The following is a 144,179-nucleotide window of genomic DNA, read 5'->3' as shown; positions in this document are numbered from 1 at the left end:
AATCAGCCCATTACCCTGTTCTCCTCAGTCTCTGAATAAGAAAACCTGTATTCAGGGGTTCTGTTTCTTCGGTTTTTGATTTGTTTTGTGTTTTTTTTAATGAAAAAAGTAATCAAATTACACCCACTTTAAAAAAAAAAAACAAGAAACTGAACCCTTTGTTCATCTGAACATCATTATTTGGGTTCAGATGAATAAAAAGATTGCTGGATGATACGTAAAGGTATGGCTGAATAATCTCCTGCCTACAAAGTAGGAAGCAATGAGGAAGTGAAATCCCAAAGCCCAATAAGATCACACAAGTCCTCCTGCTAATTCTCCTGTGGGAAACAACATAGATAACTAAAGCAAATCAAAACTCCTTAGAAAATACAAAATTCTCAGAAAACCCACTGTCAATTGTTCTAGTCTTCAGATGTAGCGTTGGAAAACCTGAAATTTGTTCCATTGAGTTTGGAAAGCTATCCCATGTAGTCTGTCATTTATTGTAGACTATTTGGAATGTAATTTTGCACGCATGTTGCCCAAATTCATTGTAAAGGCCCTGCTTTGTAGTATTTCCAAAAGGCCTTGTTTCTGTTCTTCCCTCTATAGGTATTAATTTAGGCCGTCTGCCAGGAACATACAGTGTTTGTTGTATATAAGGCGGGGCTGTGCTAATATTGAATTATGTCTCTGCCTCCAAGATTATAGCTGGGTGGTAATAAATAGGGTGAAAGACTCAGGGCCTTGGAACATCAGATGAAAAACTGTAAAACATGAAGCTCCTTCTGGGAGAGGAGAAAGAATGTCACCTACATGTTTTAAGTATACAGAGAAAAATGCGTGTGTTCAAGACATATCCACACCCCTCCCAAAGAGCCAGTTTTGAAGAAATGGAAGCTTGTGTAAATTCTGTGCCTTCTTTGTCTCTATCAGCTCTGGCCTTGTATAGTCGGGGCAGTGGTAGAATCCAGGGAGCTCAGAAGGCAGGAGGATCGGAACAGTTCCATGCCAGTGACAGGAGCAGGGCAGACAGGCAGCTGAGCTCCGCTTTGGCCCCTGTCGGCCAAGCCACCAAGGCCGCCTGTTCCTGTTTTCCAAGAAGCAACTCCTCCTTTCTGAAAATGAATGATGGTATCAGAAGTTTCCGGTGACACATTCAGAGAAGCCTGAACATGGAAAGAAAATAATTTGTTTAAGAGGTAAATATAAAGTTTTCAGTTCTTCTGCAAAGTAAGTATTTAATGCTGATAAAGAAGTGTTGCTTTAATTATAGGACCTAGGACATAAAGTTGATTTCTTATTTCTTAAAATAATTTATGTGTTAAAGATCCACACTAGTATATATATATATAGGCTCAATATATCATTATTTCTCATTTTATATATTGAAATACAAAAAAAATTAGAATATGTAAATACTCTCTGTTGGAAATATGCATGTTAAAAATATATGCATTTATAAATTGAATTTATATATTGATAAGAAACAGTGAAAAGAGAGAGAGAACATAGTTATTTGAAGAATGGTATCAAGGAAATGCGTTTGCCCTAAACCAAAGCTCTGCCGTACTGTCTTTCTCATGGAAAAATCAATATTTTTTTCAGAGATAAACTGAATATATGTAGGTACCAAAGGAAAAGTGATGGGATAAGCCACAGCATCCTTAACTGAAAAGAGAAATTACTACGTGCTGCCAGAATCAGGGAAGGCCTTCCATCTTCCCCACCCCGGGTCCTCCGTTTTCTGCACCTACTACAATGTGGATTTATGTTGGCCACAATATCACCCACGGTATCACAAGTAGAGTATAAAGTGCCATATTGGGCTACCATATGGCTACTAACCTCCGACGTCGGTTGCAACTATCAATGTAGAAATTTGAGAGCAGAATGAGCCTCGGGATAGAACCAGATCTCACTCAAGCATGTTATATAATTGGCTGTAGTGAGAAACTAAGAAAAAAAATGTCTCGGAACCAGATGGATTTGAAGTGTTCCATTATTCATAAACAGTTTTTTTTTCTTTTTGCAACTGTACTTCTCTCCATTCCCAAATTTTCTGCCACAGAAAACTGCTGAAGAAGGTGTGAAAATGGACAAAAAAAAAAAAAAAACCACCCCTCCTTGTCTGTCTTTCTAGAAGATAGCCTGCCACCCCAGCATCTGCAGAGCCAGAGGCAATGGCTGGGGCAGTTGGTTTGGGGACCATACCCGCTTGTCTGTGTTGTGCGTGAATATGTATTTGAGAGGGGACATTCATGGGGAGGTCGGAGAGGCTTGTCCTGAACACGGCCACAGGTAATCACTGGCTTTCCAAGCTGTGCCATTGTGGAATTCATTGTCTCCAAACCTTAAGATGCCTTTTCTGTATCATCTCTCCTGTCTGTCCTACAGCCCCAAGCCCCACCTGAAGATAAGAGGTGGCAAAGACGTTTATTGAAGGTGGGGGCATTTCCAGTTTAATAAGATAACAAAGGAAGGTATCTTCAACAGTAGATAGAAGCCAAGAGATGTCAGAAAACCCTCCCAGACTGGGAGCTTTGAGTTTGGTAATTAACACGCAGGATGGAATAGCAGAGAGGAGAGCCCGTTTTTAAGGCACATTCCTGCTTTTAAAGGATGAAACAGCTGCCCACACTCTGCACACTGTTCCATGGTAACAGGAGAGCCGGACTGTGACAGCCATGAGACACTATCACTCTTAAAAAGTTTTCATATATTTTAATGGTATTGAGAACATGTCTATGTAGAACATTAGTTACTTTGCTTTGTGTGATTCATGGGGAGACTCTGTTAAAAAATTAGTAGGCTTGAAGTTGGCACTATACGATGAGCGTGAAAGATTAATCCTTTCGTACCTGACCGTTTCCCATCCCAACTTTAGGTCATTACTTCCAAGCTGCCAGTGAATATAGTGGAGCACAAACCATAAATAAGAGATTTAGACATGATGAAATTAAATGATCATAATTATAAAACAGTGCACATGGGGTTGGATTGCTGGTGAATTTTTTAGAGTTCTAAAGAATTTTACAAATGTGAGCCTCTGTTATATAGAAGCTCCTGCCTTTGTATGTTTTAGACAGAAGATAGTCCATGAATGACTTAGATATATCTTAAGAAAACATTTTCCCCAGAAAATTGACTTGCATCTACCAGCTCCATCGACGTCTGCTGAAGTTCTCTCTGACATACCTCTTGAGAATAGCCACTCTTCCAGACTTCCAGGTTGAGCAATGGCTCACGACCCTTCTGCCATCTGAGGGATTTCCCAGAGACCTTTGCCACTCATATATTCTCTTGGTATTTACTTCCCATGACATGTTTGAGCTCCACTATACAGCCGTGCTTAAAATATCTCAACCCTTTTTGGCCTGGGAGAAGTTTTAGCGACTGTCACATTTAATCTTCTCTTCCTGTAACTAAGGGACACAGAGCGACTTGCCTAGGGTCAAAACCTATCCACGAAACTGGGGCGGGAAACAAAGTATGCAGTCTCTCTTCAGACAATAACAGCACCATCCTACTCCGGCCTGATTTGTGACATTATCCAAGTGTTTTGGTTAGGGTTTCTTTTCTAAGTGATTTATAAAACCTTGGATGGTTGGGAACATTTTGGAGGGCTTTCTCTCCTTCTTTCCACGGAAGGCTAGAAACACAGCTTGTAAGGAAACAGTAGCTCTGTTCAATGCATTGGGTAAGGATGGAGAATATACTTCTTAAATTCAAGAAGAATTCACAGACTAAAGTAACCATTTTAAAGTCTACTGTTCAGTGACTTTTGGCGCATTTCATAATGTCCCACATCCCCTGCCTTACTCTGTCTTCAAATGTTTTTATTAACGCTAAGACACTCTCTGTCTATTAAGAAGTTACTCGCTGCTATCTTCCTTTCTAGCCCCAGGAAATGACCAATCTTCTTTCTTCCCCTGCAAATATGTCTATTCTGGACATTTTATAAAGACAGAAGCATCCACAGGATGACCTTGTGTGTCTGGTTTCTTTCATATAGTTTAGTGTTTTGGAGACTCGGCTATATGGCAGCATGTATTACTCCTTCAATTCTTTTTATAGCTAAAAAAGTAACCCTCGATATTTATATATCGTAGTTGATTTATCTATCTATCTGCTAATGGACATTTAAGATTGTTACTCTTTTTGCTTCTTATTAATAGTACTAAATGAACACATGCGTAGAAGCATTTGAGAAACTAGCTTCAGTTCTGTTGGATCTGTAGCCCCAGGACTGGAATTGCTGGTTCATATGGTATTTCTAAGTTTAACTTTCTGAAGAAGTGACGATTTTTAGCATAATGGCGGGATCATTTGTTACGAGGCAGTCAACTTAAGCAAAATAAATTATAAAATGCAGTGTGATTTTTTTATACATGAAAGAAGCCCCCTTGAAATTTCACAAAGAAATATTCTACGCTTTGATGTTTATCATCTTTCTCTGTTTACAACTGATATGGATGGATTCCATAGCATGATTTTCTCAGGGTGTATTCCGTTCATAGATGCCAACAAGTTCCTATCAGTGTCTCCCATTCTAATCTGCCAGCTAAACTGTTGTACCACTATGCCCTTCTGCAGGGTGATGTAGGCTTTGCGTTACCTGTACTGCCATAGGCATATACAGTGGCAAAGGTTAAGGAAGATTAAATCTTTCTGATTGAAAGAGTTATACACTCCATCCCCCTATTCACATTCTGTTTTGGGGATTCAAACATCTTCATCCCTGGGGCCAATTAACAATGATACCATCCCTGACATGTCACACGAGTCCTTGAGACGGCCTTCGGAGGGATTCCTAAAGGTAGGCGATGAAGTGAATGATTCCATGGGTAAATGAAGCTGACATGCTTGAAAAAAAATGCACAAATAGCATGGAGAGTAAGCACCAAGTCGTGATATATAGAAAAAAAATGGCTAGGGAAAATTAGGACAGAGTTTAAAGTGGATTCAGGAAAAAAAAAAAAAGGACCTAATTACAAGGCAGAGAAGAAAGGGTCAGACCTTGGAATGTGGAAAGCAGGTTGAGATACCACTTTGGAAAAGGAGGTTATACTTTAGAGGAATAAGAGTTTATGATAATGGTCTTGTATCAATTTGTTGAAAACTATCATAAAAACTTGGTTTTAGGGAGATATAGGATCTTCACTGGGGCAAAGATGAGGCAAAAATGTGAACCTTAATTACTCCTGCATGGAAGGTTGGTATGTATAAAGACTTCAAAAGGTACTACGGAAGGATCTGAAGCAAGTCAGAGCCAAAGGAACTGAAGTGAGATGGCAGAATCTCGATGATAATTGCAAGGCATTTTGGGGGCTGAAATGATTTGTACTATAGAGGAAGGAGATGAAGGATTCAAGATGACCACGGGGTATCAAGGGTATGAGACCAAATAACTGTTGAAACTCTTCATAGAGTTAGTTCATCCAAGGCCAGAGGGATCAGAATACTACAATGTATACTGAGGAAAAACTCCTATGTTATTGCTTTAGGACAGAGCCCATGTCTAAATAAACTTTCCCAAATAAAATATTTGAAATGTTGTTTTAATAAGATTGTACTTGATGTTTGAAAGTAAATGAGGCATTGGAGGAAATGTGATCAGGTCTCCATATTGGGGACATATACTTTATGATGCTCAGGTTGAACTTGGATATATTTATCACAATGAACCCCAGATCTCAAACTGATCAAGCTCCTTATATATCTTGCCTCCTTTTCTTTGTTCTTCCTTTTTCATCCCAAAGCAATGATGGTAGTGGCATGGCTAGAGCTCCTTATAAACTTAGAGAAATTTTAGGAAGGGCTAGCAGAGTTTAGGCTATATGTATAATGAAATAATGAGAAACACTAAACCCAAATTACTCTATTTTGATCAGTATATGTTACATATATATAATAAAAAATCCAATGCCCCATTCATCTATAAAATAATTGCTATGAACCCAAAAAATATAATTCAGTAAATTATTTTTATAATCAATATTGAGCAACATATGAAATTTAGAGGGGGTGGCATTTCAAGACAGGGTTTTTGGGTGTAACAGCCCTGGCAAATCCTGGAATTCACTTTGTAGACCAAGCTGGTCTTAAACTCACAGAGATCTGCCTACTCCACCTACAGAGTGTTAGGATTCAAGGTGTGCCTGCACACCCAACCAACATTTGAATATTATCTACTCTTTGCACATTCCACAAAGCTGTGAATCTTCCACCTTGAAATCCTGATTCAAGATCCTGTCTGCAACTTAGAATGAGTCTTCGGTGAAACCAAGAATAATATCTAACTAACCTGGATAGGGTTTGTGAGATTTTTTAGGAATTGGTTCTTCAGGGTTGATACTTGAGGTTCCATAAAAGGGAAAAAAAAGTCAGTGAAGGCATCACTTTGCTTAATTTGACATAAAGAACAACGTGGTTATTTCTAATGTATCTAAGAATGTGGATGCCCAAAATGCAAGTGGTTGTGAACTCCAAGCAAAGAAATAGAGTCATATGTATTTAGGTATCTCCCAATCCACTGTACCACCTTTGTAGGCAATAATAAAATATTGCTTAAAAGAAATTTCCACCAAATAGTTTCTCTTGTTTCTGATGACATGTTAGAAATTATTACACAGTAGAGTCACGTGTTCCCAATCCCATTTGGATAATCCAAGAGATTCTGTAGTCCCTGCACAAAAGCAAAAGTGTAACAGAAAGACAAGATTCTTAGATGATTTCTCTGTGTAAAGACATTTGTTGGAGATGGTATTGCTTAATCCTCATAGGAGATACATTACTACTTATACCACTTCATGGAAGACTCAAGCTCATAGAAGCATAAGTTCACAGGTGAGATATGCTTAACTATAACAATATTATTTATCATAAAGCTTTTGGAGAATGTTTTCTGGAGTAAAGGCAAAGAAGAAGAAAGTACTAAAGGATAGAGGTGAGTTCCAAGAAAAAGATCTACGAAAATAGGAATACTGAAACACACTCTGCACTGGAAAGGTCCACCAAAAGAACACAGATTCAAAGAAGGCATGACTCAAAAGACAAGAAAGCTCCATGAGGGAGCTTGGCAAAGCACATTTTTGGTTTAATCGTGCCAGAAAAAGGCCTGTACAGGGTGGAAATTAAGGAATTAGAAAGGGAAGGTATCACCATTTTTTAAAAAGTCATCCTAGAAGGTAAAAGTCTAACATGTAAGTTTAGTAAGGCATTGGCATGGAGAGGGTGGGCAAGGTGATAGATAGAGGAAGGAGGTGGGAAGAAGCACCTGAGACCAGAAGCTTAGGTCAAGATGTAATTCTTCTGGGCGAGCACTAGGTATGGAGCCTGCCCTGAAGGCATAACTGTGAGTCCACATCACTGCTTGAAAGTGGAAGAACGTTTAGGACTTGTGACATCCTGGAAAAGAGTTTCCTGGGTCCTTGGAATGCGGGGAGCATTGGGAGCTTGACCATCATGAAGTGAGCAGTGTTCTCTACTTCAAACTCCCAACATGAGTCCTAATCCATCACAGGCAAAAGGAGCAATGGAGATCTCCAATCATTGTCTGAGACTTCAGAAACAGTAAGACAAAAACAAAAGAAACAGACAAACAAACTAAGAAGACCCATTTCCTCCTCAGAGCTTGTTTACCTCAGGTGTTTTTCTACAGCAGTGGAAAGTGGAACAGCACAGGGGGCATCGTCTAACAGAAAAGACATAACATTGAATGGGGGCCTAAGTAAAAGGAAAGCTACCACTTGCTGTTCCTTTACAAATTTGCCATGAGTTTTTTGTTCACCAGAATGGTGAAAATATCACTCACTTACTTCCCAAGCAAGATAAACATGGATTACTTCCCCATCACCAATTATGTGCCCACACATTTTTTCCACTCCTGAGTATCAAGAGCTACTTCCTATCCAGCATGCTCTCTCTTCCACCCAACAATTAGTCTGCCACTAGTGTGTAGTATTTTGGGTTATAACACCATCTACTAAAGGATGCTGTGGAATAATCCTTTTATACACTGTGAAGATTTGTCACTCAGATTGGTTTAATAAAACACAGACTGGCTGATAGCCAGACAGAACAACCAAATGAGGACAAAGATGGGAAGAAGAAGAGTGAATGCCCAAGAGATGCCAGTCAGCTGTCAAGAAAGCAGGACCTGTAGGAAATTAGGTAACAACCCATGAGACACATGGCGAGGCATAGATAATAAATAAATAATTTAAATCTAAGTGTTAGATAGCAACAAGCCTGAGCTATTGGACAAGCATTTATAAGTGATCTTCAGTCTCCAAGTGAGCTACTTGAGAACTGGCAGGTGAAACAGAAAGCTCCACCTACAGAAGCCCATTCATGTGTTTGTACTGTAGACAGGGCTCAGCACAACACTATACCTGAGGACCACTGCTGCATCATGCCTTGGGAGGGGAGCTACTTTTTTAAGTCCAATGTCTTAATGGGTGAAGAACACACATCAAACCTTCCTGACAGTAATACAGACTTCTTTGTCTTACACCACACTCCCAAAGGCATCTTACATGCCTTTTTCAGCAAATACAACAGCTATCCTTGCTCTAGTGGAAACTGAAGTTGAGAATGACCAGAGATGATCACCTAAAGTGATGGGAACATTGGGTCCTGATGGTGGGCATCTGCAGTAGATGTGTCTAGCCACTTTGCTGACTTCTCTAGCAGGGTTTGAGTATGCAGTGAGAGTAAAAGATGGTGTGGGCCACCCCCCATCACCCTGAGCTCAAAGACCATTTGAGCTCATATGTCTAATATGTCTAATATGCTCGATTAGTTTTCCACGTACTACCACAGCCTAGAAACTCAATGCCGAATCACAGTCTTGAGATTCTCATGAAGCAGAAAGATAAATGGAAGAGTCTAACCTAAATGCCAACTAGAAAGAAGGCTCCTCCTTCAATTTCAAACCTCAATGTACAATTTGAATCTTGATTTTCAGGTTTTAGCATCCCTTATTTCTTGACCCTGGTCAATTTACTCTTCTCCATCTGAAGTCATTTTAAAATTATAAATTTCCATTTTCCCTTAATTCAATTACTATACAGCAATACAACAAGATAACAAAATTACATATGCAATTTAATATTCACAAAATATTTAATAAATTATATATCTCTCTATATATGTGTGTATGTATTATACTGTTCCTAACTATTTATATAACTTCAATACTTTGGTTAATTTTAGTGTTTTCTGGTTTTTCAATTTCTTTTCAATCTTTGTTCAAATCCAGATACAAATTTTAAATTTTTCTAGGGAAGCCATGTTCTGCTGCAGTGTACATACTATTCTGGGTCTCTCTCGACTCCGCTTTCATGTCTTAGGTTCTAGCTACCAGCTTTCCTTACCTCCCTTATTTTACAACCTCCATGAGCAGTGACACAGTTCTCAGCTTTTTACCATGGAAAACAACAGAGGAGGAAAAAAAAAACATGTAAAGAAAGTCATTTCTTTCTTCTGAATTATTTTTCTTGTTGAAATATTTAGATGTAGAGCTACTGGACTCAGAGATTTTATTTTTAACCTTTTAAGACAGAATCTCACTATGTAGTCTTGGCTGTCCTTGACCATATGTCAATCATTCACTCTTAGCCATCTATGTGCTGAGATTACAAGCATGTCCCACCGTGCCCAGTGCAATTTTTTTCCTTAATACCATCATTTATAACCTGGTCAATTTTCTACTGCTATTATTTACCCTTTACCACATATAAGCTAATAATTGTCTTAAATGTGGATTCTACAAGAGAAAGTAGCAACTTTGACCTTAAAATAGGGTATTTTACATAGACTGCCTATGCCATGGGAGGAAATGTTTGTGGCTTGGAATACAGCACGTGAAACACTTAAGTAAAATCTTCTTTATATGTATTAGTAATAGTTGTGCCACACACCTTGAATTACATTGGAAAAGCCATTCATCCATTTAATAACCCATTCCAGAGTTGGCAGGTCATAGTGGCACTTCACTTACTCATCTGCCTGGGTACTGGGTGGTGAGAAATGTTCTTTGTGGATCCCTGAAATCCTTCGAGACATGTGCTTCACAGCGACTTTCTTCGTCTTATCTTGGTTGCTATAAACATTTGACATTACATTCAGAGAATGGTTTTAAAGTCCAGAACACTTTTTTTTGAAAAATGGATTATCAATTCACTGTTTTTCCATCTTGCTTGTCTCTGTAGCCTCGCAAATACAAGAATTCCGGTTGTCTTCTGGGCTGAGCATTGAGGTTGCAGGATAAAATATTGATATCAGTTGGATGCCCAAAGGCAGGTTCTCTTTCCATGGATCTTCACTCTGTTAAAGTCTTTGCTTTCTAATTGCCCTCTAACTGACTGTGTTAGATTCTTTGTTGGGTTGTTGTTTTCCCCTACATGAAATTGTTCCTGCCATGTCAATTCCCTGGCAACAAGAAAGACGCCAATCACCAGTAACACTCAGAGCATCCTTTGAAGCCTTGTTGATGACTTGACTTGCTGCACAGTGGCCATGGAGCAATATGGACCATTATTTACTCCTGACTGCTAACAGGATCTCCTTGGAAGGTTTATACGTAAACAGATATTAGCAAGATAAGGGCAGCTCTTTATTAAGAAGACCTAAAGGAAGTCTTAGTCCTAAGTAGAACAGGAGAGCTAGGTAGGGCGTGGGTAACTCTAAACAAGATGAAGCTGTACACAAAGGAAACCTACAAGACAAGTGAATCAAAGGAACTGGCATGTCTCAAGCTGTCACCTGTGTCACTGTATCCCCAGTCCTTATTACTAAGCTACTTCGATTGCAACTTGAGTAAAATTAGAGGAATTAGTGGTGAGAACACTCCAAAGCCAACAGCGTTCATTGTCAAAATCTGTCACTGGGTTTAGTTGGGGGCACACGCATATATATTTTTGCCCAAGAGCTGTTGCTTGTATTTTCAAAGAATTGTTTTCAAGAAGATTTTGAAAGGATTTAGAATCCTCATAGGTATATACTAATTTAGGGTAAGAATAGATATATATCAAGATATTAGTGAAGGCAAATCCTGAAGAATGAGCAAGTGGGTACAAGAACATCAATGAGTTTTTAACTCATGGGATGAATAATAATAATGAGGCCAGGGAGGTAACTCATGGAGTTCATGGAGACTTTACCTAACATTCGCAGATACCCCACAGACGTTCCCTAAAGTTGTCCACTAATAGTCTCACAACCCCACAAAGGAAAGAACAAACTAGAATGTCCATTCAAACGTGCAATGGGTTTGCAAAAAAAAAAAAAAAAACAGTGCTCTGGATTCTTATTTTAAAAGCAACAATGAGAGCAAACTGAGTTCACAGCACTGCCCCCAAAGAGAGTTACTCTTTCTCTGGCATTTTGATTCCTCTTTGAGATTTAGTTTCATTTTCCCGTGATTTCTTGGGTGAGTTAAATAACATTTCACTCACGAGTTAAAAGGGGTCAGTTTGGGTCTTGTCTCGGTGCTTTGGATCTTTCTTGCTGACCTGAAATTAGTGTATGTTTTTCCGAGTGCTGCTCCAGCCACCCCAGCACACTATAAAATATGTTTTCCGCTACGATGAGATTGCTGGCAGTGCATAAAACAAATGACTGGGTCAGAAACAGCCTGACTCCTCCTTTAAATGGATTCTTCTAGATGTGTGGTAGTTAGGAGAGTACTTCCAAACTTTCTTCCATGGAGATATTTTTTTAAAAAATCATAATTTTAACTTCCTTCTACAAAAGCTATCTACCAATGAATCTATCCCTGGGCAGCACTAGGGGGTGGGCGCTTGACATCAACTTCGATATCTGGGCCCAAAGAACAGATAAAGGAGCTAGGAAGTCGAACTTGAGTCCAGTACTACTGCAGATACCAACCCATCAAGAGGCTGTTCCTGGGTTCATCTGTGGTTCCAGGCTCAGAAACTATTTTTTAGTGCACTCTACTACTCTAGCCCTTCTAATTAAAAATTAATAAAAAAAATAGGAAAGTTAAGAATCGTCACCCCTTGATGCAAAAGAAGAATCTACGAAACCACAGATGAACACAGTAGAGATTTGTTTTCATCTGATATGACCAGCCATTTGGAGCTAGCAGCTTGGAGGTGAGGGTACAAAATTACTGTCTGATCTCCTACAGTATTCAGGCACAGGAAGGCATTTGTGGTTTCTGCCATCATGGCTATAACCACACGACAGAAAAGAGATTGTGCATCAGGAAAGCATGTACGTCAGGAAAGAGTAGTCTCCAGAAGCAAGTTCCATGCATTCTTCACCAATATCTAACCTGACTGTGTAAGTTGAGCATTTGCTAGCTTCAACAAAGTTGAGATTTTGCCAGTGAGGAAGAAACAGAGAAAGCTCCACAAGCATCCATCTATGAAAGCAAGATCCATTGCAAAATGAAGAAAACAATCCCGTGGGGATACTTTGTTCCAGTGTGTACTCCTATTTAATGTTTATCAGTTGAGAGCATGGACTCATGCTGGCTGACCTATTTCAAGCTACATAAAGATGGTGTATGTGAAGATCACACCCAGAAAGGATTAAAGGTAAGATTCCATTGTCCTGATGCTTTTATAGTTACAGTATTTCTGTTACCTGGCAATATTCTAGAAGTGAGAGGTTGACTGCCACCATAGGTAGGTGTTATCTCAAGGTCACCCAACAGGTCATTCTCAGTGCCCACCACTACACAAACAAGGAGCAATAAACGCCCTGTAACTCGCCGCCTTGTAGAAGAGAAACATAATAGGAGAGATTTATAATTTGCCCCTTCCTATCCACTAATTGCTTCTAACTATAAAATTTTCATAATAAGATCTAGGTCCCCATAGATTTGACCCAAAGCTCCACAGTCACTGAACTGGCTAATTCATCCCAGGTTGTGCGGAACAACCACTATCGAGAAGACAGTCACCCTCTGACAAGAGCTGAGTGAATCATGAGATGGAGTCAGAAAGAGGGAGCTGGCAGGAAGGCTGAGAAGTCATGGTGATGGGGTGGGGGGTGGAGGACCACCAGGAAAGTGTGATAACCCTACACTCAGGTGTTGCGGGAGCTCCTTCTGCTCCTTCAGCCAATAGCCGCTGAGATACCAGCTCATTGGGGCGTGGTCTCTCTCTTTAGAAATGCGGCCACTTCCCTCCACTCGCTCTCTGGCTTCCGGCTCTCTTTCTGATTGCGCAGAGGGCTGTTGTCTGGGATGGTGATCTGTAAGTTTTTCCCCTTCAAATAAATAACCATTCTATTAATCATAATTCCAAACTGGTGTGAGATTGTTTGTGACTTATGCCTTCAGCTGACGCCCAACGTGGGGCTCGAACCCATGACCCTGGGATTAAGAGTCCCGTGCTCAGGGTAAGGACATTTAGGAAGCCTCAAATGGTGTTTCAAAGAAGGAAGTAAGATAGTAATATGATAGGGTTGGTTTTGTGAATAAGAAGTGTTTTATTTGGTGTTCAGAACACTTACTGCATCCCCCCTGTGGTTTTGCTCGGGTTCATATGACTTGACCTTTAAGGAGCACAAGCTTTGTAAAAGGGCAAAATGCTACCTTTTATAAATGCCCCTCCATCCCCCTTTTCTAAGTACCTTCTCCCTCGTCCTCCTTTCAATCCTCCCCTTCATTGATCCCCTATTACTAGGTCCCCTATTCAAGCTCTATTCCGGGCACATATTGTTTTAAAAAGTCACTATTGCGCTTTTTACACACATCTAACTTAATGATTAACAACTTGTGGTGGTTATCTGCAAGTCTCAACATAATTAGTTGAAGAAGCACCCAGACAGTTTGAGAGACACACCTTGGGGGTGTGTCTGGGAGGATTTTTTTCAATAATTGTAACTGAGAGGGGAAAATATGCCTTACTGTAGGTGACATCATCTCATTGGGTAGATCACTAAATTGGTTTTAAAAGGGGGGGGGGGTGTCATGCAGCACTATCATTGAACTATTTAAGCTTTCTGTATCACCCAGATATGAATAAGCCCCTCTTGCTGCGGAAGCCATGAGCCTCACCTGCCGCCAAGCTTGCCCAATTATGATGGATTGTATTCTCAATAGGAGGCATAATAAGCCATCCCTTCCTTAAGTTGCTTCTTGCAGGAATTTGGTCAAATCAGTGAGAAGTGTAACCAGAATATGGCTATTGCAGTGCTTTTTATTTTAAGGATGATGTTTCCGAATTGCAGTTTTAATTTGAAGTATTTCTTTTCGGTCATATGCACTAAGGTTGCTTCTTTAGTATGCTGTCTTCTTAATCCCTTCTATTTTTAAATCACTTCCCTGTTTTTGTCTTTTCTGATTTTATTGATTTAGGATTCCTTTGCATGGCCGAAAGCAGCTGGGAGCTCACTATATAGCTCTGGTTAGCCTTGAACTCACAACCTTCCTAACTCTAACCCTAATCCTAACTTCCCAAATTCTGGGATTATAGATGTGCACCACCAAGGTCAGCTCCTTTAAATATTAAGCGTCTTAGTTTTATCTCTTGGAGCTTGCAGTGTTTTTTATGACTTCATCTGAGAAGTTTTTAATTCACTTACTTGATTTGATTCTATTTTGGTTTTGTGGACTTACCCTCCACAAGGGTGTATTTGGCAATTGTAAGGTTCCTCGGTAAAGTCAATCCTGTGCTTGAATTCTTAAGAAAGGTAGTCTGGAAACACGGAGATAACTGGTTTTCCTAAATGGGGAGGAAATAAAAAAAGAAATCCTAGTTGAAACTTTACTCAAAGCCCACCAGAGAGCTCCTAAACATGCTTCACCGTGAGAGAGTAATCACGGAAAAAGTGAAATGCTTCTGTTTGTCTTAGCCTAGTCAGCTGCTATAACAAGATACCATAGCCTAGCGAACTTATAAACAACAAATGGTTTTCTTTTTCTCCGGGCGAACAGATATGGAGTCTAGAAAGTCTAATATCGCGGTGTTAGCAGACTCAATGGCAGGTCATAGCCCACTTCCTTGCTTATAGGGGATATTTCTTGCCATTTCGTTTGGTGACAGAGAGGGAAGCAGATCTCCTGGGACTTTTCTAGAAAGTCGTGCATTCTTTCTACAAGACCTTTATTCTCAGAATCCATCATCAGACTGGAGATCTGAGCTCTAGATAAAATTACTTCTGGGTTAGAATTTCAACCTGAGAATATCCAGGCGGCAGCTGTAGCAAAGCTACAGCTGGACAAACAACCCTCATCATGAAGTTCAGCTTTTCTCTTCTCGCTGTGCTTGGGAAGGGCCTCGTCAGCCATTTATTTTTCACTTAATGGGAAAACAACGGCACTATAACTTAACTCCAAATCTCTTTTCATCCTGATGGGGCCAGGTAAAGCAGTTCTCATCAATGACACTGTATTGGCATGCTAACTGCTGCTAGGTAAGGGGAGTCAAAAGCATGGTCGGCCCCTCTGTGTGTCCTTCCCCCGTCTGTCCCCCCATTAGTTGAGTGGACTTTCATCTGCCACCACTGCCACATTGCCCTATGACATCAGAGAGCGAAAATAAGATTTTACTTCGGCCGGACGGTGGTGGTGCGCGCCTTTAATCCCAGCACTCGGGAGGCAGAGGCAGGTGGATCTCTATGAGCTCGAGGTCAGCCTGGTCTACAAGGGCGAGATCTAGGACAGGTGCCAAAGCTACACAGAGAAACCCTGTCTCAAAAAAAAAAAAAATTACTTTGCTATGCCACAGAGATTTGAAGACTTATTCATTATTGCCACACAACCTAAACAAGCCTGACTAATACACTTGGCCTGCTGGGCTCATCATGATTTAGTTTTTTGCCTGTGTCTCCAGGCTACTGTATATGATTCTCTCCCTTTTTATTATATTCCCAGCACACCAGAATTCCTCCACGTCTTCAATAGAGTTGGTTTTCCCCACTCTGGAAAATGTACCCATGTTGTTTCTCTTGGGGGGGGGGGACACACTTCATTGGACCCATTAGCTAAATTAATATTTAATTCTCAGATCATACGCCAGTGCTGTGGCAGGGCCTCCCTTGTCCTTCCTTTAAATCATTGTCCCATTATTGATCTCCTCTTTCAGAGAACACTACTTTTTTCCCCTAATAACATTTTGTTCGATACTTAATTATGTTGGTCTGCCCAGTGTTTCTCTTTTCTCTCTAGCCAGAATGCTCCGTGTGGCTTGAAAAATAAACTGTTTATTTGCTATGATTTTTCATGACAAGGGTTTAACACAAACATTTATTAATGTGTGTTGACAATCACGTGTACCTGTTGGATAATTGCAGTGTTTATTTTGAAGTTGTGTACTTGTTAAGCCCCTCGGTGAAGTACTTCTGCTGTATACTATTTTGTGAAATGTGATGTGAGATGTCTCGTGAGAATGGATAATCTCATAGGATTATGGTATGCTTTGGGGGTGGTTGGAGGGTCTTGCCCAAAGGCTCACCTGTCCCATGCTTATTTAGCAGTGTGGTGGTGTTGAAGTGGGTGGAGCATTGAAGCAACGGGGCTTAGAGCCTGCGGGTGGCTCATCAGGCAAAGTGCCTGCCACCAAGTCTCACAACCTGAGTTCAATCCCTCGACCCACAGGCTGGAAGGAGAGAACTGATTCCCTCAATTGTCTTCTGACCTCCACAAACATGCTATGGCACACATACACACACACACACACACACACACACACACACACACATTAATTAATTAATTAAAACATAAGAAAATTTTTTAAGAGAATTGGACTTAGCAGGAACCTTCTCCTCCTAAGTTGATTGATGCTTTCCTTTTGGAGGACGCTGTCATTCTTGCAGCAAGTCTCAGGAGAGCTTTGCCTCCTGCAGTTGCCTTCAGCTCAATTCCAGGCACCAAATCAATCTTGTTGGGATAGCCACCGTGGCCCCTCCCTGGTCTCTTGCTTTCCCAGCTGCTGACCTTCTGGTTTTCACAACCGTTTTCCTTTCCACTTCTCTGTCACGGTGCGAAGTGTCACCATGCGGACACCAACCTGTTCACATTCTCAAGCCTCGAAAATGGTGAACTAAACAGACTTCTTTCTGTTCCATGTTCTTTATCTTCAAGAATTTTGCTATAGCAACTCAAAATTTGCTAGAGCAGGGATTGCATAAAAGAGTCTCATGAAATCTTCCCTGCAATTAGCAAATATCTTGGCTAATTATGAAAACTGTACTCTTACTTCTGAAGGCCTACCTGGCAGTATCTGCTCAGCAAGTAATGGGAGAGGGTGATTGCTCCACATTCCAGAGAGTTCCCTGAGATGAAAAGTTATATATGTGTATGTATATGTGTATGTGTGTGTGTGTGTGTGTGTATGATGCACATGTATAACGCATAAATATTACACATATGTGAAATGTATTTCAATGGTGAGCATGTAGCTATTGACTTTTTTCTTGTATTCTGAGCAATATAAGGACAGAATTTTGGTCTGAGTCAAGTCTAGGAAAACATAACAGTTCAATGATAATACCGTGCATGGCCTGGATTTGTAATTCCGTCACTCCAAGCTTGTATTGGCATCGCCACAATCAGTTTCAGTTTTGACTGAAATTGCGTTGTTCCTTTAAACATACAAAATAACATTTATTATCCAGGAAAACAAGTGTTTCTTGAAAAGATAGGTCATAGTTCATTTTTCTGATGTCAAACGACCTGTTTCTGCAAATAAAGAAAAGAGCATACTCAGTGAAATCATTCTGACATAAGCCTAAAGAACTGACTAGGAAATGTACTCAACCTTGACCCCTGGGGCGCCTAATAACAAACAAACAAACAAATCTAGTAAAATATGTTGATACAAATGAAGAGAAACCAGTAGATGTCCATCATAGTCAAACCTAGTAGGATTTGTACATGCGAATGTTTGTGGATGCGAGTGTGCATGCTTGTATGTGTGTCTGTGAGTGAGTGTGTGTGTGTGTGTGTGTGTGCAAGTATAAATATATGAGCTTGAGTGTGTAGACTCTACGTTAACCTTTGATGGCATTCCTTAGGTACTGTCCACATGGTTTTTTTGAGACAGAGTCTCTCATTATGTCTTAAGCTATGTCTTGTCAATTAGGCTAACCCAGCTAGTCCAGGCCCTGAATTCTAAGATTAACCTATGTCTGCATTGCTACCCCAAGTGCTGGTTGTAATTATATGTCACCATGCCTAGGTTTTCTCTCTCTCTCTCTCTCTCTCTCTCTCTCTCTCTCTCTCTCTCTCTCTCTCTCTCTCTCTCTCTCTTAATGTGAGGTCTAGGCATTGAAATCAGATCCTCATCTTTGGCAAGAATTGTATCAATTGATTTGTGTTCCCAGTCTGCAAATTCAGTGTTTGAAGTTAATAAACACATGCAAGACTCAATAGAAATATATTCAAACCCAACCTGTTTTCAAGAGAGTAGTTGTGTGTGTGTGTGTGTGTGTGTGTGTGTGTGTGATGTTCTATGTATTAAAGACTTGCTCTTTAAACACTGAAAATCTCTCACTGAGAAGTTAAAACAGCTTATTCAGGTTTAGGCCCCAGAATTGAAACAGCGAGCTGGATTGCCCTGAAGCACTGAAATTATTTCCCATTCTCAACTTCATTCCTCTCCCGGGTGTGAATACGGGAAAGACGGGAGAGATCTGAGAGGTTAGGAAAACACCATTCTGAAGAGACCACAAGGAGCTAGGACTCCCTTCTCAAGGACCAGCTCCAGGCAAACCTGCACTTCATACTTCGCTATTCTGGTCCCTGACCTTTCTGAAGGTGGGTGAGGCCTCTTCTGGAGACGATCTGACCAGACCAGAGTCCTAACAGGGACCCCTCAGGGGAACACTCTCTGCAGGGTAATAATGGCTTCCCCGCCTCAGTCTGCTGACGGTTCCAATCTTACTGCTTTTATTCATCAATTTCCTTAGTACACTTAAATTTTTTAAAAAAAAAAAATGGTAGCGTTGTTGTTCAAATACGGAAGGGGGGGGGGATGGAGGAGGGGAGAGTGAGGCGAGTGGCATTCTGGATAAAAAGAACAACCCTGTCAAAACATGACAGCCGACCCGATGCCTGTTTTATACTATTCGTAGAAAATGCCAAATTCTGCAAATAGTAACCACATGTATGTTGGCTTCGCAGACTCAGTGCTCTGCATCAAAATGAGTCGTTCTTTATTTCAGTGTGTCATCAGAGGCGGTGAAAATATCATTGCCAGCCTCCAAGACTTCACCCGGGGGCGGATCTGGAAGTTAAATAGAAGCAGCACACACCTCCACACACAAAACAGGAGCCCCGGACCCTGTGGACCCACCACACAGAACGGAGGTTCCCTGGGCATTGATACTCGTAGTCAAAAGATCATAACAGCGATTCGCTTGTTTTGCCAAAGTCGAGGAGTGGGGGAACAAACAGCTTGGGGGAAACGGCGGAGGGAGGGAAGGGAGGGAAATGGCAACCTTCAGACACCCGCAGGCCCAGCAGCCAGTGCTCAGATTGGGAAGGCTTTGCCTGCAGGCTTCCTGGCTGCTCCTCTCTGACTTCGATCCACCAACGCTGGCTTTTTAGTGCAAATCTGTGATGCGATTGTCCTTTCCCTGCGCCTGGCTAGGATTCCTCCGCACCGACACTGAAAAAGGGCCAGTGCACAGAACGGAGGAAGGGATAAAGGGTTTGTCCTCAGTGGACCCAACTCGATGGCAACCAGCTGGCGCTGAGGCTGAGCTCTGCTCTTGTCCAGGAATGCTCGCGCAGCGTCTTCTAAGTGACTGTTCACTTTGAAGGGGCCTCTTGTTTATCTTCGCCTCTGACACAAATAGGCTGGGTGAACTGCAGTAAATCTCCCTGGGTCTGGAAGCTCTTCGGTCCTTAGGCGTCTGAATTTTCCTCCCAAGGCTGGTTGGCTCGGCCCCTCTCCCTTTTCCCCTCCCCCAACCTATGCTGCTTATATTCCTGTTTGCGACGTTTTCAAAAGGACTCTACCAAGAGATCTCCTAAGATGCGTGGAAACTTCTGTTTCCACGGAGCCTGCAGCATGTGGGCTGGCAAGGTGTCAGGGGAAATGGCCTGTGCCTGTTCTGCTGCCCAGCTGAAGGAGATGTAATAAACAGCCCGGCTTCTGTCTGTAGCCGTCGGGACACAGGCCCCAGCTTCTCCCTTTTAATGGCAATAAATAAATGACGGAAGTTTTAGGCATCACACTAGTGAATTGGTGGCTAAGCCTCGGGCTTTTATCTCCCTGACCTCTGTTTGAACTCAACCTTGGTTCCTAAGTGCAGGGCAGACAAAGTGGGGTGGGAGGAAGGTTCCTTATCGACATGAACATCCCTTCCAGCTCAACATAAAGAAATATGATGCCCTGTGTGTTTGCCTGTGACTCGGGGGCGACAGGGGCTAAGGGAAGATTTGTAGAAACCAAGCCCAACAGAGCTAAATGCCAGCTGTTATTTCTCCGTGCCGGTCCACCGGGGTGAGAATCTAGGCGAGACCAGGCTGATTTCAGTAGTGTTTACCGGGTGCAGGGCTATTCTAGGGCAGTGTGCATATATCACTGGGGCCATACCTCTTTAAAAATACAAATTTGTTTCAGGAATTTGGGAAAAAAATATTTCCAACCCACATAAATTCTACCTAGTGAGTCACCAATATTGTGTATAGTCTCTGTTCAACATTGCATTTACCCGGTACAGCTTCATGAAGTGGCTTCATTGTTTTTTCCTAACGCCATGAATGAGGAACTGAAGTGTATAGAGGCTATATAAATTATTTAACGTTTTGGAAAATGGTGACATCAGAATCAAAATCTCAATCTGCTTAGCTCGGCATTGTATTACATTCCTAAGAGAAAGGCGGGGGGAGGGGACAGTCACTAACGTGTGTGCACTAAATACACAATGAGCACACCTCCTTTTCCAGACCTGACTCATACGAAGCCTGGCACTTCTGATTTTTGCCTGTGGAGACAACGGGGCTGTCTGAATTTAGAATTCCTTATTGTGGCCTCATGTGAAAGGAGCAATGCTGGCCAATGTCTCTCTGTGGTGGTGGTTTTCAAAAGACAGGAGAAAAGCGAGATGCAGGAAGAAAAGAGTTTTATCTATTTCAATTTTATCTATGTAATTATTCAGTTCTGTGTATTGCATGTTTGTGTGTGAAAATGAGGATACACGTGTGTGACAGCACACCTCTAAAGGTCAGAGGACGACTTTCCGAACGTGATTTTCACTAGGTATCTCTCTGAGGCAGGGGCTCTCTTATTTCTGCCATGCTGCATACTGCAGGGCGGCTGGCAGATCCAGGGGCTCCTGCCCATTCTGCTGCACCCCCCATCTTCCTGTTGTCGGGCTGGAATTGAAGACATAAACCACCAGTCCCAGCTTTTTACGTGGCCTCCAGGGATCAGGCTAGTTCAGTGATTACTTTCTTCTGCTGAGCTGCCTCCCTGGATTTATAGAGTCTGACTTTCTTTGGTCTGCTAGCTCCCAAACAATGACATGACCTTAGTTTAGGCTTGTTCTCAACTCGCTCTTAAAAGTTCAATTAACCTGTTTATATTAATCTATGTTCTGCCATGTGGCTTGTTAGCTCTCCTCCATACTGTATGTCCAACTTCCTGAGTTTCCTTGGCAAATATTCCCCACCTCTCAGATTCCCTTCCCCCAGTTCCTCTCTCTCCCTGGAAGTCCCGCCTATCATTTCCTGACTAGCTATTGGCCATTCAGCTCTTTATTAAGCTAATCAGAAGATGCCTTAGCCAGGTGAGAAAGAACCAACACATCTTCCCACATTGTAATCAAATGTCCCCCAAGAGATTTAGATGTTCTCTTTGTTTGTTTGTCATTGGTTTTGTTTTTAAAGACGGGTGTTCATCTTGCGCTTCTGCTACATTCTAGGCACTTTGTCAAGGAAGATTTTTCCAGTATGTTTTAAAACAGAGTGGTTTGTAGGAGAGTTCTAGACTGGAGCAGAACTCAGAGTTGTTTTGTGGAGTTTATTATGAAAAAGAAACACTGGTCTCTGGAGGAGAGCACCTTTTAATGCCACAGATCTGCTTTGTGGTTTAATCACTGAGACCTAAAAAGTATTTTCACTTTTGTATGTTTGCTTTGCTTTATACCAAGGAAAGGCTTGACCATCCAGGATGTCAGAGAATCTAATCTCCTGTTCCTCACTACTCTTCCGGGGCTCAGTCTGCCTCCATCGAGGCAGACCCACTGTTTCAGGCTGCGGTTGCTTGCAGTATGAATAACAAATCCAAAACTGGCCCAGCCATGACCCTCCCTACTTCCAAGGTGTGAATTTTTTTTAATCACTTATCTGAATGTGCAAGACTAACTGTCCTCTAGGATTTCCATTTGGGCCCCTGCAATTCCCTTGTCTGAGTAATACCGTCAGCTGTGCGATGGCATGCTGGGAAGGGAAGTCTTTTCCCTGAATGTCCCTTGCACTTCAGTTCACATCCGGAATTCTGCCTCTACGGTATCCTGTGTTGGTGTTTGTCCTTTGCCAAGCTCTCTACACTCAGAAATCCCAATTCCCTCATCTCACAGGGCGTGGAGACATTGGAATTACAGTTATCTTACCAGGTGACATGAATAAACTTGTTTGTAGTGGGTGCAAATTAAATTAGATCCCATAGATTGGCATTTTCTTTTCTTTTATTTTTTTTTTCATCTGACATGAAGGAGATGCAAAACCTTTATTTTATGTACGAGTTACACCAGAAATCATGAACTTAACAATCACATTGCTAATGAACAGAATGAAAGAATTCTCAAGTAAATCCCATCTCAGGCAAGGGCTTACTTCTAATCCCAACACTGATCTCACTGCCTTGCTTTCTCCTGCTCAGGTTTAAATGGTTTGCCAATTAGTCTACCACTTCCCTGGGAGAGAAGAATAAAAGGTGAATGGTTGTCTTACTTTCTGGAAGTTTCTGCACAGTTCTTTATCTTCCTGCACTAATAAAGTATATGATTGGGAGTTGGATAGAAGACTCAGCAGTACAGAGCACTTGCTACTCTTCCAGGGAACCCCAGTTTGCTCCCAGCACCCATTGGGGGGGGGAGCTTTAGTACTTCCTCTAACTCCAGTTCTAAGGGACTCAATATCCTCTTTTGGCTTCGGTGAGCACATGCCATGCACACGCATGTCATGCACACAAACGCTATCATACAATACACCTAAATCTTAAAATAAATCTTAAGGATGTGATTAATTTTAAAGACACATTACTTTAGAAGATTTTCCTGAATAATGACAAGTGAAATAATTACACTGAAAGTTTGGAAGAGTCTGGGGCTATGACAATGTTTCTTTTGAGTGAATGTGTAACACCTTCCTGTATGACAAAGTGGGCATCTATTCTGCAGGATTGCTCTGTGTGAGCAAACCAAGACTTTGGGGGTGAATCTAAAGAGTAGACATGCTGGAAGCATAAACTCAATCTACAAAATGTCAGCTAGACAAGCTCACGAATCATCCTAGACTGTAGAGGAGCAATGATCACTGTAATTTATTATTGGAAAAACTGTTAACGTCTAATAAAATAGCTCGATTATGGGCAGTCTTACTTCAAGATTTAAACAAACATCCAACTGTAAACTTTTCGGTTTAGTTTGAACATACTCCCCCATTTTCCTGGCAATATAGTTTCATGTTTATTTCCTTGAAACCCCATTTAGAATATTTTAAACAACACTTGACACTTTTCCCTCCAATTTTGAAGGAAAGAACACGCATGCATCATGAAGTTGCTGAGAAGACTCGACTGGCTACTGACCACTGTGAAATAGATGTTTAACATAGGAAAGCAATGAAGGTATGTGTTCTTAATTATGGGCCTCCATGCCAACAGTCGAAGTCCCACTTCCTCACTACGTCAACCAGACAGCAACAGGGTAACCCAGTGGATGGGGTTCTTTGAACCCTTTCACAATGTGGAGCTGTCAAGGGTGACAAGTAGGTCCATGCCAGCACTGTCCCAGGCATGGGACATCTTTCCAATCTCTCACTGAGTGAGAGGTGGATTATAGAGCATGTCAGATGTCCAGATGCTTCTCCTCCAGGGCACAATGTAATTTTCTGCTTTTCCCAATGTCCTCCCAGAATGCCTATGCAAGGAAAATAAAATTTATACCCACACAGCCCTAAGATGCTGACATTCCATGTTTACAGGGATTGTTTGCTCAGAAAATTAATCGGTTACGGTTTTAAACTTTAATTAAAGAATGTTTTCCGGTGTTACAGCAAAACAGACAAAAGCCCATAAAATGTATATTTGACTGCTGTTGTGTGTTGTTTTTGGATCGCAGCACAGTCTTGAGATCAATCATGCATGATATTTTTGTGAACTTTTCTTTTAACGGAACAACCTTCACATAAATTAGGTTCATTAAAAAATATCCATCAAAATAAAAGCCATTCTGAGAAACTACTGCCTGGAATTTCCTTTTTCTATCTAATCAGCAGCAAAATACTTTGTACTCATTCTGAAAATAATAATACGGAGAGAAGTGAGCCGGCACTCCATTGCGCAATAGGCTGTCCTTGCCCGTGAACCACAAGTAACTTCATAGGGAGTTACACATTTTGCTCACATTGTGGTCAAGAAAGAATGGCTGGTTCAGTGATCATGGGCATGCTGGAAATATTTTGGATCCAGATGGTGATACATGCTCAGCATATTTTTAAGTTTTCTCTTGTGTTTTTACATTTCTTTTTCTTATTTATTTTATTTTATTCTTGATTATAAAATAAATGCTATTCTTGGGTAAAAGTAAGAAGAGAAGCACACACATTAAATGTTTTTACTAATTGTCTTAAGAAACAGATGATTGTTAGCGTGACAGGTATCTCTAATTTTGCAAGACAGCCACCAGGCATATTTGTATATGTATTATTATAAATATCTTAGAAGATGCCAAACAGGGCATCAAATGCTTATGAATCTTGCCCTGTGAGGACTCAAAGTGAATTTGTAAAAATCTCTGAGAAAAATAGCTAGAAGATAATCTTTCTGTTTTTTAATTTTGTTTTTCTCTGAGGAAAGTTGAAATGTACATTAACCTATGGGTCTAGAGATGAGCATTCAATATCTCAAATTAAAAGAATACATGCAATTATTATAACAAATTAAAATAATTTATAAATAGTATATATAAGATTTGCAATATTTCAAAGTCAGATAGTTTGCAGTAGCGTATTTACAACTTCAAAACAAAGATAAATTACTATAAGTTTTTATTTAAAATTTAGATTAGTACCTTTACGTTTTTCAGAATATAATGAAGACCTTTCAAGATTTGTACATAAAGTAAATCTTCATTCTTTTGAGCAGCAACTTAGACTACAACATATTGCCCAGAAAAATCTGATGTTTCCCCAGAATTCTGAAATGGTGACTTTCTGTCAATCATTAAGAACATGAGAGTTCAAACATATTTGATGTGTTTGTATTTATTGCATTTTTGTAGTGATTCTCGTTATTTCCTGACCTTTTGCAGACATTTTAAAGCAAATATACTCCTCACTTACATTCAAGGATCTAGCACTTTAATCTAACCTCTTATGTTTCCTTTTTTTTTTTTTTTTTCCATACTGAGAACTGGGTCCTCCAGGTCACCATGCATAACAGTATTAGAACACCCTTTGTTTTCTTTATTGAAAATTTCTCTTAGACCTGTCTCAGAATAGCAATAAATGCCTCTGCATGGACCATGTAGTGATGCAAAACAGTGCAAATGAACTTTTGAACAGACCAATGAGAGGCAAGGACAGAAAGAGCTGATGCTAAAAGGGTGTCAGCTGCTTTTACTGATCAATCTGTCGGAGGTCAGAATCCTTAAGGTGAGAAAAGACGTACATTCATACTTCTGATCTGAGGTGTGTGTATGTGTGCACGCGCACCCAGGGAATGGATCTGTCTGGCACTATTACCATGACTTTCTTGTGAGAGTGGTGTGTCTATTGATGTTAATTATATTATTGAAAATAATTAAATATATATATATATAAGCTATTCATTGATCTATAATTTAAATGTGTTGACTCAACAGTTTTAAGCAATATAATTATATCTATCTGAGTTCTCCAATCAGAGAGAAAAACATTCTAGAACTACATCCCACTCCTCAGAAGACTGTAAACATTCTAGAAATACATCCCACTCCTCAGAAGACTGTGACAGACCCATAAGTACTTGGGTAAAGTGGGTTCCCACTCCGTGGGTCAGTTTTTTTCTATTTCAGGTGGCTAAGGATGTGGGGGGGGGACAATGACAGAATGGACACATGTAATTTGTTTTGCATAGGACACTAAAATAACTATTGTTTGCTATTTGATTAAAAATATCAACTATTTGGTGTAAGAGTACTAAATAAATAAATTAAACATTTTGAAGTGCTGGCTATGTCCATACTTGTTAGAAACCCCAGTTATTAAAAGCACTGAATCAGAATAACTCCTGGAAGTAGAAAAGTTCTTGACTGTGAAGGAATAAAACATTTAGGTCTTACGTGAGTTCTCAGTTCTACTCCCCAAAATAATTTAAACAGCTTCTTCTTGGACTCACCCCAGATTATAATCTTCTGTGTGCTCACACGAAGGCCTAACTTATACTATGTTTTCACTGATGGTAATTTTACCAATCCATAAACAAGTAATTATAAATTCTTAATAAAATGCTGCGATCATGTCCTATTTTATGTAACATGTTGACTGTCCGCAGGTGATGGAATGAACCATGGGAAGCAATGTCGAGATATTGGACAGCTGGGACAAACAGAAATTTCTCATTTCTGTTCCAACACATTCATCATTTTAGGCTAGAAGTGTTGAGTATTAATATATGGCACTTAGCATTAGCCTCTATCCCAGGTTAGTCCTCAGCATGGCCCATAATCACAGAAGGGAGACATTGATGGCGCAGCATGCAGAGGGCTGAGTCTTAGCTGTATGACCCAGAGAATAAGCTTTTTATCCTGCTGGTGACTATCTAAAGGATCCATTGTATCTGATTGTAAGAATATAGGAGATAGCATTTCATAAAACGTCTTACAAACCTTTCAAAATTTACCATACATGCCAAGTCAAATCCTTCATGGTTGTTTAATAGTCACAAGGAGTTACTTAGCCTGGAAATAAAACCATGGGAGGAATTTTGAAACACTACCTTTAAAAAAATCATGTCATGTGTTTTTCATGACTTGACAGAGATATCAAGTAAGTCATAAATAAATGTTAGTTAGAGTACTGGGAAGCTTGCGAAGTGGGCACGGTGCTTGCCACACAAGTATAAGGGCTTGAAGCCAGAGCTCTAGAACCCACTAGAGTCAGAAGTGTTAGCACACATCTGTAATCCATGGGAAGCAGAAAGAGAAAGGGAATGCTTAGCATGTTGCCAACCAGGTAACTTGATGTACACAGCAGTGAATAAGAGACCCTGTCTGACTGATAAGCAGGGTTTCTTCTGACTTCTATGCCAAGGCTGTGACATTCATATACCCACAGAGAGATACATACCAGAAACAGGCATGTGTACACACACAGATATACAGACACATGCACAGACATACACAGAAAGAGAGGAGAGAGGAGAGAGGAGAGAGAGAGAGAGAGAGAGAGAGAGAGAGAGAGAGAGAGAGAGAGAGAGAGAGAGAGAGAGAGAGAGAGAGAGAGAGAGAGAGAGAAGAGAGAAGAGAGAAAGAGAGAGAGAGCATGTTTTCCCATGACTTTGTTACTGCAACATTCAACACTTCTTCCCCTCTTTCTCACCTACTTTCCATTGTGCTCTTCCTCTGAGCCTTTGGTTCATGTGATAAAAGATAATCTCCGAGAATTTGGGTTTCCCAAATAAGATTTATACAATTCTGATAGCTCTGCTTCTTCTACTTCTCTTACTGGTCTTTACACAGTGTAGATAATGTATAAAAATAATAATAAGGAGAGCATTTGGGATACCAGGCAGTATTATTACCTTTCTCTAGTCCAGTGGTTTTCATAGCCATTCCCTTGCTCTCCTGAAATGTTAGCCTTAAGGATAGAAATGTCACCTTTAGAAATATCTCAAGGATCTAAACTAAATTCACTTTGAGACTTTATGATTGGACATGCAAAAGCTTGTCAAGTCCCCAATTAAAGATGAAATACTGTCTCCCTTTTCTTTCTTAAATGTCTTTGAAATCATTTCATGGACATGCAAAATAGTTGGTTGGTATTTTGGGGAGTATTCATGGAAGTAATTGAGCGCACTGCTTAAGAGTATTTTTTGTGCTAATTAAATATTCCAAACTTCTATCAAGATTATTGTCACCTATTTAATGGCTCATTGAGTTTACAATCTATGCAAGTTCTCTTTCATCAGTGGAGTTATGACATTCATTCTAGAAATGACAAATTAGGGAGCAGGCTGAAAAGATAAAGGACCTTCAGAAGATGAGCCACATTTCAAACTTTGACAGGGATGATTCAGTCCTTGGGTAGGATATATAATCTGATCATTTTGGACTGTTCATTTCTTCCAAACAGTCCACTTATATTTTTATCTATAGGCTAAGGTTTGCGGAATAGTGTGATAAGATATGTGCATATTTCAATAAATATTTGTCAGAAACTAATTACTTCTAATATTATTGGATAATCTTATTTTTTGGTAGAGACTCTAACTGTAGGTATTTAAGGGGATTGGAACTTTGGTGATAATAAAAGGATGAGAAATAAAGGGTACATTGATTAAAACATCTCACATAGATTAAAACATCTTTATCATGAAGAAGAATGAGTTTGCCTTAGGAGCTGAGACTCAGCATTGAAAACTCACACATTCATATTAAAAAATAATGCTTTAGCAATGGCTATGCACTAGGAAATACATTAGACTAATGGTGGACATTGGAAAATACTCTGGAAATGAGATAAGAATTTGGGGAGGAAGATACAATTGTCTTTAATTTCTATTGCTGGGAACTAAAGATTGGGTTCCAAGTATGATGATGATGATTTGGGCCCTTGAATGATTATCTATTGATTAATTTTGTTATTTGTCAATTTCATACATGTGTATAATGCATTCAGATTACTCTTCTTTGGGCCTTGCCCTCCTATCCCTATCCAAATTCCTATCCTTACCAGAACCTTTTCCAGATTCATGACTTCTGATTTTGTTTTGAGACCCATTTAGTTTAACCAGCGCTAATTTAACACAGGGAACCCTATTGTTTATATATAATTGGGAAGATGGGCAGCAGCGCATATAGAAATCCATATCTAATTATGTTACCAGCAAAGGAAAGGATGCCCCAAGTTCAGTGAGAGACTAAGATCCCGACTGCCCATCAAAGCTGCATTGACAACCATAGTCAAAAGTTTACATTTCTTTGAAGTACAGAAGACAGTTACATGAAACCAATATCAGAGCAGGAAACAGGGTAATAAGGCCTTGGTAATAATTAAAGGGGAAGAAATCAGTGGCTTGGACTTGGTGGCAACAGCATAGACAAAGGCAACTAGAAAAATATGTGATCTGGATTTCAGGGAGGGAAAATAGGAATAGATAATGTGCAAGGGCTTAGGAAATTGTCAGACTGGTGAATAGTGATGTTGCTGCAGCTTCAGAGATGATGGAGATACAGGAGGCCATTTGGGCTTTGCTTACCTTCATCCTTTGTGGATGGAGTGGTTAAGATGTTAAGAAGTCATCAAATCGACAGATCTGAAGTTACCCTAAACGGTTTTAGTGCTGCTGTTCTTTGAAACACAAAGGGTGTAAAGGGAGTCGACATATTCACAGAGAACCTTCAGGGAAAGAAAGAAAAGCGGTGAAGAGTAAGCCTGAGAGGTCTAAGCATTCCAGGATAGAGGGGATAAAGTTGTGGAAAGTGAGAAAGTCTGTGCACCGAGCAGAGGACAGAGAATCCCTGTCAGCTACGTGTCGAAGGAGCAAAGGGAATCTAAAGGCACCGGCCAAATAGCTTGTCTTCCTAAGGAAGGTGATATTCTTATTTCTAGTAGGAAGTAAAATGTATGATCACAGACTGAAGTACGACTATAGATCTATGAAATTTGTAGTTTATATTGTCTTAATAGAATAGTAGGCAGGAAACATGAGATCAGAAAAACAGAAAAGGGTGGGAGAATGGGGGAGTAAGAACTGGAAAGGGAATGGATTCCTGACAGAGAGAAAGACAAGCCAGGCAAAATCAAGAGTGAGGAGCAAAAGACTGTTTTGCCAGAAAAAAAGTAAAGAATCAGTCATCAGTATAGCTTTATTGGCTTCTGTATAACGTTTTCTGGTTTGCAACTCTGTAGTTTGTGTCTGGGATTTATTCTAATCCTCAGTAAATTCTAATTTTGACAAAGCTTTCGTGTGATTCACTATAGCATACGGAGTACAGGGGCCATGCCTTACTGATAGTAGACAGCTCTCCAGCAAAAGTAACTCAGCTTGTCGACTGGCAGAATGAGAAATCCACCAAGTTTTCAGACACTACCTTCTGTGCCTACTTCTGCCCATTCATCCTTAGTGTTTGGGATCCTCTTTAGACTTTAACGGTAGTATAGTGATCTAGATATATGAATTTTTGGTAGTGTTAAATTCTTGGACATAATGATTAAAGATAAAAATGACAAGTCTTTTCTAGATACTAGCTCTATGTTTCTAAAAATACAACCCATTCAGATTTAGCCCTCAGATGAGGCTCTACACTGATTGGAGAACGTGCTGGAGCTCCTACATTTAGAATGACATGAACGGTGGAGGCAGTTGAACGACCAATTTATTTGATTTTGTCCCAGTAACTTGACTGGTTATTGGACTGAACTGACCAGAAATCCCTGTCATGCAAACACAAGTCACCTTTTCCTAGAGCAGCCAAGCTTGCCTTGGAAGCCCTTATTAACGCTTTCAGATCATAAGGGAACTTCTACAACCAAACTGGCAACACATTTTTAAACCGTTTTCATACGAAGAAGAAATTCAATTCAGATGAACAGTCCCAGGAAGCCTGCTCTCTCCATCGCTAGTGTTGGGATTGCAGGCGTCTGTTACACATGGTTTTGACTTGGATAGTGTTGTTAGGTAATGGTCCTCACTTCATAATAAGAGAACTGGAGACTCAGAGTCGCAGAAGTGAAGACCTTTCTTCCAATTTATTTATTATATTTTCCGATCTTGCAAAGCCAGGTGTCAGCCTAGAGAAAAGATAAAAGCAGCTGGCACACTGAGATGGCACAAAGAAGCAATTTTTACAGTCTGTGAACACACACACACACACACACACACACACACACACACACTATTCTTCTCTCCTTTCCCCTTAGACTAGTTCTCCAGAGAGTTAACATTAACTCCTGCTTACCTAGCAAGGTCCCCATCCCAAATTTCCCTTCTTCCTAGGACTTGAGATTACCCCTCTTTCTTGACAGGTGGCTCAGCCATAGAGATGGTCATCTGTAGCTTTTCAGCCATGAGATAAACCAAAAGTTGCCCTGACAAGCAGGTGTCAGCTGCTAGCTAGGGAAATTAGAGGCCTAGGGCCTCCTGCTCCTCTGTGATGTAGAGAGGAGCTATAAACGTACCTCATACAGAACACAGAACATAAGGAATTATTTCTTACATGGGAACTGAACTCAGGTCCGCATGCTTATATAGTAAGCACGCTAGGGATTGAACCCTTATCCCAGCCCTAATTTTTTATATATTTACATACTATTTCTTTTATTTGTCACTTTTTTTTCCCTGCAGGCCTCTATAGGTTCATGGAAAATATGCCAATACCTCAAAACCCGACACATACTGCTTTCAGTTTCCAGTGAATCCATACCAAGTACCAAGAAGAAAACAAGAGGAAGTGTTACCTAAGACACGTTTGTAAAGGATTAGTGGAACTCATTTCAGCTGCATGGCATGTTGATTATGTAATGCTTCCCCAGTACGTGAAAGCTGTCCAGTTTTAAGAGCAATGGACTCCTGCAGGATGCCGTCAGTTCTCAGACCTTGTCAGCTGCACCAACACAAGCCAGAGATGCAAATTCTCTGGTGATGAACAGGAAGAAAAGCAGTAAAGAGAGACAGAAATGGTAGTTAATTTCTGATCAGTCAGCTGATGGAAATCAGTTGCATGAGGTTTTGGTGGGAAGCGTGTTGAGGTTGGTAAATGGTCTTGGAAGTCCTGTAAACCATCACTCCGAATGCACGAATTACAAATTAGTCCTTGAGTAATTGTACAAACAAAAAAGGGGGAGGGAGGAAGGGAGGGAGAGATAGAAGGAGGGAGGGAGCGAGGGAGGAAAGAAGGAAGGAAAAAGAAAAAAGATAAAGAAAGAAGAACCTACAAGTTAAAATTGTTAGCATGCAAAATACAAATATGGTGATCTCTAGACAAAAATCCTAGAAAGTATTTCTGGTTTTGCTTGCTTCTGCTTTCAGTTTAGACGCTTGCTTGCACACCTGGGCTGGGACTGATGGGAGCAACCTTGCTGACTCATCACATTTGATTACAAATTTTTTTTTTTTTTTTTTTTTTTTTTTTTTTTTTTTTTTTTTTTTTTTTTTTTGCCACCTGTTAGTGGCTCAAGTAGGAACAAAGGGGCTTACCCCTAAAAGAAAAGTCATTTACGTTCTGAGAGTCTCACTCAAAAGAAACGCAAAGTGCCAGTTGAAATGATGTCAACGAGGGGGCGGGGGGGGGGAGTAAAACTGCTGAAAATAATGTTTTGAAAAGTTTTGGAGAAGTGGCCACAGCCTCGTGAGAACACGGTGAACCATGACCACGCAAGGAAGTGCAGTCACCTCTCCTCAGACTCCAATCAGGCTGCCTTTGTTCTGCGGCTTCTATTTTAAGAAGCAGTTCCTCTGTGATACCTGCGTACATCCTTCTATTCATATGCTAATTGTATCAAAGCTGTTATTCTTTCTTCCCCACAATCTGCTTTCGAAGTAATAATGACATTTATGAAGGACTGTCTAGAGAGGTGAGTGTCTTGGACATTGAAAGTCCCTAGGGGTGTACCGAGCCCCAGGGTGGCCATCATGAAGGAGAAACTTGTGCTTGCCCTTCCCTCCGGGATCCCCTGGAACATTAAGGGGTTGTCACAAGAGCCCTTATGGGCTTTAGCCATTTCCACTGATATGACATTTGGATGTCAATGGCAGTTTTATGGCTCCCTTTACAGCTGTGATCTGAACAGAGATGCAGAGATGATCCCATTGCCCCTCAGGAGAAGGGAACTTGTCTCTCAGTTGGAGGGGGCAAGAAACCACACACCTCCGTCCTCTTCTTGGCTCAGCTGAGCACCTGCTAGACGACATGGAGGAAGTTGCATACCAATACACAGGCCTCCCTTTTTCTCTGCATACAGATTAATTGCCTATGGCAAATGTTGCGTGCAGATTTCAAGGGCAATTGAGTCCTGTGTGCTTCCAAACGTGCACCTCTTTTTCTTTCTTCTTTTTCCCCCTTCCCCCTGTCTCTCTCTGTCTCTGTCTCTCTCTGTATCTGCCCCTTCCTTCTCCTCCCTCTCTCTCTCAAAGATTAAGAGTTGTCAATTTTTTTGTGCAATTGAGTCATGCATACAGCAAGCCTTAAGTGGAGGCAGCTCAACTACCCTTCAAACCCATCCATTATAAATATATCCTTGATATCCGATGTCTTTAGGGAGTAGCCAGACTGCTTTGATGGAGTTGTTTTATGTGATTCTCTTTCCTGTTTTTACAAGAGTACTGTGGTTATTAGTTTAACCAAACAGGACATTTCATTCCTATATGCCTTATTTTCTCACCATGTTAAAACATAAGGAAATAAAGCATATTTATGACTATCTTAAGCAGTTAAGTTTGGAAAGAACGGAGCTACAATTTCAAACACATAAATACCGAAGATCTCCACTTCTTATTCATAATGTATCCCCAAGATGTGTTCACCACTTAAAAATGATAGCTGGTAAATGCGTTTATTAAAGAAATCAAGTGTTGGGATCCCCACTTCCTCATCATCCCTCCTCCCACCCCACCCCCGGGTGAACTTCTATGTGGAGGTTGTTGCCGGGGATCAAGAAACTGCAGATTTGAGTGACAGCATTTTTACTAAAAACTGTGATTTGGAGAAAAGCTGTTTTCTCAGACACACGGGTTTTCTGACCTCTGCAAAAGAGGACAGAATAAACAAACTTATGTTGTGGGATTGAGGAGGGTTCAATGAGATGAGATGGTAAAATACAGTCACTAGGATCTCAACAAACACGTACTAGTCCTTAGAACCATCTGGAACCAGACTGAGTGGATACTAGAAGATGTCAAAGAAGTCTAGGGTTGTCTATAACACCTGGCTGGTCAATCAAAAAGGACAGAAAGCATGATTTAGATTTTCAACCTCAGATCGAATAGATGCAGCCTGGGTTTGTGGCTGCCTCTGCCTGGTGGATCTGGAGGTGGCAGAGATGCCCCCACCCTTCATTAGCCCAGGGTGGAGGGAGGAGTTTCGTCTGTTTCCTTATCTACCTCATCTCATTCTGTCTTCAGGTCTTCCCCATTAATGTTCTTTCTAGGCACTGCAGAGTGTACAATTTAACAAGCGATGTTAAAAATGATAAAGCCACCAATTGCAATTTTTGTTTGAAGCCGGTGATACGGCGCCGTGAAAGCACCCAGCAGACTGGAGTCCATTCTGCTCGCAAGGGCTTTGCCTTCGCATATTTTACTGTCAGTTGCTTGACATTTTTGTCAGCTTAGGACTGGAGGGCATAGGTGCTGGCGGCAGGTCCGACCACATTTTTTTTTCTCCATTCCATTTTCAGAGACTGTGAAAAAAAAAATGAAATAAAATCAGGGCGGGGAGTCGGGGTTGAGGAAGAATTGGGGAAGAGAGATGATGGTGTAGCTTGTGAGGGTCAAGATCCTTATGGGTCAAGGTTAGAGAAACCAGACACACTGACTTTGCTCTGGCTGCTGGCACCCTGGAAAGGGCTAGAAGCTGCAACCCGTCCACCAACCTGACCCCCAGTTCCGGAGACACGAAGCTTCCAGACTTAACATTTCGTTCTTGTCATTTCCTCATTATGCAAGGAAATTAGAAGGCAGACATTTGGGTCTGCTACTTGAGGAAGTGATCTTCCCTTTTCAATGTTCATTCGCCCTCCAAAGAGGAATTGTGGTTACCCTGAAGCCAGGACCTCTGCGCCAAATGCCAGTTGTTTTCCCAACAACTGCTCCTCTGGCTCAACTCCCCAGATGCTTTGCCCTTTACACTTGAGCGCTTTCTTTTTCTTTAAAGTCTGAAAAACGTGGATAGACGTGCACCTAGCCCATCCTTCCAGAAGCAGCGACGTTGGAAGCAGCTTTTCTTGCCGTCTTCTATCATTTAAAAACACATAAAACAAAACCTGAACACAAAATTGTGGGGGAATCTCGTCAATCTTGGTTCTGACAATCCTGAAATTGCCTAATAACGACAGTAATAAAAATTATTTGTTAGGTCCAAAGTGGCCTTCAAAATGGACGTGCTGGTGACAATTGCAGGTCCCAACCATGATGAGCTCAATAGAGGCCTGAGTCTAAGGCAATATCTGGTTCCAAGAAAGACCCCAAACTGAAACTACCCAGACACCATTCAGGAACAGATCATCCAAAGGAATTTCCTAAAGCTCCAACCACTGCAGATAGGATTATCTGCCAGGATACACCCATTGCTTTTCAGCAGGACACTCCTAGACAAATGTCAGCCAAACAGGGGTTCTGAAAAGAGAGATCCCTCACCCCAACCTCTGCTATTATAAAAACCTCACCCCAACTGAGCTTGGGGCTCTCTGATCACACCAATGTTTTGGACACACAGAGTCCAGAGTTCAAACTTGAATACGAATTAAGGCTTTTATATACAGGACTAGGTCTCCTAGTAGGCTTTTGGGGGACTCTGTGACCTGGGCATAAAAACAACTTTCTAAATAGAACAACTCTGCCTGAGTAAACCAGACTGTTATTGGGTAAACAGAAGCCTAAAGGCCAGTTTTTGTTTACTGGACTGCTCCATTAATCTTCCCTAAAAGGGAAACTACCTGGGGCAAGGGCATCCTGTTCCTAGTCTGTAGCAGTGGTAGGAGGAGTTTGGAAATAACCAAGAATGGCCCTTTTAGAATAAATCAGTTTTAATAAGGGAACTTACAGAGCCAAGGGTCCAGCGAAACAGAGTGTAACGCGGTGGGGGGGGTGGGAGGGGGGACGGGACAGGGCGTCCCCAAGGTACCTCTCTCCCCTGGGGCAGCCACGCCCCTGAACGCAGGGATTGGGCCAGCTGCCCCAACATCTCCCCCTTTTGTCTAAATAAGGCAAATTCAGAAACCAAATACAATGGGAATAGATCATATAAAATTACAAGAAGTAAACAATATTAGGCGAGGAACATATAACAAAAATTTTACTAATCATCCTACTTTGGGAAGTCTAAATAATGTAGAAGGTAGCTACAATTATCTAATCTTCAACCCCTTCAAAGATCTGAGAAGAGAAGTAATATTGCTAAAGCAACCAGGAAGCACAAACGAGAAACTTCCAAAATGTGCAACAGAAGACAGAGACAATTGACTACCTGGGCAACCACACGAAATCTTGATAGTAATGTTGAGGCAACCAACTTTGGCTGAGGCCTGATAAAACCTGACATACCATTATACAACGGCAAGGAACCTTTAGTAGAACTATCCTTATCCTGTCTTGGCAAGATAAGACAATTCCGTTTATCCACTTATGGATATTTCGTAGTTTAGTCAGTAATGGAGGTATGGGCTTTTCTTTGCCCAAAGGCCAGTTCTGCCAAGAAGAAGACAAACTCCAAGTGGAGTGTCTTTGGTGCTCAACGTTCTCTCGGGAGTAGAGCATTGTTGCCAGGAGTGATTGTGTCTCATAATTACAAAACTCTAGGTTAAATTAAAGGCCATGTTCTACAGCTCTTCAAAGAGGTCGAAGATTATGCTATCTATACTAAATACAACCTCTATGTGTCTAAAAAACCTGATTATCCTAAATATAAATATGACAAACATATAATTCTCAACACTTATCTAACTGTATGACTAATAGAATAGACAACTGTGCAATAAATGAAGACAATGATTTCCAAATGTAAACAGGGTCATTACATAAATAATATCTGAGGTAGAAATGTACATTGCAATATAGTAAACAATGTCATTACATAAATAATATCAGAGGTAGAGATGTACATTGCAATATGGTATACAATATCAATATAACAATTGTTTTAAACAGAGGTAATATCATACTCTCATACAATGTTCAATATATCAATATACAAGAATCAACACTCATATAGTTTTCAAAAAACAATAACTCACAAAAATCAATTATTCCTTTTGACCACCAGTTAATCCCTCCCCCCCTTTTTTTTGAAATAAATATATACATATACATAGTTTATACTCCTGAGTCCATATAAAGCCTTCCTCAACCCCTCAACCCTATACCAGCCACCAATTAGTGTCCCTAAACCTGAGGGTAAATTTTGTTGGGAGGGGGGGGCGTTGTCATCTAAGATTGCTTCCAGCTGACATAGGGGCGACTTTTCTTCTCAGGGGGTCCTGTGAAAGTAGTCAATCCAAAAGGCCTCTAACAGCTCAAAGACATCACCCTGCTGACTGTCTTAGAAAATCTGCTTGCTTCTCTGCCATTTTGTTCCTCTCTATGCCACCCCTCCCCCATAGCTTTGACAGTTTGACCCTCAATAAACTTCTATCTAACTGTGGGTAGCCTGGTTTGGTGATTTCGCTGTGTCCTGGGTTGTATAACGAGGAGAGCTCAAAGCGTCTTCCAGGGAAATCTTGTGCTACCATTTAATTTCTCTAAGATTGTGTTTCCCAAAGTGTTCCTGAAAGGATGAGGGGATTTTCTTAGTAAATAAATTGTGAGAATGCACACAGAGCCCATGTCTTTTCCATCTGAAGACACTTGCAGTAAGGGCAGGCAGTAAGCTCGTTGAGAATCAGTCTCAGCAACCTTATGTTTTCATTCTGTTTGAAACAATATCAAATATGAATATTTGCTATCAAGCACTATAAATTTTGTGCTTAGGACAAGGTATTAAAATATTTTTATCTCCCTCACCTTGTAAAATTTTTATGCAAATGTTTTAATCCTTCCAACCCAGTAAAACCTTTGTTTACACAAAAGCCCACTGTTCTATTCTATCCTAGGAATTTGGTGGCCTGGGGCAGTGACCCTTTTCTCCTTGCAACAGCCTCTTTCCCCTTCCACCTTAATTTGCTAAACACAAATTCTTCTCTGGCCAGTCAATTGGATAAAATTGCAAGGTCACATCCCAGCCAATGGTGAAGGGACACAGTGACACAGTCACCACCTAAGTGAGAATAAACAACTCAGTGCACTTTCTGTCTCACTATGTTCCTTCCTCCAAGGGTACGTACGCTCTTAATGAAGAGTTAACTTTGCTCTATTTAGACACTTCACGTAGAGTGGGGGGTCTCCTTCTTTGCAAGTGTATTTCTACCAGTGCGCACAGTGGCGATTAACTAACATGTGTTCACTGTTAAAGGTTTGGCTTACTGCAACTGCTCTCTCTTGTTTTTTGTTACAAAGGAATTCAAAGGATTTGACTAGTTCAGAAAAGGCAAGAACTGTTTCCCAATCACTTCCCAAAATATTCCAATATTCTTGTGAGTGGACAGCAGAAGGGATCATCTGTTACAGGTAGGGTAGGGACCCTAAGGCAGTAGTTCTGAGAATTCCCTTGCTGGAGGCTGGAAAAGCCGTTAAAGAGTTCTACTTGCTACTTTTCATACTTTGTGAGTGCCTTTGCCTAAGGGCCCCACAAGACCCTGAAACTGAAACTCAGAGGATGTTGGACCCTAGAGTCCAATTACTGAGGAGGAGTTGCCCCAAGAAAACATTCTCACACCGCAGTTGATGTAAAAGCATGAGGATTTTAATTCTGTTGCCACAGGGTCACTCAGCATTCAAGCTAAGGACCCCGAATAGCTGCTACAGGCTACTTTTAAAGCAAAAAGCTATAGAAACAAGGGGGGGGGAACTCGGGGGTTGATTTCCAACTATTGGGATTGGCTTATTCAAAGGGCTATTAACAATAATTGGTCCAAGCTGGGACTGGAGGGCTGTTGCTAGATCAGGTGAGGTAAAAGGAAACATTTGAGGGTTACTTTTACCCCTTCCCAGGGACTGAGTCAAAACATCAGGAACTGAGTCAACATCTTAAGGGTTATCTTGCCCCAATTTCAATAACTGTGTTCTATCTGGAGAACATTCACAAAGACTCAGGGAGATGGAAAGTTTCCAACATTTCTGTATGTGTGTGGGTTATTGTTAGGTTCCTGGTTCCCAGGGGAGGAGGGATAGCACTAAGGCTGAGAGGCCTCAGAGTTATTTTAGAGTTCTACAAGGAGAAAACACCTGGACACATACATGATTGGGCCAGCTTGACTGACTCCTCAGACCTTACCCTAGTTTCTGCATTAAGTCCTTTGAAAGTCCCAAGACAAACAGACCAATAGCATGCTATTTTCTTGGACCTCTCCTCTTGTATAGAAACTCTGTATTCTCTTCTTTCTACCTTCCTTCCCACCCTCCCTTCCCCCCCCCCCCACTTAAGCTTTCATGTGTGACTTTTCCACAACTTCATCCTTGGTCGACTGAGAATTTTATTCTTGAAACTCAAAAGAGACGAAACAAAAACCATTGGTCTGGGACAGCTTTGGTGAAATCAAGATTTCAGGATAATACAGCTCTCTAAGAAAGGATTCAATGCTCTAAGATATCCCAGTATTTCCATATCAATACCACATGTAATATCAAGAGATACACTAAAAAACTTTGATAGAATTCAACATTTCTTCATGATAAGCATGGTATTAAGGCTAAGTGTAACAATTTAGTAAATTTATCAGTAAATACTAGATACAATTGAGTAGCCAACATTATGCTGACTAGCGGAAAGGGGGTGACAAGGGTGTCTACCCAAACCAATCTTACTCAATATGGTATTGGCATCTTAGTACATCAAGGCAAGAGAAGAAAAGAAAATGTACACAAGTAAGAAAGAAACAAGTCAAATTGTCCATGTTTGTAGATGATATCATCATAAAATACTTTAAATATCTTAACAAATGACTCTAAGATATTATATACATTTCAACAAAGCATTAAGATATAGAAACAACTTTAAAAAGTATGTTTTTCATATATCAATAGTAAACTCCCTTAGGAGTTAGAAAAAAATTCCATTCTTAATATATGACACATATGTAGGCATAAACGTAACCAAAAATGTAAAAAAAAAAACACTATACAATAAAAACTATATAGACCTGAAGAAAGGAACTGTAGAATAGAGTTTATCTGAATTTCCCTCCAGCTGCTGAAGATGATTATTTTGCTACTATAAGAACCAGTATTTTAGGCTTTCATCACTGACAGAGGACCAATGGCTCAACAAGAACTAAGGTTCTTGGTACCAGATTGGGATTGCTGGAGGACTCAACGCTGTAGAATGCTACTACCAGATGGTAAGCTTCTCTTACCGAAACAACCACTGGGGGACTATCCACCTGCTGAGGCATCAGCCTTGGAGAGAGAGCAACAGTTGGGGTCTCAGTTGTGATTCTGCTATTTTGAAGTAAGTGCATTTAATATATTCCAATATATACATACTATGGTTCTGTTTTTCTAGAGAACCCCAACTAATACAACAATCTAATAAATGGCCACATGAACTGATTGAATATCTTTAAAACAAAGATGCACAAATGCCTGAAAATTACATGCAATAATGTTCAACATCTTTAGCCAAATTAAAGTGAGTTAAAGCATGAAAACGTATTATGAAGAAGCACAATTATGGGTTTATATCCAGCCCTTTAAAACAAGTTCAATTGAGCAGTTATAGCAGTGTGGCCTTATTTTTATGTGCTCTATTCTATTCCATTAGCTTGTAGGTCTGATTTTATGTCAGTACCATGTTTATTTTTTTTCTGTGACTCGGTAATAATTTGAGCATGCTCATTCTGATAAGTGTCGATCACCTGGCTCTCTAGGCTCTTTTATGCTTCAGGATGACTCTGGAGATTGTTTTTCTAGTTCATAGAATATTATTGGAATTTGATGATTTAGTTGAATATGTACATCACTTTCAATAACATAACCATTTTTGTCATATTAATTGTGCCTAACTAAGAGCAGGGTGGGGGGCACCTTATTAATCTTCTGTGGTCTTCTGTTTCTATTTTCAATGTCATGAGGTTTTACTGTTTAAATCTTTCACTTTTACAGTTTTCAGCAGTTTTTAAGTTGTTTTGAGAATAAGACCATGTTATCTGCAGATAGGAATAATTTGATTTCTTCTTTTCCTGCTTGAATCCCTTTTATCTCATTTTGCTTTATTTCTCTAGTTAAGAGTTCAAGCACTACATTGAATGAGAGCAGAGTGGGAAGCCTTGTCTAGTTCCTGATTGTTTTAGTTGGGATTTTATGGTTGTGAAGAAACACCATAACCATGACAATTCTTATAAAGGGAAACATTTAATTAGGGCTGGCTTACAGTTCAGAGGTTTAGTGCATTATCACTATGATGAGAAGCTTGGAGACTGTAGGCAGGCATGATGCTGGAGAGGTAGCTGAGAATTTTACATCTTAATCCTCAGGCAGCTGAAAGAAATGGTGAGCCACACTGGGCTTGGCTTGAACATCAGAAAACACAAAGCCTGCCCCCAGTGACACACCTCCTCCAACACTGCCACACCCACTCCAGCAAAGTCACACCTCCCAACAGTGCCATTCTCTGTGAGCCCATGGAGGGGTGGGGACAATCTTCCTTCAAACCACCACACTATCATTAATGAGATGTTCTTTGTTTCTCCTCTTTACTTATGGTATTGACTTTGTTTGTCACTTACTAATTTGTTATACTGAAGAATGTTCTTTCTATTTCCAGTTTCTTTGAGGCTTTTATCAGAAAAGAATATTAATCTTTGTCAGACTCCCTCTGTATCTAGTGAGATGATCGTATGGTTTCTGTCCTTAAGTCAATGTATTTATTGCATCATATATATACATATATATAAATACATACATACATATATATATATATATATATATATATATATATATATGATGGATTTGCATGTTGAACCAATCAAACCAATCTTGTATCTTGGAATGAAGCCAACTACATGAGTAAGTGATCTTGAGCAGTCATTGATGATATCAGAAAAAGAATTCTCAACAAACAAAACAAAAACCCTAAAACTAAAACTACCATAAGACTCGATTATACTACTCTTGTGTTTATGCCCAAACTATTCTAAATAGACATAGCACAGATATGTGACATCCATGCTTATCACTGCCAGTTATAGCCAACAATGGTAAGAGTCTAGAAACATGGATAAAGAAAATGTGATAAGTATACACAGTGGAATTTTATGCAGCCATAAAGAAAACTAAAACAATGACATTGGCAGAAAAATGGGTGTGAATGGACACCCTTATGTGACGTTAAATCAGTGAGAGTCAGAAAGACAAATGATGCAGATTTTCCTTTATATGCCAAACATAGGTTTACATAGGTAGATATGTGTGTGTGCGCATATTTAGAAATATACTTTTAACTAGTCAAAAAATATTATGCTATTAGCTAACTCAAGTCTGGAGGAAGAGAAGGCAACATACAAACATAAAGGCAGTCATTTTTATAGATCAAATCAGTAAAGTAGGAAAGATGTAGATATATTTCACATTGAATACTGACGTCAAATCATCTTAAATGTTATTTTCTTATTTTGAAATATTTTTCTTCTAAATTTATTGGGACAGTTATTGGGACATTTAAATATATTAAATCATTATACTTTGTTCTAATCCACCAACTTCCCTAACCCATGCCCTATCTCCTATTCTGGATGGTATCCTACATTCCTCCTAAACAATCTGTCCTTGACTTTCATGTGACATGTGTCCAGTTTTTCCCTCTTCCTCCCCGTTTCCTTGAGATGTATTCCTTTCCCCTCATAATCAGTCCTCTTTCTAGATCTCTGACCAACACAAATATAGACAGACAGACAGACAGACAGACAGAAGACACACACATACACACACATACACACACAAGATGACCTATGGAAATGGGATTCTTAACAGATTGTACATTTTTTCCTTGTGAGGGTTAATCATTAATACAATTTATAAATGAAATGTTTCATATGGCACCCCAATACCCTCAAAAAGATGCAGGACAAGGGTCAGCATGGTTTTCCTAGGCAGAGGACTCAAAGTGGGATGTATTACTTTGGAAATCTACAAGTCCTCTCATTCCACTTGAATTTTTTATCTTATTCAAATTTTAAGCTCAACATAAAATTGTGATAGCCTTGAAATTTGTTTCAGCCTTTCAGAATTTTTTCCAAAAACCACAAATGTACAAATGGGGACAATTCTTTGAAATATATCTAGACTATCATGAAGATAATCACTAGGTAAATTTCTTTTCCATTGCTACAGAGCTTTCTAGAATCCATTGCTGTTAGCAATGCAAAATCGTTTTCTCATCGGCATCTATTCAAAGCATCTAAAAGAATTTACAATCAAATTTGCTATAGGGAATAGAGTGCTGAATTTAATCTTGTCTGCAACTTATGCTTTCTGCTGTACAGCCTGAGATACATGAGGCTTCATAATGGCCGTCTAACTGGGAGAATATTTTAGTCCTCTTGAGGAGCTGCCTCATATGCCCTACGAATATAAATAATGAAGTTATTAGCTAGTTATTGATTCTAGAGATGTCTAAGCTTGGGTGAGCATCTCTGGGAAAGCACTGCCCTCTTTCCCTTTTCCTGGAGCAGGCTGGGAGCAGAGTAGTACAGAAATCTACTTATTTAAAAGTTTTCTATGTCGTGGAATATTAATTAAAGATGTGTTGCATTCTTTCATGCTGTGGAACATTTGCTTAATGATACAAAGATGTGTTGTATTCTTTCATGCTGCATTTGTTTAACTCAGTGAAGCTGTGTTACTTTGCCTGTCTAAACCACTTGGTTGGTCTAATAAAGAGCTGAATGGCCAATAGAAAGGCAAGAGAAAGGATAGGTGGGGCTGGTAGGCAGAGAAAATAAACAGGAGGAGAAAAAGAGAACAGGGAAGAGTGAGAAAAGAGAAGGAAAGAAGGATGTCAGGGGCCAGCCACCCAGAAACACAACTAGCCATGGAGTAAGAAATAAAGAACAGTATATAGAATAGAGAACAAAAGCCCAGAGACAAAAGGTAGATGAGAAAATTTAAGTTAAGAAAAGTTGGCTAAAAAAAAAAAAAGCAAAGCTAAGACCAGGCATTTATAACTAAGAATAAGTCTCCATGTGATTATTTGGGAGCTGGAAGATATGCCCAACAAAGAGAAAAGAGTAAAACAAAGCAAAACAAACAAACAAACAAAAACCCAGCACCAGGTCTAAGCTTTTCTAAGGACACTGGCAAACCCTTAACTCCTCTGTTCTTGTATTCTTATTACTTAACACTAGGAAACTCAAAAGATGCATCAGCTTTAACAAATTCATGTGTCTGCAACTCCTCCCCCAACTTTTCCATTTGACTTTGACTTTTTGACCTTGTTGAGATATGCTCCAGTTTTCATTTAAAAAAAATAGTGGTGAAATTAACACACAATTTATGGCTTGTATAAGCAGGTGGCTTAGATGGAGTTTGTTTAGATGCTGCTTAAAAAATACCACTTTGTTGTAATGGGCTCACAAAAGAAAGAATCAGCTAGATTAAGAGAATAACTTAAACCAACAAGAGCCATTCTGAAACTACATGTCTCAAGGTACTGGTATACAGGTAAAACAGCCATTCTGATGCTACAGAGCTTTCCGTAGAGATTTACCATTTTAGTACCAACAAATTTTTTGGACCTGTACAGCACACACACACACACACACACACACACACACACACACACACACAGAAAAACAATTAGCTTTGTAGCCTCTTCTGAGACTCATGTCCTTTTGCCTGCATTCCATCTTTCCTCGTCACTTCTTTCATTCTTTTCTAAATGTCTTAGTTTGCCCACACTCACATCTGTTTACATGTGAATGCATACATATTATAGGTAGGAACTGAATATAAGAGAGAACAGGCACGTTTTTCTCTTCTGAGTTTGTGTGACCTAACTTAATATCATATGTTATATATTATATTATAATCCCTCCATTTTCATACAAATTTCATAATGTTAATTTTCTTCCTAACAGAACAATATTCTTACTCTGTGATGCTTTATGAAATGCAAAGAAAAACAGCTCTGTGAAGGACCATAGCTATTCTGGAAATAGAGACTTAACCAGAACTATCAATGAGAAGACCAGGACTCTACAGGTATAGATGCCACAAGCAGGCTTCCTACCCAAGTTCAGTGTTATCTGAGAGTGAGCACAGAAGTGGGAAAAATTAATCCGCAGTTATGTAACTTGAAAGGGACAGATCCTCTTAAAAATATGGGAGAAGGGTAATGTTTTAAAACTAAAAATTTCATTCAGGTGAGCAGAAAGAATGCAGTTAAGTTGAATGTAACTCAGTATAGAGTGCTTGCTTAATGCAAGATAAAATTGGCAAGATGGGCAAGGGAATCATGCTTTAGACTTTTCTGTAGCACAGAAAATGACATGGCTCTACCATGTCTACTTTTGATACTGTGGACATAAGGTTTTTTGTTTGTTTGCTTTTAATGTAAGTACTGTGAGGTGCCATCCTATGGATTTCTCACTTCTGTGGACTTTCAGAAGCAAGTTAACAAAAATTTCTGGAACTAACTGGGCAGAATTCTGCCCACAGAGGTTAGCTCAGGTCTCATGATTTTTTTCTCCCTTAATCTGAAAAAACAAGCTCTTTTTATAACATGTTTATAAGGTGTCAGGGGGAACAGAGCTGGTCGTAAACACCTCAGTGTAGGACTGTCTAGTCTACAAGAGTCATTGTTTAAAATTATATGTATTAGTGTGTGTCTGCATGTATGTGCTTATAAATCTATATGTGTACATGTGCTATTATTCCATATGGGTGGAGAGCAGAAGACAGTTGCTAGGAGTCAGTTCTTTCCTTCTACCATGTGGATATTTTGGATCATCTAACTTGGTATCAGTTTCCTTTACTTACCAAACCATCTGGCAGACAACAAAAGGTTATTCTTAATCCTAAAAGCTGTTGGCGATCAGAGACAATACGGAAATGGCAAAGATACTTTCAAGTGCTAAAAGAGAAGGTGAAGCCAACCGGAATGATGTGAAATTTTCTGGCCTGCAAGATCTCCCACTGGAGAGTAGATGTAGGCTACTGAAGTTGGAAGACATTGATAACATAAGCCTTCTACAACCCATTAGCTGTGAGACTCCTTCAGGCAGGTTTCTTCTGAAGTAGGAAGAGATACCCAAGCATGGCAAGTCAGTCATGGATCTTCTTGTTGTAGCTATAATTGAGAGATAGTAAGTTTGTGGTGTCCAACCCTGTCTTTCCTACTGTGGTTAGAATTCAGTGTTCAAGGAGAGAAAGCATAGAAAAGCTTATCTTGAAACCGTTAGCACTAATGAAACAGTGGGGTTAGGGGGGATCAGGAGTTTGTTAACCTCTCTCATGCATGTCAGCAATTTTGCTATATGTATTTTATGCCTATGTATACACTCACTGAAAAAAATGTAGAAAACATGTAAGACGTGTGCTTTTGGGGATTGGTGACAGTGTTTACATACTACGTATAGAAATAAAATTAGGAAAAGACAATGTGTTTGGCTGCTTCAGTATGTAATGGAAACCACCTTCATTTTCTGGCTGCCCAGACCTAAATAATCACACAGAAACTATATTAATTACAACACTGTTTGGCCAATAACTTAGTTTTATTTCTAGCTAGCTCTTACATCTTGAATTAACACATTTCTATTAATCTATATATCTCCACAAGGCTGTGACCTACCAGTAAGATTGCAATATCTTTCTCCTTTGGCAGCTACATGGTGTCTGCCTATCTCCACCTTCTTTCTCCCTGCATTCAGCTTAGTTTTGCTGCCTAGCTCTATTCTGCCCTGCCATAGGTCAACAAAGCAGATTCTTTATTAGCCAATGATAATATAACATGCTCACAGCATACAGAGGAGAATCCCATATCATCAGTAAGAAATACTTCTATGCATAATCAATTAAATATAACACTCTTTTAAAATGTGATACTGTGTATAATGGTGTTTAAATGGCATTTTTATCATCCTGTACCTGGTATATTTGGAGTTCAGGGCAGAAGACTTGTAGATGGAGGCTGCTCATTTGCTCCCAACCACCCAGATCCAACATATTTACATAGAAACTATATTAATTAAAACACTGCTTGACCAATAGCTTAGGCTTCTTATTAACTAACTCTTACATCTTAAATTAACCCATTTCTATTAATCTATGGATCGCCACAAGGTTGTGGCCTTACTACCAGTAAGGTTCTGGCTAGTGGCTTGTATCTTTCTCTTTTGTCAGTTACATGGAGTCTCTCTGACTGTCCCTACTCTCTCTATACATCTCTGTTCAGATTTCCTGCCTGGTGATATTCTGTTCTGCCAAAGGCTCAAATCAGCATCTTTATCAACCAATGGTAATAAAACATATTCACAGCATACAGAGGGGAATCCCACATCAGAATCCCTTTTTAAGTTGTATAGTTTTTTTAAAAACTAGAACTAAATAATGTTGGAGACGTTTTATTACTTAGGAATGTTTCTAAATTTTCTAGATTTTTAAATCTAGAACCTTACACTTTTGTCTAGAATACCCAAATAGAAAAAGTAACTGGCTGTATTCTCTGGTTTTTGAAACATGGAGAAGTTGGAAAAACTCTAAAGGACTATGCAGTACATATGTTCTCTTACTTACTCTTTCAGATCTGTGCTGTTCAAGGCAAGGCGTGCAAACACACGTGCAAAACAGAGCCCAACAGTCTCTCCATGCCAGGTCACAAGCAGCGCTCTGGAAAGCCAAGCACCTTCCAGAGAATACAGAGCTGGGGAAGCGGGTGCCAGATACATGTGTTCCCCACACCTATGGGCCAAAGCTACTTTGTACAAGGAAAAGTCCTGTGATCTTATTGACAAAACTTGTCTGAGCTGAAAACCAGCTCCCCCACTTCCACTCTGGGAGAAGTTTTAGCCACTTGTGGACTACAATAAATGACAGTTTTTCTTCTATTGATTTTTTTCCACTCTTCACTTGGAAACGCTAGAGCCTCTATAGTTGTAACAACAACCCTCTCCCAGAAGAAATTTGTTCTGTCTTCCATCCTATTTAGCCCTCCGAAAAGTCACCAGTGACACTATGACCTTTGTGCGTGGTGACAGACTCCTGCAGTTACTCTCTATTGTCCTGGGTAGTTAGATATTTTTCCTGAATTTTCTAGGCCATCTAAGAATACTGAGGAGAAGATGTCAGGAAGGAAAGGCTGGTGTGCTCCAGCTGTTCTGCTCCCCACATTCTCCTACAGGAGGAGAAGGCTGGGGTCAGTGGTGCAGGGGCTTTCACCCCATGCTGTCTTCAGATTGCAGTAGTTATGTTCAAAATTAATCGATAGACCATCACTAGATGTTTTTAAAAGACAAATTGGAAATGCTCATCCTTACTAAAATTCTTCTTTTATGTTGTGATATCCCTCTAGTTTTATATGCAGCATATGTTTGATTTTTATGTGTTTAAAAGGGAAGTCCTCTACAGACTCTGGTGTCCCTGTATAACTTAGTTCATGGAACCATGAGACCTAGTTTTTTTCTCACTTGAGGTTGAGCAATAGCTCATTTTTTTCTAACCAGTCTTGATTGTTAATGTTGTCAATTTAAAACAACCTGGAATTGCCTAGTTGATGGGCTCCTGGACATATATACCTGTAGGGATTATCTTGATTGTGTTGAGTGGGTGGGAAGTCCAAGCCACTGTGGGTGACTCCATTCCCTAGCTGGGATCCTGGACCATATAAATAGAGAATGGAAGCTGATGAGCATAGTGTATCATTTTCTTGACAGTGGGTGTGAAGAGAACAGCTTCTTCATTATCATGCCCCTTTCCCTTTTCCACTATTGGACAAAGCTTTGAACAGTCACCTCCCAGAGATGTCATGATGTTTTTAAATAACCCAGTCTTGTGATCCCACCATGGGATCCATCCAAATATAGATAGGGAAATGGACCTATAACAGCGCTGACAATGAGTTGGGATTTACTACTCTGCAATTCTGAGGTCATTGATGTGAAATGCAGAACACAGAGGCGCCGATGAACTTGAAGAGTCTTCCCTCATGCCTCCACATACATCGGCTTACAAAGGAGGGGGGACAGCACTGGCTGTAAAAATGTGCACTGAAATCCAAAGGAAAGAAGTAACTTACTGTATTTATTAATGCCATTTCTCTGTGAATTTGATGAAAGAGCACCACACAGTTTGGGAGCAGGCATACTTTGAAATCATTATCACAGAGAAAAAGAGAGAAAAGAAGGTAGGAGAATGAAGAGAGCACTGGAGTTCTAAAGAGCTAAATGAGGTGGCAATGATCAAGGCATAAAAGGAAACTATCTTGTAAAAATTGAATTTGCCTCTCTTCCCAGTTTTTGATTGTTTCCCATATGTCACTTTCTAGTTTTCTTTTCTGACAGTAATTCTGAATAAAAAATTGCTGCTGACTTTGGTGTCTGGCTAACAAATATGTTTGTGACAATTATTACAGACCATAATTTAAAGAGCATAAAATAAAGTCAACTATAAAAAAGCAAACAGACAGGCAAAACAACAACAACAAAAACCAAACTAACCAACCATCCAACCAACCAAACAATAACAACCCCAACTTCTGGAACTTCTTGCACACTCTTTTACAATAGTGGAGTTAAGAGAAGTCTTGTTTCCCACAAAGACAGCCACTCTCCCCATGCCCCTTTCCAATTAAGTTAAGAAACAAAACCCTCTTGGGTAAATTGTTGCAATGCTAATACAATCCAGACAGACATCTTGAAACACGAAACAGAAAAAACAAAATTATCCAATGGAAATCCTTCATTAGCAATCCCTGGTTCAATGGAACTTAGAAAACGTGGAAGAAACATGACCTCAATGTGTCACGGGTGATAATGATCTCATGCCTAGGCTGTGCTTTCTACCCAGATGGATCCCAAACACTTTTCCACGTTTCCTTAGGGGTGGGAAACGGGCAGTTGGCCCTTATTACAAATTAATAACTGCTGGAATATCTAACAGCGTAGGCTGACAGCTAACTTCCATCACTACCCCCAAGAGATTTACAAAACTCAATAGTAGAGCGCTCCTGATACATCCTGCTCACACCTCTCGAGAAAATCAGTAGAAACAAAGTGTTCTATCAGCAATCAATGTTTATATCAGATTGAAGTTTCTCTGCAGAATAAAATGAGACCTAAGAACCGTCATCACTTCTAGTAAAGACAATGTTTACTTGTTGATATTTTCAAAATTCTTCCCAGAATTCCACGGGCAAGTATTATGCCACCCCAGAGTAAATCATGCTGGCCATATCAATCCATGTATAAATCGTGGCTTAGTTCTATTTTCTAACCTGCCACCAAATGCAGGCTCCTTGTCGTGGAATTCATCTCAGCGAAGGGAGTGAGTTTGTAAAAGCTACTGAAACAGCAGAGTAATGGGGGTGGGGGGAGAGACACAAGGACTGTTGGAGAGTAAGAAGGAAACCTGGTGGCTTCCTCTTGTTTGACTCCTCGTTCTGCACCAATCCCAGCATATCTTAGAAATGGACCAATGGGTTTTTTTTTTTTTTTTTTTTTTTTTTTTTTTTTTTTTTTTTTTTTTTTTTGGAAAAGAGTGTCTCCACTTCAGGTGTACGATAACAACATTATGTTAATCAGACTCTCCATAAGCTAGGTCATGGAGTAACGTTTCCTTGGCAAAAAGACTGATAACGTGTCAGAGCATTGATTCCAGTAGTAATACGTGGAGGTTTCTATTATGTTCCCAGGATCAATGTTGCTTGGTTCTGTGTAAGCTGGCTCTTTTTCCAAACATGGTCTTTGAGGCGTTTGGTGGTGTTGCTGGTGTTGTTTGGATTCCCTCCTCCATGAGACTCTGCATGTAACTCGAATAAACATATTACTGACTTATTGTTTTCAAAGTTAGTTTTCATTGTTTCTGATGAAAAACTCATCCAGTTTCCAACTTGCATCTGTCACAAAAATATACCTTAGCTGGGTGGGGTGATACATTCCTTTAAAGAAGCAGAGGCAAGAGAATCTCTGTGAGTCTGAAGCTTGTCTGGTCTACACAGTGAGTTCCTGGCTAGGTGGGACTACGTAGTGAGTCTTCTCCTTTAGAAGAATTAGTAGACCTAAAGAGATATCCAGCAGTTAACTGTAACCTTAAGATACAGACTAGCTGGGTTTGGTTCGCAGCAGCCAGTTCGAGAAGCTCACAACCCCCTGTTCATACGTACACTGACATGCACACTTACCCATCACTTAAAAAATTATGAAAATAAATCTTTTTAAAACTACAACTAAAATTTCCACTCCAAGTATCTCCTCTGAGAAACAGTAGCCCCATATACACAGTTTGAAAATAGTCTTGGAAAATTTCTTAAATGTGTACAAGATATCATGGCCACATTCACCTTTCTTTGGCTCCCACCCAGCTAATCCCTCAAAGAACCACTCCAGCAAATATGTAGTGTGTAACTGATGCATAGCATAAATGAAAGAAATGTGTAAATCATAAGTGCTTAGTCACGATGGAATGCTACAAATAAATCTGTGTATCATTCAGAAGAAGAGATCAAACTTGCACCGAGCAGTCCGGTCATGGCAAGGGTAATTGTGAGAAATGCAGACTCTTAGGAACCACCAAATCTAGTAGATTAAAATACACTGTCCAGTGAGATTTCAAAATAGAGCCAATGTATGCTAAAATTTGGCAATTACACATACAGAACATGGTAAAGACTGGTACTCCCCCCAAATAACCACTATTTGATAGTTCTAAGAGCTATTGAACTCTGCGATGTTATGAATGAGTTTGTGGAATGTACTTTGTTTGGACCCGTAGCTCTTTCTTTCAACGTTCTTTCTGGAGAAGTTTCCGTGCTCTTGCACATAGACACATAGCAGTGCGCTTTTCTTCTTGTTTTTCAATGCTGAATAAACATATCATCTATCCCTGTTCCCCTTGTCGATAGTCATCTGGATTGCTCTATATAGGGGCTACTCCAAGCAGTGCTGGAAGGATCATGGACTTGGGAAAACATGTCGATGGGTTTCTGTTGAGTGAAACTTTAGGATTGGTGGTACAGGTTCACTGTGTGTGTGTGTGTGTGTGTGTGTGTGTGTGTGTGTGTGTGTGTCATTCTAGAGACTGACAGATTAATTGTCATCAATTTTCACTCTCCCTACCAGAATATTCAAATTCAAGTTGTCCTATGCCTGGATTGTCAGTAAGGCACTATCAATCAGATGTTTGAGGGCATAAGGCATGGTGGTGAATTTCACCACCTAGTAGCTGTATGATGATGCGGTATTGTGGTTCTCACTTTTATTTCTCTGTTAATTGCATCACTAGCGCAACTAAAACTTGTTTTTCATTTTTGAAGTTGAAGACAGACAGCCTGTGCGTGATTTTCTCCAATCAGGGAGATGCTGCATTGCACTTGGAAATGCTTAAATGGACACTAATTACTGAGATAATAAGTTACCTTTGTTGTCATCCTAATCAGAACACACAGTGGAGATTTTATCCAAATTCATGTAATCCAAAAAAAAATTGATGACAGAGTCGATTTGCCTAAATTACTAAACAAGTAAATTCTACCCTGTTTATCCTCTAAATGGCTTGCTCAGCCTTGGTATTATGAGTGAAGAAAATAATGGAAGTCCAAGGCAACTAGAAGTTATACTCGTAGATTTTTTTTTTTTAACCAGGAATTAACCTCCACTAAGAAACTTTAAATACAACTTTGAGCAGTGTCTGATACAACGGGAAACCCATGGCTAGTACTGTCGACTGTTAAAGGGTACATTTATCTAGACAGCCCGAGCCAATATTCGAAGCTGCTTCAATTTTATGGCTAGTGGTGTTTTTGTCAGATCTTCATTATGTACCACAGTATGGCAGATGTGGAACTGGCCTCAACAGTGAATGTTTTCAAGAGATCACACCTTAGGATGGGTGTCTATCATGTGTGAGAGAGGAAAAAGCATCATTTCTCCTACAAGGTCAAGCAGAGGCAGGACAGTCTCAGCACTCTATATCCAATAAGTCAAAACTTACCACGGAGCTAAGCCGAAGCTTGTAGCACAAAAAAGCTATTTTTCTCCCAAGCAACATCCTTTGGAAAAGCCATATTGCATGGTATTTAGCAATACAGAAAATAGAAACTATTCATTAAATGTATTTTCACAAAGAATGTCTTGTGTCATATTCTGCTTATGAGTCACATTGTCTCTATATTATAGAGAATGTGAAACAGTCAATATGAGCAAAAATGGAATGGTACGAGCTTTTGGCTTCATTGTGCTCTCTCTTTTGATTGACATCATACCTTTACTAGGTTGCGATATTTATCTGGGAGGGTCCTAGCTAAAGGTTCACTCTAAAACACCCACAGATGTTATAGCTAAAACACCCACGGGGTATTCTCACCAGTCCATCCACCTTAGCCTGTCCACTAGAGACACCAAAGAACACGCCGAAGTGTGAGAGGAGAGCTCTAAGCAGAGACTGCTGGGATTGCGCTATAGAACAAAGTGACAAGCAAGACTCTCATCTCCAGTGTCTCACACGTGCAAGTAGATTTCTTAGTTATCTCCATTCTGCTTCGTTGTTTGCTTTCCTCCTGATACAATGCTGCACTGCATTAGATGTAGTCACGGGGAATATTCAGGACCAAATATTCTTTGTTGTCGGATAAATAAGTAAGGACCATAAAAATCTTTGAAAGTTTACAATGCCCTGGAACTGCAAGTTTAGTATTTTGTCTTATATGAATAATGAACACATCTGAACTTCGTCAGGCCAGGTTCTATAAAAGCTCTATTATACTTTTCACTGTCTTTATAAAACTTGTTCATGATCTTAAATGTGAAGTAGTAAGAAATGGGGTCATAGCGAAAATAACATGAAGATAACACATAGGCATACATACAGGCAAAAGACCAATGCACATAAAATAAAAATAATAGCCGGGCGGTGGTGGTGCACGCCTTTAATCCCAGCACTCGGGAGGCAGAAGCAGGCGGATCTCTGAGTTCGAGGCCAGCCTGGTCTACAAGAGCTAGTTCCAGGACAGGCTCTAGAAACTACAGGGAAACACTGTCTCGAAAAACCAAAAAATAAAAAAATAAAAAAATAAAATAAAAATAATAGTTAAAAAGGACACGGAGGCTTTCAACTGAAAATGGAATTCTATCTTCTTAAGAGTTTACTAAGACTTGTGGCATCTGGTCAGCATCCCTGTTCCAGGCCTGCTCTTACTAGCTGGATAAACAGACTAGTGGTTTCAGGATTTTGAATCTGTATGCCCATGTACTTTATGATGCTGATGCTACAAGAAAATGTGATTAGAAATGAAAAGCATAAACGTGGAAGAATATTTTATGACCCTGTAAGCCCAGAGTTTGTTGCTTACTATGTTCAGTACTGCTCAAAAGCATCAAGTATTACTCAATGGTTGTTCATTAACTAGCTATAGAGCAGGCAAGATAGACATTCTGAAAAGCTACCCAGGAGATGAATAGGAGTAGCTAGGGAGAACATGAAGTGAACTCTCTTTAGAAAACCAAGTGGTTAGGCCAGCGTGAAGACATTGCTAGTGCCTAGATTTTAAATGTCTGTAGAAGGCCACTTCTTACGGGTGTTTTCCGCAGAGTTATAGAATTGAGGGATGATGAAAACTTGAAGCGTTTAGGTCAAGTATGTGGTTTTCGGTCGTCAACAGGCCCTTGAGGGAGAATGTGGGACTCCAGTCTCTGCCTCTAGTTTCCTCCTATCCAGATTCTAAGGTAACAGTTCTTCTTACCCACCATGCACTCGTACTCTGATGGCCTTTCTTGCCCCAGGTCCACAGAAACAAGGCAATGGGATTGCATATTAGACATCTGTGAGCAGAAAACTCCCTTCATCTTTAGAAAATTATTATCTTAGCTATTGGTCACAGAAACAGAAAGCTGATTGTCAAACCCAAAGTCGGGTCTACAAGTTATCACATCTCAAATCAGAATCTATAACCTAAGTTAGACCACTTGTTAAGCTGGGTTTAAATAAAAATGCTATTGGATCCATACCCAGCAGAAATAATGGTTTTCTTTTTCCGTACTGAACTTAGAAAACTAGGCCCTCAATACCGAGGTACTGTCATAGCCACCAATAAACAAAAGGGAAGACTTGTCGGTATTGGACACAGAAGCTCTGAGCTTGGGAGATGGCTCAGAAGTTAAGAGAACTGACTGCTCTTCCAGAGGACCTGAGTTCAATTCCCAGCACCCACTTGGTAGCTAACAACTGACTGTAACATCAAGATGTGATAGCCTCACAGAGACATACAGGCAAAACACCAATGCACATAAAATAAAAAATAATAATTAAAAAGGACACAGAAGCTTTCAACTGAAAACGGAATTCTATCTTCATAAAAGTTTACGAAAATAATTTATGTAGGCTGAACATATTGTAGATTATAAACACTAATCATCAAAGTTTAGAAACACAGCATTAGAGTGTTTGTTGTTTTCTATTGTGACCATGTTGCTGACTAGAACATGTGGCTCCTCGAAGTCTCCCAGCTTCTTGAGAGAGTCTCATGCTAGTCCAAGAAACCACTCCAAAATCTGAATAATGGTTTATTACCAGAATATTAATTTCACTGCCTCACATGGAGGATAACCAGAAAGAGTGTCCTTGTTAAGTCAGAACCTAGCTGTAGTTCTCTTGCTATGGATTTTGAGAAACTTAACATAATCTCTATTTCTTCTTCTCCAAGTCAACATTCTGAGATTTTTTTAACTTTGACCTTAGTGTATGGTCCTTCAAGAGACTAGGACAGTCACATTTTTTCTGGCTATATTGTGATTCATCCACTATTATTAATCCACTATTATAACATCACGTTCATCCTCATTTTTAAAACTATACTTGGTGAAACTCAAAGTTGTTTAGGTGCAGGGATAATTTGGGTCCCAAGGTTTGCCCCGCCACTCACGTGGGTCCTTAGCTATCTCTTTTGCATGCATTTATTCGTGGACTGACTGTAACTCTCAGTGCTGGACTTTTCTCATGTAGTCTGGGATATTTTAAAAGATCTCCCAGTAAAAATGGGAGAAATTAGCTCATTTAATATTTCTTGTGTAATCCTTACAATCAGGTTGCCAGATTTCTGACTAGGCTCATTAATTTACTTAATTATTAGATTTTAGAAATAATTGAACCCTCAATTTAAAGCGCCTTGGGGCATAACTCAATAAAAACTTGCATTAAAATATCAATGAGCAGCTGCAATAATAACAAAAATAAAATCTATCTGCATAAAACTGCATACTTGCCTACTGCTTTGTCTGGACAGCGCAATTTATAAGAGCAAGTTTAGCCCCTGCCATGAAATTAATTTGTCAGAGCTCCCTTAGGCCCAGCAATGTGTAGGTCATTATAGTAGGCAAGTTTTCTCTTAACATCTGCTGCCTCTAAATTTTTACCTTAAAGTAGAAATTGGGTAAGTTCAGGAACTAGTGTGAGGGGTGCTGGGTTAGACATTGTGTGCCTTGGGGTTAAAAAGGGCAGCATCCCAAATCCTTAGGTAGGCCATACAGGTTATTAAGGGCATCAATTTCAAACTTTATTAAACTTATGAGAGCACATATCTCTATCTCGGAAGCACTTTAAACCTATAAGCACAGCCACAACGAGCTAAGAGCAACAGCAGTTAGAATCTTGTCAATATTCTGCATCGTGTTTATTATTCACTACTGTATCCTTTTGACTTCTTTCCCAAACTTTAGAATAGCATCGCCATTAGTGGTTCCTCTTCATTTAGACTCCATGGGCCCTGAGTGATTTAAGAAGTTTATAAAACACGGGGAAGATGTGATCTGTGCCCTTGATGTACTGACAGCAGAATTTCTGTTTTGTATACGCTCAATTATAATAACAGACTCCTTCTCCATATGCAGAAATATCTCCCAGAAATAATTAGCGGCAGACACAAAACAATTAGGTGGCTGCAACCTCATAAAATGTGGTTGTTGGTTAATTGGCTCATATTCACATTGTGATGTTTGCATCCACCACTCAACCACCTGCAAAATTTTAGCTTGCAAAAAAAAAAAAAAAAATCGAAGAGAGGTTTCAAAAATATGGCCTAGCCAGTGTAATCTAAATAGTCCATGTGACCTGCATTTTCTATGGGCGTACTTAATAGCACTCAAAAATGCTCAAGCATATGGAAATTAAAAAATGCTAATCTCAGGACTGCAAACTCTTTGCAGAAAGAATAATGAATGCCAAGGTCTTGGGCCAGCAGTCAGGCCTCACATCAATTTTCTGTCTAAACCTATTTTCCCCCATGAGTTCATCTCTTCATTTGGTTATATTTTATTTTTAGATCTTAAATAAATGGAAACTTTTCTCCGTTGATGTGGCTAATACACCCGTAAAGCATATTTGCTTTAGGTAGGCTCTTTTTTTTCCTCATCATGGTTTCGATTGAATTCCTTGTTTACTCTCCATAGGTCTCTCCTGAGTCTGCCATTATCGGGCTGAGAAGCATAAACAGGGTTTTCCTTTTCACTAAGCTGGAGAGCAAAATTCAAAGCCCAAATCCTAACACTTACTTCTAAGTGACCGTGAAAAGCCGATCAGACTCTGCATCTTTGAAGATAAATGCCAAAGGACGTGGCATAGGACATCCGGACAGTCAAAACTGTTATGGATAAAGAGATGTTTTGGCCAGGACTTGGTTGGGATTGGCCTCTATCTCAATTGTGTCTGACTTTAGAATTGCTGAACCATACCTCTAGAATCTTCTGTGCATCATCACAGAAGTGCCCACCGGTGAGCAAGGGGCAGAACTATGACACTATAAACTTTTGAGGGACTTTTTTTCGGGTCTAAGACTCAATGTTTATCAAAAGTGAACTTTATCTCTTCTAAGAAGCACCGGGTCCTAAGATCACTTTCTCAGCGCTTCCTGAGACTCTGCCGTGGAAAGGGCTTGTGGCAGGAACAGCTAAGGGTAGCGCTTCTAAACTTATTTGTTCAACAAGTTTTGGGTTTCTCTCCATCAACTGTCATGATTCTTGGTATCTTTCATGATTCTGTGTTGGGCTGAGAACTGATGCTGCTTATCAAAATGATGGACAGCTTTGGTGAGGTCCAGATACGCAGAAACATTCACTATGAGGGAAATGAAGGATGAGGGGAAGTAGAACAAAAAAGAAGAAGAGGAGGTGAAACAGAAAAGACATGCAAAGCAAGAAGGAGGAAAGAGAGGAGAGGGGGAGAAGAAAGAGAAAGTGAAAGAAATAGGAGAAAGAAAAACAACATTCAAGTGTGAATATAGTAGCTGACTATTCATCCAAAGCAAGTCCAACCATTTCCTCTGTAAATACCTAATTCACATATTCTCGAAGCACTCTGTGGAAGGAAGGAGAGAGAAAGAAGAAAGGAAAAAAAGAGAAACAGAAAAGGAAGGAAGGAAAGAAGGAAGGAGGGAGGGAGGGAAGAGGAAGGAAGGGAAAGTCTGTTGAGTAATGGAGAGCTGAACCAGATGGAGAGGGAAGATGAGAAAGCCCAGCCCAAAGTCTTGCACTCCTAGCCTTGTGGTGGTGGTGCACACCTTTAATCCCAGTCTTGGGAGGCGGAGATAGGTGGATCCCTGAGTTCAAGGCCAGTGTGGCCTACAGAGCAAATTCCAGGACAGCCAGGGCTTCTGAAAACAAAACAAAACAAAAATAAATGGAAAGAATAATAGTAAGAGGTTCCCAGTTGTCTTCCACTGGAACTCCAACCCCAAAGTCTGTTTGTAATTTATTGACCTAGAGTGTGTGGTGGCTGCTGCAGGCATTAGCATACATGTTCTGCATTCCTTTCACAGTGCAAGGTCAAGGTTCTTTAAACATCTTATGGAAGATAAACTCAGAGAAATTACTATTAAGAAATGCAGGAGACGAGAAAGGAGGGTGGAAAGATGTGTTTGTGTGGTGTTTAGAATGAAACTGGTTAAAATTATTTCTCTTAATTATTAATCATTCCTTAATTAACTAATTCTTTCCAGGAAATACGGAAGCAGAACCATCTTTCGCTTAAAGGAAAATAAATTGCTTTGTGACTGAAGGTTAATAAAGCTGGGCTTTGTAAGCCCTGGGATCTAGTATTCTCTTTATTCCTAGGGAGCCCTTCGTAACTTATTTTTCTTAACAAGTGTGGTAGCTTCATAAAAGGGCAGATCTCCCAGGGCATATCAAGGTGCAATAAGACAAAGCACCTCCCTCATATTAAGGGTGGACGAGGCAGCCCAGTAGGAGGAAAGGGGTCCCTGAAACCAGGCAAAAGAGCAGAGCAGAAGAGGAGTGTGTCTGGGGGAGAGGTCAGGTGGTGGGAAAGACTTGGAAGAAAGGATAGAGGAGAAACGCCGGTTGGGATGTAGTATATGAGAGAAGAATAAATTTTTTAAAAAGTGTGATAAGTGTCAAATGATCAAAATCATATGCAAAATCTTTCCAAATTAAAGCTTAACTCTGGTTCAGGGTTACAGCCATACCATCTGGAATCCCCAAATCCCCAATACATGTCACCAAGGGACCAAAATATACCGAAGTCTCCAAAGCTTAGGCCATTAGAGATCAGGAGATTCTTTTTCCCCCTTATTTGTAAAAGCAAAAACTCTTTAGGAGACTTGGGGTTATGAAGCCAATGGGGAAGAACCAGTCCAGAAGCAGGTGTCAAGGAAGCCAACAGTGTCCCTGGCAGCTCTATTTGTGATACCCCGAAACCTGGAAACAACCTAGATGCCCCTCCACTGGGGAATGGTTAAAGAAAATGTGGTACATTTATAGAATGATTTATTACTCAGCTGTTAAAAACAAAGACATCAGGAAATGTGCAGGCAAATGGATGGAGCCAGAAAAAAAAAAAAAAAAAAACCCATCCTGAATGAAGTAATCAAGACAATCTCTTAATTGTAAGTCCTATAAAATAAAGTAAATGACATAGTTCCAGCATACGATGGCACAGAAGATACATTGTAATTCCAAAAGGGAGGAATGGGGGCATGGTGAGGAAATACTCAGGACTAGAGCATAGTAGGACAGGCACCAAATCGTGTAAGTCTCTGGCGTCATGTCAAAGGGATTTTGTGGCTCCACCCCTCACGTTTTTCTGCTTGTAACATATACATCTCTCTAATGGCCTGGTTCTCTTCCCTCTAAGCAGCTCTCCTTGGCAGGTCTTTTATGCCTCCGGCATCTCCAACATCTTGGGGCCTCCACTGCAACTTGTGTTCACCTCCACGTGTTCACGCAAGGGCCTCTTGATCGAGAGGGTTTTCGCCAAACAGGTGTGCCTACCTCCACAGCACCGAGAATGCTCCATTGAGAGTGTCAAAGGAATCACTGAAGTCCATGGATCAGGGAGCAGGATTGGAGAGTTTGCTGTCAATACTTACGATAAAGACAGTCTTTAGGACTAGAGGGCTCGCGAAGAAGTAGACTGCACCAAAGCAGAAGGACTCCAAAGAGTCCCAGGTCCTGTTCCCAGCTCACCACCATTAGCCCAACACAAAACAGTCTTCAATAGCCACCATATAAACCCGACTCACAAACAGAATCACAGGTTGAAAAAGAAATGATGTGTGTAAATTATTTAAATATTCATAATACAAATAATTTGGTTAAAGATGACAAATTCTCTACAAATGTCAGAGGCTCTCTCTCTCTCTCTCTCTCTCTCTCTCTCTGTGTGTGTGTGTGTGTGTGTGTGTGTGTGCTTTCTTTTTCTTTGTGTGTCCTGAAAATAGTTGTATCACTCATGGATAATTAAGATACCATTGTTTGAGGGGCAGACACTATTATTGCCACTAAAGCTATATGGTTAGAGAGGTTTTACATCTCCCTATCTATCCCGTTTTTCTGTCTGCCGAGCTCCCTATGAGATAGGAAACAAACATGGACAGATTCCCTTACGATTGTATTTCAACAGCCTGTGCTCAATACACAGGAACTGAGATAAATTATAAAATTACATTTGCTTTCCCCTGTGAAGAAGTGGGGGACGGAAAGAAGCTAAGAAACAAGGGAGGGTGTCGGAAAGTAAGGCCATATTGTAAAGGAAGGCTATGTTTTAGTCGCTATAAAGTATTCCAGTCACTGCTGGTGTTTGTGAGAGTCCCTTGACACCTGACCCTGTCTTGTGACCGAGCAGAACAGTAACTAGAGAGCAGCTGAATGGGATTCTCTCCTTGGCCCTCTTGGATTCCATGGCCTTCGGCAAGTGCCTTAACCTTGCATACTTCCTTTCCCGACTTAACAATCTTAATCGAGAGAGGCAAGCCGGCTGACATCCCTACACATGGCAGAATGTGGCCATCTGAGAAACAACCAAAAAGAGTCAAAGGAAAGGACAGACTGGGGAAAAGCTTACAAGAGGCCACATGTCTTTCTTCTCAATCTCTGACCTGCAGGCACACACCTGGACTCGGTCAGGTTACACCGGGGCTCCTTCCCGCCTTCAGGTCAAGCCCTGGTAGACAGATGATAGACCCGTGACCCTCCTTAATTAAGCATCCCAATCACCTAAAGCAACAAAAGGGTATTAGGGAATATTGAATGTCATTCGGTTTCTCCTAAGACTTCCTTTCCCTTTAATTATTTCAGAGGAGAAATGCTGTTATTTTTTAAGAAAAAAACATAAAAACAACAAAAACCCACAAAAAACAAAACCCCCAAAAAAATAAGAAAGAAAAAAAACCCAAAGTTTCTTAAAGGGGTAGACGTCTGTGAAGATAAAGTAATAGCTCCCCGGATTGTGGACTGCCCTGTATTTGCTGCCAAGTTTGACTGGAGGCCGAATAGAGGCAAGTTCTGGGTTTTCTTTTCCTACTCACTGGCTCCCACCGTGCTGTCCTTTGGAAGAACGCAATAGTCAGTCACCATTTGGCTTTCTGAAAGCTTTGGCAAATGGTTGATTCTTTCTTGCTGAGTATCATCTTGTTTGTGTTGCCGTTGCTTCCACTTCATTAACACTGCTTTCTCATTCAAGGAAACATTCCTGCAGAAATGTCCTTAAACCACAAAAGCAAAAGGGAAGGGCAGATGTCTCCTGTTGCCTAAAGGGATCCCAGGTGTGTGGCATGGGCTTCCTCCAGCTACAGCTGAGACAAACCAGCCACAAACTTAGAGTCTTTTTCTCACCTGAAATGGGTCCAGAAGACTCAAACATATCTGATATTTTCCATCCACATTCAAAAGATGAACTTGTGAAATTTTATTTCTGTGTATGCTTTGTGCATGTGTGCACATGTGCATAGTTGCCTTTGAACATGTGTGCATACAATGAAACCATAGGTTAATTTATGAAGTCTTCCTCTATTAAATGTTTCCTTTATAAGAGCTGCCATAGATCCAGGCAGTGGTGGTGCATGCCTTTAATCTCAGCACTCAGGAGGCAGAGGCAGCGGATCTCTGTGAGTTCAAGGCCAGCCTGGTCTACAAAACAAGTTCCAGAATAGCCAGAACTATTACACACAGAAACACTGTTTTAAAAAACAAAAACAAAACAGAACAAAACAATCCAAACAAACAAACTTATTCACAGACAGGGTCTCACACAAATTCTGGAACTTATAGATTAGTGTAGGCCACCTTGCTAGCAAACCCGGGGGTCCTCTTGACTCTGCTTCCCTGTGGACTTACAGATGTGCCATCATGTCTAGCTTTGAAAGTTGATGATGAAGATCCAAACTCAAATCCTTATGCATTTACAACAAACACTCTGTCTGAGTAGTCTCCAGCACAGTTAGGATTTTCCTTATATAGAATGGTTACTCAGCATTGTTCTCTATGAACTCTTTTGTCCATTTTCTTAGTGAGGAGGGTAATTCTATAAAACATTTCTGAGTGTTGTCTATATATCAGCCTAAGATTACCACATAACATGTCACCACGCCTTTTTTTAATTTCTGTCTTCTTAAGGTAATTGCTGTCTACTGATAAATAGTAATTCATACCCCCACTACAATGTGACCTCAGTATGCTCACTGTAGTAGTTTGAATGTATTTGACCCCCATAAACTCATAAGGAGTGGCACTATTAGGAGATGTGGCCTTGTTGGAGGAGGATGATGACATACAGCTTAATCCAGAGCTTGAGTCTGGAGGGCATACCTTTCAACTGGGCCACACCTTCTGTCAGAAGTATGTCATGGTAGGGGTGGACTTTGAGGTCTTTTTAATCAAACTTCACTCAGTGTGACAGTCAGTCAACTTCCTGTTGCCTTTGAGTCAAGATGTAAGCACTTTTACCTCCAGCATCATGTCTGCCTGCAGGCTGCCTTGCTCCCTGCCATGATGGGTTGAACCTTTGAACTCCAAGCAAGACACCACAATTAAATGTTTCCTTTATAAGAGCTGCCATAGATCTAGGCAGTGGTGGTGCACCCTTTAATCTCAGCACTCAGGAGGCAGAGGCAGCGTATCTCTGTGAGTTCAAGGCCAGCCTGGTCTACAAAGCAAATTCCAGAATAGCCAGAACTATTACACATAGAAACCCTGTTTGAAAAAAAACAAAAACAAAACAGAACAAAACAATCCAAACAAACAAACAAACAAACAAAAAGAGGTACCACAGTCATGGTGTTTCCTCACAGCATAAAGAAATCCTAACTGAGATACTCACCTAAGTCACATTGTGCACTGTCATGATTTTTTCTAAATGGAATCAGCCCTGTGAGCTTACTGATAAATATTTGGTTTAATCTTAATATGAGCCACTCTGCCAGTGCAAAGAACTCCAATCAAACCAGATTAGACCGAATTAAAATGCCTGTGTTTAATAAATGCAACACTCTCAGGTGGACAAAGACAGCATGGTGGGAAGAGGAGCCCACACAAACCCAAAACCACGTGTTCCTTTTTCTGGCTTGAGCCTAAATAGCCTGTGGGAGTGGTCCTGACCCTCCCCAGGAGAGTGGTCAGTGCTTGGCAGGTTGGGTGTTGGAGTCCAGACTGAGGCAACACCCAGGCCAGGGGTTTCCAATCATCTCAGACTTCTTGGATATAAGGGTGCTGGAGGGCTGGGGTGACACCCCAACTTAATATTACATTAAGTTCAATTAAATATCCCCATAAATTAACAGAAACACTGTGTTGAGTAACTCACAAACCAATGATTTAGGGGGATATCTACCCCCCTAAACTCGATTCATAGCATAGTCTTGTCTAAATGTATACAGTGGCTTTTAGATAAAATCTAGGGATAGTCATGAGTAATTATTAATACGTGTCTTATCAGTTAGGTACGGTAGAACACACCTGTCATTACAACTCTGGAGAGGTAGAGGAAGAAAGGTCAGAAACTGCAAGTCATGCTTGGCTTCAAAATGAATTATGTTTAAGGCTACAGTCTGGGTTACATGAAACCCCGGAACAAAAACAAAGCAAAATTAGATCATAAGTTATGAATGGATAGATAGATGATATATATATATATATATATATCTATATTATAGATAGATAGATAGATAGATAGATAGATAGATAGATAGATAGATAGATAGTAGCTATAGATAATAGGTAGGTAGGTAGGTAGGTAGAATGTGATATAGTAGATAGATAGGTGATAGATAAAGGAAAGACAGATAATCTTAAAATAGCATAATGTAAGACTAGGATAATACAAGTAAGCCACACAGAACATTATATAAAATTTGATGAAGATTTCAGAAGGGCATGTGTTTGATTCCAAGTTGAAAAAAAAATGCAGCATGACCTTGTGAATGATGTTTAACTTCTATATATCACTAATTTACTATCTAAAATAAGAGAGAAAAAGAAAGGTATCTACCTACTCTATCAATATGTGGCAAGTATTAAAAATAATGTATAAAAACCACAGAGTTCTGCCATTATGGACTGAGCGGGACAAGGAAACTCACATACATGCTCAGGGCACTCTGTCTGTGGTGCCAAGGAGGAAACATGGGTCTACCCTGCACCTTGTAGCACCGGGAAGTCTGGAACTATTATGGTGAACAAATGTATGGTGTGGTATGGAGGGGGTTGTAGAATGGATCACGTCTGATGTGGGATTTCCCTTTATATGTTGTGATTACCATTGATTAATAAAGAAACTTCTTTGGACCTATAGCAGGACAGAACTTAGCTATGTGGGAGAAACTAAACTGAATGCTGGGAGGAAGAAGACAGAGTCAGGCGAAGCCATGTAGCCCCCACTGGAGATAGATGCCAGAACTTTACCCAGTAAGCCACAGACTCATGGCAATACAAAGATTAACAGAAATGGGTTAAATTAATATGTAAGACTTAGTCAATAAGAAGCTAGAGCTAATGGGACAAGCAATGATTTAATTAATACAGTTTCTATGTGATTATTTTGGGAGTCTGAGTGGCTGGGAAACAAACAAGCAGCTTCCCACTACAAACTGGTGTGCCAACGTGGTTGACTAAGTCCATGTAAAACCTAAGAAAGCTTGGAACAGAATTCTAGACACTTACAAAGTTTAGCAGCACTTTTTTTTCTGGAGCGGCTCTGCTTGCTGGTGGCAGGCTGTAGCTCCTTTAAGAGAGGTCTTCCTGATTCAGTGGTAGCAGAAAAATAATGGTGCCTTCCTGGACCAGGCTGCCACCAGGAACTCTGATTATTTCTTCTCTTGATTAAGATATTGTTTTATTGCAGCTCATTTAAAAATGCAATGTATATTTAAGAATTATAGATTAATAGATAATCATCTATAATAGTAAAGCTTGTAGTCATGTTAGTTAGGTTTTATAGATATATAGAGATATATTTCAGTTAGATAGGTGTTCTTCAAATCTTTCAGAGACCTTCAGAATATGGCATTTGAAATGTTTTAAGAACTTAGGACTTTTCATGACAGCGAGACACAACTGTTCCTGGCAGGACCAATGACTTCAAGAGGATGACAGGCACTGAAGAAGCTCCCTATGGTATTTGTTTTCCATTTGGGCAAGAAACTGCTTTTACCTGGACTGCTTGATGTTATGCTGTGTGAGCTGGACATGCAGGTCCCACGGAGAGATGACTGCTGAAAGTGCCTTAAGAGGGTGATATAGTCCTTGGGAGTCCTGCTTCATGAAAAATCTGCAAGACATTCAACAGGACACAGAGGAAAGTGACTGATGAGCTGCCAATAGAGGTGAAACCGTCTTTGAAACTTCCTGCTTCATGAAAAAGTCTGCTGGATACTATGGGCCTGTAGGCTGAGGATGGATGCCCTAATCTTACAGAAGAACTATGGGTGACTATCCAGGCAGCAGGATGTCTCTGTTAATTCTAAAGTTTTGGAAGTTGCTTACAATGCACTTCCTGCTTACTTAGGTACTATTATATCCTTCTAGAGATTTTGATGAAGTTGAAGAAGATACAGGTATAATTATAGTTTTCCTTAGCTATGATAAAAGATAAAGTAGATATAAATATTGTAAATCTATATTTCTTACTTAATACCTGTTTTGTTATATGAGATTTTTCTATGTTAAAGTTAAAAACGTCCTTTTTAAACAGAAAAGGAGAGGTGATGTGGGATTTTCTGCTGTATGCTGTGATTTCCATTGATTAGTAATGAAACTTCTTTGGACGTTTGGCAGAGTCAGGAGAGCCATGTAGCCCACTGCAGACAGATGCTGGAACTTACACGGTAAGCCACAGCCTCATGGCGATATACAGATTAATAGAAATGGGTTAGATTAATATGTAAGGGGTAGCCAATAAGAAGCTAGAGCTAATGGGCCAAGCAGTGATTTAATTAATACAATTTCTGTTTGGTCATTTCCGGAGTCTGGGCAGTCAGGAAACAAACACGAGGCTGTCTCTCACTGCACATGACCAGTAGACAGAGGTGTACCTGAAGAGATGAAAGCCATGAGGAATGCACTGAGGTGGGTAGTTTGATTGCTAGCCAGGGCCATGGTAATGTCTGGGCCTAGGCTGCTGCCAGGACCCATGTCTAGCTTCATGACCCTATTGCAACCATTTTTTTATGTTGATGTCCCTGGCTTCTGATACCACCGAAAGGCGAGAGGAAAGGGTTTTACGGTGTTGGCCCAGCCCATCTCTGACTGCAACACTAGGGAGAACTGGTTGTTTCCTTAAGCACCTGCAGCCCTCAGGAGAGTGGGTCCTACACCACACCTGGGCAGCATAATAGAACCGACCCTGTTGGCAGGGGAATGGATGAACTGGCCCTGAGAGCATGAGAATTGCCCTGCTCCCCTCATCTGCCGTGAGGTGGTGTAGGTAAGGAAAAAAATGCCTTCTTCCCCCTTCACCTTTGCTGCCTGCTCAGGATCTGGGCACAGGGCAAGAGGGGGAGCTGGCCCAACTCCTCACCAGCTGCAGCACTCAGGAGAACGGGTCCTGCACCTTGCCTCGGCAGCACAGTAGAACTGACCCTGTAGAAAGGGGTGCCCTGACCTGAGGGCATGAGAGGGGAAGAGATGATACTGTCCCCCCTTCTGAGGAGGGGTGGTTAGGGTGAAGGAAAGATACCGTCCCGGCTTTACTCCAGTCAGTTGCAGTACTCAGGAAGGCAGCCCAGCATCTCCACGTCTAGGCTGGGCAGCACAGGAGAGCTGATCCTGCTAAAGAGCTGGCCCTGAGAATGTGAGTGGAGGAGACCTGGTCCTGCCCCTCATCTGCCTTACGGTGGCAGGGAGGAAGGAGAGCGCCTTCCCTTTGCCGCTCGCCTCCCCCTTGCTGCTTAGGGCTTGGGTTGGGTGGGAGAGCCGGGTCTGCCTCTCACCTGCAGCAGCAATCTGGATAGAACATCTGCTGCACTTCACCTGGGCATCATGGTAAAGCCAACCCTGTCAGTGAGGGGCGGCAGAAGGAGCACAGATGAGGCAGTCCAAAAAGTGTGACCGTGAGAGATCTGGCCCCACTACTGTCCTGTGGCAGCGCGGCCAAGGGAGAGAAGCCTCCCTTGTCTCTAGTCCTTCAAGGCCTGAAGCAGATGAGGGAGCTGAACCTCCCGCTCACCAGCTATAGCACCTAGGAAAGCAGGCCCTGAATCTCCTCTGAGCAGGAAAGCAGAACACTACAGCTGATCCTCTTTGTAGATGGGATTGTGGGTAAATTGCCCCGAACATGAGCTGGGAAGATCTGACCCCACCTCTCAGCTACCATTTGGTGGTGTGGATGAGGGATAGATACCTCTCTCTCTCTCTCTCTCTCTCTCTCTCTCTTTCTCTCTCTCTCTCACACACACACACACACACACACACACACACACACACACACACACCTCACAGTCTGTGGCAGTTGGGAAAGCTGTCCCTGGGTCATAAATGCCAGAGAACTGTCCCTGCCCCTTACAGCTGCAGCACTTGGGAGACTGGGCCTTGCACCTCACCCTGGCAACACCATAGAGCTGGCCCTCATGGTGTAGGTGTGGGTGAGCCAAGCTTGAGGGTACTAAACTAGGAGAACCACCCTGCTCCTTACTCATTGGTGCCTAGGGTGAACTAGCCCTGACAATGCCAATGACTCAGAGCAATGGACACTTGCAAGTAAAGACATATGGACAAAGGGATATACTGTGTGACTCAGTGTGTCACCCTACAACTGACATAATAAGGTTTTTCTTTTCTCTTTTTTCTTCATATATATAGATATAGATATAGATATGATCAGGTGTGAGGTTAGCAGCAAGTTCCAGGGGTATAAGACCAATTGTAAGAGATCAGCTTAGGCCACATAGTGAGAGCATCTCAAAAAGAGGAAAAGCAAGAGAAGAAGATGGAGGAGAGGATGAAGGGAGTAACAGAGAAGGGGAGGGAGGAAGAAGGAAAAAGGGGAGAAGGGGAGGAGAAACTATTTATAATCTTGAAAATGTTCAAGCTTTCCATGTTGTGTGTCCTCTGTGTAGGCAGTTTGCATTAAACACTGAGCATAAGGAGATATTAACTTCGGCAAGGCAGAGGCTACACGTGTTGTCTAGAAGACAGAGCTTTTCTCTAGGGCAAGTCTTTTCATAGGCTGACATTGATGAAAATGAGCTAACAACCTCTCTTCAGGAGAAATACGGGGCTCTTTGTCTCAAGAACTACCACTGCAAATTCAAATTGAGCTCGCCACATGTCAAGCAAACTTGACTTTAAACCTTTGTAACCCTTCTAATGAAAGTTACAGATTCAGCGAAGGAGTTGTGTCTATTAAACACTGAACTTCACTGGCATAATTAAGACTCATTTAGAGAAGAATTACTCTGACATTCAGCAGGAGAAGCAGCAGCTAATTCATGTTCTTTATTAGCTCATAACCTTGTCTGTACTGGGATCTTGCAGCTGATGGAAGAAGCCCGATGTTCCCTACCTATGGTCTTACTGTGCTCTGTGGTACTGTAACAGAATAACTGAGGCTGGATAAGTTATTCTAGTTTATTTGGTCCATGATTTTGAAGCCTGGGATGATTGAAATCATGTATTATGTGTTTTATTTGATTGTTTTATATTACTATGATATAATAATATTATATGATATTATATTACATATTATTATATACTATGTAATATATATCATATAATATATTATATAGTATATAATATATAGTATATAATATTATATTACTATATTATTATATTACTATAATATTATATTACTATAATATAATATGGGCAAACTCACTCATGAAGCAAAGGGCTTTGTTCTGTCTCACTGCTCTGGAAGTGGCAGAAGCCATCCTCTGGCAGAATCCCATGAAACCACAAGGCACAGACTACAGGACAAATGGAGCAGAACTGTCGGTCCTCTCAGTTCACTCTCTCTCTTTTTGTAGGGCTAGCAGGGTTCATTTTGGGGGCCTTGACCCCGTGACCTCATTTGATCCTAACTGCCTCTGAAAAACCCCATGCCTAAACACTATAATCTGTAAGTTTCTATACTGCTCATATTTTGTAAGGGGGTCTAGATTTTAGTCTAGTCAAGCTGTATCAAACCCTTGCATAGACATTATCTGACTTTTTTTTTTTTCATTGAAAGTGATGTACTTCAGCCTCAGTGCTATCTAATATTGCTAAGATGGGCACTTACAGATTGTATGTTATCCAGCAGTAAAGGAGTTTAACTCCTAATTGCTGCAATGGTAAGACACTATTGCAATTAAGAGATGAGTTGTCTAACTAAGGATAGGCAATAGATACACATTTCATGACTAGGGACAGAGTTAGGTCCCTTTCTCCCATGACACACGTAAAAAAATTAAGAAAACTCCAAAGCCACAGAGAAATCCTGTCTCGAAAAAAAAAAAAACCAAAAAAAAAAAATTAAGAAAACTTATATTTGGTGGGAAGATTAAAATACAAAATAATTCTTAAAATTAATGAAAGCATTAAACAAAATTCAATTGGATGATGCTTTTAAAATGTTTTTCTAATACTAATATTAAATAGTCATGAATTAGAAAAATATTTCCAACTTTTAAGTATAAATATATAAACATGTGTCTTTGGGTTTTGCTTGTTTGTTTTATTTTATTTTATTTTATTTTATTGAGGCGGGATATTTGGTTGCAGCACTGGCTCTTCGGGAACTCAGTATGTAGTCCAGGTTGGTCTTGAACTCACAGAGATCTGCCTGCCTCAGCCTGCCAAGTGCTGGGGATAAAGGTGTGCGCCACTATATCAAAAATATTCTATGTAAATATAAGTGACATATAGAAATAACTACACACACACACACATACACACACACGAAGAATAATTAACCTCAAATCTTCATCAGAAATAATGAACTTCAGAGGCAGTCAAAGAAATATACACCATTATTGGTTTGCTTTTCTTCAGATCTGATCACTACATAAGAATGTACATGAGTGCATGTGTGTCTATGTGTGTGTTTGTGTAGTGTGTGTGTTTGTGTAGTGTGTGTGTGCATGTATTGTGTAATTTGTATGTATTTGGTTTCAGTCATACAGTTTGTTTTGTGAGGTTGTTCCTCCCTTTTTATTCAGTTCTAAATACTTTCAATGAAGAGATTATGGTTAGGTGTATATAGGACTGGTTATGGTGAGATTGTGGTTAGGTGTATATAGGACTGGTTATGGTGAGATTATGGTTAGGTGTATGTAGGACTGGTTATGGTGAGATTATGGTTAGGTGTATATAGGACTGGTTATGGTGAGATTATGGTTAGGTGTATATAGGACTGGTTATGGTGAGATTATGGTTAGGTGTATGTAGGACTGGTTATGGTGAGATTATGGTTAGGTGTATATAGGACTGGTTATGGTGAGATTATGGTTAGGTGTATATAGGACTGGTTATGGTGAGATTATGGTTAGGTATATATAGGACTGGTTATGGTGAGATTATGGTTAGGTGTATGTAGGACTGGTTATGGTGAGATTATGGTTAGGTGTATGTAGGACTGGTTATGGTGAGATTATGGTTAGGTGTATATAGGACTGGTTATGGTGAGATTATAGTTAGGTGTATATAGGACTGGTTATGGTGAGATTATGGTTAGGTATATATAAGACTGGCCTCATTTGCTCAGAATAAAACTGTAAATTTGGGTGACAGGAAAAATAAGCATTTCTGCACATACATAATTTGCCAGTTTACTTTTTTAATTCTTCACAGTTTCCTTGTCAGCTATGGTGGATTAGCTTCAGGTGCTCTTGGCTGGGGTAACTACACTTGGACTGTGACTCAACCTCATGAGACCAGCAACCAAAAGACATGTACTCTGCTGTGGATGGCAGAAGAGGAAGGCATGGCCAGCAGGGAAATCCCATTTCAGTGCCTTTGACTTGATTGGTCTTTGTTGAATCTGCCCAACGAACTGAAGTTTAAAAGGTAGGTAAGAAAAAAACATCTCTCATAAGAGTATACTTCAAGCATCTGTAACATAGATATAGCAATAGATGAAATGAATAATTGGGATTAAGAAGCCTCATGTGTATATGTGCACATAGGCATGTGTGTATATGCATGTACAAGCATGTGTATATGTACATATGTCAGTGTTATTGCATATGAGTGCAAGTGTGCATGCTCCTAAGTTGTATGTGTATCAGGCAAAGGATGACTTTGTATGTTAGTCCTCAACTCCTACATTGTATGAGTCTCACCTTGGTAGCTTATGTTAGATCAACTGGCCCATGAGATTCTGGGATTCTGCTGTCTCCACCTCCCATCTCACCCTAGGATTACAGAAAAGTACTACTGTGTTTGGCTTTAACATGGACTCGAGATTTGAACTTATGTTCTCAAGTGCAGCAATGTACAATGTCTCTTGTCCTGGCTCAGTTATTCCCATAAAATGGCTTTTCAAGTCTTACAGATGTATTCAAAACTTTATTTCTGTGTCTGCTTGTTGAAGTATTGCCAATAATAGAGAAAAACTGGAAGTAATCCACTCTTACTCTGAGATAGCCCCTTTCTTTCTTCATTTAATCTGAACTATGGTTATCAATGTTTATTATTGTCTGTAATTTCTTAGAACTTTGGTCAAGCAAAAAATTATTTTTTTTATGAAATCAAGTATAACAACTTAAGTTTGAAAGTTAAAAGTCATTTGAGCTTTAATAATAAAAAGTTAAGCATTTTATTTCTTATCTGGACTTCCTCAATAGATAGCAGGCATCTATACAGTGTTTATAAAAGGTCACAATAGATTGTTAGAAGTTCAGATATGGGTAAACATGTGTTCTGGATATCAAGGGGCACAGACCACAGGCAACTCTTGTTTGTTTGTTTGTTTGCTGTCTCTTCTGGGATATCAGGGCAAAACTCTCAAATAAAGAAGCTGAAAATCTTGGCTTTTGGTCTAGATGTGTATAGAAACAATAAACTTTGAACAGGAGGTAATTGGGTCTTGGGAGATATCTCAGGTGATAAAGTGTCATACAAGCATCAGTACCGAAATTCAGATTCTCTGCCTCCATGTAAGAGGGAAGTGTGGTGGTACTGAATGTGGAGGTTTGTGCCCAGCACTGGATAGGACACTCCTTGAGGGTAGCTGACTCACAAATCTTGCCAAATTGTATAGCTCCAGGTACAGTCAGAGATGCTGTCTCTAGAAGGAAGGTGAAGAGAGATAGAGAGAAATGCCTGACATCTGACTCTGACTCTGGCCTCTATACACACACACACACACACACACACACACACACACACACACATGAGCACATGCATGCACGCACACATGCACACAGTGAAGACATTTTGAAATGCTCATACATAGATTAAGGTGTTTTCATCTCTGTCCCCTGTTGACTTAGGTTTCTGTCCTACCTGGTCCTGCAGTCATTTAGTCCCAAAGAAACACACAGAGGTCTATGTTAATCATAAACTGGTTGGCCTATTAGGTCAGGCTTCTTATTAACTCTTTCTTACATTATACATTAACCCATTATTTTGTCTGTACTAGCCGCGTGGCTTGGTAGATTATATCAGCGAGGCCATCTCATCTTGTTTCCTCTGTGGCTGGGTGACAACTACAGACTGATCTTTCCTCTTCCCAGGGTTCTCCTGTTCTCCTTGTCCCACCTCTACTTCCTGCCTGGTTGCCCTGCCTCTTCTTCCTTCCTGGCTACTGGCCAAACAGCATTTTATTAAACAAGTACAAGAAACAAACCTTTACAGGGTAAAACCATTGTCCTACAACACTTCACCTCCCCCCCCCTTTTATTTTCAAAACAAGAACTCTGAATCGAATCTTCCTTGTTTAGCTTTCTTCCTGACCATTATCTATACAACTTGTTACCAACACTCTAAACAAAGAAAAATATCCATAATCCATTTTTTGGGAATGCGGGCATAGTTTTCCAGAATACTTCCTGCTATTTGGGGGTGCTAATAATCTTACAGAGACCTAAAGAAAATTTAGAAATACAGTCAAGTCCTGACTGGAAAATTCTGTGAGGCTTGATCATCTTAGTTAGCAGTCTTGAAACTGATCTGGATGTAGAACTCAGAGGAAACTCCATCAGAGTTTTAAATTCTATTTTTTTAATTTTTATTTTTAATTTTTGGTTTTTTGAGACAGGGTTTTTTTTCTGTGTATCTTTTGCTGTCCTGAAACTCACTCTGTAGACCAGACTGTCTTTGAACTCACAGAGATCTGCCTGTCTCTGCCTTCCAAGTGTTGGCATTAAAGGTGTGCCACTACACCCAACTATTCTCTTTCTTTTTTATGTTAAGGACTTTATCCTTTTTCTTTTCTCTCACAAGCATACATATATTTTTAAATCACACTATAAACTATTAAGAAATTTTCTTCATCTGAATCTATTTTTACTGTATATCACTCTTTTTCTGACCACATGAGTCTTTAATTTGCTAAACAATATGGCTAGGATTTAAGCCATGGCTTTGACACCAACCCATTCCTTAGCTTTCTGAGAGCCTAGCTTCATGGCAGAGGTCCTGGCTGGAGCCATGTTTATTGCCACAACTCTATGGAGTTTCAAGTTCCCTGACTCCACCAAGAAGCATGCTGTTGGCAATTCTTAAACACCACATAAATGTTTGGTAGCAGGGCCTCTTAAAAGAGCTGCAAAATTTTGCAGTTAAAGCTGAGTCAGGAAGCCTCTCTTAAATGAGTTGCACTTGCCTCTAGCCAAGAGAGCAAACTCGAGAAATTTCTGCTACCAAGAAGCCATGCTTAATGCTGTTATTTTGAGTCCAGAATTACTTCCCAAGTCTCCCGGGTTTTCTGTGGATGCAGTTGTCCACACATTAGGCATCATTGCACTTCTGGGGAGGGAAGAGGGTGCCTTTCCTCTGTTCAGAACCTTGAGAAGTGGGCAGTTACTTTGGTCCAGCAATCCTGAAAGGGGATAGGAATAGATTCTAGCGACCTAACTGGTGAGTGATAAGGTTGCAAATTTGCTTCTTTGGTTTCTTGTTTAGAGTTCCAAATAAAGTTCTGTAGTAAGAGCAATGTTCACTTGTCAGGAAAAGAAGCTAGCCACAGTTTAAGACTTTTTCTCTTGTTAACATCCAAACTGTGAGCTCATGGAAACCCTACTTTATGAGAGTCCACTGTTGATGGGGGAGGCTATGCCCAAGGCACTGGGAAATTCACATGCTGTGTGTTTTATTCTTTCTTTTGTTGATTCATGCATTAATTTGTTTAGCAAATGTTGCAGAAATATTGGAAAGTTCAACTCTTTAGTTTCCTTGGCATGGTTTACAGTGTAAATATGTTCTTTACAATCCAGTAATACCAAATACACACAAGATGGCAAGCCATCTTTAAGCCAAGGTCCACTAATGCTTAGTATGTCAAGTTAGAAGTTTGTCACTCCGGTGAAAGGGGGTTGTCCTTCCAGCTCACACATGGGAGACTTGAAAGGCCCAATCAGAAATCGTGCTTTGGAAATTTCCTTCTGTCCTCAAAACATCAACCACTCACCAGTTACTCTAAGTAAAAGCAAACTTAGAACAGTGGGTTTGGGACCCTGATTTGAGCAGTATCAGCAAAAACAGACACTCTTCTTTATCTCAAATTAACTACAAATTCAATTAGAATAAAGATCTTCGCTCACCCTGCAGAGGGGATTTTACACAAAGCAAAGCAGATGTTCCCACAACATTGAGAGCACTTTGCCCAGCAGTCTATGGGATTTTCCATCTTGCAAGTCCAATCACTGGTGAAAGATACACAGAGGCAGCCTCTCCAGCTCTCAAAACAGCTTCCATTTCCTGTGCGCCTTTAATTAGATTTACTTCTTCAACGAAAATCATATGAGGCTGAAAGAATGAGGGGAGGGGAACCCTGCTTAATATTGGGTAAAGTGCTTGCGGCAAAGCATCCTGACCGGAGTTCAAACCCCAGAACAAAGGTTTAAAAAAAAAGGCAAGCTGTGGTAGAGTCCTAAGCATTGTAGAGGCAGAGACAGGAGGAGTCCTGCAGCTTGCTCATTAGCCAGTCTGGTCGAATAGTGGAGTCCCATGAGAGACACCATCACTGACAAAGCAATATGGACGCCTCCCTGGGAACAACACCTGAAGTTAAAGTCCAGCCTCCGAAGGCATGAACACACGTGTGTACACATCCCCCTCAGGCGCACGCATACAATACTGGGTCAGCAAACACAGAAAATGTTAAAGATTTTTTTCTTCTGAGGTGCTTTGACAGACGCAGCTTTTTGAATTTATTGAGAGTCTGTTCAATTGGACAATACATCGTAATGACACTACCCACTAGCAATTGTAGTGAGATCATGGCTTAATTCAAGGCTGAGCTTTGAGCAAATAGTGGAACACAAATGGAAATCAGAAGAGACCTATACAATGGACTCATACTGGGTTTTTTATATGTACAAGAAGAATGGCCCAGGAGCCAAGATGCTCAATGAAGTGATGGGGGCCACAGGTGGAGACAGAGGCATAAGTATTGAAGGGACATACACGTAAGTCTGTCATGATCTCTTTGGCTTCTGGAAACGTCTTAACTTTGCATATGTAAAACCTATTTTCATCCATTGGATTAGAAAGGGAACTTTAATGCTAAAAATGAGATCATATTTTCAGTTTTACTGAGAATAGGAATGAATTATTGAAACATTCCTCTTAGTAGTTAGACCCTCTTTATTATTATGCTTATTCCTAAATAAAGAAAAACAGGCCCACTTGATGCTGCTCCTTCTTCTTCCACAAGATGGTATTGACATGTGTTAAACCTTCGTGCAGATTTCCCACATCACGTCCAGAAAAGTATTCTCACAGATCTTTCTATTCCTAGCCCCTGTGAGTCTCTTTCAGACTGGTTTATTCCTCCAAATTGAACCAGTCTGGCTTTCCTGTCTACCTGTCTGGGAGCATCTCCACTTTAAGTGGCCGGGGATCATCTTCCTAAGGTAGTACCCTTTCGATCCTATTTTCCCATGGTTCTTCTCGTTCCTAGGCCATTTCTCTTGCTTGTCCCTGTTCTTCATCCACTTCCTTTCTAGGGGTCAGATGATTCTTCAATTCACATTGTCCTAGTAGTTCAGTTTTAAAAGTCTATGTGCCAAAAAAATATTATAGACCCTGGGTAAAGCTACAAATAATATAAGTCAAGTCTATCCAGCCTCCCCTAGTGCAGGGATATGGATTATATATAAATATATATATATATATATATATATATTTACATTAAGCCAACAGCTGCAGGTGCTGATTGGAAACAGGACTGGGAAGGAAAGGAGTGAAGGGAGAGAAGATGAGGCAGTGCTGTTCACACTGAGAACCCAGATCTACAGAGGTGACATTGGATTTAACTCAGGCAAGTGACACTGAGAGAATCACTACCACCTGGGAACCACCTTGGATCTCCAGAAATTTAGACTATACTAGACTTTATTGATTGTGTTGGTTGGAATAGTTCTTTGGAAACCCTACCAGAGCAGTTTGCTCATGCCTGGCTCATGGGCTCTTACTATTGATACCCTCTATAGGTCTCCTGGATGTTTATCTCTCTGAATCAAAAGATTTTATTCATGTTCCTATGCCTGGGGTCTAGTGTACACCATTGGTGTTAGCAATGGTCGGGCTACTGTTGAATAAGTGATGAGATGAACGTATGACTAGGCAAATGAATAAGTAAACAAACAAATGCATTTAAGCGCAATGGCTCTCCCTGGCAGAAAACAGGAAAAAAATAAAATATTCATTCTTTTTCTAGCCAAATATTTCCTAAGTATTTTAAATTAATAGAATTTTATGTTCTTGATATATTATTTATTAACATTTCTTCAATTATAAAATGGTGAGAATGATTGAAATATGTTTACATGGTATTAATAAGTTACATGTAAATAAATATATGGTACATAAACAATAGTGTGTGTCCTTCTATATGTCAGCTGCACATTCTTTTGCATTCCTGAGTTTAGAGGCACAGTATCATGGAGGTACTTCCTCGAAGAAGACAAGAAACCAGTGTAGTAGAATGATTCTCTCCTGAAAAGCAGGTAACCCAGAAGAACTGCCCTTCAGGGAGGCTAGATGCAGTGGTAGCTGGCTAGTTACACTGGATGTAGGATGTGGCAAGCAAAGGCATGGAAGGCAAGAGAAAAAGATGGACAGAATGGACTAGCCTGGTTCAGGATGAAAGGGTAAGACGCTATCTGGAAATTCACGTGTGTTGAAGATAAGAGATTCTAATGAATCACTATTGACCCTGAACTTGGAAACCCTGTAGTGATGACCGTTTAAATGTCACATGCTCTACCATTCAGGCATAGGAACCAGGGCTGTTAAATATTTCACATAAATTATCACCAAATAACATAAAAAAGACCCACTTTGTTTAGCTTGGAGCCAGGAATATGGTGTTTACCAAAGGGTTATCTCTTGATAGTGTACCTTGTAGCACTGCAGGAGATAAACACATTCGTAAACATGATTTCAGTTTTGAACTCAGCTTGTAAAGCTAACAGCGTAGATCTTGTCAAGCCCACTTAGCTGCCAAGAAAGTAGACTCCAAACCACTGACTACATTCCTAATACTGCATATGATCCAAATGCCAGCCAAATTTACTTGATTGTAAAATACAGAGTGGTAGAACATTTAGACTACTAGGTACTAAATTAAATTTTAATCTTGAGATTATTATAGATTTATATGTACTTACAAAACTGTTAAATAGTCTTTTCCTCAGTTTCTCCAGTGCTGTGCCTTGCAAAACTCATAGTATATCCATTGTTGACATTTATAGTGCCAACAGAAGAAATAATTTTTTCTGTAATATACCCACAAGGCCCTTCCCACTGCCCTTTGATGGCCACAATTCCTTCCTCTTTAATCCTTCATGCTCTCGGTCTTCATAAAGTCATTGTCTCCATATAGTTAAATAAACAGATCCATGTACCATGGAGCATTGTAAAGCGAACATCTGCCATTTTTTTTAACTCTGGGGTCCTTCATGTAGGTGAACACATCCTTCTTTGGTATGCATGGTCTTTAGTTCTTTAAAAAGTTATCCGTGATGTGTTTTGGTATGGATTCCTTTGAACTTATCCTGTTAAAATTCACTCTGTGCTATAAAGGTGATCTATATATTTTGTCAAATTTAGAAAAATTCACCCATCATTTATTAAGGAGCCTTTGCAAGCCTTTACCCTTCTTTCCCAGGAGCATTTTGATAATGCAAAATCAGGTCTTTTGTTATATTCAAAGGTCCTTGAAGCTCTGCCCATGTTTTCAGACTACTTTCTAAAAAAAAAAAAGTCTATGCTTTCTGAAGATCAGTAGTTCTTGTGCCTTCCAGTTCACTAGTATCTTTCTGTCTCTTACATTCTGATGCTGAGCCCCAAAACTGTGTTTTTTGCTTATTTTTGTATTTTTTCAGTTCAAAATTTTCCAACTGGCTTATCATTATATCTATTGTTTTTTTTAGGACAAAAAATCTCATTTCCTATTTCTGTCCTCCCTTCCTTTTTTCCACCCTCTTTAATATATATTTAATCTAATCTATCTATCTATCTATATATGTATGTATTTATATTAGTTTCAAGAATATTTACATTGCTTATTGAATCATTTCCATGATAGTTGCTTTAAAATTTTGGTCAGATAATTCTACCCTTTATGTCATAGACTGTGTCCGACATCTGTTGCTTTGTTTCAGGTAGACCTCAGTCTTGTTCTAGACATGATGAGTTGACTATTATTTACTACAACTATCAAATCTGGCCATTGAGAAGCTATGGAGGAGTTCTTTAAACTTTTTTCTTTACCTGTCTTCCTTTGACACCACTCTAGTTGGGGGGAGGGATTAAAAGTTAGGGACAGAAGCCCAGATCCCTAGGTGACTTCTGTTGACAGATGGGAGAAGAGGAAGAGAAGGTACTGTTTGTTACAGTTGAACTGGGGTGAATGTCCAACAATGCTTCCCCATGTGGGAAGGACAGATGTGCATGCTGTGAAGTCACATGTACATTCTTCCACGGGCCCAAGGTTAGGACTTTTCTGTCTTGAAGAAGTGAACATTCCTGCTCTCCACGTAAACTTCCGTGGCATCCTCCAGTTATTAAATTCATGGGTTTGGCTTGGTAAAGCGGTGATTGTTTAAATGTTTTCTTTCTTCTTTGCTTTCCTGGTTCTTTAATTCCTAAAGAAGAGAGGATGGGAGGGTCAAGAGGAGAAGGGAGGTTAACACATGAGACTCTCTTGTCTATGTCCATTATGACACTAGGTTCCTTGACTGTTGTAGATCTAGCTCTCATGGGAAAATAAAGGGAAAACTCAGGACCCTCCTTACTGTTTTTGTGCCCTGGTTAGTCCGATTTCTCCTCTCGACATTTCAAACCTTCTTTTGTGTGTTTTATACAAATTCCCAGCATGCTGTCTGTACACAGAAAAAGAAACAGGGGACAAAAACATTCTACTCCGCCCTCCACAGGGCTGTTAATAAGAACAAAATCAGAGCTATAAATCACAAGAATATTTGAGGATTTCAAGCATCTTTTTGTCACAGTTTATTCTTCTTCTGGGGAAGAGGTGTCTCATTTTGTAGGGACTGCAGGTTGACTGGAGGGCACAATCATCTGTGAGTTCCAGACTTGCAGGCACGAGGCTCGGTCATTAGATTTGTCACCATTTATTTTCAGCAGAAAGTTAGTTTTCCTTACTGATTTGTGTATTTCAACTTAATCAATATATCATTAAAAAAATACCTAACATCTCAGTTATGGCAAATAGAGAATTCCACTTCAAATCCCAAAATGTAATTCCTTGAGGCCCCCCCTTGATTAGCATTGAAGTCCAAATCACAGCCATGACTTCACGAGCTCTCACTGAAGAGGGAACCCAAGCGGCCATTTTTCACCTTTAATTTCCCTCTTCTGGCAATTCCACAGCATTCACATGAGAAGCTGAGGTAATTCATATTTCACAAACCCCATTTTCGTAACTATAAGAAAGATATTTACATTAACCCCAAAATAATATCAGTGAAAAGATAGGTTTTTCTACCTCTCTTAGTTTGGGTTTTTATTGCAGTGATAGAAACATCAGGACCACAGCAACACTTACAAAGAAAACATTTAATTAAGGGTGGCAGTCTTACTGTTTCTGAGGTTCAGTTCACTCATGATCAATGGTGGAGAGCATGGCGGCATGCAGGCAGATGTGGTTCTGGAGCTGAGAGTTCAACAGATGTCAGGATTGACTGAGAGGCAACAGGAAGTTGATCGACTTACTGCGCAGTTTCTTGAGTATATGAAGCATCAAAGTCCACCCTCAGAGTGACACATTTCCTCCAGAAGGTGTGGTCCAGATGAAAGGTGTGCCCTCCAGCGTCAAGGTCTGGATTAAAGGCTTGCATTTTCCAGCTGCTCCCAATAAGACTACACTTCCTCCAACAAGGCCACACCTCCTGATAATGCCACTCCCTATGAGTTTATGGAGGCCAAAGACATTCAAACTACCACAATATCCAAGATGGTCATTCCAACCATACTATTAAATATCTTTGTTTATTCTATAATTTATGTTCCCAAGGTTTTGAATGGTCTGTTTTTACAGCACAGCAAAAGGACCCACTACAGACTGAATCCTGAGTGTTGGAAAGAGTGACCAATATTGATAGTAGAAGTTTGTCACTCAGCGGGTTGGTATGTCCTCATGGCATGCCCAAATTATTTCAAATTGTTTTCCATGCAATACAAGTTTATATGTTAGCCATAGACCCAGAGAGTTAATATCCACTAATATACTGGTTGAAGTGGAGCTGGTAAGCTAATTCACAGAGTTGGAGTTTAATCTTGGATTTAGATTTTTGGCTTTATGTACACACTCATAACACCATGGACCCACATATCAATGCACTTGCTATAGCATCAGAAATTAGGTGTAAGGGCGGGCAAGATGGCTCAATGGATAAAAGAGCCTGCTGGAAACCCTCATGAACTGAACTCAATCTACAGAACTCCCGTGGTAGGTAGTTCGCCTTCAACTTACAAAATGTCCAGATTCACCTGGGTAGCACTGAGAGAGAGTCTAGGCATCAGGAGAAGGCAGCAGAATCAGGATAGGAAGCAGCACTAGACAGATTGGACATGGTGAACCTCCGGTTTTACAATCTCAATATTCCTTTTGCAGATCCTGCTGACAGAAAGGTATTACAGATTTGCTGGCTTCATTGACCTAGCATCTCTGAATTATCCCCTGCTTTGGTTTACAGAGGAATAAACCGGTAATTAATTATATATCAGAACACGAGAATCGACCTGGCAATAAGGTACAGGCTAAGAACGCTCTATTTACATATGTAGGTTATTTAAAATATGCCTTGTTAAATAAATATTTAAAATATCTCCTTATTTAGATTAAAGTGTTCGACGAGAGGCTGCAGTTTGACTTTGAAGAATGTTCAAAAGTGAGAGACTTGACATCGATGGTCATCCCTGCCCGAACACCCTCATCTCTGTCCTTGCATGGCAGGGCACACACAAAAAATGTCCTTATTGAAACAATATCAATTATTTACATCAGCACTGAGATATATAATAATGGGAAAAGTTGGTCTTCGGGAATTCATAAACTTTATAGAAAAATGTGTGTGTGTGTGTGTGTGTGTGTGTGTACTCACACACACATACACACAAGGAGCCTAGACATTAATTATCCACAGTCTCAATGTCTGCCTCAGGGTGAGGACTCAAAAGTGGACAGGGAGTAAGGAAAGCAAGTTGTGTCAGAATAAAATGCCCCCTTGTAAATAAATGTCCAGAATTACTCTATAAAACAATATAGAGACCTTAAAGATAGCTTTCCATGCTTGCCACATCAACAGGACACTGGTAAGAAAAACGGACAGGGGAGGTGACAAGGTGGGAAAATAAAGTCTCAGTGGTGCGCGGGACGAATCGTGCTCCCAACTGATGAAGGCAGAGCACCCTGAAGTTTACTTTTCTCTAGAGGGTTCACCTATACCTGCATCTTAGGTCCCCGCAGAATGATTCCGTGAATGTGGCGGCTGCGGATCCACCAGGGGGAGCAGTTCACCAGCACAAAACGAACCCTCCCGAAGGAAGTCGCTGAAGGCGCCTCTTCCTCTCAATTTCCACAGCTGACAGGACCCCGATTTTATCAGGTCTCCTAGACGCAGCAGGCACATACCTGGCGCTGATTCCCCTCCAGCCAGTTTCCTGCTACTGGGATACGTGTCGCAAACTCAGGGTCCCAGGCAGGCTTTTCTGAGCAAGGCAGCCCTTGTAATTTACTGAAATTCCGCGCTTTATTATAGGAAGTTATTTTGGCTCTGCTTCCACTACCAGCTTTTAAGGGCAGAATGAATAGGTTTATCAAACAAGTTGTTTGGTTGTTTGGTGTGGCGTAGGGGTGTGTGAGAGCCTCCCTCAGGTCTCGAAGGCGGGCATCTACTGGAGTTTACTGATAACCCGGTTTCTCTTCAGCGATCCTCCCCCCCCCTTTTTTTTTCTTTTTTCTTATGCTCCTTCCTTTAACCAAAGCCCTGGGGCTGGGAAAGAAAACAGCTGTCAGAGAAAGGCTGGTGTCGGTGATAAGCCTTTTGTGTGCAAGCTCAAACTTTGAGACCAGCCTGTCCAAACAAAACAGCTGTGGTCTTCAGTGTGACGGCAGAGTACACCAAGGCTGCTCACGGAGGGGGGTTGGGGAGGAGCATCCAGAAAAATATGCCGGTCCCTGAAGCGTTCTGCACACGGTTGCACAATCCACGAAGGAATTCCCAAGGGGAGCCAAGTTTTATTTTTAGTAGAGGTCAGTCCTTTGGTCTCCTTATCCTAATCCTCCATTGTGGCCCTTTAGCACACGGTTAATGCAATAACCCTTGATGCTGGAGGCGGAGAGCCTGGCCCCACAGCTCTGGCACGAGGAAAACCCAGGAGCCTCAGGGCTCATTGCTAGACTCTGGAATCCGCAGTGACGCTGCTCATAGAGACCCTCGTCTCTGGATCCTTCTATTACACCGTGCAGAGGATGAGCCAAGAGTCTCTAAGGCAGGATGCAAAGGATGCCAAGGTTACTTCGTCTCCTCGTATGCTCATCCAGCTTTTAAAACAACAACATAAAAGCCAGACTCATTCTTGAGGGAAAAAAAAAAAAAAAACCAGACCGTGTTTGGAACTTACCTGCTTTCTGCTGTCTCATTTCACCTTCACAGGCCCCATTAAACTGTGTGGAAAGTCAGCCTGGAGCTGACATTCAGAAACCAGCTGATGCCTCCTCCCGGCAGAGCTCAGTGTCCCGTCTAAGAATGTTAACCAGGGCCTCACTTAGGATCACTCTCCTTCAAACTTTCTGGTACTCTACTTGTTGATAATTTTTAAATGGATTTCTGCGTAAACCACAGAGGAAGAAATCAGGGTCCTCAAATGTTCTTAGCTATCGGACATTTCAGTTGTTATGGTGAGCAGCTTGGAAGAGGAACACGCTAAAACAGCTAAAGTCATCAGGGCACATTTTTGATTTTTTGAAATTCCAGGATCATCTTGAATACTACTGTCTCAAAGGAATTCATTCTCGAGACAAGACTGAAAATGATCCCGTTAAAATTATCTAATAATGTGGGCCAGGGATCGTGGCATACACTGGCAATCTCCACACTCAAGAGGCAGAGGCAGGACCGAAACAAACTCCGGACCTAACATTGTGACTGACCTGAAGCTACTACCATAGGCATCTGCCTGTCAATACGTGATATCTGCTGCTTGGCAAAGGAGTCTGAGGGACAGCGTGTTGCCCGGCTCGTTTTCTTTCTGGTCTTTACATTGTGTTTTCATGGATAGTGCAATGATCTATTCTGAATCCTGGCACCAATCTACAAATAGGTAAAACTAAGATGAATATTAAGTTCCTAGTCACCAGGCTGAAGAAACTGAGTCATGTCAAACTACACCATGGATGTACACCTGACAGGTTGACAGAGGGCTGTCTCTCTCTGTCCCCTCTCTCCCTATCCCCCTTCCTTTCCCATTCCCTTGCCTCATTTGATTCTCTGGGATGCTTCAACTTAAGGCCTTGTACATGCTAAGCAAGCTCTCTGCTGCTGGGCCACATGTTAGACCTTAGAGTAGCGACTCAGCATGGCAAGCGAGAGAAAACCCTTTTGTCACCTTGATGGCAAATTTTTGCCCACATCTTAATCCTTAACCACTTCCTTAACTCTCCACATGACAGAAAGACACCCCCCCCCCCACTCCGGTCCCAACCCCAGAGCCCTCTGGTAGCACTTGGGTGAGTCTAGGGGAGATAGTGAGCATGCAATTCAATGTGAACTGTTTGTAAAGGGACCTCTCTCTGTTTTCCGTGGAGCTTTGTGGCAACGTCTGCCCTCACAGGTAATTTCCATGTACCATTTCCTTTCCTCCAGTCTCCCATTTCACACTGAAAAGAAATATCTACCCCTCCCCCCCAAGGCTTGAAATGAAGAGAAGATATTTATCTACTTGTTACTCCAGGCCCACGTCAAAGGTTCTTCTATATGGAACAAAATGTAAGCAGTTTGGTTTTCCACTCCCTGCTCCTAAACTTAACTCACTGTTTCCTTCTGCAGCTCAGGTCCTTTCAGTACAGATCAGTACATACTTATGCCATTCCGTTTCATCGCTCTGAACTTCCAGAATGTCCTGTCTGCTTTCCCCTAATTTTAATTTACATCGCACACTTCTGTGGGGATGCTGAGTGACCCCCCTCCCCCCCGGAACTTCTAATTGGGTAGAATCTCACCTTAAATAGAAGGGAAGAATATAGTCATCAAGGGAGAAGGGAACTCCCATTTTAATGGAAGCACACTGCCAGTACCCCAAAGAGTGAGAGCCATGGGCCAGGCAAGAGGGACAGGTCACACCCAGACTGACCCAGGTCTGCGTCCATCGGACACCAGTGAAGGTGAGCCCTCTGTGATCAGTTTGCTTCCGATGGCCTAAAGGAATGAACTCTGCAGTCTGCAAGCTTCCTCTTTGCACAAGTCCTCACTTTCTACTCCCTCAGTGTTTCCTCATTTTATAACCAGAATCAAAGAAGAAAAAGTTCTTCCTCTTGTCAAACATTAATACACAAACTGAATAATTAACATGAGTTATCACTGCTCTTGATGTAAGCCATGTAGCCACATTCACAAATAGCAAAGTAATTGGCAAGATGAAAACAACCCAGACGTGGAGGAGTGAAGTATTGCCAGCATCGACAAGAGAAAATAAAATATCTTTCATTCCTTCTCTGGACTTTTTTTTTTCTTTTGAGAGAGAGAGAGAGAAAGAGGCTTACTGGAATGGAGTAAAATATGAAGTTTGAATAAGATCCATAACTCTTTAATTTGTGTCCTTTTTAGCCTTCTTAAGAAAGCCTCCAAATATTTAGAGGGCTTTGGGACTAAGCCCTTCCATTTTCTCATTTTTTTTTAAAGTGTTCCCATTCTGAATAGGAAAAAGTCTAATCAGAAGAGAGAAAAAAATCTCAGGAGCTGGGGAGATGGCTCAGTGACTCAAGTGTTTGCTGTGCATGAGAACCTGAGTTCAGACTCCAAGCCCCCACATAAAAAACCAAGAGAGGCTGTTTGTAATGCTAGAGCTGGGAGCCCGGAACAGGCAGATCCTGGGGTCTCGCTAGCCAGCCAATGTAGTTGAGTCCGTGAGAGAGAGACTCAGAGAAAGCGAAACTCAATCTCCAAGAACAAGGTGGAAAGTGACCAGGGAAGATACCAGACTGACACTTCTGGTTCCCACATGCACACACATAGGTAAATGCACCAGCGCGCGCGCGCGCGCGCACACACACACACACACATACAGAGAGAGAGAGACACAGAGAGAGAGAGACAGAGACAGAGAGACAGACAGCGACAGAGACAGAGACAGACAGAGACAAAGACAGAGTCAGAAATTTTAAGAATAGCTTGCAGTGAAAACACGACTTTCTATGGTTTTCATACACCTGATTTCCAATTTGTTTGTAAGCAGCAGTATAGTTTTTTTTTTTTCATAAATAAGTAAAGTTTTAGGAAAACAGTGGACATTTGGGAAGAACAAAAACATGTACTCTCAGGAAGTCAGAGCAGTGGACTTTCCCAGCTCTGGAAGAGACTCCTATGTCAATCTTACTCTGGAATCCTCATAACACAGCAACAGGGAATGTCCTTGCTGAACTCCTGCAGATGGTTAGTGTAAAAATGTAGAAGAACCTAAAATCAAAGGTCCTTAGATTCCAGAGAGAAACTCCCCAGAATTAATAAAGACTTCAAAGGAGTGATCATCTTACTCTTCTCAATAGCTCACTTTCCAGTCTTTGGTTCTCAAGTTTTGTGTTATTAGATTTAATTTATTTTGTGGATGTGTATATGTGCAAACATAAATATTCACACATGGTTAGGTATACATATATACATACATATATATATATATGTATGTATGTATATGTTCATGTCTTTGTGATTAGGTGTGTATATGTTAATGTATTTGTGGTCATATGTATATATGTTCGTGGATGTGTGGTCATACATGTATATGTTCATGTGTGTGAGATCAGGCAAGCATATGTTCATGTGTATGTGGTTAGGCGTGTACATGTTCATGTGGGTGGTCAGGCATGTATATGTTCATGTGTGTGTGATCAGATGTCTATATGTTCATGTGTTCTGGCACATGGGGGCTACATGCTGCTGTCAGGTGTCTTTCTCTCTTGCGTCCATCCTATCTTTTTGAGACAAAATCTTTCACACAAGCTCAGGGATTTGGCTAGAGCGACTGACTAGCAAGCCTAGAAATCCACCTGTCTCTGCTTTCCCGGCACCAGGGCTACAGGTGAATGTTGCTGTGCCAGGCTTTCTGCTTTAGGCTTTGGTGTCCAAACTCAGGTCCTCATGATTGTACGGCGAACACTGGACCAACACAGTCATCCTCCGGTGCTAGTTACTGTGTTTTTAGGCAAACCAACCACTGGCATGTGTAGACAACCACACACCTTCCCCTCCTCGGAACTCTTGACTCTTAAAGCTTGACCTTCTTCTTTGTAGGGAGCTGTGTTGTCCGTCATGGGCTGTCACCAGCATCCTAAACCTCTGTCCACTACGTACGACAGCACCCTCCCTGCTCCTAGTCTGTGATAGCAGAAAATGCTTTCGGATAGTGGCAGATGCCTCTGAGGGCAAAATTACCCCCCCCTCCCCTTTGAGAACCACCACTGTGGCTCATTTGCTTGAGATAAAAAGCATCTGTGGCAAAGGGTTGTTCTGTGGACTGTTTGGATAACAACTCTTGGCTTCTCAAAGTTCTTCACTTACGTTTCCATGCTGAGATGAAGCTGGCCATCTATCAGAAAAAGAACACACTTGTGTTTTTATTAGACTTAGTCAGCTCTTTACAGACATACCCGACCAGGCTCGGAAGAAATTTGCTGCCAGCTTTGGGCAGCTTTGCATCCAGGAGATGTAGGTCAGGTGATTAGCTCACTTCTATTACATGTTAAGTAAAAACAATTTATCAAAATAGCAGGTTAAATGCTCTGACATAAATGAGCTATAGCAATGAACTCTGTGTAACACAGCAACCATAAAAGAATATGAGAGTCCACAAAAATAATAACCACTGCTATTAGCATATGCAGTTAATTGTATGCTTGTAATGAAAGGGTTAAAACACATCCTTAATCATCTAAAAACTGGGGACATAATTATATGAGCCGCATCTCAATAAGTATCTGTTAGCTAGGGTGCACAAAGTTCTCAACTCGGTTTCAAAACCAAAATTTGACTCTACTCATAAAATGACCTTAGTAAACACTGGAAGGGTATTTTGGAATTCATTCACCCCAGACGATTTAGGCCTGCCCATTGCGGGAGTTCAGACACCCTGTTGAGGAACAGTAGAGTCAAGTAATAAAGGTGAGGTTGGGACAGCTGGAAGTTGTTGAGCAAGGCTAGTGGAGGCTGCTTGGAAGCGATCCTAAAGACAGCACCCAGCTCATTCAAGTGTGCCCAGGCAGCTCGAAGACCATAGAGGGTGCCCTGTGATGTTTAATGTGTGATAGAGCTAGTAGGGCAGGAGTTGGGAACTGAACAGCAACCCTGTGTCTCTGTGTTTATTAAGTTGTATCACATGACATTCACCTCCCTAAACGGTGGCTTGGTGTGACACCGAATACCGCGATGTGTAAAAGAAGGTAACCCAGGCAGATCCAATCACTCCCGGCAACAAAAGCAGCTTTCTTAAGCCCTTTGAAAGGGTCTTTGGACACAATTTCCTTGTGTAACAATCACTAAATCCTATTCTCTCCGAACTGTGCTATGTCCTTGCTCCTGGCTAGCCTTTGGCTGATGTCTCTCCTTACACTTGTGGTAGGTGACCTATTTTACAGGGCTTCACCAAACACCGCCCCAGTTACCTCCCACATTAATTTGAACAAAGGCAACCCCATCATTTGAGACCAGAAGAACTTGTGTCACCTCCCAGAAAGCTTTCTCCAGAGTTGTCCCTACCTAAGACAAGCTGTGTGCCCTGTCATTTTTCACATCTCTTAGAGGAATCTTTTGCTTAAAGAACCACTTTCTGGGGGAAAACAAAACCAACCCACCAACTGAACTGAAAAGAAAAACTGCTGCCAAGGGCAAGAACTGGTTTCTGAGTAGATTCTGAGAAGTTCGAGAATAGCCAACTGTTTAGTGGCGTTGCGCGCAGATTCGTGAAAATTGGCTCTGAGTTCCTTTTATTTCACAATTTATGTTTTTTTTTCCACAAATGTTATCTCACTGACCCTACCTTTAACTTTATGTGGAAAGATCTGGAGTTCTCTCTTGGAGGGTTGGACCTGTGCTTTTGCTTGGTTCGTGTCCTAGTTTTGTTTCGTGTCTGTATTAACATAGCGAGCAAAAGCAAACTGATGAGGAGCGGGTTTATTTGGCTTACACTTCAGTTCAATATCTATCATTGAGAGAAGTCCCGGCAGGAACTCAAAGCAGTAAACTGAAGTAGAAATTCTGGGAAGATTCTGCTTGCTGGTTCTTTCTTTGGCTTGCTCCCTCTCTTACTTAGCTAGTAATTTACACATCACAGGGCCAACCTGCCTAGGAAGTCGCACCAGCGACAATGGGCTGAATTTTCCTATGTCAATTTTTGACAATTAGGACGTTTTCTTTCTTGACAACTGGATTCTTGAGATGATTCTAGGCTATGTCAAGTTTACAAATGGTGTAGGAGAGAAAGTCATTTACTACCTGCAATGTCTTCACAAAAGCAATCTTTGCCAATGAAAGCACACGAGTATGAAAATTAGGGATATTTGTCATTCAAATTAACGCTTGCTTTTATGGATCACTCTGAGGCTTATTTTAAATTTCAAATCAAATTTGAAAACCAAATAAATATTCCGTTATTGATTAGGGAAATGGACAAAAATACAATCAGCAAGGCAACATGTGGTCCATTTATCTAGTAATGGCCACAACACCAGAGAGAACTCCGTCACAGTTACATTTCCTTTGCCAACTGTAAGAAAGAATTGTTTTAAGAAGCTAGCAATTCTGTCTTTGGCCTCTGTCTTGCCTGTGCTTGTCATGGATCAAAAGAGGGGCCAGGTGATAACTCATGGCGAGACGAATCTATCATTTCTCTTGGCTAAATCAACGTGAGTGGTTTCTAGAGTGGTATGGCTAGCCCCTAAGATTGATGCTCCCTCAAAACACCATCTTAAAGTGGGGAAATTTGTCGTTGATACACCAATGAACTTTCTCCTTATTCCAATTGAATCCGTCACCGTGGGTGTATTGATTCCACTTCCCGTGCCTCTGCATGCTTTTTTCTTTCCTTTTGAAGTAATCTCCATTGAAATTTGTAGTTAAAAAATGGAATTCATCTTGCTCCTTCGTTGGATCCAATTGTCTTGGGCCTAAGCTCTGCTTGAGCACTGATATCCTGGGGCATCAGCGTTTGAGCTTCTGTTCCTGAACTAGGAACAGTCATATTCTCAGGCTCAGGGTTTGAGGAATTTTTCTCCTTTCTCTTAAAACTAACCTCAAAACAAAACTCAGTGGTCAGGTTCTTGTCAGTAACTGGCTCAATTTGTTCTTTCAGAAAAACTTTCTTTTCCTTTCTTGGCCAGCTGCAGCCTCTGGACTCGAACATCCCACCATCGATCACCCTCGGAATTCAGTCTGGCCCCAAATTGCAGCTGACTTTATAATTCAAATATAATTGCCGACACATTTTTAAAAAGCTTCCAGGGAACTGTAAACGCTTATTTTAGCTTATTACAAGCAGCGGTATCTTATATTTGAAGAATGTGAGCGTGGCTGCTAGAAAAATTCACATTTCTCATTTATAATCTAGGAGTCCATTAGCAGGTTTAGTCTGTAGAGAAAGCCTCAGAAAAAGTGGCATGCTAAAGGTGCCAAGCCAGAGCGGTGTGCCGGGTGAAAAGAGGATCCAGAAGCCTTTTCTAACCCAGAATTGATCTTCAGCTAATAAAGTAGCCTTTGTTGCTCATTGCTTTCTCATCTCCCTGTGGCTGTGAGATGCAACAGTACGTAAAGGAGGTGAGCGTTTTGCGTAGAGAAATGGGAAGAGATGTCCTTAGGAAGGTAAGGTGCAGCACCTGAGAAGGGTCTAGCCAAGGTTAGGAAGCAGGAAGAAGATGCTGAGATCACGTGATGTAAAGTAATGAGGCAGGAGGGACATGGACACACCCTCACACAGACATCCATGTGGCCAAAACACCAATGGGCATAAAATAAAATGATCAAATTAGTAAAAAAAAAAAAAAAAAATCAGCATGCTAAAAGGTGACAGCTAGCTTCTCATAAGTATTAAGGATTTCAAAGGAGAATCTACTATGCAAACTCTCATGATTAGGCCAGCCAAAAACAAACAAACAAACAAACAAAAAAAACGAGCCCCTGTTGGAAACTTCTCCTATTGGTTTTATCATTTATTCTAATTCATAGTGAAGCCCCGTCACTCTAACTACCAAAACCACTGGTGTCGTTACCGAATCAAATGTGCATTAAGTGGGAAATGCTAAAGAAACTACATTTAAATCAGGATTTCTTATGCTCTGCTCAGCTCGGGAAGGCTCTGGGCACTCAGTCTTCCGGGTATTACTGTATGGAGGTCCTATGTAAATAGATCCAGTTGTACTTCATTTCCAGCTGCTGGTGCTTAACAAAACTAAGATGCTCTTGAGAGCGCCAGATGGTCCAATCATGGAAGTTTAAAGAGTGGATCTCCTTTGGGGGTTTTAGTGCCCATTAGAAGTTTACCTAGCCCTCTCTCGTATGCTGAATTTTTATCACTATAACATGTTCTAAATGAGATCTGCATTGCTTCTCATGGGTAGACTTCAAGAAAGAGCAATATGTCTCAATGCTTCTTTGTAATGAACTATTATGCCTTTTATAGGGGGCCTTTTTTTTCCCCTTTGGAAATGTACTCTTTGAGAAAGTCTTTGAGTTCTCCCATTTAAAACAAACAAACAAAAAAATTGTCTCTTAAGGCATCTTTAGATCGAATGATTTTTTTTTTGATGAATTCATGAGACAACAATTTAGACTATATATTAGAAAAGTATTCCAGCCGGGAAACAACACCTCGAGGGAAGAGGGAATCTCCCGGGACTTGAGACAGACTACACTGGATAAAACTCCACGGAAGGGGGTGGAGATGGGCCAGGAAAACTAAGCCAAAGGGAACCAGGTCACTCTAACAGATCATGGTTTTTCCATATCTAATTTCTCAGTTTGTGACTCTTGTGGGAATTTTTCAACCCATAAAATGTGCCCTCTCTCTGTCCCTGGTAATGGCCTAATGAAATAAACACTCATAAATATATGGTGTTCCCAGAGATAAGATCTGAACATCAGATGCCTTTTTACCTGTCACTGGATGTTTTATTGGCAGTGTTTTGGTCATGTGATCTCTTCCAGTTACTCACCAGGCTCCAGCCCTGAAGGTCAGTCAGTTCCCCAGTCAATGAGTTCTTTGAAAGGTTTGGATGCCCAATGCCTAGTAATTAAATGAACTTAAATTCATACAGAGCCTAAAGGTCTACAGATAGATTATTGGACTTTGCCAGATGCTTATGAGCTTTATCTGAATCTCAGAAAGTCTGGCGTAGGACAGATAACCCTCTGCATGAAAACTTAGATGATCTGACTCAGCAGGCAGAGAACATAGAACTACTTTGCCCATTACATTGGATTTAAAAGAAAGGAATGCCTGAGTAAACGGAAGGATGGATGGATGGATCTGTTGGCAGTGATGGCATCACAAAGATTTGCTTCTATGGAAACAGTTGGCTTGACTTCAGAGTTTCTGGGTTGAGCTCATAGTATTTTATCAATAGGGAAAGAGGGTAGCTGCTATTCTCTTCTCCCTCCTTTCTCTTCCATAAGGCAACCAGGAAATAGGCCAGGCTTTATTTTACATTCTCCTTTCTTGGAGTTTCAGAACTTATCTAGACACCCTAGGCCCATCAAACCTGTAGAGACGCCAGTTGTTCCATGTGATAAGTGAGGCCAGGAACTCCAAGCAGCCCCTACCAAGTTGAGAGTTACAAACTTCTGAAACACAGAGTGAAGCAGGACTTCCTTTGCCGACATCCTGCTCCCTCTGCCCAGCTGCCTTTTCTTAAGCCCTTGTTTACTTACCATAAAGAAGGATTTTACTCCCTAGAGCTCTTATCTTTGCTGCTTCTGCTTGAAGATGAAGCTGTCTCCCTTGCCCACATTAGAAAGACAACGGCAATGCCCGAGGAAATGCAGAGAAATTGGACAGATCCACTGTGGATTTTTTTTTAATTCCTGGCTTTATTCTTATACTCTATGATATCCTGTCATCCACAGAAGTCTACACCTTGAGCAATGCATGCACCTTCGATAATTCAAATCTGTAAAAGTGTGTTTGTTTACTGTGTGTTCCACGAGTGATCCAAGTACATGGAATTCCTGCCACAGCCTGAGGCAGCGCCATGAAACCACTAAGCGGGGATCCATATATCTGATTCTCTTTGAGCCCTTGTTCATTTATAGGACATTTTTTTTGGATATATTTGGCCTCTTCAGACCCTTTGGTTTTGGATGGAGACTGGAGGTCATGATGCCATCTTTAGTGCAGTCATGAAGCTAGCTCTATGGGATAATGTCAGCTCAAGTGTTTGACATATATTTTTATTAAAAAAAAGATTGCTAATGAAAAAAATCAGTTTATAGGTGGAGTAGGCATAGGTATCATTTCACATTTCCAGGCTTGATCATAAAACAAACAAACAAACAAACAAATGAATGAATGAATGAATAAAAGGATCGCATATCGGTATCATCAGAAAACTGTGTTGAAAGAAAGAAGACTGACAGAGTTTGAACCATGAGAAAGGACGAGGATGGGAGTTCCCACTAGATTCGGACAGCAGGAGCTGAGGACCAACAGCTTGAGCACATCTCTGGGACATCGTTTATGGCCCTGGATTTAGACTCTTCATTCTCATGATCAAAACCAAAATGTGAACTTCTGGGCTTGAGTTCCTTTAATGAGTTTTATGTCTCTAGTGCCTGGTACAGCTCTTGCCATAGCAGGCCATATATCTTAAGATTCCATGGTCATAAACTTTGCTCAGCACTTGAGGAACCAAGTGACCGGATGTGCTTCCGAACTTCTCCCTGTCCAGTCTCTCTGGGAGACTTCTGTCGAGCCACATTTCTCTTTCTCGCTCCTGGCATCTCTTTGGACACATGTCACTCACCCTAGCCTCCCTTCTCCAATTTCCAAATTTCCGGTCTGTTTCCAGTTACCGTACGCCTCCGTTATGCTCAGACACTGGCATGATAGCGTTTCTGGGTCCAGGCTTTTCAAATTCTGAGTTGAGCCGTTAACACGTTTCTTCACCTGGCGCTCTGGCTGCCTGCCCAACCTGGATTGAAGGCGGCGTCGCTGCCGTTTCTCTTAACACCACATTCAAGCGTTCCTGGTTCCCAGTCCCACGATACCTCTGAGTCTCTGCACCGCTGTACCTCAACAGCCTCCCTTAGTATAAGAAGGAGACCTCACTGTTATTTATTGGGATGACAACTTCCTCATTATACTGTTTTTGTTTTGGTTTGTTTTGTTTTGTTCCAGTGTTTGCCTCTGCTGGCCCTCAAGAGTCCTTCTAATCCTCACTTACTTTTGACCCAAAGTCCTGCTCCTTATCCTCAAAGACCTCCCCTCCCCTTCTGATGCCTTCATATGATCTTCGGTTCTCTTTGACCCATGAAGTTTCCTGCTTTCTCCAACATATCACGATTACTCCATCTTTGTCAGTTCTTTGATCCCTAGCAATTCTGCTTTCAAAAGATGTCCCAAATCTGCATTCCATGGTCACAAACACCTAAGACCTATGATATGCTGAGTGTTTCTCCTTTTTCACCTAATTAAAAATGGTGAAGAACCTGCTCTTCTTAGTTTTTCCTCTACTCCACTAAATGTGCCCAAACAGAAACCCCTTTTCTCCACCCCTGCTGAGTAACACCCATTAGCACTCTACAAAATTTCTCAGATATGCGGCTTATTTTGGAATGGTGCCTAGGGAAAAATTGCATTTAAATCCCTGTTATTAAAAGAGTGAAGAAACAAATAAAACTTTTATGGTGTTGATAACCTTCTTCCTTTGCAATGTAGTCAACCATGGTTCTTTCTTGGTGGACTTTACAGAAGTGGTTATCCGTATCGGCCTTCCTGCAATTCTCCTCACTGCAGCTCCAGAGCAGATGGGGAGACCTCATCTGTATCTCTAGGCGTAAACCTATCTCTCAGTGCTGTGATGTTGACTGTGTTCCTGTCATCAGCTGACCTCTTGGAGCCCGAGCTACACTCGTTTATGACCCGATTCATGAATGCCGCCAGCTCCAATTCCAAACCAGCTCTCTGCAGCTGCTACCCCAGTCTGCAGTGTTCAAGTATCAGCCATTAGGACTGAGTTCAGCAAAGTTAGAATGAACATTTTCTATCCAGTCAGGTATGCCTGGGGTTCAGTTCTGGCTACGTTTTTGGTGAATGGGTCTGGGGGGGTTCTCCTCTATAGAATAATGATAAGAACAGCACTTACTTTCGTAGGTGCTGTGAGCTTACAGGTTCCTCCTAATTTGAACTATCTCCTAACGCCATTGCTTCTCTCGTTTGCCTTTCATCCCTACAGTTTAGGCTCTGCTACTGAAAGAGCTTTCATGCTTGCTTTTAGGACTCTAATATCATTCCCCTGTCTAGAATAACTATTCATAGACACGTAATTGTGAGCAAATATGTTGTGTATATCACAAAACTTCCCAAATTGTATGTATATTCTATATAATATTTTCATCTTGTGCTGAAAAAAAAATCAGACTTTGTAACTTAAAGTATAATGATGTTTGGATCAATATGTCTATAATTGGGAATCTGCTGTTATTACTTTCCTATTGTCTTGGGAAAACTAACAAGATTTAGAAATATATCTGCAGATAGGAGCATATGGTCTGGTTTGCTGTACTGGTTGCTTTACCAATGGGTCCTGCAGAGACATGTCAACACCCAGAACAGAGCAGAGAACAAAGCAACAGTCCCCAAGGGGTGAAAACTATTCTCCTCTAGCTTTATTAACATGTTTATAATTTATCAAAATAAACAATGAGACAATGGGACCTCTTCAGACAACTTGGACTGGACACACGGATGGATCACTCTCAAATATCTATGGTTCAAGTTCAGTCTGGGTCCCTACCAAGGCCATAGATAAATGAAGTTTTCCCAAGTTCTGGAAACAAGAACCATAAGCTAGAAACTGCTTGCCCCTTCACAGTAATTTTGATAATTTCTGGTTTGGGCAGAAATAAAACATGAAGTTTGAAGTACAGCCCTTGGGATTATTAAATTGGTGACTATCTAAATATGGAGTTCACATAGTGATAGTCATTCAATGTGTATCTTTACAAAGTTCACAGCCATTTGTATGGATTGGCCTTCGTTATTGGTGGAGTCTACCTTTTGGTTGTCAATGGTGAATGAACGTGAACTGTTGAACAAGTACTCTTTCTAGCATTTGTTTGGCTACAACTTCCAATTCTCAAAAGTGGCTTTAAATGCATTCCCACTATGTCATTTTTTTTTCCTTCCTAGGTTTAGAAGCAAAGCCACAATTTTCTCAGCTCTTTGGCGTTAACATGCTGGTCCTATCAAGAGGGAAATCACACTTCATTTGGTTCAGGTGCATTAAAGCTTAGTCCATACAACCAGAAGTGAAATGGAGCAAGACTGGAAAATATAGTTAAACTGATTTCCCAGAAAATGTGGGTGCAGAATGTCAGGGCACTAGCTGGGATTCACTTCTAGGTCCGTGCGACTCACTGTGGAAATGAAGCAATGAACTGTAGCAAGTGAAAATCAACTGGCATTCCTTTTAAATTTGTTCAGCATTGGCTAAGATTGCAAAAACATACACTGTAAGACTTTCTGTCATTTAAATAACAGGATGTTTATTTGATTGGCTCCAAAGAAGAGAACGTGTGATCAGCTCCAAAAGGTACTTTGTGATACTCTTACCTACCCTCTATCTGTGATGAGTTGGAGAGTATGTATAACAGCTTTGGGATTTGTTGTTGACCCAATGAGAATGTGGTTTTATTAAAGTAGAACAAGTTTGGGAAGAAACCATTTCCGTGACTTAGCGATCAACATAGGGACTAGTTTGTAGCTATCTTTTTAACTTACTAGCCACAGCTATGCCTGGCAAATCAGTATGTATACCCTTGCAAATATTCACTGAATTTAATGAATTTCTTTATGTGTGTATAGTACATTGGTATGTGTGTGTATGTGTTCTATTTACGTGTATGTGACTAAACACATGTGGGAACATGGCTGTGCACATGTGTGATGAATATAAGTGTGAAGGCATAAAGTTGACATTGGGTGTCTCTTCCTTTCCACATTAGCTATTAAAATAGGATCTCTCTAGGAATCTGGAGACTATGGATTCCAGCTGTTCTAGCTAGCCAGCTTGCTCAGGAGATCTCTATTTCTGCCTATACTGGGATTACAGGTTGCGCCACTCACTAGTCCTTTTAAGTGTGTTCTGGGGGGGTTCTCATTTGTGTGGTAACTTCTTTGTCCAGTGAGACATATCCCCAGACTCATGTATCTCTTGAGTAGCATAATTCAGACTCATAAAGAAGAAGAGAAATAAAAATGCCAAGGTGAAATCACACAGATTGATTATTTTGGTATTTCTCTATCCAAATAGTTACATACAACAATGGAGCCTTGGAGATCCTAAGACAAGAGAAGAATTCAGTCTGGCAACATCGGCAACATTATACTGAAGACTTGAATGGTTCCTCATTGCCATTTACAGACACTCTGACATAAACAGTTCTTGCTGCAAGCAACCTTCCAGGCACTTCAAAGAGACACACGCTATACAGGCTTTAGAAAGCAATGAGATAGCAAGAGAGCACCCAGAAGCCAGGCTTGATATTATTATACTGGTACTGCCAAGGTATCTGTGTATCCGATGTTGCCTTGTCTTCAGATCTGTTGTCTTGAGATGGCTGCAGAAACTAGAGTCCATGTGGAGTAGGTGGGAGCCAGGCTTGCAGATGTAAAGAGAACAGTTTCTCTCTTGTAGACATTCCTTATGTGGGAGAACCGAAGGCATGTAATTCATTGCAGAAGCGTGTTGAGATTTTTCAGAGGGGTACAAACATCTTCCCAGAGAAGTCAGGAAGTGTTTGAAATTGGCCTGGAGAAGCTGGAGAGCAAAATACTCTGGATGTTTACGTGAGGGTCAAGTGGGACAAAGAAAGTGGAGCATTTTATAAACCATAGCACCGATGTAAATATTTTTGCACATCAATGCATTTGAGCATGTGTGTATATTTCCTCATATTTTGTATATCTTATACACAGCTAAGAATGTTTCACGCTTTCATTATTTAAAACTAGTAAAAACTAATCTCAACGTTATTGAGAAACGACAGTGCAAAGTGAAGCCATTAGCATTATATTAATATTTATATGATAAGCACAATCATGCTTTTCCCAAATGTCTATTTTTTCAATTGGTTTGTATGCATGTATTTTTTCTCTTTTCCTTGTTCTTTTTTGGAAAATCGTTTTGCTATTGCTTATGTATTTGCTTTGCTCCATGACATGTGGACAAAACATCACTGGATATGTCTAATCAATACAACATATATTAGCATCTACTATTTAGAAGTCTACACTATTTTTCTTTCCTATGCTATTAATATACCAGCAATGCATTCCCTATTCTTTTAAACTCCTTAATGTATATTTTGTTCAGTTTCTCTATAATAATCTGTAATTAGAAATCTACCTCGGGAAAACATGAGAAGCAGGTATTTGGGCAGCCTCTGTGTGCCCCCAGTGAAGGTTCTGACCCACCCTGCACGCACAGCACCATTTGCAGAAGGGTGACAGCATCATAAACTCAGGAGCTTTGGACTCTAAATCACTGTTGGGGGCCCTCTTGCTCTTGGAATCTGCATTTCAACATTTTCCTTCCCAAGTCGATGACTCTTAATGTAAACACAAGGGCTCCTGCAAAGACTCCCCTGAGCCTCCCTGCTGGAAGCTTCTTTCTGGCTAGAGAAGAAGGCATCTAACTGTGCCTCTCTCTAGCTCTGTCCCGGTCTCTGAGACTCATCAGAGCCTGGCATCTCACTGCAAACTGTGCACTTTGATATGGAGAGCGAGCAAATGATTTTCTTTGATGGGGTCCAGAATCCAGTGCGTTTCCAGGCAAAGCCTGCTATCCTATCTGCGGGAAACTTTCACAAGTTCATTTAGGCAAGACCTTCCCCATAAATCTAGCAGTCAGCTTGCCAAGGTGCTCTTTCAGCTAACGTCTCCTGCAAAATGCCCAGGATTTCCCTCCACACCTGACTTCTTTCTGGAGTCCATGAACTCTGCAACTGGAAAGTCATACTTGAAAAATAATTTAATGCCACCATTCTCCTGGCTGTCAGTCCCAAGGCCTGAGATCCGTCGGGGCACTTGAGGATACCTTGCTTGGAATCCTTATTAACAGATGTAACTGTTAACTGGGACTCCTGGGTTTGGGAGGAAGAGCAGTCTTGGGCTTCATTCTGACATTGTCACTAGAGACATCTGGACATATTACTATGGAGTTAGATTTAGAAGGACTAAAGAGTAGATAGCAAATACCTGAACATATAAAACCTTCCACTGAAGATGTATAGGACAAGTTACCTGATCGGTTTGCACAAGCCCACATTCACAATACTCAGCAGATTAAAGGCTGTGAATCTGAGGCTAGCCTGGGCTATTTAGCATGGCACTGCCTGTGCTCCCTGCCTCCATAAGAAAAGAAAAGAAAAATACAAAACAGAAAAGTGATTGGAAAAATTTGAAACATTTTATTTTGAAAATAAATCTCTTCAGTGGTGGTTGCTGTGTTTGTCTAGGCTTTGGGCTTCTGGAAATTTCCATAAAGTTGAAAAGTACCTCTCCTCTCAGCAGTCTGCAACAATAGAAGGAGTGAGTGCACTGAGAACCGGACAGTCTGATTCTCAGGATGACAATTCTCAACGGTTAGAACTGGAGAGGGCTTGACCGACCGAGGTGGATTATTTAAAGTCCTCCTGTGAAATGTGGACCCTCTGTCTAGTTCTTATTTGCTTTATTTGAGCTGGGTTTTTTTTTTTTTGTCTTCTTTCCAATAATTTTTGTATTTACTAAAAATAAGACTACCCTAAACTTAAACCGGACTGGCCTCTGGTTTTCTATCTCTCTGTTCCTCTGTCTTCTAGCTGCCTGTGCTCTGTGCCAGAATGTTATAGAGAAGGCGTTTTGTTTATTTGAACTAAGCCAGTGACCTTAGCCAGCATTCGAATCATGAGCCGCAAATTACATGAAGTACCTTCCCTGCATGATGAACAAATGGGATCGGGTTCCAGGGCCTTTTGGAATGAAGCTGCCTTTGCTCTCAGAGCCTCCACTTTTTAATGAGAGATCCTGGACAACAGATAAAGTTGACATGGTATGACAAAGATCCACAGTGGCAGGGAAGCTTTTGTTGGAATAGTGATGTGCAAACTTCAAGATTTAGCCCTCAAGTTTGGACACACTGCCAAGAATGTGGATTCCTTTTTAAAGTGTCCAGATGTCTCATGTCTGTGGGACTGTGCTTTCTGAGACAATCTCTTTATTTGTTGGTTTAGATCAGAACAAGAAAGTACATTGCCTTCTTGAGTTCAGAGAAGCATACCATACCTTCAGATACCTATTTTTATCATTTAATATATTATGTTGGATTTTTTATTGACTGTGTCAAAGCTAGACTTATTTTAGAACACACATATTTCTTCTCCAGCAAAGTCAAAATGTTAAAAAGCCACTGTAGAAAAACTAGGGAATGCGACGGAAGACTTGGAGACTATCAGAAAGTAATTTTAAAAAATTCCCCCACAAACATCAAAAGAAAAGCAGATGGACCTTTGATAGCTTTGCTCCATTGAGTGTCCTGACATAGCGCATGCCAGGACGGCCTTGGCCATCTCCACATGGTAGCTAAGCTACCTTTATTTACAGATCATGGCTGTGTCTATCAAGGGGAGAAAATGGCTGAAGAGCAAGTTGTTTACTTCTTAATTAAATTTTCCATCCAGTTGTTTAAAGCAGATACAATAGCAAGGAGTTAGGGTCTCACAGATGGCCGTGTGAATCCCTTTACTCTCTCACCTCAGTTCTGAAGAGAGTCGACCACTTCTCCATTTAGCGTAGACTGAACTCTCTCATGGGTTCACTGGAACTTCATGCATGTTAGGACAGAAATTTTTGACCACTTTGCTCACTGTGGTGTCCATAAATCAGCGGCCAAACAACACTGATTCTGTTTGTTCCTTATGCACCCAATGAGTCAATGACTTGGGACTTCCGAAAAATGCTACAAACAACTCTCTCTCATTTTGAACATAAAAAGCCAACCCTAATGACCTCAATCATAGATTTAGTGTTGATTGATATTTAAGAGGAAGGATAAGCCTTCCCACAATGCAGAGAGAATTTTTCATGGACAAGGTATCATTCCGCTGAGAATGGTCCTTTACTTTGTTCAAGTTGGTGGCCAGAGTTTGAACAAATCTCTCTGCCGTGTTTGCTGCGTGACACAACGAAGTGACGATCCTTCATATATTGGAATTTGTTCATGCATTCATAATGAGCTCCTTTCCTAACATTTTAAGCTTTTAGGATTTTCATAATCCTAAATCCTGCTCTTCACTGCTGTGATCCAGCGTCGAGCATAAGAATTATGTAAACCTTAACGAACCTGTGGACATTCTTTCCCATGTACTTCCAGAAAAGCCAGGTGATAGTGGCTACGGAGTAGCTTAAACAGCTTCCACTCCTCCAGTACCAGCGCTGTGAGTAAACTGCTCAGACTGAAGGCTGGAAAGGGAAGAGAGGAATCAGGGGACGGGTTGATACATGTAGGGTGTAGGTCTGACTTCAAGTTCCCTTTCATTTTTGCTTTTCAGCCAGCGATGTTTTTTTTTTTTTTTTTTTTTTTTTTTTTTTTTTTTTTTTTTTTTTTTTTTTTTTGAGACAGGGTTTCCCTGTAGTTTCTAGAGCCTGTCCTGGAACTAGCTCTTGTAGACCAGGCTGGCCTCGAACTCAGAGATCCGCCTGCCTCTGCCTCCCGAGTGCTGGGATTAAAGGCGTGCGCCACCACCGCCCGGCTAGCCAGCGATGTTTTTAAAAATTTGTAGACTCCTAGGAAAACGCAATTCCGAAATGTATGAGGTTCTCCTTGGATAATTGGAAGAGTACACAAATAAAGAAGTAGGAGAGATATTCAGAGAGCTGGCTAATCTGCCTTGCATAATAATTATACCAAAGGAGAGGAAAAAGTCAAGGAGTAAACTGTCCTGTTCAGACATATACTATGTAAGCAGTAGACAGCACATTCTGGGAGGAATTCGAGAGATATATTTGGAGCACTTACGTAGTACCCCACTCGCTGTCACTTTACTTCTTCCTCTAAACCATGCTCCACAGTGAAGTTCCTTTCTCTTTATTTTTATATTGAAGAGTCAGCTACTTTCATCACAAAAGATTAAATGAGATAATGCATATAAAAGCGTTACCTAAGCCATAATGTGTCCCGCTAACACAACACATTGTCAGGGTCCGTGAATTTGTTAAAAAACAAAACTCTAGTTCTTAGGGATAAACAGTTTACTGAGTAGGGATCATAGGCTGCTGAGTCCTTGCAAGGTCTGAGATACATCATCCATGAGGAAAGAAAAACAAAATGAAGAGGAAGTGTTGTGAGCTCTTACAATATTTGAATTCCATCTCTAGGCTCATAAATGACAAGCTTGTTATGGGCTTCTTAGCTTTCTGCAACCTAGAATTCAAGTTCCAGCATGACAGAATTGAATTCAGTAGAAAAAGAAGTTGGTTCCTTGGCCCCCAATCTGGACATGTTGCAGTTGAGTGAGAGGGTTTGAGGATGCTAGAGAAAAAGTTCATCTCTGAAGCTGCAGGCTGAATGAAGACTTTAACTGTTTATAGTATCTAGAAAGAGCCATAGCAGAGTATACATTTGGGTTCCCAGAAACCAAAGCATATAGAGGAGCTAGGACGGGAGGATGTGGCATGGCCAGAGAAGGCACACTTCTGTGAACAAGAGACAACGATTCCAGATTGTATAAATCAAGCAGTTGAACACCCTTAGCCTTGAAGGCCCACAGATTCAAACTCATGTCTTACTGCCACAGATCAAGTCCTTAGAGAAAAGTGTGACTTAGATAAGAGTGTGGTGGTTCAGAGAAGAAAGTTTGAGTCACCTCAACAACATGGAAAACTGGGGTAGATAATCCTTTCTGGGTTCCCATTGCTCAGTAGGACAATGGCTACGCACACGCTAATAGTCCCTGAATCTCTTCAAGTTATATTGTCTTGCCCATTCCTACCACAGGTCAGTTACACTAAAATTTCCAACTGGGGGGTACTTGGTCTTCTCTGCATGGGTTAGGTTTCCTAAAAGGTTCTAGTACAAGCTTAGGAACCATTTACGTACAAGTTTTAAGATTAAAAAATAATGTAAATATTTTAAATAAATGTAAAAATAATGTAATAATGTAAAGAGTTTACGCTCAAATCACTTTTTCTATGGTGACTCCACTATTAGTGATTTCAAGTGGCATCCAGAAATGCACCAAAGGGCAATTAGTAGTAAGAGTCATGCAGTGCAAATTGACACCATCAAGGTGGCTCCAACAAGGTAAATCCTGAATCCAATCCTTCACGGTCTTTTCCATATTAAAAGTAAAGAAGAAATAAATTAGGAACCAACTGTAGTCTGTGTCCTAGGGTTCACGTGAGCCTCATCTTGGCATTATGCAAAGGAGACTCAAGAAAAAGACTTTCCCGTTCTTCTCCATAGAGTCCTCCTCCCACACTGATCACTGCAAATAGCTACGGAACCTCGATTCTGTTCACTGCTGCTTCTTATTTCGTGTACTGATGATAAAGCTGATATGCAGGCTGAAAGTGGAAGTACAGTGGAGTGCTGGGAACAAAGTTTCTGCAGCTTTGCTCACCCAATGACTACTGTCGCGAGTGAAGACTAGGTAGTTCCAATGGGATCTAAGCCTTAGGAGATGACTAACAGCACTGAGCACAGAGGAGGTGAGCGTGCAAACCCACTGAAGAGCCCAGTAATGTTGACTCCAGCACTGTTTCTTTTCATCTGTCTTTGCATCCTGTGTCATGATCTCTACCCTGTTCAATAAGGTAGAACGGAACTGGCCAGAGTCTGCCTAGTGGACACAGCCCCGGAGAAGTTCATTTAAACCTTAGGACTTACCAAGATATCAAAGAGTAACTGCCTGGTGGATATATAAACAATATGCAAAAGGGGGCATCATAGCAATAGGCACAGGAAGGGGTAAAAGATGTCAGACCGTACAGCATTTAGTGAATACTATAATTGCTATGCAACTCGAATCTTGAGTCCTATAATGATGGGGGTCCATGTCGGGTTCTTGGAGAGCATATTATCAGATGCTCTTGATAGGGGCTTCTTATTGAAAAGCAAGACACTGAGTTATAGTTGGGCACCGGACCAGGATGAAGTATACTATGGTAAACTAAGAGTTCAAGGCCTGGTATGTGGAACAAACTTGGACCACGTCTCTAGAAACGGAACCAAGTTTCTCTGGGCGCCAAGGGGACTTCATGTTTGGCTAATGAACATCTATCTAGGCTGTCGCTCCCTGAATTCCTCAGACCTGGGGTCAAGAAGGTTTCCAGGCATTTGGGGGCTGGATCTGAGGTTGGGGGTTAAGTGGTTCCAGCTTCTATAGAGAGGCAGAAAGCCAAAGAGATCGTCACTATGATAGTTCTCAAGCTTAGCTCTAGTTTCGTCATGGAACTAGTTTTTAGTATGTATATATAGTTCATCTAGTAGCGTGCCCAAAGAAAGGAGGTTAAATAAGCTATTTCAGCCGGAGCAAAGTTAGGTGCTACTGCACTATGCCCCAAATGACATAATATAAAGACCACAAAAGTATTTATCTGAGAGAATGACTATGTGCATTTGATAGCCTATCAAACTCTAGAAGATCTGGTATTATGTGAAATACGAGTCTATTTTAAGTATGTATTGATACACACAAGAAAGCCATAGCTACCGTATTTGTACATTATGGATCACGTATGATTTTCAAAAGAACAACTGCTATCTTTTTTTCAAACTTAAAACGGGATTTGGTTTTTTTTTTTTTTGCAAATATCTGATAAATATTTCTCTTGTTCTCTTGCTTTAAAAGAACAAATATTAGCTGTTAGAAGATACCGCGTAGCCATATAATCTGACACGCACACTCAACACTAAAACAAGCCCTAAGGGAGCTGGAAGAGGATTGTGTTACCCCACATATCGCTGAGCTAGCAGCTCGGCAGCCATCCTCACTCTCCTTTTCTTGTAAGATCACGTAGTTCACATTCTTAAAGCGATAATGGAACTAAATTTGGAGAGAACGGGCCCTTAAGTTTCAATTTATTTGTTTCGCAATCACAGCCTCAAACCGAAGGGAAAATTACGCAGCGGTTTGATAAATAAAGCCCTATACATTCAAACACAAAATGCAAAATGAAAACTTTTAGAACTTCAAATAATCAAGGACCTAGATTAATTCCATCAGTGGCTGGGAGTTTTTTTTTTTTTTTTTGTTGTTGTTGCGAATTTGCTGGAGAATTCGGTATGAAAGCACTCTAACTAGTGCCTGATTATATCAGTGTCTCCATTTCCTTTTAGAACACACATCTGTTGTTGTGGAGTGGGGGGTGGGTGGAGGGAGAGTGTGTGGTTGTGGTTATTATGGAAATACAGCAAAACCAAATATTTTAAAGCAGATGAGAAGAAAGCCACAAACAGTTGGCTCGCAAATGGTGCAGCGTTTTCCACACACCCCTGCACAAAGGCAGCAGCGGCGTGGGCCACAGCAGCGTGCATGGTGGCCTCGGGTTTATCTGTTTCAAACACGGGACTGCTCTTGGTAGTTAACGGGCGGGAGATTGTTTTTCTCTTTATCCCCTCGCTCCTTTTTAATTGTTGTTACTCTGTTTTGCCTGAAAGCTGCAGTATCTCACTGTTCATTATTCCCTGCTCAGTCAAATCCTGTCCGAAATTAACTCCTTGTGCCCTGCTCTGTTTTTCTACCTTGCGTGTTTACAAGAAGCACGGGAAGGAGCTCCCTGTAGCACTTTCAAATATTTCCACGCAGGTTAAAAGGATAACTCTTTGTAAAATTAACTCAATGCTGATTTTACCAGTCCGTTTCTTTGGTATTTAAATTTCTTAAAGAAAAGTAGTCCTAATTATTGATAAATTGTCCCCCACATGCCAGAGTTTCCTGCTAAAGATTTTCTCTATTTGCAGCACCCTGTTCCTCAGAGCCTGGGCTGAATCACTGACTTGACTTACCTTTTTCTACCTTAACTTGAGATGACTATAAAAGTATTCTCAGACTTCACACTGAAGCTGGGAGACCTGAGTGGGGGAGAAGCCAACAGCCAATACCCCTGGGGAACCGGGTTACTCCTAACAGCCTGGCAATCCCTGAGTCTTCAACTTGAATTAAGGGCGACCATCCGACACACCATAGAGATGGAGATGTCGCTGTTATAAATTAATGATTATTTGCTGTGCAGTGAAGTGCCTGTTTGTTCCACATTTTATTGTGATGTGTTATTCGTATTCGGTGCAACAGTAATTGGGTCTTAAACATGATAAAGTATCTTTAAGGCTGCATTGGTAGCTCAGCTGCCTCCTGCAGGTTTTTAACTCTAGTTAAAGAAGGTTAATCAAAGCTAATGAATCTGTTTTATCCATTGCCACAAGTTTGTCAAAAAAAAAAAAAAATGTACCAGGAGATGACTGAGCTAAAATCCGGATTGTTCAGCTGTGAAGGCAAATACACTTTTAGCATAATAATTTTGCAAGTGCCTTTGATGGCCTCGGATCTGGGGATAGCTACTACCTGCAAGCTCTGGGTTTTCTTATCTTTCTGCTGCCCATTCTCTCCAGCCTTTAAAAAATTAGAGGCCTCTTGCAAGCACAGGGAAGAGAATGCAATCTCCCACTACAGCCTTCCGCAGGCGAATATCACGAGACTGTTGCATTCCGAAGTTCAGAATAGCTCTGCTCTTTATGAAAGAATATGGGGAACCCCCCCTAATAAAGCCAATTCATTAGACCAAGTGTTTGTTACTAAATCCCCCCACGCAGGACCACAGGCAATCGGAGCCAGAACATGAAGCAATTAAAGTTGCCTATGCCCCAACTGTCACCCACCAGCTCTGTTTTGTTTTCTTCCTAGAAATGTGTTTGAAGAACTGAAATTCATAATTTGTCAGGCAGCAGAGGTCCGTGCCTCCACCCTGTTTGGAATAGGTTAGGAATACAATAAAAAGTAACACTGCCTCTGTCATTGTGTGTCCCTTGCCAAGGTTCGGGAGTAAGCAGCTGGGCTGCCATACACCTTTAAAGCCTCAAAAACCTTGCCTTGCTGCATTTGAATAAAATAAAAACAAAAAAATCCCCCAAATCCAAAACAAAACAAACAAACAAACAGGAAAAAAAAAACCCACACCTCTCAATAAGAGATCAGCCTCCTAAATCTAAATTCGCAGTGGGGAAGAGCCTTTTGTGTGCAGCCCAGCCTTTACAGAAAACACCCTTACAAGCACACCCAAGCAGGCAGGCATCCTGAGGTGACACCTCTCCCTAAAACCCCCTGGGCTCTGCATCAGGCAGGAAGGAGTTGCTAGCATTTCTGCTCTGTGGCTGGCAAGGGGAGATGATGCCTCTGAAACAGAGAACGGCCAGAGAGGAGCCCCCATTGTGGCCTTCTCTCCTGCTCTCCCCCTTTTAAAATATCCAGATAATATTTGTATTTGGTGAAGAAAGATAGGGGAAAGGGGGGGAGATATGAAGCAAGGCAGACCCACAAAAGCAGAGCCAGGGGGAGCACAAAGCAAAACAAACAGGAAAAAAAAAAAAAACAAAAAAAAAAAAACCCTAGGACCAAGGCTAGCTTTGGTCGGAAGAAGGCCTCCATCACAGGTTCCAAAGCATCGTTTTCAGATTCACAGGCACAGCCCCCTTGATGAAAACTAGTTGCTAAATTCAGGGCCCTGTTAGGCCTCAGCTAATTAGAAAAAATGGGCTTTTAAATTTTTTTTTCTTTTCCTTTCTTTCTTCAGCACCTTTTCTTTCAAGCATTTAGTCTCAGGAGGGGGATCCCGGCTCTTGGCCGGCTGTTTTGAAAACACGCCTTTGAATGCCTCTCCCTAATTCACGCCTTTTGTTTTTGAGCTTTTGTGTTTGCCAGTTTGACCATATAACGTTATACATCTGGTGTATAGCTTGTTGGGGCTTTTTTCTCCCAGGGTTCCTATGCATTCCCTATAGGACCCTCCTGAGCTTCAATTTGAGCGATCGTGTAACATAAAGGGGCGAAGGAGGGCCTAGGAGGCTGGGGGAGGCCGCGAGGCTGGAGGGGGCAGCGGAGGGGAGGAGGCCTGGAGGAGACACAGAGAGAAATGAGAAGTTGAAAAGAATTCTTTCGCTGTCTTCTTTTCTTCTCACTGTAGCGACTGGACCCTGAGTCAGCCGGCGACAAGGCCTCGGTGGGAAAATGACGGGGCGCAGAATAGATAACTCATTGGAATTCTGGCAACATATTCGTAAATAAAACAAAAGTGGGGAGCGGGCTGGGGGAGGCCGTGTGTTCCAGTGGAAGCGCGGAACCGCGCCAGGGCGAGGAAGACATTACAGAGCCAGTTCCCTGCCTCGCCTCTTGCAGGCAAAACCCTAAGATGGTCAAATGGGAAGGGATGCTGGCTGCTGGGTCCCTGCTTGTGAGCCAGGCTGCTGGGAGCTGGTTCTTCTGCAGGCTGGCGGATGATCACACTTTGCAGCCTGAAGCGAGCTCAAACCGCCTGTGCTGTTTCTTCCGCAGAGCCTGTCTGATCTGTACTCACAAAGGGTGGCTATCAGATGGACCTAGGAAAACGGGGCTCAGTTCTTATTGTCATTCTTATCCCTAACTCCAAGCTTTCATGTATATTTAACTTCCCCAAGCATCATCTCTCCTGTCCACCGTTGGCAAGGCAGCCTCAGTATCGGAGATTATGATATTTATGCCTGGTGTTCTAAGTGCCTAGTCCTTTCAGCTGACTTTTCTTGTAGCTGAATATTGATGGCTCTGCTCCTGGAGATAGTCTCGTCTCAATTTTCCCATCTGAAAAATGGACATAGCCTAACTCCGGAATCGTAGTGCTGACAAGCCTTGAACACAATGACTCTGTCTTGCACAGGGCACATTCTTGTACCTGACCCTTGATAAATGTGTAGTGTAGCTGATGGCTCTGGTGTTTTACAACACTTAGCTGCCTCAGAATCACCCTGCAAGCCTGGCCTGGGCTGCATTAAAACTTAGAATACGTGGGATGACAGTACTATTTGTAGCTGTTGTTTAAAGGTAACACTAGCAGCTTGTCCTCCCCTCCCCCGCTGCTTTTCTTTTCTGCTGAGCAATTTAAAATGCTATACTAGTTAGGAAAACCAAACAAACCCGTATCAGGCAAAGCGTATGAACTATTTCTGCTTCCCCAAGTTCAAGTTGTCGAGGGCAGGGTATGGAAGGGATATTTGTTTTAAATACAGAAAATGGGGGGGGGGGATCCAACTAACTTCTTTAGCATGTCTTTGGCGAGGTTCTGCAGTTTTACACACACTTTATGACAGATGTGATAAAAAAAAAAAACAACTTGTGGGGCAGCATTTTTAAAATAGCTTCAGAATCTTCCTGGTGGGAAATCCTGCGGAACTCCCCCCCAGCCACCCCGCCCCCCCCGCCCCCCCCGCCCCCATGTATTTGTAAATCAAGTTGCTTGCTGATTAATCCTTGATAAATTTCTCCAGGTGGGAACCCATACCCTTGCCTGTCCTTAATCAATCCAGCCACCTGGCAGATAAAGTGGCTCCGAGGGTTAACACAATTAAATTAGCAAATGTTTGCGAGGAAATGGTAAAATAGGTTCCTTTTTTTTTTTTTTAAACAAGATGTTGAGCTAAGAGGCTTTGCTGTTCCAATCAGACACATGATTTTACAATAGGCTAATTTTGAAGAATTCCCCCTCCCCACCCCCGAACATTAATCAGAGAAGAAGAAAATGCCTGCTACTAAGTATGGAGGCACATCATGGCTGCCCTAAGGAGCAGCTTACCTCAGGAAGCTGAAAGACATGTTTACTGTGAACCCCTCTCCTTGAGAGTTTGGTGCCTGCTTTTCTCCTTTTGTTTAAACTAGTCGCAGAACTTGGAAAATTAACAGCCTACTGGCAATCGAAACAAACAAAACAAAACAAAAAAACCAACTCAAGTTGAAATTCTTAAGATGAATTGTTTAGCTTCAAAACGTAAAACTGGCTAGCAAGAACGTTGCCAGGCCTTCAGCCCAGAAAGCAGTCCTGCGACCAGGAAGACAATACCTAATGCCCAACCCATACACAAATGAGTGGCCACCCTCAGTTACTGTTTTTTTTTATTGTGTGTTCCAGTGAACCTAAGGAGTTGATACTGTTTTCTGCAAGACTGCTCCGTGGTGGAGTGGAGACCTACTAAAGCCCTCACCTCTCCTCCCAGGTCACAAGCGTTAGATAAGTCCAGAGAAAATTGTTCCCTCAGCTTCGGTGCACACTGGCGTCCTTCCTGATTCTAGATGAAGCACAAATCTGAGATAAACTTGGTTGCAGGCAGCAGTAGCGAACTGAAAGAGACAAATGGCAGTTAGCCACTTAAGAAAATAATGTTGCGTTGATTGACAAACTACCTTTACATCCCAGCAACTAGCAGCTCTTACAGAAACAGGGGGCTGCCAATAACAAACTTGATTTCTAAGGTCCCCAAGGTAATAATAATCCACTAATTTGACTGGCTCCCAGCTGGCCCTCCCTAGCAGTTTCTATTTGGTTTTGCAGGCTGGAGAACTTCTCTTTCTTTGGAAAAAAAAAAAAAAAAACGGGGGGGGGGGAGGAGTGAGGATGGGGGTGGGGTGAGGGGAGAGTGAGCAGTAAAGTTAAGAAGTAGTGGGGAGGGAAAACACATGGAAATTTAATGTGAAAGTTTCTTGTTGCAATAGAGCTGTTAGGCTTGGCACGGCGACGGCTATCAGATGGCTCCTTTGACATTAGTTGAGCCTTCAGTAAGTAAGACAAGCCTGAAGGATTACGTTGTCAACTTCAGCCTGTCATCTTTGGAGGCAGGAAAAAAAAAGGTGCTGTTTTTTCCCCTCTCTTTCTTTCCTTGCCTCCCCCCCCCCCCTTTTTCTATTCTTTTCTTCTTGGTTTCTGATTGTATCTTCTCCACCAGTTGTGAGCTTTTCAGAGGAGGCCAAAGAGACTGTTAATAGGCGACAACCTCAGCCCCACACTGATCAGCAAAGTGTAGTCTTTAAAGACCAGTGAGTCAAGCAGACTGTAAAACTAATCGCCCCGCGCGAGTATGAATTTATCTAAAGAGGATTTCATGTGGAACCCCCGGAGCCGGCCGCCAAACGGATGACTGCACAGTTTAAGAAACTTAGTGGGACTCGTCCCAATCAACTGTCAGGCCACATAAAAGGTTTGGGGCGCGCTGACTTAAGCAAACAATATTTAGCCATCTAAGGATACCATAAGGCCTGAGATTGCGCTTTGTCGGCGCTGTCAGGAAATATTGATACGTATCAAGTAACACTCATGGAGCAAAAGGAGGTGTGCCTCTTTGCAGGCTATCTCTGTTTACAAAAGGGGCCTGGGCTTCCAAAAGGCTGGGGGCAGGGAATGTGCCAAACCCAGCATTTCACAGGGGACTTTTCCTGCTTTCCCTGGAACCACAGTCTTGTGAGAAGAAGTAAAAAAGAAAGAAGGAGAAAAAAGAAAGAAAAAAAAAAAGAAAGAAAAAGGAAAAAGAACTGAGCTAAAAATCATCTCATTCTCATTCTGGACAAAAAAAACCTAAATGGTATTTGAAATTATAAATTCCCTGAATGCCCAACTGAGACCCTTCCCATAACTCCCAAACTATCTGTTGTGAATACTTTCTTATTTACATGTTTCTCGTTGTTTAGCATATTCTGAAGTATGTTCAAAGTGTCTGACTCTCCAGTGTAAAATACAATCAGGAATACCTAGCTATATCAAGCATAAAGAACCAACAGTCTAAAGAGGTCCCAGGAGGCAAAACTATTTTTGTTAGAAATTATCTCCTCAATTCTAAATGACTCATCCTTTTAGTGCTTTAAGTACATGGGAAACTAAGAACAAAACAAAACAAAACAAAAAATCATAATGTCTCCAGTTGGAAAATTGCATTGGGAACATTGAACTGTTACTGTAGAGTAACAGTCGATTTGGAGAGTTTAATTTAAAAGAGAAAACAAACAAACAAAAAAAGCCACAGAGAGCTTTATCAAACATTCTAAACCTTCATTTGCCTTCAGCGACATTGTGCCCGAGGTGCCATCCTTGAAGATGTTTTGGTAACAGCGTCAACGCAATACCCTTTGGCATCAGGCAGTATTCCTAGAATCCTGATCGTGAACGTGAATTGCGTAACAGCGCAATAAACCAGAAGAGAGCTGAAGGGAAGAACCTGCTTGTTCTGGAAGGAAGATTGCTCCCAGTTAAACAAAGAAATTTAGGGTCGCCTGCTTTTCATGGAAACCGCATACATATGGCCTTTGAAATTTTTCACTGAAGATGGTTTTGCTCTAAGGTAAAATCCACCACTTTATAGCCTTTCAGCTGAAAGTCTCTGGTTTTTCTTTTCCCTCCCCCCTCTTGGCCTGCAGCCCAATATGAATGTATGATCACTAGCGTAATAGTTAAACATCTGAGTCCTTTTGAAGTGCCTTCAATGTTACAATGATGTGATGGTTGATTGCCTAGCAGTCAGTTCAGAGAAGAACTACCTTCTGCCCCCTAGTGGTAGAAATTAATAAGAGCGGCTTCGTCACACTTAATGCTCCCAGCCACCTCCGTTTCCAGTATTAATACTTAACGCGGCCTGGAATTTATTAACTAGTTCCTTAATCATCCATAATGTGTACCTTTTCCTTTTTCCCCTTGAGAAATGGAAACTCACTACATTCTCGGACTAACCCAGAGCTCCTAATCTCTCAATCCCCCCTGTCTGCGCTTCCTGAATGGCTGAAACCTAAGGTGTGCTTTCTTGCCTTGGTCCAGGGTTTATTTTCAACAGTACATGCCTGCGCTGAGCGGATTGCTTCTTGTGTTACAGCGTCATGTCTTGTATGTCCTCCACACTCTGTCCTTCTCTGTTAAAATACACCACACTGTAAACAGACATTGTCAGTAATGTAGCATTCTTCCTGGGAACATTCTGGGCCGACTTAATGGGGGATATTAACCAAGTAGCGGATGGTGCTGCCAAAATTATGAACTAAGTGCACTTACATTCAAAGAAAGCACCGCATGCTCTTGGGGATTGTGGGAACTTTATGTCTCTTCCCAGATGACAGTTTGGTTCTGTTGTTTTTTTTTTTTTTTTTTTTTTTCTTTCCCATCAGGCAATATAAACAATTTGCACCGATCAGCACTGGGTGTGCCACAGGTCACAATCCCTTGTGTTAAAGTCCATCGACTAAGCCACATACGCTGAGATGGAGAAAGGGATTGGGTTGTGCTGTGAAGAATTTGATGGAGCAGACATTGGTTAAATGTGTTTTCCTTCTTACTTGCTGGCACGCTATAAGGAATGTGTTTGAGTTTGCTCAGTTGGTTGTTGCTGTTGTTGTTGTTTTCCTGTGCTGAGTTTCTGAGTATTTGTTCATTTTCCATCTTTCCCACAAGAGTCCAATCCCACACGCAGGCCGGCACGGAAGAGGCAGGTGGAATGAGCACCGTGATCTAGGTGCCTGCCAGTGAATGTGTGCTTAGCTCTCCAAACCAATGAGTGCCCCGGAGACCGGGAGACTGAGGAGGAGGAGAAGGGACCTGTGGCGAGGGGATGGGACAGCTGGCCCATGTGGAATGTGTCAGTTCGCTTCTGGGCCACTATTGTGCTGCGGTGTTGGAATGTGGGGAAGGCGCGAGGTTATTGAATAAGGAGCCATGTAGATGCCAGCTGTCAACATGTGATCAGCTCTTTGTACAAAGAGAAGTTTTCTCCGGACTCCAATTTGATTGTTAGTGACAGCTACACATTTCCCCGGGCCCTTTATGCTACCGGCTTGCATTTGGGCAGCCTTTGGCTCTGTTCTCTTTTCAGCCTGGCCCTGGAAACTTAGTACCTGGCTTGTGAGGGTGTGTTGATTGACATGAAATGAGGGGTTCATCAGGACTAATTCTAGGGAGAATAACAGGGCCTCTGGTGAAAACAAATAACCAGTGGGCTTTAAAAAGATAAAATGCTTGCTATTGTCTTATTTATTTAGGTTGTGTGTGTGTGTGGGGAGGGGGGGGCTTGTGGAAGCCAGGGATTGAGAACACTTTTCAATTTTGTCTCAATTTTGTTCTCCACCTTATTTTTTGAGACAGGATCTATTCACTGACCCCGGAACTCACTGTTCCAGCCATTAAGCCCCTGGATCCTTCTGCCTCTGTTCCTACAACCCTAGGGGCTACAGGCCCCCACTTCCACACCAGCTTTTACATATGCACTGGGGATCTGAACTCAGGTCCTCTTGTTTGTACAGCAAGCACTTTACCTGTTAAAATCATCTCCTCTCCAGCCCTGTAACAGCTTTTTTTTTTTTTTTTTTTTTTTTTTTTTTTTTTTTTTTTTTTTTTTTTTTTTGCACAAAAGAATAGTCCTAGGGGAAAAGCATGGTCTACTAGCTATCCTTGCTTGCTAGAGGCATGCCGATTGGCGGATAGCCATGTGAACAGAAGCCTGTCTTCAGAACAGGGGCCTCACAGTGCTGAGCGGACACCCATGACTACTTTTGCTATCTTGCTGCCAATCACCCTTATTCTTTGCTCCTGACATCACTGAGATTTCTAGTGTGAATTAAAACCCTCTAAACTGAAAGAGGAGGTGGAGGAGGAAGAAGAAGGAGAAGAAGAAGAGGAGGAGGAGGAGGAGGAGGAGGAGAGAATAACCTTCTCTGTGTGAGCCCACTCGAGGCTGCTTGAATTCCTGGGGAGTTCAGAGAAAAAGGAAAATAACTCATGTTTGCTCATGCAAAGCTATTCACATCTTGGAGATCTTGGATACCAATTATTATTATTTTTAATTACAATAGATACAGAACATTTTTGGTGTGGGGCAGGATCTCTCCCTTTCCTTCTTGTTGCTGCAGGCCTTCTTTCTCTGAAAGTCACTTGATGTGCCATGACTTTGAATCAGTAAGCTTCCTCTCAGTCACCTCTTGCCTGGCCACATGGCTCCCATGGCCATTCTTGTGATTGGACATGGCAGATGGGACTTTGGAAATTTTCCTATTTTTTATGCATTGTTATCTATCAGTTATTTATATATGTATGTATATATATGTATATAGCTTAGACTTATATATATATATGTATTTATACACACATACTATTTCACCTTAAGTTAGTCAATATACATTTAGGATTGTCACGAAAATATTTTCTAGAAATATATGGTGAATCATACAGGCGTAATTGAGAGAACTTTGGCCTAAGAACCACCTAGGTTATCCCTCTTTACTAAGAAATATCATAATTTTCTTGAAACTTCATTATTTTATAAAAAAATTAGCTGCTATATTAACTACTTTCCTTATTGCTATGATCGAATATGTGACAGATGGCCATTTGACAGGAGGAAGTTTCATTTTGGCTCAGAGTTCACAGGGAAGACAGGCAGAGTTCTTAATGGTGGGCCCTGCGCATGCAGGAGGTTGTGTGTTCACATCTCAGTAGCACGAATCAGATGAGCAAGGAGAAGCTAGCATAAGGTTGACAGTTGAGGTGCCCCTGTGTTTTCCGTTCTCTCGGCAGAGGGCTCTAATACAAGGCCTGGCAAGGGAGCCTCTTCCCTTAGTTAAAATTCTCTGAAATCGCCCTCAGTGACACCCCAAACATGTCCCTGAGTGATGCCATAGGAATTAATGCTTGAGCCGATCAATGTTATACCTGGCGTTAGTCTTCACGGTTCTATAGCTCGCCCTTGGAGTACTGGTTACAGGACCCCACAAGAAACAAAAGTTGGTAGATGGTCCAGTCTATTACCTAACTTGACATATATACGGTTTCCATAGGATGTGCGCAAACCCTCCTGACGCTTAAAGGGTCTCTAGGTGGCAATTATGTAAATGATCATGACATCTGGTACAATGCAAATGCTGTGTAGAAAGTATCGAAGCTGTGGCGTATGGGGAGTAAGAAGTGGGAGAAAATGCCTGCCCATCACGTGTAACTTTTTTAAGAGTGTTATTGGTCTAACATTTCGGGTTTTGAATTTGCACATGGGGAGTCAACTGCACCAATTTTAGATGATGTAAAGACAGGTCACATTTGAAAGTCATTTATTTATCTTAATGCATGACTGTTGGTGCTCACCTTCACCAGAGAGCCAAGGTTTTTCTGCTGACTCTCAGATGCTATGGGCAACACGGTGAAAGGCATACCACGGCTAGGATGGATGCTTCCCTCTCTCTGAATGGGTTAGAGTAGAGCTGATGAACCCTGTTGCCATGTGTAAGAATCTATAAAACAGTTGCCTGGAAACTACCCATGATCCTCGAGCTGAAAGAAAATTTGATGTAAGAATTCAGCTTTCACTTAAAATCTCTATCTTTTGGTCATTTGAAGAGATGGCCTACTTCATCTGGATTCCTCTGCCTAATGCATTCAAAAGAGCACATCTTCTGATTTCTGTAGCCTTGGACTTTGCACCCAAGGCAGTGTAGACTGTCCATCCCTGCTTTCGTAGCCTGAAAAGATGGTGGAACATTTCCGTTGTTTCTGTCGGGCCTAGAAAGCATGCTTTCCTAGAGTTACTAAAAACACACTCAAGCACAGTGCCTGTTGGCATGGCCTCTCACAGGTGTTCTTTGTGGGCTCCCAATTCACGTGACGGTGCACGTTTGCTTTCTGTGTAGTAACTAATTTTTCTCAAAGGTAAGGCAGAGGAAAAGCTGATGTCCATGCTCCCTTTCATTGTTCTCTTATCCAAGCATTCCCGGAGGGCTAGCCTTGAGTCCTTCTGCAGATGCCCAGTTCCTGATCAGAACTGCTTCTCTGACCAGCTCCCTCAGGTAACTCTCCACGCTCCCTCCTTTCTCCTCCATCACACTTCCCTCGTCTGCTTCAGGTTCCTGACATTAGAAATGTGTCTTTCCCAACACTGCCCTTTGGGCGGTGGCTAACTGTGCAGAGCAACTTAACGCTGTTCATCTTCAGAACCTTGTTTCAACCATCTGCTTCCAAGAATGCTGGATGTGAGCCGCTTGAAACTTCTCCCTTGCTAATTCAGCTTAGAGAGAGATTTTGTCTGCCCAGAGAACAACAGTGTTCCTGTGTTTGCAGGGCATCAAACCCAGTTTTGCTCTGTTACAAACTCCTCCGCTTGCCTTGGATCTGGGGCTTGGGAGGAGGGTAATGCAAGGAAGATCACTGCACCAGTTGGCTCTTCTGAGAAGATTGAGCTTTGACCTAGGTAACTCTGAAAGACAAAGCAATAAGGAGACAGAGAAAAGGAAGGAGAGAGGGAAAGAGAGAAGGGGGAAGGGAAGAAGGGGAAGGAGAGAAGAAAAGAGGGGAGAGAAGGAGAGGGAGAGAGAACACAGGAGAATATACATCTCTATTTGCACCATTTAGCTACAGAGGAAAAAATGCAGAAACCACCTCTCAAGTCAGGAGAATACTCCAACCAGCCAGCGTGTTATAAATTAGAGCCTGTCAGTATTACAATGTATATTAATAGTCACACCTCTTTTTAATGAGTTTGGCATTGGCAGCTGAGAGGAAATACAAGTCATCATGGTTCTGCTCATGCGAACCCCGACAAAGGAATCCGTAATAAATCTTCCTCGAACAGCACTCACCATAAATATGTATCACAGAAGACATCTGCTTTACATTCTGCATATAAATCAGCACGGCGCTGAATAGCAATGAATCAGCTTCTCAATGCCTGATTTGATAACAAATCGACTTGGATCTTAGGAGAGAGAATTTACAGCTCTCACCCTCAAGACAGAGAGTCAATACTTAAGACGAGTGCCAAGTTAACTTTTCCTCAGCAAGCAAGTTTACAAAATGAGAGTCTTGGTGCTCAGGGTCAGGGTCAGGGTGAGGCAGCTCCAGAGAGGCTGCTTTCCTGAGAAGGGGAGCTTTGAAACAGGGGTTTTGAACCTGAGGATACTGGGCGATATATCTTTGTTGTTAAATATCTTTATCTATCTGTTTTTCCACTTCGCTGGGTCTCCTTCAGATATACTTTTGTAGGCTCTGAGGATGACAGATACTGTCTTGATCACATCACTTGAGGTGGAAGAGGAATTGAAACACCAGAAGCCCATCAGGCTGGGTGGGGCCTTCTCCATGTGTTAGGCTTCTTCATCCCTGTTAGGCTTGAATCTCTTGATTCATTCCTGCTTGGCTTCAATGACCCCTAGGACTGGGGAAGAAGCAAATCTCTGACCCCTTTCCTTAGAGACCATTGATAATAAAGAGAAGCGAACAATATGGCATCATGCCAGCCACCCAGTATGGCAGGATCAGATGGTAGAGGAGAACATTGATGGCTCTTGGATGTCAGGGCCATGCCTGATAGAGACATGGCCAGCTCCATAGGAATCTCTAATGCTTAAAGACAGGGTGTGCAAAGCAGTATCAAATAGTCTCTTGTCTAGATAGAGCTGTCTACTCTGGCTGACTCAAGTTGGCAAAACACGGAATAGGGCCTCATTTCCCATCTAGGTAGAACCCGGGAAGGACTGACACTCCTTTGTAATGGCATGCTCTTCTTGGGGTCATCACCGTTCTTTCTCTGGAAGCATCCATTCCTCCTGTGGCATGAAACAGTCATTTAGCACACTGTGAAGTATGGCATTCTTTGACTAGCTCCCTTCATCTCCTAAGGTTGTGATACTTACAGAGGCTCAACTGCTGTGCCCATCCCAAAGAAATGCATGTCTTGCAAGTCATGTCTCAACACCAAGGAACATTCAAAATTCCTATGAAGACTGCTTTGCTCAATGCTCTCAGATCTGACTGTGGGAGAGTTGAAAAAAACCCTCCCTCGCTGGGATGGACTCAGAGTGTTTGGAATCCTAGTCTACTGAAGATAATTAACCAGGAACCCCTTTCTCCTTTATTCTAACAGAAGTCCATGATTGGGTGTGTAGGACATCTGACCCAGGGGAAGTCCTCTTCTATAACAAAGCACAATTGTAAATCTTTACCTCAAAGAGAGTTCTAGAATGATGATGATGATGATGATGATGGTGATGATGATGATGATGATGATGAGATGATGGTGATGATAATATAAAAAGTACTTTGGAAGTCTCCCCTGTTCCCGGGTCTGACAACTGGCCAAGATTTTGCCTCAGTTTAAGCTAGTGACTGCTAAGGAGGAAGAAGTCTGCTCAACTGAAAGGAGGGTGGCTTTCTGTTCAAGAGACTGCAGAAAATAGCTTCGCTCGCTCGCACTCCGAAGCTGTTCCAATGGTTCCAAAGATGGTATATATGAAGAGTTAAGTGGCCAGCGCAAGCAGAGGCTTGCACAGCACACTGCAGACCAGAATCCTCTCTTCATGCCTGAAGATTTGTGTTGGGAATTGGACCTAGGACCTTCTGAATGCTGAACATGAATTTGACTGCAGAGCTATGCCCTCAGCCTTTCTAGTCAAAATCCGAGCTGTATTTCTTAGCTTTGTGACCTTGGGTACAGAGTTATCCTGCCTCAGCCTTGGCTTTATTCATTGATAGAATGGACCTCTTGAGTTCATGGGTTCTGCGAATTCTACCTCTAAGATTTGTTGTCAGAGTATTAACGGCTTCCTTATACTAATGTAGACCAGCTTTCTTGAAGTCTGGGTTTGTTGGATTTTACTAAAAGCCAAAATGGGAAAACAAGCAAATGGAGCATGAATAAATGTTCCCAGGCTCCTACATGCAGAGAGTAAGCTTCTGGGGACAGTGTACAGAGGAGAGATGCTGTGTGGTGCTCACTCTGTTCTTAGGAAGTCACCCTGCCCACTTACAGAAGAACTTCCGTAGAGCTACAAACAGCCGCTGATCTTCAGTTTGTGCTTCCCAAGGAGAGGAGGGAGTCATCCACACACTGACAGAAAGCCTCCTACATATACATGGTTGGTTCCTATATCCACCTATCCCCCACCCTCAGTGATTAACTGTGACTTGGCTTGATGTCCTTTAAAACCACTTTTTATTTGATTTGTTTCAAATTGTAAATATGTGCTCTTTATAATTTTTTTTACACTAAAAAGGCTAGGGCCATGTGTAATAAACCAGAGTGGAAGATTTTAAACGCTTGGAACTTAAATTGTGTGGACACAAACTTACTGGTGACCATTGGCACTGAAGTCCTGTCTTGACATGCAAAAGGAAGGGAAGCTTCAAATGATGATGGTCCAAATGTAGACCCAGAGTTTTGCCTGCCTGCGCTCTCCCTGCAGCAAGGGTGTTTGCAGCCAGAGCATCCTTGTTCCACCTCAGCTGTTGGGGGGAAGGAGGTTTTAGGTTTTCTTTTCAGGGACTGTATAAAATGCTTAGCTAAACTTTTCTTTTTCTTAAGAGGATTTCTTCATGAAAACATTTTTCCTTTCTTCCTGGGCAGGAGTCTCATGTATTCCAGGTTTTCAGAAACTGACTCTCTAGATAAGGGTGGCCTCAAACTCCTGACCTTCCTATATCTCCTTTGTGCTGAGATTACTGTGCACTGTCGTACTTGGTTTATGTGGTGCTGGCAAAGAAACCCAAGGCTGCAAGCATGAGGGACAAGCACATTGTACCAACTGAGACATACCACAGCATGTTTTCCCTTCCCTTCCCTTCCCTTCCCTTCCCTTCCCTTCCCTTCCCTTCCCTTCCCTTCCCTTCCCTTCCCTTCCCTTCCCTTTCCTTTCCTTCCATTTCCTTTTTCTCTTCCCTTCCCTTCTGTTTTTAAACAGCCAAAAATACTTGGATCTAATTGTGAGAATACTCATCTCGATATCAGCTCCCAAATTGCCAACTATTTAATCACACACACATGCACACACACACACACACACACACACACACAAGAGAGGGGGGGGGGAATAAAGCTAGTAGACAAATTCAATTCTGTTACTTGGAGGTATCAAATGTTCTCTTTGAATTTTCTAATGAGTCAGATTAAACGGATCCACTCCATTGTGTTGTGCTATGCCCAATCAGATTCATAAGGGCACATAGGGGTGAGCCAGCCAGGGACATGACCTCCACTTGCCTCCATAATTAGTGTGCATTGTTGGGCTAGAGTAGAGGAGGTGACTCAATGGGAAACAGACCAGCTATTTAGAAGATTGTCACAAACACTTTCTGTTTTCAAAACTTCCAGCAGATACAAGCTGTCAAAGGATGCAGAGGAGGCAGTTTTTGATGTTCTGGTTGTGCCTCAAAATATTAAGGGTGTGCTCCAGTCCCGCTTATGGGTAAGAGGTATAAGAAAAGCTGATACTTAGGAAATAATCAGAAGTAGATAATGGGTAAGCAGAAACTCCATTTGGCCTCCAGACTAATCTGGAAGGGAAATACAGACTTCCAAAAAAAAAAAAAAAATCAAAGTTGTAACCTTAAATGTCACAGCCATACACATCATAGGACAGCGACAAACCAGGAAACATAGCTGGGCAACAGGTAGGGTGGAGCAGACAGTGTACCCTGGTGAGAGTACCCGGGTGGTTGATAGGGATTGCCCAGGAAAGTAAGGTGGGGCTTTGACTGGAGTTGTGAACTCGGAGCCAACGTTTCTGGGATTTGGTACCCTGAGGTATTTGCTTGTGAGTTGCACTCAAAATGGCCACATTGATGTCGAGCCATCTTGGCATGAGCTGCCGAGGCAAAAACAAAAGCAAGACAGAAGACCATGGATGATCTGCCACACAAACTGAAAGCTTTGATTAATTCACATTTGGTTGATTTCTCAAAAGTTCCCTCCTCTCCCGAGGTGTCTACCAATTTTCATTTTTGCTCACTTTTAGAGAAACCTATTTATGAAATCTTGATTTGTTGGCTGTTTGCAGATATCTGCTGTCTACTTCATGGGATACCGGATATGAAGAAAAGCCTTAACCGTGTCTCACAGACACACATCGCCATGGATGTAGTGTTTTATGCCAGGCCGACATGCAACAGAGGCTCCCAATCTAGACAAACAGCTCCCCGACACGTTGTTCTGAAGTCCCCAAAGGTAACCTGGATGGCAGTGGGAGATTCAAGGGCTCCTTTCCTCAGAGCTGAGTTTCAGGAGATGTGTGGGAAATGGTTGGTTTCCAACTGGGACTCCAGAGTGCTCGGTCCTCTTCCTCTCCTTCATGTTTCCTGTTAGAGCAGTAACTAGGGGGTGATCACAACACCGGATATTTACTTCCTGGTTTGAGCTGACTCAAACCTGGTGACTTCTGTGGGCTCGCTCACGCTGTAGCCTGACTCTAAAATCCGTGGAAAGTGTGTTCCCTACCAGGTTCCAAACTGAAAGGAAGCATGAAATGAAAAAAAAAAAAAGTAGGGTTTTTCAGGGCGCAAAACGAGTACTTCTTCTTTTATAGCAATGTTGAGAGATGTCTTCCAAATCCTACTGGGTAAATTTTAAAGCAGGTTAGAAAGGGACGGGAGGAGACGAAAATGAAAATGCCAGAAATAGGTATGATATATGAAAGTTGGTTGATAAACATAATACCCACCTCAGTGTCTCAGCCACAATTATAATGCTAAATGGCATATCTGAAAGGATCCCACCGAGACCCCTCCCTCTCCCAGCCTCAGAGGATATCCCGTCTCCTGCAGAAACAAAACAGGGAAATGAATCAGCCGATAAAGGGTTTTCTCCCATTGAAGATGTTAGTGATTTTGTCTTGTGCTGGGGAAGTTGAACATAGAGATGGATATTCATAATCTGTGGAGACTACAGTCTGCCTTCCTCCTGTAGGATGCATTTGTGTGTGTGTGTGTGTGTGTGTGTGTGTGTGTGTAATAAAGAATGGCAGACTAAAGGTAAAATGTTTTATCTAAGCATAAGAAGTCACACCAGAGACTGACCTAAGTAATTAATTCTTTCTAACGTAGGTAGTTATCTTTTTACAGATTCCCCAACTCACTGCCTCTCTTTCTCCTAGTAAACGTCCAAATATTATCAATTTTATTTTTTCTTTGAGGGTACCTGGGAGGACAGTAAACTAATAGCTGGGGGAGGTGGAGTGATGTCATACACGAAGACCATAGCGATGGCTGTATTGAGGATACATTTTGAAGTCATTCCAAAACTCTCACTACAAGATTTGTCCTTTCCGAAGCCTAAGATGCTCTCTTACACAACCGATATGTCGATAAACTTACAGCTGAAACTGAACGAGGAAGAAAGCATTCCTTACATTTCTGAGACGGACCTGACCTAGAAAAGAATTGTTCTAGAATCAGATTTAGGATATTTCCTTCCTACTTTAAAAGAGCTTGAACTTTGACTCTCTCCCCAAGATAAGCTTAGTATCACCCTTCTCCGCTGTCTGCATCAGCATGGGGGCTTCTCTGGGATGCGAATATTTAAAAGAGGATGTTCTGGAAAGGTGTATGTCATGCAATTCAGACAGATTTCAAGGTTAACCCTGGTCCAGATTTCCACGGCCGGTTTCTCTTACCCAAAGACAACATAATCAGCTTTAAATAGCTGCACCAGCCACTCTGTGACGCCTTGGCAATAAAGTCGTAGTGAAGTGTGTGCTCTCTGCAGAGTATTTGGGAAACCTACAGGCAGGGGCTATGGATTTAATGGGAAATGAGAGAGAGAGAGAGAGAGAGAGAGAGAGAGAGAGAGAGAGAGAGAGAGAGAGAGAGAGAGAGAGAGGATTGTTGCACCATTTTAACTGGATATCCTGCCCAGGTTTCCAGTGTGGGCATTCAAACAGGCCACCCAAACTGTTGACATCCTTCACTGACCCTTCCCAAACAATTGGGAACCTAATGGCTTTGTTTTAGATTTTTGGAACTGAACTTTACAGGGATTGATTCCAACCCTGGGTGGTGCTGAGAAAATTCAGCCGTACCAGAACTTGGCTTAGACCACCAGATGTGTCTCATGTGAGGGCCTTTTCCCATAATTTGACCAGCATGGTTTATGAATGTTCTGGGGAGCAAAAACATGGTCCCAGAGGCTGAGAAAGGGCCATGCCCCTGCTCAGCTAGAAGACCACACAGCCATCCTCTTTCCCCTTTGAGTATTTATAGTTCAGAAAAAAACCCACATCACCTCTCTCCTTCGGAAGCTACGGGTGAAAGTGGGGTGGGGTGTGTGGGGTGGGGGGAGCCAGAAACACAAACTGTGTCCTCCAGCTGGGAAAGCCTCCCTCTCGGAAAAGCTAGGAAATAAATAAATAAGAGGGGAAATCCAAATGGGATCGCTCTTCAAACACTCAAATGATCTTATGCTAACAGTTGGGATTAAACAGCTGTCTCGTGGTCGTGCGATCATAACAGATGTCGTGTGAGAGTTTCCTGCTAGCTTTGTTTGGGTTATTACTGCCTGTGCAGTTGATTGGGCTGAATTCAGCTTAAGGGATACAGGTTTTTATGATGCTCTTATGAGACACAAGCAGCTTCGTCATCTCTCGCAGAGGAGAGAGGGTTTGTGTGAGAGGGAAAAGTGGAAGGGGGGAGGGTGGACACTTGTGTCACCCTGGGAATGATGTCATATTGATGAAATTCTAACACTCTGGTTTATGGCCACTTTGCCACAAAAGTGGTCCCCAGTCTTTGTTTTTATTTATTTATATTTGTGTAGAGGTTGTACTCTAGCCTGTTATTCCAGGATAGTGTCTGCAGTGCCTGCTTGCAGCTAAAAGAGAATCAAGAAACCTTTCTAGAACAGAGAGGCTTTTGGGAGGTTTGTTTGTGTGATGGATGGATTCAACATCGCAACAGTCCAGCTCTCGCTTCATGTTCTCCTGTCCCTTCAGCTCTAGTTTCCTAAACATCTCGAGGTTCCTTCCTAAACATTTCATTTCCACTCTAGGGGCCTGGGGAGATGGCTCAGTGGATAAAGTGCTTGCTGAGCAGGCGTGGGTGCACGAGTTCAGTCCCCAGCAGCTCCAAAATAGACAGGTGTGGTGGCACTTGTCTGGAATACCAGCGCTGTGGTGATAAATACTGATGGACCCACAGGATTCGCTGAGCAACCGGTTAAGACAATTGGTGTGCTCCACTTTTAGTGAAAGGCACTGTTGTGTCATGTAAGGAATCTAGGGGGGCAGTTTCATGGGGGAAGAAAGCAAGAAGACCCGGGCTTCAGTCTTCTGCATTCCATGGACAAGCTGTCAATGGCTGCAGGTGTGTGTCACCCCAATGTCAGAAGAAGACAGGTCGACCCCAGGAGTTCGGTAGCCACCCAAGGCAACTGTGAGCCTGAAGCCCACTGAGAGAAACTCTGTTTCAAAAAAATATGGTTGAAAGCTAGAGGAACACACCAGGCATTGTCCTCTTACCTCTGCATACATGCACATGAGAGCACATACTTGCACATGCATACGCATGCGCGTGCACGCCACACACACACACACACACACACACACACACACACACACACAGTAAGTTGGAGAGTAATAGAGACCTCCAATTCCCCCACACATGCAAATGTATGCATGTTCGCCCCACACGTATGCACACACTCACATTAACATATGCTAAGTGTACACACATAAGAAATTTCACTCCACTCTCAAAGTTGAGATCACTGTCTCCACATCAGTCAAGGGATGACCAATCACCGTTTTATTTCCAGCTCCTATTAGAAGTTAAAATGGAAGTTGATTTGGGCTCTATCATATTACTTCTTCAAAAAAAAGTTTCTCTTTGGGACAAAAGTCTTCAAGAACCTGCCAAGGTTCACAATAGGCTTTCCTTAACAACAGAACAAATGCTGATTCTTATATTGAAAATGTAAATACCAATAGTTGAAGATGTTTGAGGAGCAAAATGCATTGGCTACCGCTAACAGGCGGCCATGTTTAGCATGTTTGGCCTCAGCACTGACTGCCCGCCTTTTCTCCACCAGGATACAGTGCTCGGTTGGCACTTTTCACTCAAGAATGAGTACCATGTATTGGATGCCCAGAAGCCATGTCTGTGTCTATAAGGCCAGGGCTCCTGTAGAGCATGGAAGGTGGAGACAGAAAGAGCCACTGAAGCCTTCCGGGCCAACTAACCTGCTCTACACAGTGGCAAAGTAAGAGTTGTCTCCAAGAAAGTGGAAGGTGATGACTGACATTTGCGTTCCTCATATACGTGGCCACCAATGCCACAACACAGCATACACGAACACATACTCACACACATCATCCCCATGCACGTATGATTACATAATAGAGAGAAAAATCTGATAGGTTACAAGGATGACTCTTGAGGACATTGTTCTAAAAGAAATAAATCAGTCATGCAAATAAATAGTCTATGGTCTGACTTGTAAGGAAGCACCCAAGGTAGTCGAGGACATAGCTGGAAGGCAGAGTGATGGTTTTTCAAGGTTCTGGGGAGGAAGGGAATGGAGAGTTTAAGTTTAATGCATACAGAGTGTGGAGGTTTGAATGAGTTGGCCCCCATAGGCATACAAATGTTTCCCAGTTGGTAGGCTGTTAGGAAGCATAAGGCATTGTGCCATTGGGGGTGGAATGTTATGCTTCAAAGAGCCAACCCCAGTCTCTCTCTCTCTCTCTCTCTCTCTCTCTCTCTCTCTCTCTCTCTCTCTCTGCCTGTGGCTCAGAATGAAAGCTCTCAGTTACCACTGCAGCCCCATGTTTTCCTGCCTGCCTCCATGCTCCCTGCCATGACGACGACGACGACAAAGGACTCACCCTCTAAAACTGTAAGCCGTTCACCATTAAATGCTTTCCTTTCTAAGAATTTGCTTGGTCATGGTGTCTCTTCACAGTCATAGAACACTGACTAAGACACAGAGTTTCAAGCAGAGCTGGGTGGTCTTTGTCTTAGTCACCGTTCTATGGCTGAGAGGAAACACCATGACCACACCAACTCTTATAAAGGAAAACCATTTAATTGGGTAGCTTACATTTTTAGAGATTTATTTAGTCCAATATCATCATGGCACGACAGGGTGGCATGCAGACAGACATGGTGCTGTAGAAGCAGCCAGCACAGGCAACAGGAAGTGGTCTGAGACACTGCATGTGGCTTGTGCCTATATGTATATGTAAGACCTCAAAGCCCGCCTCCATAGAGACACATTTCCTCTTGCAAGGCCACACCCCTTAATAGTGCCGCTCTCTTTAGGCCATTTTCTTTCAAACCACCACAAAGCACCATGAATGAACTCAACCCCACTCAGTCTCAGTGTTGAAGTGGAAAGAGAGAGTCCTGTTGTGTGCATTCTACCACAGTGAAAATAAATCAACAGAACAAAACAAAGAAGGGCCATGACTGGGAGCTGGGTCCTGGAAGCTCCCCTTGCAAACCGGCTCCTGCCACTTCTCTCCAAGGTGAGTCTGAGAGTGACAGACGCTCCACGGGTCAGCTTTATTGGGTATCCAGGCTCTGTAGCATCCCCACACCCTGTACCTATGGGATGAGCACATGTCAGACTCTCTCAGTCGTTTGATAGCCCTGCCTTGATGATTAGCGCTCTTCAGGATTATCAGCTCTTTCTTTGCAAGCTCCACACCAAGTCAAATGAAAACCTTTCTACAAGAATACCTTTTAAGTATTTTCATCTTTTGAATTTCAGATCCTTTAATCTTCTGCCTCTTTTTCTAAAAATAAAGGTTTTTTTTTTAAGTTATAGAGGTAATAGAAAGCAAAAATTAGCAGCGAATGCACAGTGAGAGCTTTTCCAGCCTGTCAGGATAGAGATCAATAGAAGTAGAAGGAGGAGTCATCCCCAAACCAGAAGACCCTCCAAATATTCTCTGAAGGAGCAGGAGATGGGGAAAAATCATAGCAGAAAAAAATAAAGATATTAAAACTGTGATGAGCATCTTCACCTCCACTGTCAGAAAATAACAAACAAAACACATTCATTGTGTTTGTCAGGGTTTCCTAGGGGAGCAGATTGGATGCAAAGGAATTAATTAGATTGTTTTGTCTGGTACACACTGGGTATCCCAACCATAGTCTTAGCATGCTGAAAAGTCCGGGAATCCAGTAGCTGCACAGTCAATGAGGACGGGTGCCTCAGCATTTACATCTATGCTATAGGCCTGCAGGATTCTTTGAAAGTCTCCGCTCTTCAGTTGGAAAGCTGAAGAAGCCGAGTTTTGATGTTGCTGAAGGATGGCATCACCGGCAGCAGAGAACGCAACAGAGTAGATGCACTCACCGGCAAGGCTGTAAGACAAGGAAGAACAGCACTGTTTTTCTCACAGGCCTCTTAACATCAGTGCTGCCATTAGAGATGCTGCACACTCTGGAAAGAGTCTCCACCCTCAGTTAATCCTGCCAGGAAACAGCATCATAGATAACCTCCCGAGGCATGTTTTTTAGTTGATTCCAGATGTAAGTAGCTGACAGGAAAGGTCAGCACAACCATCCGCAAAATGATAAAATCTATTATAGGCAGGCATGCGCAGGGACGGCACATTCATACATAGCTGACTGAGGTGTTAAATTTTTTCCCTCTGTTTGAAAATCAATATGATTGCATATTGAATAAATAAATAGCCTTTCCCTCTTTAGTTCCATTTCTAGAAATCTACCTCAAGGAAGGCAAGCAACCTCTTGCTTGCATTTTAACATTGAAGAAGCCTGTGTTTAAGGATGTTTTATTTTTTTAAGTTTATTTATTTATTATGTATACAATGTTCTGTATGCCTGCAGGCCAGAAGAGGGACCAGATCTCATAGATGGTTGTGAGCCACCATGTGGTTGCTGGGAATTGAACTCAGGACCTTTGGAAGAGCAGTCAGTGCTCTTAACCTATGAGCCATCTTTCCAGCCCCAAGGATGTTTTCTATGGCATTTTTCATATTTAAAACTATAGTCAATTGACCATGGCATGGAATGTGATGTGACCACTGTCTTTGTTAGCGTTTCTACTGCTGTGAAGAGACTCCATAACCACAGCAACTCTTTTTTAAAAAAAAAAAAAAAGATTTATTCATTTATTACACACACAGTGTTCTGCCTCCATGTATGCCTACTCGCCAGAAGAGGGCATCAGATTTCATTACAGATGGTTGTGAGCCACCATGTGGTTGCTGGGAATTGAACTCAGGACCTCTGGAAGAGCAGTCAGTGCTCTTAACCTCTGAGCCAGCTCTCCAGCCCCCACTGCAACTCTTAAAAAGGAAAATGTTTACTTGAGGCTGGATTACAGTTTCAGAGGCTTAGCCTATTATCATCATGACAGGAAGCATGGCAGCATGCAGATAGACAGGGTACTGGAGAGTAGCTGAGAGTTCTACACCCTAATTCACAGGCAACAGGAAGTAAACTGTGACACTGGACAGAGCTTGAACATAGGGCATCTCAAAGCCCACCCCCAACGTGACACACTTCCTCCAACAAGGCCACACCTATTCCAACAAGGCCATACTTCCTTACAGTGCCACTCCCTTTGGGGACCATTTTCTTTCAAACCACCACAACCATTAAAAAAAAATAAACTAAAGCTATATCAATTGAGTGGGAGAACCCTATATAGGAAACATAGATCATTTCAAGAAGGAAAACCAAAGCAAAACAAAAAAATAAATAAAAGCAAAAAATAAAAACCCTCAGATATGTGCCTCCTCTCCACATCCACCAATAGATAGAATTATCTCTGTGTACAAATATCAACACTCAATTATCTCAGTCAGTAGCCTTGAAGCATTTGTGAATGTTGGATTGCCTGGGCCATTGTTCCCAGCAGACACTTTTGGGGGGTCTTGCTCGACCAAACCATATTAATCTGGAAGGAATCCACCACCTCCTGTTTCCTCTAGAAACAAAAGAAAAACCACTTCTCAAAGCAACACATCTTTTAAGTTCCAAGTTACATTTTAAAAATATTTTTTAAAGTTAAGGTATTATGAAAATGTCTAGGTTGATATATTTTATCTGTACCTCTGTTAATCCCATGTCTCTCAGCAGCTGTCCTTTGTTTTTTAGCAACCAAAAAATTAGCACAATACTATATAGTATCTAGGCTCCCTGTGTTTTTCCCATCTTTGCATATTTATTTTTATATTACCTTAATGTCTCTTTAATGACTTTGTTTTATTTTTTTAAATTCATTTCTTTCTTTCTGTAATTGTTGCCAGAAAGCAAAGCAATAGTAGGAGTGGGCAGGAGTCCCAAAGGCCTGCCACAATGACATAACCTATTTCACTAGGTCACATGTCTTAAGGTTCCATTGCCTTCTAAATGTACAGCTGGTGGTCATCCTTTGGGGGAACATATAAGATCTAAATAATTCTTTTTTCCAATTTTTTCTTTTTGTAACTAGAATCTTGGTTTATTGAGACTTACAAATCATCCTCTCTGTCAGTTTAGGATTATAATGATAAGTCTCACACTTAAAATTAATTACTACCTCACCCCCCAATTGATTTTTGCTTTTGGAGTTGACATTATCCTAGAAGATGTACACCAAGTAGCAAATGATAAACATTTAATTTCCAAGAAGCTTTTATTTAGGGTCAGACAGTAATCACAAGCCAGGTCATCATCATATCAAGACAGGTTTCTGAGCCTGATGCAGTGGCATCCCTTACAAGAGGAACTGAAGACAATCCTGCTGGTTTTAAGTCTCACTCCAATCCAGGTAGTCAAGCCACAGTACAGACTCATGTCCTGCCTCAAGGCACTGATATAAAGGTCCCTAGAAGCAGCAAAGAACAGTGATACAGGACCAATGTCTATTTTCCAGTGATAAAAGACTCCTGATTTTGTTTTTGTTCCTAATTTGTATTTCTAGAATGGGGTGTCAAGGTGTAAGTGAAGAAACAACTGTTTTATGGATGAAATCCTAAATCAAGTATTTTTCTGTTGCTGAGCTACAGTACCATGACTGTTGTGGGAATTCATTCCATCAATAGTTTTGGGGTACCAGTCTTAAGGCATGGGCTTTTTGCCTGTGGATGTGATCTCTTAATTCCAGGATGGCTAGCTGAGATGGTCTACCTTCTTACAATACTCTAGCCAGAACTTAGGATAAGAACTTCACATCAGCCTTAACCATTTCTCAGAGACTGACTAAAACTGTTACAGCAAACCATTGTTTTAGGTTTTTACAGGATTCCATAGAGATACCATCGTCCACTATACAGTAGGAAGAATTCTAAGAAAACGATGGCTCCTCTTCCAACAGATTTTGTGTTCATGGTTATGGATAGTTTTTATCTGTTGGGGATTGGTTATAAGTTTCAATAAGGTGGGAGTAGAACAATAAAGTTTAGACTTGGAAATTTCTTTTAGAATAGAGAAAAGGGGAATAGATAGGATAGAATAATAAGGTATATTAGTGCAGCTAAGTGTAAACTATTTTAGTAACTATTTGTTTTAGATATTTACATTGGTATAGAATTTTATATATGATACATATGTAAAATTAGTTTTGCATTCCTGTCTAAGATAATTTGTATATTGATACAAATTCAAAATTTTATTTGTTATATTGTGTATGTTCCTATTTCTGTTTATAATGTTTTGTTACACAAATATAAAATTATTTTTTGTCATACTATATGTGTGTTTCTACTTATGCTTAAGATATTTTGCATATTGATACAAATTAAAGATTTTTTGTCATATTGCACTATACATTTCTTCCTCTGATCAAGATATTTTTGTAAATTGTTACAAATTTGAGGTCATTATCCTCATGCTCTACATCTGTTTAAAGATTTCTTTTATAATGTAAAGCTTCAGTCTTTAAGCTATGTAGGTTATTAAGAGTTACAGGTTAATAGTCACCCATGTTTGTCATACTTAGAGTTGTGTTAGGTTTTCTAGATGCACAGAGCTGTACTCCACATACATAGTTAATCTTCAAACACTTCAAATACCTACCAAATATGGCATTTAAATGTTTCAATAATTTAGAATTCTGTTAACATGAGAAACAACTGCTTCTGGCAGCATTGATCTACTCCCAAGAGAATGATGGGCACTGAAGACACTCCATATTGAGCTTGTTTTCTTCTTGGCAAAACTGGCCTATTGGGCAAGGAACTGCCCTTGCCTTGACTGCTGACAGTAAACATGCTGCCCAATATGGACAAGCAGGATACAAGGAAAAGCAACTGCTGAACCTTGCTGAGTCAGAGTAGGACAGTCCTTCAAATTTTCCTACTTCTGAAAATGGTCTTTCAGATATTCTAGACTTATAACCAAAGTTGGTTGCCCCAACATTGCTGAGAGACTTTGGGTGACTGTCCAGGTAGCCAGCTATTTCTGTCATTTCTTGCATCTTTTGGAAGTACTTGCTTGTACTTCCTGCTTACTTGGGTAATACTATTTTCTTCTTAGGTCTTTGATGGGGTTGAAGACTAGATAGTCAGAGTTACTATCCTCTCATATCTTAGCTAAGGCATTTTAGGTACAAGACTTAGACTCCTCAGGATGGGAAAGCTTTTGAAATAATCTCTGTCATTTGTCAATTACCTATAGCCTGGAAATTTAGTATGCATTTCTTGCTTGATGTTGTTTTTATTGGTTGTAGTTTTATTTTTGTATATATTATTACCCTTTCTTTGTCCTGGACAATACTTGGTAATTGTTCTTATTGTATATAGCTTATATTAGGTTTAGAATCTTCTTATTTAGACAAAAAGGAGATATGTTATGGGAATTAATTTTGTCAATAGCTTTGGTGTACTGGCCTTAAGGCATGGTTTTTTGCTTACAGACATGATCTTTTAAAAGGGCAGTGAGAGGGCCAGGCAGTGGTGGCGCACGCTTTTAATCCCAGCACTCGGGAGGCAGAGGCAGGCGGATCTCTGTGAGTTCTAGACCAGCCTGGTCTACAAGAGCTAGCTCCAGGACAGGCTCTAAAGCTGCAGAGAAACGCTGTCTTGAAAAACTAAAAAACTAACTAACTAAATAAATAAATAAATAAAAAATAAAAGGGCAGAGAGAAATCATGCATGTTCTCTTGGGATGTGATGACTGGATTCAGGTGGTATGAAGCAGCATGTAGTCAGTTCTCAGCTCCCTTGATCTTGAGTCTCTTCTCCCCAGCACCCTTCAATAAATAGATTTAGGTAGACCAAGAGTCCATCTTTATCTGTGGCACCATAGTGAGTACTAGGAAAACCTAGGCTACGTAAGACTTCCATTTCAAAAGAAAAGAGAAAAGTGAGAAAGAGAATTATGGAAGGGTCTGGGGTCCCTAGATCTTCAAGGGCATACCTTCAATGACCAGTCTAAGCCTCACCTCTTAAAAGCTCCACTGATACTTTGCAAAACCACTGAGCTGATGATCAAACTTTTAACATATAAAATTTTGGGGTACATTTCACATCTAAGATATAAAAAGCAAACTAAGCCAACAATCATGGCTAACCCAGCATGTTAGATGTCTCTTTTCAGTGCCGTCTCAAATTTCTGTGTGTAACCAGACATTTCTTGTTCTGATGTGAGGTCCCAAGTAATTGACTCAGAAGCTGAATATGAATTATAAATGCTTGGCTGATAGCTCAGGCTTGTTACTAGCTAATTCTCATGCTTAAATTAACCCATATTTCTATTTTTGCTTTGCCACGTGGCTCATAGCTTGTTACCTAATTTTTTTTACATGTCCTTTTTGCTCAATGGCTGGTTGTCATCTCCTTGACTCTTGTCTTCTTTACCCAACATTCTCAGCTTGACTTTCCTGCCTAACTTTGTCCTGTTCAACTATTGACCAGTTAGTATGTTTATTAAACCAATCATAGCGACATAGACATATATCCACACAGTATTCAGAAAGGTTATCCCACAGCACCAGTGTGGTCACACTCTTTGTGGATTGCTTTGTTCTTTTCTAATCATCCTATAAGAAGAAAAAAGATCATTTGTTTAGAACATTCCTTTCAGATTTTTGCTTAAATTACTGAGTCAAACTGATTACACCTTCATATAGGCTAAGAACATTGTCCAGTCCTGTTGGAGGCTTTTGTTGAATGACTCCCTGCCCAGATCCTTCACAGTCCCTTCTAGATTGGGCTCATAGGCCCAAATGTTAGCATCTTGTAGGCACCAGACCCCATGCTTTTGCCTGCCTTCTTTGGCTTCTGTTTTTTTTTTTTTTTGCATATTTTCCCCAAGTAAAATGGAATATAATTACCAATTACCACGGATGGTGCTCATGGATTATTTTGACTTCCACCAAGGACTTCACAGAATCTCTGCTTGTTTTCTGATGTCATAAAAAGCAAGAGAGGTTATAGTTGTTGCAAAGTTGATACCAGCTGTTTATAATTGACACAGAACTATGCCCTATTGACGAAGAATGATTTCCTCTTGATCAAGAGGATAAAATCTCTGGCCTTGGAAATCAATGAACATTCTTACTGACCTGCCTAAGGGACCACTCCTAGAAAGGTGAGTTTCCCTTAGGCCATGAGAAAGAGGTAGGCAGAATAATTATCTCTTAGATGAGATAGTGCATTTTTTCTTCCCAGAATTCTGACTGCCTAGCGCAGTATCTTATTGAGTCATCGTCACGTAACATTATAACAATGTCTACTCTTCTGAATTAATCAGAAAATTGCGGCTTTTCCTTTTCTTTTTTCTGTCTTTGTTCGAAGCATATCTTCTCTGACACTTGGTTCCCCTTCCAGCCATGTGGTTCCTTATCAACCATGTGATTAGCTGACCTCTATGTCAGCTTAATTAAAAGGGCATAAATATTTTTCCCTTCATTTTCTCTATTGTCCTTATGGGGTAATTCTAAGATCTATAGCAATACTGCCTTGGAGTTTTCCTTTTACATTCTAATAATAGTGCCCTGAAGCTTTCATTTGAGTCTGTTCTTAAGTTCTTTTATTAATAAGACTAAAAGTCCCAAGAAGAGAAACCCTGTTTCCCTAATAGGGTCGTATAAACCACAAAAAGACCTGGTGACAGGATGGGTGGGAAGGGCCCCAAAGGAAATGACTGAAGTACTTATTTGTGAAGAAAAAGTCAAATCAGGTGATCACAGTTTTGAGGAGATGAGCAGGTGAACATATAAGAAAGGATCTAGTTTGTCAGCAAATTGGCAAGGAAAACCACAGCAGCTCAAACTGCATGGATCCCTAATAAGGTTAGGAGGTGAGAAGCACAAGGCCACCATAATGGCTTAGATCCTCCTACCTCAGAGCTGGACTAGCACCCACGTGTGAGGAAGTGATGGGAGGCTGAGATGCAGCTACTGAAGATGCTGTATTCATTCACAAATCCACACGTAGCTGCAAGAGAAGCAACTGGACAAATGGGAAGAACTCACGTTACACCTAAAGATTTAGTTGGTTTTTAAATCAAGAAGCCAAGAAACAGAAAATCATTGGTATAAGTTCAATGCCCAACCCTTATAAAAATTAACAGCTAATTCTTCTTTGTTGATGGCTTTTTTTCATATGCTGACCTAGTAAACACATTGGATGTGAAGGGCAAAGGATCAAAGTACACAAAGATCTTTAAGAAGATGAGGCAGGAAGTCAGCTAACAGGACAAATGTAGACTTTAAGAGGGAGGATCAAGGCCAACTGAGAATTGTTATTCTGGGGAATCTAATGTAATAGGAATGTTTTATAGAGCTGAAGGCAGTCTGTAGCCCACTTGAGGCTTCTGATTTTATTCAGAAACCAAAACCAAGGTTAGCTAGGATCAGCTAACATGGTTGAGGAGCTGCTGCTTACACATCTTGGAGAAAGAGCATGGTGGAGTAAACTCAGTGTTACAGTAACAAAAGGTAAATACTGAAAGATCCGGTACTACAGGGTTGTTATAGAAACTAGCAAGGAAGTGATACTAATGACCCTTCACTACCATCATCATCAATCAGTGTCCGTCCCACCTGTTTATTTATTGAAGGTCTCATTTGCATGTAGCATATTTAGGTACAAAATAACGGTGTTTTACCACTTCTCTTTGTTGTTCCTTACAAATTCTTTTCAGCTTTTATGGCTAATGTAATGTTTCTCTGTACATATCAAATTGTGCCTAATTTGAGTCCATTCCCTCAAGTGTTATTACCTTTACCTCTGGAGAAAATGGTCCCGCCATTTCCTCATAGATCATTTCATAGTCTCATCATCTTTTCCCTCGCTCTCGGAAGGATCATTTTCTTAACGTGACTCAAAATTCTCTTGTTTATATCATTTGACTGTCTGTCTCTTTGCTGAACTTTCAACCGCATCTCTGTCCCCCTTTGTAGTTCAGGAGCAAAGCTAAATGCAGAAGTTCAACAGTATGCATCAGGGGAATTAATCTCTTACTTGATAAATTCTTCAAAGGACAGCGGTGGCATCTTCCTTCACATACAGGGCCACAAAGAAAGACAGGGAAAGTGAGCATCAGGTTCCTTAATCTCACCTTTTTGAATCATAGAGCACAGGATATGGTTTCAAATTATCTGTTTAGGATGAGAGATGGCTCTGTCAGAGAAGTGTTTTACACGTGAATTTGCATACAAGATGACAGCATTTGAACCTCGGATAGTCATGTGAAAGAAAGTGTAGTGGGATGCACTGTATGTAATCCCAGCCCTGGGAACTTGGGTGGTCACATGGGAGTCACGTGAAAGGAAGTGCAGGGGTATGCACTGTAATCCCAGCACTGGGAGAAGTTAGATCCCTAGTACTCATTTTCTAGTCAGCCTTGCTCAAATGATGCGCACTCGATGTTCAGTGAGAGATGCTGATGTTTCAAAAGACAGAGTAATTGAGGAAGACATCCAACACAAACTTTTGGCCTCCACTGCATGCACACAGAAATACAAACCCACGTGAATATACCCTTCCAAAGAAGTCCACACCACACACACACACACACACACACACACACACACACACACACACACACAAAGTTTTGGGTAGTTAATTTGTATTTCTACTTGTACTTTATTTGCCTGAAGGGATTTTTCAAGGGAGACTAGATTCTGCAGCTAATGTAGCCTAGAAGACGATCAAGTAAGATGGTAATGGGCCTGGGATCCTTGATTTGTGCTTTTTGAATATCTCCTTGTCATCCTGTAAGTTTAAAACCCATTCTGAAACGTGACAATGTTTCCCCTTAGAAAAATGCTAAAGGTTAAAAATTGCCTCTCAATGTTAATATAAAATTCCACCAACAGCACTTGGCTTACATTGGGGACAGTAATGGCATTGGTTTTCATCGAGGTTAAATTAGCCTATTTCTCATAGTAGTGGCTCTCTTTTATAATCTTACTTACCAACAGTATGCAGGAGCTTCCCAGCTTCTTCAGCTTCTCGCCCTCCTTGTCAGTTTATAGGTATGTAGGAAAAAATATGTCTTCTGCCATAGGTGAAGTTATACCTCATTGGAATTCTTTGAAATAGGTTATTTTATAGTTTATGTTTATAATGTGTGTCTATGTGTGTGTGTGTGATTGGGTGTGTGATGTGTGTGTGTGTGTGTGTGTGTGTGTGTGTATGTGTGTGTGTATGGGCACAAGGTTACAGCTGTTTATGGAAGCCAGAGAATGGTATTTATTCCCCCTGGATATGGTGTTACAGGTGGGTGTGAGTCACACAATATGGATGTTGGGAAACAAACCCCTACGTTCTCAAGGAGCATGGAGTAGTTTTATAACTGTGGCATCATCTTTCCCATCCCTCACTGTAGGTAATTTTTTTGAGGATTAATGATAGTGAACATTGTTTCACATACTTGTTGGACATTTGTATGCTACTTCCTCTTCCTTTCCCCACTCCCCAACACAAGGTCTCACTATACAGAGTCGGTTACCTTAGAGCTTAGTACTCGGGGTCATTGTCCTGACTGTTGGGATTCCAGGCAGGAGCCACTGTGACCAGTCCTACAGATTGTCTTTCTAGAAAAGCCTGCTCCGGTTCTTATCCCTTTTTTAAAATTGGTTGTCAGTTGTTTTCTGTTGCGTTGTAGAAGTTCTTCCATATTTTTGAAATTCGTCTCTGATCTGCCATATGGTTTATAAATATTTTCTCCCTTCTTTGCTCTGGTTTCTTTAGCTGTGCAGAAGCTTTTTCATGTTCACGTGATATCTATCAGTTGTGTGATTTTGCTGTCGTGGTCTAGGATTCTGGGCTCATTTCCAAAGAAACACACCCAGGCCAATGTCATGACCCTCTTCCCACTTTTCTTCCAGATTTTCACAGTTTTAGGGGTTTCTTTTAAGTCTCTTATCCATTTCTAGTCCAGTTTTTTTTTTTTTTTTTTTTTTTTTTTTTTGTGGATGGTGTAAGTTGAAACTGTAATGCAATTCTCTGATTGTGGGTTTGCAGTTTTCCCAACACCATTTTTTGAAGAGCCTGTCTTTTCCCCATTGTGTATTCCTGGCACCCTCACTGTTTGATTGTATATGTATAGAGTAATTTCTGTGTTCTCTATTCTGTGTTTTTGCTACTTTATGTGCCTGTCTATATTACTCTGCTTTTTAGCTACTCCTATATCAGTCATGAGGAATTTCTAGGACCAATAAGAAGAACCAAAACGCTTTGCCATCTTGTCTGGTGGTGGAATCCACGACTGGGATACAAGTTCCTTTGAGATATTTCCATAAGAGTAGTAACTCAAGATGTCAAGGCCATTTTGTATTTGATGCCTAAATTTAAAAATATGAGTCTGATTTTTGGTCCTCTACAGAAAGTAGGAAGCAAGATGTTGGCTTCCATATCAATTTCCATATCACCAAATGGAATAGAGGAGAGGATAGACTAGGGTCCTGAAGCACCATTGCTCATAAACTCCCGCAGGCAGATGTCTAGACTCTGGGATTTAGGGATGATAAAGGTCACATCTGGGCATCCCTTCAAAGGCAATTTGTTTTCCTTCTAGACTTAACAAAACTAGTGATATATGTACATGCATATAAAATATGTATACATATACTTGGTTTTGTATATATCTATATATGCATAGACACATCTGTATAATTTGTGTAAATGAGTATATCTGCATATAAATAAATATACGTGGGCATATGTGTATATATACAGACATAAATATCTGAGGTGTTCCCCAGTGTCGCTCTTGATTGGAATCTGGAGACTGACAAAAAGCCAAAACGAAACAAAACAAGAGCGATAACAATAATCATAGAATTTCTTGCAGAAGAAAGCCCCTGCTTCCATACCATCTGAAACACTTCATTTGTTCATCGACGGTGATGGTCTCTATTTCACATCCTTGGGTAGGTTTTTTTAAAGTACATTATTTCTTGCACGTTTGTAAACCGTAGTCAAGTCCTAGGTGATGGGGTTTGGGTACTGTACTACCTTCTGTTTGACCGAACCAGAGGTGTGGAGAGAAATATCTCTATATGCCTTTGTCTTTAAGAATGTGAGTAATTGTCTTTTTTTTTTTTCTTGCCTGTTTCCTCTAAGGAGAATTTACTGGCCCAAATTTTTTAAAAAGTTCCTTCTACACTCCCATTTGCTGTAAGCGCAATTAGTTGTAGGTACAAAATTTGGAGCAAAGAGGCCTCTCGTGGCCTGTTGTGCCTGCAGTTATCCAACTGTGGCTGCAGCTTTTCAGTGCACAACTGATTGCACCCACGAAAAGAAAAGCTCAACTTTGAAAATGGGTCCCTTTAAGACAGTTGGGGGATTGCATGCCTCTGGTTGGCAAATTGCAATCTTTTAGAAGGGCCCAGCTATCACCGAGACTTGAGCTGCAAGAATGAAATCCAGGTTAGGCATCTCTGGTGGGAAATGGCGACTTGTGCTTGAACACAGGTGTGTGTGCAAGACCTTCCCCGGTTCGCTCCAGCTTCACCTGACTCTACTCGAAGATAAGCATTTATCGTATTCAGTGTTCCTGACTTCATCTCTTGCCTAATTTAGCAGTCATTCTCCAAAAGCCTTGCAGAGAGAAGCGCGGTCACAGTGTCAGTATAACACATTTAACCAACTCTAAATTTGCTTGAAAGAGACAGCTACGGAGATTGACTTTTGCAAAGTGACTCACTCCACCATGCGGCGAAGGCGGCCGTTTGCTCCCAACTGTTATTAACTGTGTCACTGAGTACATAAGAAAGGGGTCTGAAGGAATTCCAGTGTGAGTCCACTAATTCAATAATCCAATAACATAAATTCAAATAATGGATATTAATACTATGTTCAAAACACGCTCCCAACTTTTATATCTCCCTTTCCCTGACAGACAGAGCATGCGTTGTGAGGGACTCTTGATGCAATAATAAAACCCAATTCTCATCTCGAAAAAAAAAGAGAATCATTATGGGAGGATGGTAATTTACTTTATACGACCTTCCATTGATTATTCCGTGGCTGCTACACAAATATCACAGGAGCTATTGATCGTAAAACCTACCAAATAGATCTCTAATAGCTTTTACTGGGCAAAAATAATTATGCTTGCACTGTGGTCAAACACACATAAACCAATGTGGAGGTATTAATGTATGGTATTATTACCCATCTGTCGGCAAGGTATGTAGAAGAGCCTTCCCAAGCATACACTATGTCTGGGCACCATGAAAACTCAATATCCATGCCAACAATTACAGTCAGTTATACTGAAAAACTTGATTACTGTAACTAAAAACTAGACCTCGAAAGCAGGGCCTGCAGTTCTCCTTAATAAAAGTAAAATAATCACAAGGACTCCTAATTGAGCACAGGCTTCGAGGGCACAGAAATTGAATTTCCCTGTGGTGTGTCGGCAGCTGAGTCAAGAGCTTCCCATCTAGTCTTGATCAAGATCAATGACCAACAACCCGTAAAAGGTCAAGGTGTCTATCCGAGATCTGACCATCTATCTCTCAAGCAAAAGGGTACTGCACAATGCAGAAAGATGCCTCTGCTGGCCACGGATGGTGGGAAAGTCCAAGGGAAGAGAAATTCCACTTGGGTCAACAGGAAGAATATTCTCTTCATACAAAATGTACAGACCCACTCATGCACGACACACTTCAGAGACACCCCCAAAAAAACCATCACCACAAGATGGATTCCAATATACTGGGCTCTCAAACTCTGGGAAAGGTTTCAGATTTTCATCTGTGACTTCCTTTCCGTTCCCCTGAAGGCATTATGTAAATAATACTATAAACAGCTTCACCAATATCAGCATTCAAGAAACCCAAATCCCCTTCCAAGTTACTTCATCCAGGCATATGAGTGAGTTAGAGAAGACAAAAAGATAATTTGCTCATACAATGTTGAACTCCTTTAGCTACGCTTGAGTGTGGAGGGGTAAATAACCCAGGCCACATGGTAGATTCTTATTCCATGAATTCCCATGATAGAGATATCCCAGAACTCTGTAAGTTCTCTGAGTAGTTTTGTCCTGGTCATGCCATAGACCAACTTCATTAGGTATTTCTTTAAAACCTTCCAAAAGAGTCACAAGTAAAATTAGGCACGAGATCCACTCACTTAGAGGGAGACCCTTCTCAAAGGAGGACCCTTGAACTTCCTTTGTACAACTGTTCTCTTTCTATAGCAAAAAAGCTCAACCCCCCACTTCTCTAGTTCTATTCCCTATGAGCCACATTGGTTCTAGTTCTAAAAGGGTCGCCAAAGTCTCTCTTACATCTCTCTCTTTGGACGATTCTTAGTTCAGAAGCCAGACAAGGGCAGAGCTTTGAGGGGGATGTCTACTGTTGTGGATGCTGGCCTTGACGATCTTTCTCAAGACAAACATTTTCCAAGGGTTTTCACCCATGTCTCAGCTTGAGGCCTAGGTTATGTTTCCGCTTGTGAAAATTGCTGGATCAAATGGAAGGTGTTTCAAAATTTGGACTGAATTGGCTGTGTGTATGTGTGTTTGTGTGTGTATGGCATGGATGCCCAAGGTCAACCATGGTGTCAAGCTCAATCTCTGCCTTCCTTACTTTGGGGGATAGGGTTTTTCATGCACTTGAAGGTCTTTTCATTGGGTGAGACCATCAGTTTTCAGGGATCGTCTTGGCTCCATCTCCCTGCACTGGGATTGCAGGTGCAGGGCCTGCAACTCCTGGCTTTTCCCTTGGTGCTGGGAATCCTATACTTAGCAAACACTTTATAGATTGGTTCATCTCATGAATGGTGTCAGATATTGTTCACTTAGCTCTTGGAGTAATGTTGCTTTAAATGTGCAGGGGCCATTCCAAATTTAAACGAGGCTTGCAAACTCTTCTGGGTCAGTGCCAGAAAGAGCAACAGGCCAGAGGCAAACACTGGATTCCCCAAAACTGTTCTCAGTTACGCTCTCCTCCCAAAGGTAAACATAATCTCCAATGTTTTACGGAGTAACCCTGGTGAAGGTTTGCGAACGGACCCATGCAAAGCAAGCATACTTCCATGTTCCCGCCTCCTCACCAGCTACCGCTTGGGGTTCAGCACAAATTCAAACCGGTCACCCGAGCCTACCTTTCTGGTTTGGCCTTGGAGAACGCAGTCGTTCACAAGGGCACTACCAACCCGCGAGGCATGGCAAGCAGGGCAGAGGGAAGCTGCGGGCTGTCTCGCAGGTGCTGCCCCACCGGCCATGGGATTGGCGACTGATGCAGCGCTCGGCGGGGAGGAGGATGGATGATGGATGGTCTGTCTGCCCGCCCGGGTCCCACCAGCGGGGAACCTGCGCATGTAAATAGGAGCACGCTCAGAGCACAGCGCAGCTCCGAGCAGGGAGGGCGAGGTGCCTGCACAAAAGGACAGGCCCTGGGATGTTTAGATTTTGAAGATTAGTTTCTATTATATCTTGTGGGAGAAAAGAAAACGCAGAACGAGAAAGCGGAGGGAGTCCAGCGCAATAAGCTCGCACGATTTCGGACTGTCTGACAAACCATTTCTCCAGCAGAATCAGCCAGCTCAACCCAAACTGCAGACAGTTTAAAACTCATATTTGCTCTTAATGGTAATGATGCCCGGTCTGAGTCCGAGAACCACCGTGGTATCAGACCTACACACTTGCTCTTCAAACTCGTACCGGGGCGATGGTAAAACCACAGAAAATTGATGGAAGGAGAGTAAGTGGGAGGATATATTTCTGATATGCCAGGTCGGATGAAAAATACACCACCACTGGCTATTCAAAGCCAATAAGACCTTTCACAAAGACGAAAGCGACGGAAGTGGGGCAGAGAATAGTTATTTTGCATGTTAGGAAGCGTAGCGTTTTTATCACTTCCCTGTTCTAAAGGCATGAGTTATTT

The sequence above is a fragment of the Arvicola amphibius genome, chromosome 12 (genome assembly GCF_903992535.2).
Source record: "Arvicola amphibius chromosome 12, mArvAmp1.2, whole genome shotgun sequence".
NCBI classification, from domain to species: domain Eukaryota; kingdom Metazoa; phylum Chordata; class Mammalia; order Rodentia; family Cricetidae; genus Arvicola; species Arvicola amphibius.
This window is presented reverse-complemented; position numbering follows the sequence as displayed.